The following is a 144,179-nucleotide window of genomic DNA, read 5'->3' as shown; positions in this document are numbered from 1 at the left end:
TGAGAAGGCCCTGGGGCAGGAAAGCAGAAAATCCTGGCATGCCCTTGTGGTGAAACACTATGAGCATGAATATATGTATATGCACATATATATTCATGCATGGAATGTATGGAATTTTATTTTTCATTTATTCATTCATTCCATGCATTGATGATGCTGGTTAGATTTTCTATAATCTTATTTTTTTTCCCATTTGACGTGTGCCCTGTGTTGGACCGAAAGGGACATCTGCTAACTTTAGTATTCCTCTTCTATATCCTTAAATTTCTGATTTATAAAGGTAGTTTCTGTGTTATTTGGGTCCTATACATTCATAACTGATGTATTATCACTGTGAATTGCAGCTCCTGGCATTATCCTGTATCTGAAAGAGGACTTCAACTACTTCTGTGTTGACCTCAAACTTTCTAATTAAGTTCTTCTTTCCAGCTCATGTCTTAAGTCAGGCAAAAGACCCTGGGGCAGACATCCCATGAAGGAAACAATACCCGCTCATACAACAAGGACTGCCCTGAGCCAGCAAGACCCCCCACGACTGACCCCAAGGCAGTGATCAACCTGAACTTTACTGCCAGCCTGCGTGTACGCACTAACCTCTGCCCCACATTTTCCTTATATAGACCTGGAAGTATTGGGGGCACCTTGCACACAGTGTTTGAGATGCCGCCGATCTGCTGTCTTCCCGGGGGTGGCCTCCCTGAAATAAATCCCTTTCGTGTTTCACCGTCACTGTTTCTCTGCCTTTGGATTTTGTCAGCGGCAAGTGGCCAAATCTGGTGTATTTGATCCCTGTCACCCGATCCACGTGCTCTTGCACCCCTGTGCCCCAGCCACATACTCTATGATCTCATTTAATGTTTTTTTGTCCAAATGTGACATTTTCTGATATCCTGATCATAACATCTGCTTTCTCATTGTCCTATTTGCCTACCAAACCTTTACATGCCTCTCTAGCACTCGCCGTTCAGAATCACTTCGACTTCGGTGTACTTCCTAAACACAACACAGAGTGGGGTTTTGCTTTGTGAATCTGAAAGTCTTTTTCTTTTAATAAGTGAGTTTCCACTAACACATATCGAAAGGAGGGACAGGTAGGGTTTTAAATCTATGTTAATAGGGATCCCTGGGTGGCGCAGCGGTTTGGCGCCTGCCTCTGGCCCAGGGCGCGATCCTGGAGACCCGGGATCGAATCCCACATCAGGCTCCCGGTGCATGGAGTGCATGGAGCCTGCTTCTCCCTCTGCCTGTGTCTCTGCCTCTCTCTCTCTCTCTGTGACTATCATAAATAAATAAATAAATAATTAATTAAATCTATGTTAATATTGTATTGATTTTGTGTTTCGCTTTATTTAATATATTCCTTTCTCTGTGTGGTCTGTTCTCTCAGCTCCTTTAGATCTTTGATGTTCAGAAAATTTTGAACTTCCTTCCCAAACCTCCATATGTCACTCACCTTGGGTGCATCCTCATTTCCCACTGGTATAAGGACACCAGTTATACTGGATGGAGGCAGCCTACTCCTGCTGAGTTCATCTTAACTAAGCTGTATCTGCAACCATCCTATTTCCCAAATAAGGTCGCATTCTGAGATACTAAGTCTTCAGCATATGCATTTTTTTTTTTAAAGATTTTGTTTATTTAGTCATGAGAGAGACACACACACACACAGAAAGAGGCAGAAACACAGGCAGAGGGAGAAGCAGGCTCCATGCAGGGAGCCTGACGTGGATCCCGGGTCTTTAGGATCACGTCCTGGGCTGAAGGCAGTGCTAAACCCCTGAGCCACCCAGGCTGCCCAGCATATGCATTTTCAAGAGACACAACTCAACACATAATAACTCCCATCTGTGTATCTACTGTGGTTGTCTCAAACTCTGCTGCTGCTCCAACCCAGGAAGATTGTGGGTTTCCATCTCTGGATCACCCCTAGGGAGGAGGATTGTGGGCTGCCCTCTCTGGATCACCCCTAGGGAGGAGGATTGTGGGCTGCCCTCAGGCTAAAAGCCATCAAAATGGGGAACTTACCCAGTACTGTGCTTTTCCAAGTGTCCTCCAATTTCTGCTGGTTTTTGGTTGTTCTCCACTGCCTTCAAGTGGTTGTTTTTATATATGACAGGAATTTATGATTGTTATTTGCTGATCAAAGACGCTCTTCCACCATTACTGCGATACTCTTATATTGTCCTGTTTTTGCTTGCTGGGGGGCGGGGTGGTGGTGGTGGTGATGGTGGGGTCTACTCCTGTTCTGATTTTTGGAATAGGTATTTTTCATATCTGCAAATGTTTAAGAACGTTTAATTCAGATTGGTTATTGTGTGTCTGTATCATCCTGCTTCGTTTTGGGAGGGAATGTTTTATCAGAAATGTTTTGATTTTTATTTATGCTCCTTTCATATATCGGCTTTGTTTAGATGTGATCTGCCATCCATTTTCCATTCACTGAAAATGTCCTGTTTTTCTCTCGGACCAGCAGAAACAGGCGAAGATAAGGATTTTTAATGCAGCTTATTGCATTTTACAGTTCAAGCGCACCCTCTTCTGTTGATTTACAAAATTGCAGTTTCTTTAATAACACTTTTTTGAGGTAGGTTGTAGATCTGCTTTTGTTTTACTAGTTATTATTTTTAATTAAAAAAATATATGCCGGGGGAATCCCTGAGTGGCTCAGTGGTTTAGTGCTTCCTTCAGCCCAGGGTGTGATCCTGGAAACCCGGGATCGAGTCCCGTGTCGGGCTCCCTGCATGGAGCCTGCTTCTCCCTCTGCCTGTGTCTGTGCCTCTCTCTCTTTCTCATATTAACAAATAAATAAAATCTTTAAAAATATATATATATATATATATGCCTAACTTCCTGGGGGTGCCAATGTTTTATTTCTTGATGTGTGTGATGGCTGCAAGGGGTTGTTCACTTACAGGAAATTTAGTGAGTTGTACATGAATGACTAACGTCAAGAATAAAATGGTATTATGTTTGAGAAAATTATTTTCTGCCTTCTACTGTTATGACTGACCTACCATTTTTCCCCATTCATTACTCTAATAATTATACATTGTACACCTGCCTAAAAATATTTTATAAATAAACTTAATAGTATCTTACAGTAACTTTTTAAAAAAATCATTTGATAAAAAAAAAAAAAAAAAAAAAAAATCATTTGATGCTTACTACCAGTGTTTTCAAACTAGGTCTCTATCATTCATGAATTCTTTATTTTGATTTATCCTGCAGGTGGCTGAAATACAACATCAAGTCATTTTTAGTGGAAGATAGCCACAATCAAAGAGCACTTCTTCATACCCCCACTGTTAAGGCTGGCACAACATTGCATATCTAAGAGCATCACTTCAAAGAAGAAAATTTGCCAGATCACAAACATATGCCCTCAAACCTTGTTAGACAATATTGCCTTATTTTCTGACATCACATTCTGTGGTGGAATATGAAGCCAGCCTGGTTTCCAAAAATTCTATCATCGAATTCTTTTGTTGCTCGTGTATAAAAATACAGTTGCCTTTTACTATTGATCTTGTACCCAATAACCTTGCTAAATGCGTTTATTAATTATAATAGCCTATCTGTTGATTCTTTTGAATTTTCTACATATGTAACTGTGTCATCCCTGAATTATGAAAATTCGTTAAATTCTATCTGCTTTGTATATGCCAGGACTCTCTTCCCCTGCTTTACTAAAGCTCCCAAGGGAAAAATAGGAGTGAGGTCCACTTCCCTGTTTTTTCCCCATCTCACATATCATGGCCCCTCAAATACTGCCTGAATTGATATATTCTCTGCATATTTTAAGCAGGTTGTTAGTCATACCACTTTTACCATTGTTTTCATTAGGAGAATTCATCTGATATTAGCTATTCCACCCTGGCTAAGCCCTTGTTTGTGAACTTTATTTTCCATTTACATGGTCATAGGATTCATTCTTTTAAATCTTTGTTTTTAAAGAAAGATTTTGCTTATTTGAGAGAGAGAGAGAGAGAGTATGCAAGAGAGAGCATGGGAGGGGGGATGGGTAGGAGCAGAGGCAGAAGGAGAGGGAGAAGCCAACTGTGCTGAGCAGAGAGCCCAATGCTCCATCCCAGGACGCTGGGATCATGACCTGAGCCCAGGCAGATGCTTAGCTGACTGAGCCACCCAGGCGCCCCTCTTTACCCTTAAATCTTAACATTAACAAGGGAATATGTTGGGGTTGATTGCTTTCTGTTTGTTGATTGGTTTTTCATGGGAATCTTTTTGCTAATGCAGTTTTGGATCTTTACAGGGTTTCATTAACTGTTATTCCATTTCCTTCTTTCCTAAGTCAATGAAAATAGACAAGGAGCAGCCCCCTCATAGCTGCATCATTAAAACCAACCCCTACCTGCCTTTGCCATCCACGGCAGGAGGAACTCTCTTCTAATGAAAGAACCACTCCTCCCCTGTGCCCTGGGTCAGACCCCCCCTCCCTCCAGGAGAATTAACCTCTTCTCCTCCATCATTAGTTTCTTCCTCAGCTGATCAGCCTCAGCAAACAAACATGTTCTACTGCTCTCCCATCTTGCAGGTAACAAGATCTGCCTTTATCACGTCTCCTCCAAACTCCATGCCATTTTTTGTTCCTCTTCTGAATGAAACTTATCATGACAATTCCCTTTAATCTCTTCCTTCATTTTCTCCCATCCCTCCCTCAACTCCTCAGTGTGACTTTTTCTCCCCAGAACTGAGACCTTCCCTGGTCAGAGCATTTGTCAAATACTATCATGGCTTCACATCTCACTCAATCTCTGTGATTCAATAAATGGTGTTCAGAAACATTTTTATCTTTGGCTTCTATGACCACATACTAGCCCAGTTATTCTCCTACCTTCATATCTACATACACATATACATACATACACACACATATATATTCTTTTATATATTTTATATATATTCATATATATATAGTTTAAGTGATAGAGTCATAAATAAATCCTTCAGTTTATTTATGATTTATATGCCATGATTCCCAAATATACACACATCAAGTTCCAGACATTCCCCTGAGAGATGGCGATGTCTGTCCCATGGTTTATTTAACATGTGCCATAGATATCTAAAGCTAATAAGGAAAGAAATTAGTTTCATCTCCTTCCTTCAAGCCTGTTCATCCTCCATTTGACCCCATTTCAGTAAATGGCTTCATCGTATATTCAGTTGCTCAAACGTGTAAGAATCATCTGCAATCCCTCTCTTCCCATCAACCCCCATTTTCCAGCCTTTCACATGTCCTGTCAGATGCACCTGCAAAACACATTCCCCCAAATCCCACTTTTGTTTGTTTTGCGTGCTCCCACTGATATTCGACTCACCACCATTTCTCACCATTACTAGCTCTCTAAATGGGCACTGTGATTCCGAGCTTGCCCTCAACAATACCTCTCGTCAATAATTATCCCTTAAAAATGCAATCCATATCATCCTCCTAAACTCACCAAGGACTGCCTCAAAGTCAGCTCCAAGTTCTGTACCACAGTCTATGATTCGTACATGCTCTGGCCCCTGCCCAACCACAAAGACCCAGAAAGAATAATCCTATTACATCCCCACAAAGTGAGAAGCTCTAATAGCTACCACGCTCCTTATCATACTATTTTGTTTACACACAGTTTTTGTAGTTATGAAATATAGCACAAAGAATGAAAATTACTATGGCGGAAGTGATGTCAGCACATAGTGGCATGTAAAGTATTCTTTCTTTTTACCCCCTCCCCCTTTTTTAAACAAGAAAAAGACATCCATCCATAAACAAAAGCACCTTTGTGGGAGTTGTTGGATTTTTTACTATACAAACACCAAGGGACCCAGAAGAAGTCTCACCTACCTGTGCATCCAGTAAGAGACAGACAGACCTCGGTATGGGCTGTGGAGCCAGGAGAGCCAGTTAACCTGCCCAGATTCTTCTGGCCATGGGGAAAGGAAGTGAGAGGGGTGGGGGAGCACTGAAGAGAGCTGCCCGGGGCAGATACCCAGGCACAGGGGAGAATTTCTGAAAGTCCAGCCTTCCTGAGAGGAAATTCCAGCACGCCATTCTAGAAAAAAAAAAAAAAAATTTTTTTTTTTGGTCGTAGCAAAGAGGGGGCCAGCTCCTCTCTGCCCCCTGCCCCCAAAGAAACACTGCCGGGCAGATCTTTCCAAGGGTGGTGACCTCTCTCATGGGGGAGAAGGATAGCAGTGAATGAATGCCTGGCTACCTCAGGTGTACAGAATGTGGCTGGAGAAACCCATTTATTTCCAACAGCACCCAGAGTACTGATGCAGGACCTCCATGACTAGTGGGGGAGGGGGAGATAGGAAAAGACGCAGATATGGGACATCTTTCCTGCTGATTGCACTCGGCAGGAGTACAATTCCATGAGCCTCTGGGAATACCAGATTGTCAGGCACCCCCAATGCCTCAAGTGCTAAACCCACATCTCCTCTCACTCTGCAACAATTCCTTGTGCATGTTTCCAAGTGTGGCTGCAAGAGCAAGCTCCTGGAAACAAAGAAAGGGCTCAGAAAACAGGCCGCAGTATGTGGGCAAGGGAGAAACCACAAACTTGAGCTACAGTGCCACCTTCTGGAAAAGAAAAGAGAGGTTTCCAGAGCCTTTTCCTGCCACTTAAGGGAAGAGTGGAGCAGATAAACCAATACAAATACAGATAAAACTCCAGATAATAACACCACTATCAAATAGAATGCCCCGTCTGAAAACAACTAAGCAAAGATTTCGGAAGTGCCTGCTACTTCACATGCAAAAGCAACAATGCAAAACTACAAAGGACATGAAAAATCAAAGAAACTTGCCATCACAAAAAGAAAGCAATAATTCTCCAAAAACTGAGCTTAGGGATCCCTGGGTGACTCAGCAGTCCTGGGGACTCAGGATCAAGTCCCACATCAGGCTCCCTGAGTGGAGCCTGCTTCTCCCTCTGCCTGTGTCTGTGTCTCTGCCTCTGCGCCTCTCTCTCTCTCTCTCTCTCATCAATAAATAAATAAAATCTGTAAAAAACAAAAACAAAACCAAAAACTGAGCTTAAAGGTATGGAATTTTGTGATCTAGTTGATGGAGAATTCAAAATAGCCATTTTGAAGAAATTTAGGAAACTACAAGCAAACTCAGAAAGATAAGTCAATGAAGTTTTGAAAAAAAAATTGATTAAAATGAATTTTTTTCAGAGTGGAAATTATGAAGAACCAGAGATTTCAGAGCTCAAGAACTCAATAAATGGAAAAAAAAAAAAGAGAGAAATAACTCAATAAATGAAGTTAAAAAAATGCAATAGAGAGAATCTGCAGTAGAGTCAAACAAGTTAAAAATAGGGTAATTTTGGGATGCCTGGGTGGCCAGCAGTTGAGTACCTGCCTTTGACCCAGCATGTGATCCTGGAGACGTGGGACTGAGTGCCACACAGGGCTCCCTGCTTGGAGCCGGCTTCTCCCTCTGCCTATGTCTCTGCCTCTCTCTCTCTCTGTCTCTCATGAATAAATAAATAAAATCTTAAAAAAAAATAGGATAAGTTAGAGGATACAAATTTTGAAATAATCCAGTTAGAGGCAAACAAAGGAAACAATGAAAAACAAAGATAGCCTATGTAATCTACCGGATTCTATCAAAAGGCTAAATATTAGAATAATTGGGATTCCAAAAGAAGAGAGGGAGAAGAGAACAGAAAATTTACTTAAAGAAATAATAGCTGGAAAAAAAAATAGCTGAGAATTTCCCAAACCTGGGGAGAAAATTGGACATCCAAATAAGTAAAGCTAATAGATCAGCACATTTTAAAAAAATTTTTTAAATTTCTTTTTTTTAAAGTAATATCAGCGCCCAGCGTGGGCCTTGAACTCACAACCTCAAGATCCAGAGTTGCACATTCTCTGACTGAGCCAGCCATATACCCCTAAGATCAGCCTATTATCCCCTTACAAAAAGGCCTTCTTCAGGACACATTATAATGAAATTGTCAAAACTCAAGGATAAAGAACAAATTTTAAAAGGGAGAAAAAATTATAACCTACACAGGTATCAGTGGATTTCTCAGTAGAAACCCTATTTGTCTGGACGCCTGGGTGGTTCAGTGGTTGAGCATCTGCCTTTGGCTCAGGCTGTGATCCCGGGGTCCTGGGATTGAGTCAGGCTCCCGACGGGGAGCCTGCTTCTCCCTCTGCCTATGTTTTTGCCTCTCTCTCTGTCTCTCATGATTAAATAAAGAAAATCTTTTAAAAATAAAATAAAATTTAAAAATGAAGGAAAAACAAAGACTTTCCCAGACAAACAAAGGAGAGAGAGTTCACACCACTAGATCTGCTTTGAAAGAAATGTTGAAAAAATTCTTCAGGCTGAAATTAAAAGAAGCTAATTAGTGACATGAAAACATAAAATGGCATACTGATAAAGGTACATGTACAGTCAGACCTAGAAAGTTCTAAATATGCAATAAAATGCTGTAGCCACTTAAATATAGTATAAAGGTCAAAGGAAAAGAATATTAAAAATAATTATAGTATTATATTGTGTTAACAAATGCACAATATAAAAAGAAGTCAACTGTGATGTCAAAAATATAAAAAGAAGGGAGTAAAAGAGTAAAGCTTTTGTGGATGATTGAAGTTAAGTTGCTATCAGTTTAAATGGGGCTGTTTTATCTATGAGATGATGTATCAGATACATCATCAATAAGGAAATGATAGACCTGAATGATACAATTAGATCTAATGGACCTAAAGACATTTACCAAATATTCCATTGGTTAGATGCAAAATACATATTCTTTTCAAGTGCACATAAAGCATTTTCCAGGACAGACCATATGATAGGACAGAAAACAAGTCTCACTAAATTTAAGAAGATTGAAATAGTCATAATGCATTTCTTTTTTTAAGATTTTATTTATTTATTTGAGAGACAGCACAAGTTGGGGGAGGGACAGAGGGACAGAGGGAGAGGGAAAAGAGAGCTCTCTGCTGAGCATGAAGCTTGACTTTGGGTCAGTCCCAGGACCCTGAGATTATAAACTGAGACAAAATCAGACACTTAAGCAACTGAGACACCCAGGTGCCCTGCCAAGTTTCATAATGGCATGAAATTAGAAATCACATGAGGAAAGCAGGAAAAATCTACAAATTAGGTAAAAATTAACACACACCTGAACAACCAGTGAGTCAAAGAAATAAAAAACACAATCAGAAGATATTTCAAAAACAAATGAAAATGGAAACACAACATACCAAAACCTATGAAATACTGCAAAAGCAATTTTGAGAGGGAAGTTTACAGTAATAAATGTATATGTTAAGAAAATAGATCTCAAAGAAATTATTTTTTAAAAGATTTTATTTATTTTTTCATTTTTCATGATAGACACACACACACACACACAGAGGCAGAGACACAGGCAGAGGGAGAAGCAGGCTCCACACCAGGAGCCCAATGTGGGACTCAATCCTGGGACTCAATCCTGGGACTCCAGGATCGCGCCCCAGGCCAAAGGCAGGTGCCAAACCGCTGAGCCACCCAGGGATCCCCGATCTCAAAGAAATTAAACCCTAACTTTGCATCCCAAGGAACTAGAAAAGGAAGAAAAAACTAAGCCTATAGTTAGCAGAAGAAAGGAAATGATAAAGATCAGAATGGAAATAAATGAAATACAGACCAAAAAGCAACAGAAAAAAATTGACAAAACTAAGGGCTGTTTTTTGGGGTTTTTTTTGTTTTTTGTTTTTTTTAAAGATCAACAAAATTGACAAAACTTCAGCAAGACTAAGAAAAAAAAAGACTCAAATCAGAAATGGAAGAGATGTTATGACTGACACTACAGAAGTTCATAGGATCCTAGGAGACAACTATAAACAACTATATGCCAACAAACTGGGCAACTTATAAGAAATAGATGAATTCCTAGAAACATACAACTTACCAAGAATGAATCAGGAAGAAACAGAAAATCAGGCCAGCAACAAGTTAGGAGATTGAGTCAGTAATCAAAAACCTCCCAACACAGAAAAGCCCAGGATAAGATGGCTTCACTGGTGAATTCTACCAAATATTCAAGAATACTAATCCTTCTCAAACTCTTCAGAAAAATCAAAGAGGAGGGAACACTTCCAAACACTTCCAAACTTCCAACACTTCCAGCATTACCAAAGCCAGATACCAAAGCCAGATAAAAACCCTACAAGAAAAAAAGAGAGAGAGAAAAAAAAAAAAAACCCTACAAGAAAAGCAAGCTATAGAACAATATCCCTGAGGAATGTAGACATGAAAATTCTCAAAAAAAAAAAAAAAAAAAAGAGCAAAGTGAATTCAACAACCCATTACACAGATTACACATGACTAAGAGGGATTTATCCCTGGAATGCAAGGATAGTTCAAAATACACAAATATAATACACTATATTAATAGAATTAAAGCTAAAATTCAGGGCATCTAGGTGGCTTAGGCAGTTAAGAGTCTGCCTTTGGCTCAGATCATGATCCCAGGGTCCTAGAATCGAGCCCCACCTCAGTCTCCCCAGTGGGGAGTCTGCTTCTACCTCTACCCCTCCCCTTGCTCATGCTCTCTCTCAAATAAATAAATCACATCTTTTAAAAAAAAAAGATAAAAGTCATATAATCTCAATAGATGCAGAATAAGCATTTGACAAAATACAACATCCTTTCATGATTAAAATCCTCAACAAATTGGGGATAGAGGGAACATTACATACTAAAGGTAATATATGACAAACACATTGCTAACAGTATACTCAACTGAAAGCTTTTTTTCTAAGATCGGGAGTGAGAAAGGTGCTTATTGTCACCACTCTAGAAATCATGGCTAGAGCATTTAGGCAAGACAAAGAAATAAAAGGCACTCAAATCATAAGAAAGAAGTAAAGAAAGAAGTAAAATTGTGGTTATTTGCAGATGATATGATCTTATATATAGAAAATCCTACTTAACAAGAACAAAATTACTGTTGGAACTAATCAATGAATTCAGTAAAGTTGTAGGATATAAAATCAATAAACAGAAGCCAGTTCTGTTTCCATACACTAACAACAAAACATCTGAAAAAGAAGTAAAGAAAACTATCCCACTCACATCAAAAAATAATAAAATACTTAGGAATAAAGTTAATCAGGGAAGCAAAATATCTGTGCAATAAAAGATACAAGACCTTGATGACAGAAATTAAAGAAGCCACAAACAAATGGAAAGATAACTAACATTTATGGATTGGAAGAATTAATATATTCAAGATGCCTATACTACCCAAAGCCATCTCTAGATTCAATACAATTCCTATCAAATTCTAATGACTTTGTTTAATTTATAGAAATAGAAAAAAACTCCAAAAATTTGTATGGAACACAAAAGACCCTGAATAGCTAAAGCAATCAGGAGAAGGAGAACACAGCCAGAGGCATTATACTTCCTGATTTCAAACTACTATAAAGCTAGAGTATATAGAACAGTATGGTATTGGCATAAAAATAGACATACAGACCAATGGAACAGAGAGCCCAGAAATAGACCTCCATACATGTGCCAAGGGAGCCAAGAACACTTAGTGGAGAAAGGATATTCTCTCTTCAACAAATGATGTTGGGAAAACTGGATAACCACATGCAGAAAAAAATGAAATTGGATCCAAACCTAATACCACTCACAAAAATTAACTTGAAATGGATTAAACATAAGACTTGATACCATAATATTCTTACAAGAGAACATAGGGAAGAAACTCAACATTGCACTGTGCAATGGTGTTTTGGATATGACACCAAAACAATAAAAGTAAAAACCAAGAAATGGGCTACATTAAACTAAAAGCTTCTGCACGGCAAAAGAAACCATCAACAAGGGGCATCTGGCTGTCTCTGTTAGAAGAGCATGTGACTCTTGATTCTGAGATTGTGAGTTTGAACCCCATGTCGGGTATAGAGATTACTTAAGTAAATAAACTTTTAAAAAATTAAAGAAAAGAAACAACAAGATGAAAAGGCAACCTACAAAATAGGATAAAATATTTGCAAACATCATATATAAGGGATTAATATCCAAAATATGTAAATAACTCATATAACTCAAAAACAACAAACAATCCTATTTTTAAAAACATGCAGAGGAACTAAATAGACATTTTCCAAAGAAGACATTCAAATAGCCAACAGGTACATGAAAAGATGCTCGACATCACTAATTATCAGGGAAATGTGGATCAAACCCACAATGAGATATTAGTTCACATCTGCTAGAATGGCTGCCATCCAAAAGATAAGACATAACAAATGTTGGCAAGGATGTAGAGACAAGGGAACCTTGTTTACCTGTTGGTGGGAATGCAACTGGTTCAGCCACTGTGAAAAACAGTGCCAGAGGTTCCTTTAAAAATTAAATATAGGGCACCTGGGTGGCTCAGTGGTTGAATGTCTGCCATTGGCTCAGGTCATGATCCTGGGATCGGGTCATCGGGCTCCCCGCAGGTAGCCTGCTTCTTCCTCTGCCTGTGTCTCTGCCTCTCTCTCTCTGTAACTCTCATGAATAAATAAAATCTTCAATAAAATTTAAAATAGACCTACTGTATGATCCAGCAGTTCCACTAGGTGGAATTCTGAGTGTATATCCAAAAGAAATGAAAACAGAAGTTTGAAGAGACCAAAAAAAAAAAAAAAAAAAAGTTTGAAGAGACATATGCACTCTCATGTTCATTACAGCCATTATTTCCAAAGCCAAAACATGGAAACAAGCTAAGTGTTGATCAACAGATGAATGGATAAAAAAAAGTTGTGGTATGTATGTATGTACACATGTATACATATATATATGAATATATGAATATTATTCAACCATGAGAAAGAAGAAAATCCTGCCAACATGCAACAACATGGATGGATCTTGAGGCAGGGGGAAGATCTTATAGTAAGTAGAATAAGTCAGAGAAAGACCAATAGTGTATGACATCAATTAAATATGGAATCTGAAAAAGCCAAACTCATGAAAAACAGAGAGTAGAATGGTGGCTACCAGAGGCTGGGGGTGGATAAATTGGGAAATATGTTGTTTAAAGGTACAAACTGGAAAGTAGTAGATAAGGAAGTCCTGGAGAGCTATACTGTATTATAGACTTTGAAGAGTTCCTAAAAGATTAGATCTGAATTGTTCCCGCCTCTCTCTCTCTCTCTCTCTCTCTCTCTCTCTCACAGATTGTGAAACATGATAAAGATGTTAACTAACTCTATGGTGCCAGCATGTAGCTATTATTTAAATGTGCTCATTTTAATGTTTAGGTACATTTGTGCTGTCCCTAGCTGTAGGATTTTATAAATTATATATATATATATTTTTTAAGATTTTATTTATTTATTCATGAGAGACACAGAGAGAGGCAGAGATCTAGGCAGAGGGAGAAGCACGCTCCCTTCAGGGAGCCCAATGTGGGACTTGATCCCAGGACCCCAGGATCATGCCCTGAGCCAGAGGCAGACCCTCAACCGCTGAGCCACCCAGAAGTCCCTATAAATATTATTTCTATGAATATTCTAGTACATGTCTTTGGGGAGTGGAATTGCTGAATTAGAGAATATGTGCATGGTTATCTTTACTGGATAATGTCAAACTCTTCTCAAAAGTGGTTGTAAATTGTACCCCCACCAGTGTGAGTCACAGCCAATTTCTATCTTGGCTTTACCAATGTTTGGTACTTTTTCCTTTTGGCCAATCTGGCAGAGATGTGATGGACTCATTTTGGTTTTGTTTTGATAACTAATTAGGTTGACCATCTTTACATGTTTATTTGTTTAGTTAGGGCGATTGGATTATACTTGTTGTCCCAGCATAGTTATTAAAAGGGACTGCTTTTATTTTCTAACATGTCAGGACAATAAATTACCCAGTACCCTATTCCCTGGGGAGTTCCTTCCCTAAAAAGGAAATTTCTTTCTTGCTCTTTAGAATTAAGGATAATACTCGTGTGCCCAAGCGGCTCTATAGGGAAGAAGAAAAAACTGGGGTAGATACAGAGGATGGAGGGAAAAATAAATGAAAAGGAAACCAAGCTTATTAACTATGATTACTCAGTCTGACTCAGGGGGACCATTTCCAAAACAATTTGAGAAGCAGCCTTCTCGGGGGCACAGGCAGATGGACTTGATCATAATCAAGCAGTCAAAGTGGAAGAATTTGCTCATTTATTTCTCAGAAATGACTCAAGCACATTGTTTCAAAGCTGGTCACAGTGCCTACTGCAACCACTCATTTCCCTCTCAATCTGTAATCTCTTAAAAACTGGCAGGTAAAGCCAATCAGTACTTTTCTGACCTTTACATCATGTTAAGTCCCCCTACTCTTCTCTTCAAAGATATATTTATTTGAGAGAGAGAGAGAATGGAGGGCAGGGGCAGAGGTAGAGGGGGTCCTAAGCAGACTGCACTGAGCGCAGAACCGGACATGGGGCTCGATCCCACAACCCCAAGACCACCATCTGAGCCAAAATCAAGAGATGGACACTTAACCCACTGGACCATCCAGGTGCCCCTCTCCTATTCTTGTATAGACTCAGCTGTCCTGATGCTGTTGAACCACTTCCATGTTATACTTAAATAATGCTCCATTTCCTCCCATCCCCAAAGGGGGAAACCAGTGACATATTCATTATAATTTGGGAGATACTTCACAGTGTTAAAATGGTTTATAATGCTTCTAATTGTTCTAGTCTTTCCTCAAAAAAAAAAAAAAAATCCTTGAGAAAGCATTTTCCCCCTAGCTATATAGATAAAACATAGGAAGCCCATGGAGGCTAACTGAGTGGCTCCTAGTCATTAAGGAGAGGAAACAGAGTGGTTGCTTCAGAACTGATCTTTGGTTTAGTCCAGCACATTTCCCAGCAAAGCACATTTTCTTCCTAATGTGAGCTACTGGGGTTGCAGTTCACACTTGTGCTGAGGACCAAATGTTAAACTATTTTCTCACTTTATAGTTTTCCACTGTTATTTCTAATAGGAGATATTTCTATCTTCCGTATGTCCCAAACTATATATTGGGCGACTCATCAATTGGTGTGTTATGGAGATCACATGTCTATATTGTCCAATACACTAGCCACTAGTAACATGTAACTATTCCATTTTAGTTACATAAAATTTAAAATTCAGGAGCTCAGTGGCCACATGTGGCTAGGGGCTGCCGTATTGGATAGTGTAGATGGGACATATGTGCTTTGCTGCAGAGAGTCCTTTTTTTTAAAATTTTTTTAAATTTATTTATGATAGTCACAGAGAGAGAGAGAGAGAGAGAGAGAGGCAGAGACACAGGCAGAGGGAGAAGCAGGCTCCATGCAGGGAGCCCAACGTGGGATTCGATCCCGGGTCTCCAGGATCGCGCCCTGGGCCAAAGGCAGGCGCCAAAATGCTGCGCCACCCAGGGATCCCCGCTGCAGAGAGTCCTATTGCATAGTGCTGCTTCTCAGTGTGGTGGTGAGCAAGATTCCCTAAAAAGCTCTGGTGTCTACTTTGTGGACTGCCTCATAACTCATTTCAAAGACCAGTGCCTTGCTGGCTGTACCCCATGCATATCACTCTTCATCAGACCAGGGTGCCTGTTGGTTGTCTACACACTCTCCTACCTCCACAGGAAGCCTCCAATGTAGAAATTCACAGGTATGTTAGGGAAGAAAGCCTTTGGGACTTCTAGAGCAAGGTGACAAGAAAGCTAAGCTCATGAGTGTAATCTATATAGTTCTGCTGACTTTATTTAACTCTTGATGTCAGATCCTCCAGATATCAGCTGGTCTCACCTATAAATGTTCCTGGCTACAGGTGAGCAAGGGGCCATCCTTCCAGTCTCCACCCACCCAAGCTCACTTCCCAACACACCCTGCCCTGCAGGTGCTCCACACTGCTTAAGTCTCCAGGCTTGCCTGACTCTCACATCTTTGTTTCTTGTCTTGGCTAAATCCACTACATCTTTAGCTGACTTCTTTCTGGATTAGCAGCTAAGTTTATGTACATACCAGAACAGAAAGAAAACCTACCATTTCTGAAGAAGTGAGGCAGTAAATGTACAAGGCAGGACAAGATTAGGCAGGATCAAAAGGCAAGAGTGGGATGCTCATAACAAAGCAGTTTTTAAATTATAACCGTAATTGTTCATTCTGTTGGAATTTACTGGCTGTCAGCACACCGTGGGTGTAAATTGTAAGGCATCTGGATGAGTGATCCCTCTTCTCATTCTTCCTGGCTGATAACATCCCTTACAAAGCTCAATGTCATCATTAAAACATAAAGAACAAACAGCACACTAATGAATTAATTTGCTTGAGTGCAAGTATTTGACCAGCTCGACTCACAAATTTGGAAATAAGGAAATATATATTTTACATAAAGCAAGTATAAGAGTATGAAATTAATTAAGTACATGGAATATCCTTTTTAGTTATTAGTTAATAGCCCACTTATTAGGGTTCTTCTGAGAATCAGAGCCAATATTATGTGTGGGGTGGGCAGAGTGGGAAGAGAGATTTATTATAATGAATTGGTTGCAAGTCCGTTATCCACAGGGTGGGCAGGCTGGGAGTTCTTGGCAAGAGTGGATGTTATAGTCCTGAGTCTGAAGGCAGTCTGGAGTCAGAATTCCTTTCTCGTCAGAGGACCTCTTTTTATTTAGGACCTACAACTGATAGGATGAAGCCCACCTACTTGGTGGAGGGTAATCTGTTTTACTTAAAGTCTACTGATTTAAATGTTAGTCATATCTGAAAATACCTTCCCGAACACATCAAGACTGATGTTTGAACAAGAAGGTACCACAGTTTAGCCAAGTTGCCACATAAAATTAACCATCATGGCCACCAAACATCTAATGAACATAAAGAGTGGGTGTTTGCTAGTGCAACAAAGGACTACAGACTGGTTGGCTTAAACAACAGAAATGTATTTTCTCACAATACTGGAGGGCTAGCAGTCCAAGATCAAAGTGCTCACAGAGTTGGTTTCTTCTGAGGCCTTTCTCCTTGGCCTGTAGGTGGTGATTTTCCTCTTTGTGTCTTTTCTCTCAGCTTCTCTGTGTCCTTATGTCTTCTTCTTATCAGGACATCAGTCAAGTTGGCTTAGGGCCACTCCTTACCTCATTTTAAGTTAATTGCCTCTTTAAAGATTATCTAAAATAGTCACATTCTGGAGTATAGGGATTTAGGACTTCAACTTAGGGTGTTTTGTGTGTGTGTGTGTGTGTGTGTGTGTGTGTGTGTGTGTGTGATGGGGAACATCATTTAGCGCATAATAGTGGGAAACTATGAAATAATTTAGGAATGGTGGTGGCTGTAAATTGTGCTGAGAAGTGCTGAGTTCATTTTAATCATTTGCAAGTGATCCATTTGGGGGGATCTGGAAGCAGGTCATTGGTCTGTTTTGACAGATGGACAACTTTCCCTGTGCTAAGCTTTACAATGGTCTTCACATTTAAAGAATGAATGTTCACAGCTAACATAGTACTCGGTGAAAAACAGAGTTTTTCCCTTAAGGTCAGGAACAAGACAAGGATGTCTACTCTCAACAATTTTTTTCAACATAGTACTAGAAGCCTAGCCCCAGCAATCAGACAAGAGACTGCAAGGCATGTTACAAAACAGTAGTAATCAAAACAGTATGATACTGGCACAAAAATAGACACATAGGTCATGGAACAGGACAGAAAGCCCAGAAACAAACCCATAATTTTACGGTCATTTAATCTTTGACAAAGCAAGACAGAATATGCAATTGGAACAAGACAATCTCTCCAAAAAGTTTTGTTGGGAAAATCGGGCAGCTACATGTAAAAGAATGAAGTGAGATCACTTTCTTATACCATACACAAAAATAAACTCAAGATGGATTAAGGACCTAAATGTGAGACGTAAAAGCATAAAAATCCTAGAAGAGAACACAGCACAGGAAAGGAAACAACCAACAAAACTAAAAGCAACTTAAAGAACAAGAGAAGATAGTGGGGGGGGCGGGGATTAAAAAAAAAAAAAGAACAAGAGAAGATATTTGCAAATGATATCTCCCACAAAGGGTTAGTATACAAAATATATAAAGAACAGATACATTCAACACCTCAAAAACAAATAATTCAATTAAAAAGGGGCAGAAGACATGAACTGACATTCCTCTAAAGACATACAGATGGCCAACAGACTCATGAAAAGATGCTCGACATCACTCATCATCAGAGAAATGAAAATCAAAACCAGAATGAGAGGGCAGCCCGGGTGGCTCAGCAGTTTAGCGCAGCCTTCAGCCTAGGGTGTGATCCTGGAGACCCGGATCAAGTCCCACATCGGGCTCCCTGCGGGGAGCCTGCTTCTCCCTCTTCTATGTTTCTGCCTCTCTCTGTATCTCTCATAAATAAATAAAATCTTTAAAAAAATAAACAAAAACAAAACAAAAAAACCCAAAACCAAAACCAGAGTGAGGAAAAACAAAAACAAAAAACAGAATGAGGGACATATGGGTGGCTCAGTGGTTGAGCGTCTGCCTTTGGCTCAGGGCATGATCCCAAGATCCTGGAATCGAGTCCCACATCAGTCTCCCTGCAGGGAGCCTGCTTCTCCCCCTGCCTATGCTCTGCCTCTCTCTGTGTGTCTCTTATGAATAAATAAAATCTTAACACACACACACACAACAAGGTACCACCTTGCACTTGTCAGAATAGCTAAAATCAAAACCTCAAGAAACAGCAAGTATTGGTGAGGATGTGGAGAAAAAGGAACCCTCTTGCACTGATGGTGGGAATGCAAACTGTGGAAAATAGTATGGAGGTTCCTCAAAAAGTTAAAAATAGAACTACTGTATAATCTAGTAATCATGCTACTGAGAATTTACCCCCAAAATGCAAAAATATTAATTCAAAAGGATATATGCACCCCTATGTTTATTGCAGCATTATTTACAATAGCCAAATTATGGAAGAAGCCCAAGTATCCATAGATTGATGAATGGATAATGTATATATACACATACACACATACACACACAATGGAATATTATTCAGCCAGAGGAAGAATGAAGTCTTGCTACTTGCAACAACATGGATGGAGCTAGAGTACAATGCTAAGCAAAATAAGTCAGAGAGAGACAAATACCATATAATTTCAATCATATGTGGAATTTAAGAAACAACTGATCAAGGGCGGGGGGAAGAGACAAACCAAGAAACATACTTTTTTAAAAAAAGATTTTATTTGAGAGAGATGGAGAGTGGGGGGAGAGGCAGAGGGACAGGGAGAGAGAGAATCTCAAGCAGACTCCATAGAGTGTGGAGCCTGATGTGGGGCTTGATCTCATGGTCCTGAGCCAAAACCAAGAGCCCAGCACTTAACCAACTGAACCAGCCAGGCAGCCCCAGACTCTTACTATAGAGAACAAACAGATGATAGTTAGAGGGGAGGTGTGTGTGTGTGTGGGGGGGGTGCGGGACATGGATGAAACAGGTGAAAGGCATGAAGACCATGCTTATCTTGATGAGCACTGAGTAATGTATGGAACGATTGAATCACTATATTGTACACCTGAAAGTAATAAAACTTTGTTAACTAAGAAAAAATTAAGAGTGTTTGTATGCCCTATTATTGGGTTAAAGAAACTGAGATATAGGATAGGGAATTAATTTGTTACTCCAAAATATAGGAGTGGAATTTCTGGGTCATACGGTCATTCTGTGTTTAGTTTTTTGAGGAACTGCCAAGCCATTTTCCAACATGGCTACACCATTTTACATTCCTAAGAGCAATGTACCAGAGTTCCAATTTCTCCACACCCCCAGCAATACTTTTTAAAGATTTTATTTATTTGAAAGAGAGGGTGAGACAGAGAGATAGAGATATGGGGGGAGCAGGGAGGGGAAGAGAGACAGAAGGGGAGAGGGAAGGAGGGAGGGAGGGAGAGAGGGAGGGAGACAGAGAGAGAGAGGGAGAGGGAGAGGGAGAGAGCGCTATTACGAGCAGGGGAAGAATAGAGGGAGAAGCAGACAGCTGAGCAGAGAATCTGATGGGGGACTTGATCCCAGGGCCCTGGGATCACGACCTGAGCCAAAGGCAGACACTTAACCGACTGAACCACCCAGGCGCCCCTCACCAACACTTATCTATCTTTTCATTCTGACCATCCTAGTGGATATGAACCACATTTTATTTATCCATTCCCCAGTTGCTGGGTGTTTAGGTTGTTTCCATCTTTTTACTATTATGAGTGAGTAATGCTACTACAAAACATTTGTGTACAAGTTTTTGAATGTATGTTCTCAATTCCCTTGGGTATAAACCTAGGTGTGAAATTGCCAGGTTATATGTAATTCTATGTGTACATATTTGAAGAACTGTCGAGTTTTTTGTTTTGTTTTGTTTTTTTACAGTGGCCACACCATCTTATGTTCAGTCAGCAATGGATAATACTGCGTGCTCTCATCGATACTTTTTTTTTCGTCAACATCATTTAAATGACAATTTAATAATTCTTAGTAGTATATAAAATAGTGCACATCAGTTATGTCTCAGCCAATGAAATACTATATGCAAATTTTCTTTTATTTTTTTGCCTTTTTCATTTTGAAATTTTCAAATAGAGATATGCACAGAGAATAAACATTTTTATACTTAACACCTATTATTGAGAAAGTAGCATTTTTTTCACTTCAGGTATTTTAAAATAAAATATAACAGACAAAAATTCAAGCCTCCTCTTCCCCTTCACCATAACTGTTATATGTTCCCTTTTCCAGAGATGATTGTTATCAGAAATTTGGCATTTACTCTTCTAGACTATAGTTTATTACTATTAATAAATATTATAAATGTAGTTAAAAAAATAAATGTAGTTGTCCTTCATCCTGAAATTCAGTCATTTTTGTATGAAATTTTTTATATATCTATTGATTTTTTTTCATTTAACTCTGGTATTTATTTATCTATCTGGAGTTGATTGTAGTGAATACAGCAGGATATTCTAGAACTTCAAAGTCCAGACCCAAAATTAGATAACATGGCTGCTCCTCTCTGAATCTGAGAGAAATGTTTAACTTTGAAATTTAAAAACCAAAGCTAAGATGTGTGCAGTGTTGTACTGGTTACTAGTGCATTTGGCTTCCAGCAACAAAGAACCACATTAACCATGGCTTAGGTATTTATTTCAAGTGATAGGAAGTCCAGGGCTGGTAAAGGAGGCAATGGTGCCATCCTGGACCTAAGTTCCTACCATATTTCTCTGGCATCCTTTGCTTGTAGGACAATTTTCACATGCTTATTACCTCATGGTTACAAGATGACTGCTGCAGTGCCAGCATCAAGGCAGGAAATAGAAACAGTACTTGGATCAGGTGCTTGTCACAAAAGCTGGGCAAGTATTTTTAGTGGAAATATTTTCTCTTATCCTCTAAACAGAATTGGCATTCTGTTTGGCTGGAATAGGAGAAGAAGGGAGACGCCTACCACAAGGGTTATTTGAAATGTAGATTTTATGTACATTAATTCATAGCAGCATCAGAATGAATGAATGCCGGGAACTTATTCAGAATTTTTTTAAAGATTTATTTCTGAGTGACAGCACATGCAAGTGGGGGAGGGGGAGGAAGAGAGAGAGAATCAAGCAAGCTTCACGCCCAGTGTGGAGCCTGATGAAGGGCTCAACCTCACAACCTTGAGATCATGACCTGAGCCAGAACCAAGAATCAGACGCATAACCGACTGAGCCACCCAGGCACCCCAAACTTATTCAGAAACTTTGACTACCTAAAACAGCACAGAGCACACTTTGCCTCGTTGGTCACTATTTTGTTCATTCCACACTACCCATGAAGTATCTAGGTCTCACTTCTCATTCCCCTTTTTACTAATTCGAGAAGAATGTAAAATGTGAGAACTGACAAATATTTAATGAGGCACATGCTATCTTATGAGGAATTTCTCAGGCATGTCTCATGCCAGAAAGTGCAGAAAACTTTAGAAGCATAGGCTGTGCGAGGCAAGCACATGAACTTAAAATCTAACTGGTTATTTATTGTTTTGTGTTTGTAAGACAAGTCTCCTTTAGTGTCTCATATTATTAACATAACTCATAAGTGGTTCTTTCTAAAGGTGAAAACACTCCGCACAAAAAAAAAAAAAAAAAAAAAAAAAAAAACAACCCCAAAACACTCAGCAATATGATATGTGCAGGCGGGACCAGAGAGGGTGTGGTGCCTTTATAGACCATAACTGAGAGGTGAGTCACAGGGATGCTGTAAATTCAACAGGAAGGAGGATATCTGGACACGAAAGTAGAGCATACGTTAGATTCCACAGTGATTAGACTTTTCCATAAAAGTAGCATCTGGTTTTGGAACTTGCAAGAAGAATAAAAAAGATTTAAAGGAGCTCTGAAGGAAAGCACTAGGACTCATTAAGTCAGTAATTAACGAGTGAGTGCTGAGGCGAAAGGCTGGGCTGCCAAGTGTCGTCACCGACCTGCCCCCCAGGAACGCCCTGCAACTGGGCCTGCACCTGCACTGAATCACCGTTAGCAGCAAAGAGCGTAGCTGTGCATGTGTGCCTTTGCGTCACTCTTAATCTTCACTTATTGCAGTTACACTTGTATCCATTCCCCATTCTTCAATTTTCTCTCTTCTGGTAGAGAGCACAGAAACAGTTCTCCATCTACAAGTGTTTCTTTTAATATTTCGTATTCCCAGTGGAAGGATTTCATTCGAGTTTGCTGGATTCTAGACTTTCTGATAGAAGAAAAAAAACTTGGGTGATGTGCTCTCTGGTCTCAGACAACACAACGTGAAGCTTAGCGCCCTGTGCCTCTGCAGGAGTGCATGTGTAGAGTAACGTGAGGCACACAGATTACTACCAAGGATGGTTTCCTTCACCACGGCTGTGCGTTAGATCCCTGTTCGCGCACACGTTCTTGTGTAAGGGAGCCAGAGAGCGACAGCGTCAAGCTGCTGTGAGGACGGGACACGGCAATTTCTATTGCGTACCGGTCGCACAGGGGATGCTTAGTAGATGCCAGTTCCTTGCCCTCTGTCTTTCAAGGGCCATCTGCATGCTAAGTTTGACTGTATTACATAGGTTTAGCCCTTGCTTTGGCAGGGCCCTTAGAAGGAACAGAGAGAGGATTCTGGGAGCAGGAGCTCTTCCTCCAGAGCCCGTGAGGTCAGCCTCCTTCCTGGTCTTGGAGCAGCTCTCAGACATGTAGGCTAACGAAGCTGAGAGACACAGGACTCATTTCACAGATTAGCAGATATCAAAAACCCACACGGGGAAAGGCCTTACCTCCAAATAAAGAGACCCTTAATGGGAGATGTTCAGAGTGAGACCTGTGGCTGTGGATCTGGGTCTAGTCCAGGGCTCCCCTGGAGATAGAGTGGTGCCTATTGCAGCATAGAGCTGGGGATCCTAGAGTCTTTTCTGTAGCTTACCTGAACATTGGCCTGAAGCTTATTTGAGTGGGAGAAGGAGGGGAATTTCTTTTTCCTAAAGATTCTTTTTTTAGAGAAGTTTTAGGTTTACAGCAAAATTGAGAGGAAGGTTCAGAGATCTCCCATGACTCCCTGCTCTCACTCACATATAGTCTCTATTATCAGCATCTCTCACCGGAATGGTGTATTTATTACAACTGATGAACCACATTGACACGTCATTATCACACATAGTTTATGTTGGGGTTAACTCTTATTGTACATTCTATAATGACATGTGCCCACCATTATGGTATCACTACCCTAAAAATTTTCTGTGCTCTGCTTATTCATCCTTCTCTCCCCCCTAATTCTGGAAACCACTGATCTTTTTACTATCATCCTAGTTTTGCCTTTTCCAGAATGTCTTATAGTTGGGATCATACAGGATATAGCCTTCTCAGATTGGCTTCTTTCACTTATTAATCTGCATTCAAATTTCCTCCATGTATTTCCATGGTTCCATCAGCTCATTTTTTCAGTGCTGATTCAGACATTCCATTGTCTGGATGGATTCACCTGCTGAAGGGCATCTTGGTTGCCTCCAAATTTTGGCGATTGTGAATAAAGCTGCTATAAACAGCTATGTGCAGTTTTTTTGTGCAGACATAAGTTTTCAACTCCTTTGCTAGAACTGCTAGATGTATGGTAATAGGTTTAATTTTGCAAGAAACCACCAAACTGTCTTCCAAAGTGGCTGTATATTGCATTGCATTCCCACCTGCAATGAAAGAAAATTCCTATTGCTCCATATCCTTGCCAGCATTTGGTGTTGTCAGGGATCTGGATTTAGGTCATTGTAAAAGGTGTGTAGTGGTGTCTCACTACTGTTTTAAAGGAGAAGTCCTCAGGTAAAGATTCCCTTTATTTTCCTCCTGCGTAGAGGATTTGCTTGAGGTCCAAACTTATCATTTCTTGGGCTCTGACCATGGTGCTGAATCCTCTGTCTCAACAATGTTAACGCCCACCCTGGCAACTGATTCAAAGTCTCACAGTTGTGGGATATAGGGTGAGGGTATACACCCCTTCTTTCTCCTCTAATTCCACTAACCACATATTAGTTCTACTCTCTTTGACCTTTTTTGAGGAATAGGACTGGGGGAGAATTTTTGCCTAGAATTTACAGACTCTGATGCTCCTTGTTCCTGAACTACATCTGAATAGGAGTAGAAGATTTTTTGAATAGTCAGTAAACTGAATTCACAAGAATATTCCCCCCTTCATCTCTAGGGAATAGCAGCAGCTATGCTATAGTTCCTAAAACCATGACTGCAAAGCGGCTTCTGCTTCTCAGTGTGGAGGCCCCTGACTTCAGTGTAGTCGATTTCACTACTGACATCCAGTAAGTTTGTGTTTACATAAGGCTTTATTACAGGTTAATCTTCTGAAGGTTTTTGGGAACAGAATAACACTTTTCATGCCAATTCATCACAGAAGGCCTACACTGTGCTAGGCACATGGACCCTGACATCAAGAAGCTCACAGCTTATTAGGTAAGAAAAACATTAATAAGAGGGACTCCAATGGAAGGCAGAATGTCCTATGGGCTTTAGCAGAGATACCACGTATTAGAAAAATTGTGACAGTACAATGATACATTCTGATCTGGAATCTAACCAGAGAGTTCCCCACGGTCCAGAACTCTGGTCTTAACGTCCACTCATGTTCCATTTCAGGAGACGGGCAAACATATCTGAGTTGATGAAGTCTGGTCAGCCATAAACCTCTCTTTAGAGATAAATTCCACTTTGCTAGGAGATCCTGCTTGTGACTTTCAGGACTCTTGCTTGCTGGGAGCTGGGGTAGACTGCATTTGTTCCTTTGAGTACTGTCAACCAGCGAGGGGACAGTCACAGATGGGTTGGGTTACTCTGTCCCATGGACATAAATGCAGCTCCATCTCCACCAGCTCTCTGCCAACAAGCAAGGCAGGACGATTAGTGTTTTGTGTAAACAAAAGGACACACAGGTCTTTGTATAGGAAGGACAAACCATATGATCAGCCTTTCCTCAGCTGACTTGGGAGGATATTGGTCAGCAACAGGATCAGAGTATCTTTCATCTAATTAAACATCAGGTTTTCCTCCTTCTATTCATAGGATTGCCTCCTCAGAATTTTTTAAAAGATTTTATTTATTTATTCAGGAGAGAGACAGAGAGGCAGGCAGAGACACAGGCAGAGACAGAAGCAGGCTCCATGCAGGGAGCCTGATGTAGGACTCGATCCCGGGACTCCAGGATCACACCCTGAGCCGAAGGCAGGCGCTAAACTGCTGAGCCACCCAGTGTCCCAACAGCATGGATTTTTAAGTAATTGCATGAAAAGATAGCATTTGTGATCAGTTTACCAATATCTTGATGTGGAAAGGACCTGAGCAGCACAGTTCTGGTTAAGTTACAGGGAGACCTCTATAGGCAGTGCCTTGAACATTGTAGATGTTCAACAAATCTTTATTCAACCAAATTATTGGTGAGCTACTAAAGGGATGGGAGATGGGGGATGGGGGATGGCTGCTTCCCAAGGCCCATGTTGCACTCTCCAGAAGGCAAAGAACTGTTCACATGTTCCGGTCCTTGGAGACACTCGCACACTCAGCACATGGTAATTCTCGCATTCTGTAGCATGGAGGAACTCCTGCTGCTGAGATGAGAGGTGTGGGCTCCGGAGGAGCTCACGCAGGGGCCCAGAATCTTAGCCATCTCTGCCGGCCACATCATCCTCAGTTGAAAAAGGTTAGTATACATGTCTACTACCCATCTGTTTCTCTTTAGGGACGTTGCTACTTTGACCTTTAAGACATGTCAATGAGGTATTGCTATTGGCCTTATCTTTTAGTAGGAAAATGAGGCTACTGGTTTCTTTCATGCACATCAGTGTGGAAACATGACCTTTTCAAGGACATTTCAAAGTCATTCACAGGTAGGACATTCTTAGGGAGATCCTATCTGTTCGCTGTTTTGTCAGAGCTCTGTTCCCTTACATGTGTCCCAGCCTTTCCCCCCACCCAACTGTTTTTTTGTTTTGTTTTGTTTTTTTGTTTGTTCTCCATATGCAGGAAGTCAGTGAGCTAGGATTAGAACATGGCCCCATGTACAGTCCACACCTCCTTCCTTTGTCCTTGTTCTACTGCCTGCCCTTGACCTTCCCTCTGGCCTGTTCAGTCACAGGAAGGAAGCCCAAAGGGAGAGGCAGCTGTTTTCAGAGACTAAAAATGCCTCCCACAAAAGTATACCCAAAGGCTGTGCTTTTTTCCAAGACCAGTTCTGACAACTAAGGCGGCTGGCACCCAACTGGCACCGTCCAATACCTTTGTCCTGTCACCTCCTGCCACATCAAGCCTTTGGCACAGTATTGGCTACTTAGCATCTGCCAGGCTGCACCAACTCTGCCCAACCCAGAGCGGGTGGTGTCCAATGTTTGAGGTTGATGCATATTGGTATGGGGCCATTATTTTCCTGACTTCCCCCGCCACCGCCATGGAGGCAGGATTTGTACCACCATCCTTCCTCCTGCCTCCTCTGACTTTCTCCTCTGACTTCTGATGAACAAGCTCTTTGTCCACTTAGAGACCCCGCTTACATCCCAGGAGGAAGAATTATGTGCTCACTGCCCCTCATCTCCTCTCTGCTTTTAGAAAGTGCTAATCTTGAAACAGCAAGTCTGTACAGTTTGGCCTGAAGCTTCCCGGCCGCACCCACATACCAGGGCAGCGCCAGCTCAGGCACTTATCTGTGGTTTCCACACAGTGGGCAGGGCTGGCCATCGGGCACTAAAGGCCACCTGGGTGGAATGAGCCTTTTCAAGGCAGGGTAGCTCCAAAGCAGTTGGCTAGAGTTTCTTCCTTGGCCCTCAGGAGAGAAAGAACATAAACGAGGGGTGTGGGGCCCAGAACATTCTCTAGAAGCAAATCATGGGAATTAAAAAAAAAAAAAAAATGAAGACACTAGAGCCTCTTCCCACCCCTCATTGACCCACTATGTGGGTGTTAAGACAACAGTTCTCCCTTCTGATACCCCTATTTAACCAGCTGTAGAATGGGGTAAATACTGTTAAAAAAAAGATTTGGAAATAGGTTTTAGGGATTATTTCACTGGTAGAGCTGCTGCTTTCATTACATGCTGTAGGAAATGAGCAACATAACTTCTACTCAGCCGACTTGACTCCCTAAGGAAAATTATAGCATGCAAAAAAAAAAAAATTACTAAGGCACAGGCAGGTGGCACAAAGGTCCAGGTGTGTAGCATCCATCCAGTCAGTAATAATCCCACTGGGGCCGTACACCTGGGGTTCCAAGTTGCCTCCACCAAATGATGACAATTAGTGTCACAGGGCTGACCTCAGCTCACTTCAGGTCCAGAGAGAAGGAACTGTAACCGCAACGTTGCTCCAATTTCTGGGTAGTCTGTTAGTAAGGACCCTTGACAATTCCCCATGACCTCCACTAAAATGTGCATTGTCCTGCTCCTCCTCCTGCCCCTCATCTTTCTCGGCAATAGAGAAAACAGCTCCGTTTGTCAGCCACTTAACCCACAGCCTGAAACAAGCCCATCTTCTCCTTAGCCTGACAGGGCAAGGCACACACAGAGTCCTGGGAGGGGGCTGCCCCTCAGGTCCCAAGGAGCTAGAAATAAAGACCCAAAATAACGTAGTGTCGTTGGGTACATGGTGATGTTATTAGCTAGTCTGTAGTTCAGTTTAGGCTGTTTTCCTGACGTTGTGATTCAAGATTGTGTGTCATGAGAGACTAATGGTCAGGGAGGCCACTGCTAATGTCGCCGGTACCGTATCAGATGCCTGCCGGCCACGCCACCGTTGAGCTTTCTCGCCATGAATCCATGCCACTTGTCATGGTGAGCAGATGACAGAGGCTTTTTTCCATCTCTGGTCAGTCCTTCCACTGGTGTGCCAGTTAGCCATCATCCACAGCCACTTAAATCTCAAAGCCCCTTTATACTCTCTGAACTGAATTCAAGACCAGCTCTTGGACTCCAGCTTTTTTGGTTTCCTGACAGTACACTGAAATTACCTCATCAACTTTAAAAAAAGGCCAGCTTCAAATGTCATCTTTGAAATCTATTGTATTATATTTAAGCCAACAGCTTTGGGAATCAATGTTAGGTCTTAAAGTGACCTCAGAGATGATCTCAGCCAGGGGTTCTGAACGTGGGGATGAATGCCCATGGAGGGTTTACGGAAGGCCTTTGAGGGCCTTCTAGAACACACTCAATTTTGTATGCACGTGCATTATTTTTCTTAAGCGGAGAGGGACCACAGCTTTCATTAGCATCTTTAAAAAGAATCCCAATGGCGCCAACTCGCTTCAGAGGGGAGAAAACTGGTCTGACAAGTAAAGTGGCAAGGCGGCTGGCACCCGGACGTGGGTCGCCTGACTTTGAGCTCTTCACACTATACAATATTCATCTTAAAAAATCGCACAGACGTTCACTTAAACCCGGTCACACGTGGGCTTGTCGATGCCCTTCGGACACCCCACTAATCAGACGATGAAGAAGCAACTTAAGCACGAGCCAGCAGGACGAGACCAAGAGTCACAGCAGCAGGTGCGAGCGGCCCGAGGGCGAGGGGCCAGGACCCCGGGCGGCCCAGGGACACCCGCTCTGCTCCCCGTCCTCGGCGCCGCGCCCTCTGGGGAGCCGGAATTGGAGAAACTGGGCTTAGGGGTACGAGGCACCCCCAGAGACGGGCCCCGGGCCGCTCCTCCCTCGGCTCAGCTTCCGGGCGGCCGGGGTCGGTCGCCGCGCCGCCATCAGCCCCCTTGCCCTGCCCGGCTCCCAAGTTAGCCAGGGAGGGGACGGCGCCTGAGGTCCGGGAGGCAGACGGGACAGGAACCGTCGCCCGGTGTTGGATGAGGCAGGCGCTGGCTGCGGGGCCCCTGGATTCCTCCCCGAGACCGCCAGCCTTTGTCGCCCTGGAGCTCATGTCCCCGGTGACAGCTTCCAACACACTCCCTCCCCCGCGGCCCCTGCGCCCTGGAAGCCATCTTCATCCTTGGAAACTTCGGAGAGATTCTGTTCGAGCCTGATACAACCCCCAGCAAGAGACAAAAGGTCTGGCTCTGCGGAAACTAGGCCAGACCCAGGGAGGCAAGGCCCCCAAACCTCTAGTGATGCTGGGGCTCCCCGACGTCTCCGCCCCGCCACTGTATCAGCTTCCCGCTGCTGCTGCGACGAAGCACTCACTTAACCCAAGTCTTCCTGTCTTACCACTCGGAAGGCCAGAGGTCGGCTACTCGGCTACTCGGCTCACTGGGGTAAAATCCCTTTCCGGGGATCCCTGGGTGCGCAGCGGTTTGGCGCCTGCCTTTGGCCCAGGGCACGATCCTGGAGACCCGGGATCGAATCCCACGTCGGGCTCCCAGTGCATGGAGCCTGCTTCTCCCTCTGCCTGTGTCTCTGCCTCTCTCTCTCTCTCTCTGTGTGACTATCATAAATAAATTTAAAAAATAATTAAAAAAAAATAAAATCCCTTTCAGCAGGGCTGTGTTCCCTTCTGGAAGCTCTCAGGGTGATGGTCTCTGCTTTTTCCAGCTTCTAGAGGCCAACCGTATGCCTTGGCCAGCACATTGCATTTCCCTGACCGCCGCTGGGGAAGGTCCTCTGCCTCTACGGACTCACGGGATTGGGTTGATCCCACCTGGGTAACGCACGCGGCTCTCCCGGTCTCAGGGCCCCTAACCCGAATCACCTGTGCAGAACCCCTTTTGCTATCTAAAGCACGTTTTCACACATTCTGGGGATTGAGATGTGGGCATCTCTGGGAGGTGTTCATTCTGCCTACCACAGATCCTAAACCGAGGCCCAGGAGTTGATAAGTACAAAGTAGAGAGCGCTTTCACCAGTTTTAAGGCCCCATCCTTAAGTGTGAATGGATAGCCAAGAATCTACAGCCATTTGAGCAAACTTCTAATATGAAAGATGAAACTGAAACCAGGACACAAAGAACCTAGAAGAAACAAAGACACTGTCATGACCAGAAATCTTCAAAAAGGAAAAAATAAACAAACCCCAAAACGAATTAACATCCTTAGGAATGTTTGTGAATCTTCCAAACAAAATTCTAAGACAAACCTGTCAGATATTAAAAATACATTAGCAGAAATCAGAATTCAGTGTTAAGTTCTGGAAATAGGTGAATTTTCCCAGAAAGTAGGACAAGATCAAAAACAATGAAAAACTTAGAAAGGAAACAAATGTGAAAAATCACAGCGTTACTCCAGGAGGGCCAATGTATGAAACCGGAGTTCTAGAACGAGAATAGTGAGTATGGGGAAAGGGAATTATCTAAGAAATAATAGAGGGGAGAGACATTTTCTAGAGTTACGAGATGTAAGCCTCCAGAAGGAAAGGGACACTTAACTCTTGGCCAAATCAATGAAGCCACCCTCTATCCTGCCATATAATTGTGAAATTTAAACAACTCAGGGGATAAACAAATTCTCCTAAAATTTCTGGAGAAAAAGGGTCAGCAATCAGCATTGTCTCAGATTGTTCAACAGCTCCGGGAGCCAGATGGACATTATGGTTCTATAGAAAAGACCTGGCAATGAGTAAGCACGTGGACAATTAACAATATTTTAAAAAAGGAAATTAATTTCAGAACTTAGTTTTTTAAGATTTTACTTATTTATTCATGAGACACACAGAGAGAGGCAGACACAGGCAGGGGAGAAGCAGGCCCCCTCTGCAGGGAGCCCGATGCAGGACTCGATCCCAGGACCATGCCCTGAGCAGATGCTCAAGCAGATGCTCAACCACTGAGCCACCCAGATGTCCCCAACTTAAAAAGTTTTAAGAGGAAATCTCAAAATGCATAGCCATGGGGTCAACGGTATTGATAGAATGATCAACTCTCACTCAATTAGTATTCTTGATTTAACCCCAAAGCATGTAGTAACTAAGTTGTGAAGGTGGAGAGAGTAGTATACATAGGAGTGGTGGTGGTAGGAGCGAAATCTTCGTTTCCATGGTAGAAACATAAAGTCAAAACCAAGAAACAGCAATATGAGCATTTTATATGGAGGGAAAGAAAAGAAACCGATAAATGGGCTGAGTGAGAGTGGCTGCTTTGAGGGAGGGTAGAGGACAGCCCTTCATTATTGTAGGAATTGGAGCCGCTGACCTGTTGGGTCTATGGACACATATGACATTGACAAAAATAAAAACATGAATGTAAAGAACCACCCAAATGCCCATCCAACAGATGGGTGGATAAACAAATTGTGGTCCACCCACACAATGGGATAGAATTCAGCCATAAAAGGGAATGAAGTGCAGACACATGCTGCAACACGGATGAACCTTGACAAGTCACGCCAAGTGAGACGCCAGTCCCCAAAGGCCACATATTGTGATTCCATTTATATGAAAGTCTAGAATAGGCAAATCCACAGAAAGCAGATTAGTGGTTGTGAAGAATGAAGAGGACGGGGGAATGAGGGGTGCTTACTTAATAGCCATGGGGCTTCTTCTGGGTGTGATGGAAATGTTCTGGAATTAGTTGTGATGGCGGCACAATGTCATGAATGTACTAAAAGCCACTGAACTGTACACTTTAGAGTGGTTAAAATGGCAAATTATGTTATGTGAATCCTACCTCAATAATAAAAAAAATATAAGGAACACAATATAATGGATTCTATCTAGTATACAAATTCTATTTTATTTTTGCCTAAATGAGAATTGTTTACAAAGTCTCTACAACATGTTTATACATTCTTTGGTTTTAGTAAACAGAGGACAATGCATTAAATTGAAGCCTTGATGATTTATGGTTTCCATAGTATCTGCGGACCATTCATCATTTTGAATAAGCCAAGATTATATTTCAGGCACAATAGGCAGAAATGAATTATGTACTAACTTCAAATGTGGTATTAGAAATATACATGCGGGGTAGCCCTGGTGGCTCAGCAGTTTAGTGCCTGCCTTCGGCCTGGGGTGTGATCCTGGAGTCCTGGGATCAAGTCCCACGTCGGGCTCCCTGCATGGAGCCTGCTTCTCCCTCTGCCTGTGTCTCTGCCTCTCTCTCTCTCTCTGTCTCTCTCATAAATAAAAGTAAAATCTTAAAAAAAAAAAAGAAATATATATGCGTGCAGTTCTTCAGTAAACCCAATAGCTTGCTTTTTTGTAATCTGACACTTTTGTTTCAAAGTTGAGAAGTGCAGAAAAAAAAATGAATTCAGAGTTCTGGGAAGTAGTAGGTTATAAATGAGGTTACACTGTGTTTTGCTCCGTTTTTCCCAATTATATTTTCTCTCTCCTTTGGCACCCCCTCTGTAAACTTTTCTATTCTGTTTTTCTCAGTAGTCAGCTATTGAAAATCAAGGAGTCCTGGCGATGAAGAAGAGCTGGACAGTGAAACCAAGAAGCAAACCTCGGCCACTAAGAGTTGGGGCCTCTCGTGTGTATTAATTTCCAGAGTTCAAATCTGTTTCTGTTATTTTTTTAATTACTTATTTTGGTTCTTTGGTAGGTCACCAAGATTTTTAAAGTCCTGTTTTGCTTAATGGCTTTTTAGGATCTATACAAAGCTTACCTAAAGTCACCTGATTTTCTCATTATTCACCTTGTTAAAAAAAATTCAACCAGGAGAGTGTGTGTGGAATTAGGATGTCCTTTCTTTCAAGCAACATCACTCAATCTTTCCCAAAAGCTTTACTTTCATATGGATTGTTCTTTAAGGATCACCTGGAAATGCTGCAAAATAATGCAGCTCAGTGTTTAAGCAATTAGGGAATAGAAATTTTTATTACCCTTTTACAGATTTACAAAATGTTTACACCGATTAAGCATTTGTAAATTCATTGTAAAATTCTGGTAATACAAATTGATACTAAAGGAAAACCCAAGAAGACTAAGTGACTTGGCTAGGATCACACTGCATTGGAATCAAGAATAAAGGAAATCAGGTCACTTAGATAAATGGTTTCCATTTAAATACTTATAAGAAAACTAAGACTCCACATATTAAATAAAAATTAATTTGTACCAACATGATAATGCAAAATAGCTATTGGCAAATCTGATAATCTTTGATAATCCTATTAAATGAAAATCAAAGTTTTAGTTTGTTAAGGAAAAACACTACTTTTTATAAGGTAGACTTGACATTTAGAATTTCTGACTTGTTGGGGCCTTAATCATTTTTTTTTTTTTTTTTTATGATAGTCACAGAGAGAGAGAGAGAGGCAGAGACACAGGCAGAGGGAGAAGCAGGCTCCATGCACCGGGAGCCCGATGTGGGATTCGATCCCGGGTCTCCAGGATCGCGCCCTGGGCCAAAGGCAGGCGCTAAACCGCTGCGCCACCCAGGGATCCCTCATTTTTTATTTGTAGCCATTCCCACCTACCCCTCAGTAATTTCACATAATAGACATTTGAAAATAGATTTTATTTATTTTATTTAGAGACTGTGGATGTCTGAGCAGGGGGAGGGGCAGAGGGAGGAGGGAGAGAATCTCAAGCAGAATCTCCACTGAGCGCGGAGCCCAACATGGTGCTCTGACAACCCTGAGACCATGACCTGAGCCGAAACCAAGAATCAAAGCCTTAACCGTCTGTGCCACCCACGTGCTCCTACACATTTTTCATTAATGGTTATTTTTCTTAATAATTATAAGCAAGACTCCTAATTAAAGACCTTGCTAATATTCCTTTATTATCTGTGAGTAGTCTCCCAGATTTTAGCAAACATGTGTATTTCTTCTCTCTTGACACACACACACACACACACACACACACAAGCACAGTTATGAGGCATGATTATCTCCTAGGCCATTAAAATACGATAGCAATCCTAGCACAGAAAAAGGACATCAGGGCAGCCCTGGTGGCGCAGTGGTTTAGCGCCACCTGCAGCCCAGGGCGTGATCCTGGAAAAAATAAGACTACATAATAAAGCTTTGTAAAAAAAAAAAAAAAAAAAAAAAGAAAAAGGACATCAGTGGAAAAACTAGTGAGATGTGAATAAAGTCTGAATTTTAGTCACCAGTAAAGTGCTAATGTGGGTGTAGTATTGACAAATGTACTATGGTTATAGGAAATACTAACAACAGGAAACCTGATGAGTGGCAGAAAAACTACTCTATTATCTCTTCAACTTTTCTGTAAACCTAAAGTGATTCTTCAACAAAATGTTTATTGGAAGACAAACTAGGTACCATAAGCAGGTATCTGAGTCTAGATATGAGTACTACAAGCTGTAATAGTCCTCTTTTGCTGCATAACAAATAGCCCCCCAAAATGCAGTGGCCTAAAATAATAAACACTTGTTATGCAACAATTTCTGTGGATTCTGTAGTTCAAGGTGTCTCTGGGCTGCAGTAAGGTATTGGCTGGAGCTGTAGTCATCTCCACGCTTGTTGAGAGGATTCGTTTCCAAGCTCATGTGGCTCTAGGCAGGTTATCATGAGCTGTTGCCTGAAGACATTGGTTTCTTTCTACCTGGGCCTTTCCACTGAGTAGCTCCTGAGAAGGCAGGTCACTTTCCTTAGAGAGAGAGAAAGAGTGCGTGAGCAAACATGAAAGCATGATCATGGTTACAAAGGATCAGCCCCTTTGTAACCTAATCTTGGAAGTGACACCTCACCTTAGCCGTATTCTATCTAAGAGAAGCAAGTCACTTGGTCCAGCCCACACTCCAGGGGAAGGGACTGCACAGGGTGTGAACCCCAGCAGGTGGGGATCAACGGGGACCATCTCAGAGGCTGCCTACCCAGATGAGTGTGCCCACAATTACTACCATCAACCACTTTGAAAAGAATAGTACTAATTATAAGCATAGGCAAAGGAGTCAGAGAGATCTGAGTTTGTTTGTATACCTGCCTGAAAACTTGACAGTTACATGATCGGGGACAAGGACAAATTACTTTGTTCTTTGTTCATCTGCAAAATGGGAATGATGAGAATTATAGTAACTACTTCCCAGAACTATTTTGAAAGTTAGAGTAAATTAGGTAATTCACGTTAAATGCTCAGCAAATGACCAGCACAAAATAAGAGCTCAGTGTTGGCTGCTATCATCATCGTAATTGTTTACTGTCCAATTTGGAATGCAAATCTACTGTCGACAAGCTGTGAAAGCCCAGGCAAGTTACTTTTCTGTGCTTCTACTTCCTTGTCTATGACTTGGGGGAAATACTACCCACTTGGCAGGGCTGTTGGGCACAATGGGCAGTGATCGTGCAGTTGGCACACAGTGGCTGTAAATTATTATATTTAATGGGCACAGCCTGCTCAGCAAACTCTAACCCTGTTAGAGTTAGGACACATCTGTTTTTGTGTCTTTGCTGTTCTCTAAAACAGGACAACAATCCTTCTAATAATTATTCTCCCCAAGGCTAACTCATTAAACACATCAATTCTTAGTACTTATGTGCGCTGAAGAAAAAAATGTGTATAATCCATCATGAAATATACATCAAAATTATATTTAAAGGTTTTAGAAAAGGATACGCACCCTTTGAAGCAGATTTACTGTCTTTTATTTAATTTGGGTCATTCCCATGAATCTGGAAAATGAAAATGGGAGAGAAACCCTGAACTGGCTGAAAAGCAGAAGCACAGCCCAGAAGGATCCTGCACACATATATGAATATGAATTGAATGTACATAGTGTGTACATTCCTACCACTCCTCTCAAATCCAACGATCTTACAAGCCAGCAGAGAAGACTGGTAACTACGTAAGTCATCACAGGACAACATGGAGGGTGACGTGAGGTTCTAAGGGAGGACAGGGAGAAAAGCCACTGCCAGTGCTCTAAGCCTCAAAGTTGAAGGCAAAGCGAAGGCTGCACTGACATGCATGCACACACGAGCCAGGGTTTTTAAAGAATTAGCTAGAGCTCTCAGGCTGAGGATGATGGAGTGGGGAGGGCCGGGCAGAGGCCCAGGCTCGGAAATGTGAAGGTATCTGGAGCAAGGGGCTGAGTGAGCTCAGGAAACAGGCTGGGAGAGCAGGAGTGGAAATCATGAAGGATGGAGAAAGGACGAGGTCCCATGTGCATTCAGAAAGAGAAATGGTGGCAACACAAAGGGTGACATTGAAGGTGGGAGGTGGGGCAAGAAAGCTACCTAGGAGGCTCAAGGCTGGATTTTAAAGAGTTGAGGGAGGGGCATCTGAGTGGCTCAATGGTTGAGCATCTGCCTTTGGCTCAGGGCAGTGATACCAGGGTCCTGGGATCCAGTCCCCTGCATCGGGCTCCCTGTGGGGATCCTGCTTCTCCCTGTGCTTGTGTCTGCTTCTTTTTCTGTCTCTCATGAATAAATAAGTAAAAAATCTAAAAACACCCCACAACAATAAAGAGTTGAGGGAGAAAAGCCACAGGACTTGGTGGGGTGAATGTGTTGGGGTGGTGTGGGTAAGGGCAAGAACCATCCTGCAAGTCTAAGGTGTCCAGCCTTAGAGCAGGGGGAGCTAAGTTTGGGGTGTGGCTTTGGTTTATCAAATTGAGGCAGGTTTAGAATAGCAGGTGGAACTATCTAGATGCCACTGAAAATATGGAAATGAAGAGTTCTGAAAAACGATCTGTAGCTAGAGCTCTAGTTCAGGGGGCAATCCATACATGCTGGGGGTCCAGAATCAGGGGAGGGAGTGAGATTAGTCAGGGAAAACAGAGCAGGTAGGAAAGCAACAGAGAGGGTCCTGGGGAAACAGTAATGACAGGACAGCAAAAGAAGTGACATGACTTCACTTGATGTGGTCGTAGACAAGGTTTTGGCTGCAAATTCCAAGTGTTTTCCCAGACAAATAAGAAGGAGGTTGAAAGGAGAATGTGGGTGTGGGAGGGGCAGGGCAGGTAGAGAGGCACGAGCTCCTTTAAGCAGGGTGGAGGTCACTTGTCAGGCCATGTATCCTTTCCAGGAAAGAGAGAGACTGGAAGTACAAGGCCCGGAATTCCATCAGGTGTCCTCCCCCCTCGACCTTTGGCTAGATCAGTACCTGTGGTCAGCAGCAGCACTGATGATCCCGGGAGCTCATTCTTAAGCCTTTTCTCCCCACCTTGCTTGGTTCTAGAAAACCAGTGCTGTTTTTAACCTCACCACTTCCCTTTCCATAGTAAGAAGGTGTAATTTAGGATTGTTCAAATATAACCTCTGGCTTTCTTTACCTTGTTTACTAACTGAACGGAACCATATTAACTTAGTTCTGTCTTAGACACAGAAACTTGGTTATCCACACCATCTTTCTTCATGCACCTTGTTAGACTGAACTTCTAGCCAGCCTGAGGCTGGGTACTGCCTTTTAGGAAAGTGACCTGGTCAACCATGGAATGAGCCCTGTCACCAGGCAGGAGGTCACAGATGAGGTCATGCATGCACATGTCTGTGAACAGAATTTACTCCCTCGATGCTCCTTTCAAATGACCTCCAGTAGTCTGATTTTATCCATTTTTTTTCCTACATATCTAGCATCAAAACAAAAATCCTCAGAAATTCTGTGGAAAATTTCTCAACTAGAACTCTTGGCAATATGCTAACAGCTAACCGTGTACCAGTGTTATAACACACACTATACATGGCAATGAAATTCAACTTAAAAATTGAAAAGAGCTACTTCGGTATTTCTGCTCTGTGACTTCTGTTTTCTCCAGTTCTTCTCCGTGGCCCCAAAGGTCACCAATATATTTTCTCTCCTTTCATCAGCTTCAGGGTGCTCTTCCCCAATCATTATAACCGATTTCAGATGGTGCTAGAAAATTATATTGACTCTGAACACCAAAAGAAATCAGTCATCCTCTAAGGGGTCACAGGAGGACGTGAGAGGCGGGAGGGACCAAGGAGCAATAAATCCGCCATGTATGTGGCCCTTTAACCCTCACATGATGGAGTCTGTCCTATCGAGGAGTTCTTGCACAGAACGAGTACACAGTTTTAATAAGAAGACATCCATAGAGTTAGCTTGTTAAACATGACACAACTGTTGGCAGGGTAAAAGGAACGCATCAGCTACATCATGCAGATGCTCAAAGCCATATGGTCTTTGCTCTGAAATACTTCGGGGTCGTCCCATTCATTCCTTTTGTCACTGGTAGTGCAGCTGGCCTCCCCCAAGAACACTGATTTCAAATGGTGCTAGACAATCACTATTTAAATCTAAACCACCATATGAAACCAGCTTCCTGAAGAAGCTTTATGATCTATTTTTTCTTCAGAACGCTCTCTTACCATAGGCTCAATACAACCTAGAAAGGAAAAAGTTGAAACCTGGCTGCGGCTATTTGACTCTGTGGTCTGAACAGAGCTTTCGTGAATCATGTATGCATGTACCATTATCACCAAATCTGTGGCTGGAAGGGGTGAGGGGAACACACCTGTGCTCTTTATTCTTGATCTGCCCAAAGGTTTAGTTTTGTCATTCAGAGACAACAGCGCAAGTCAACAACCATTTTACTCTCTATGGGAAGTCAAGGGAGAGAGTCTTTACTTGGGTAAAACAGCAGAACTCTTCCTGGAGTCAAAGTACCCAGGTGCCAGACATCTAGGACCACAAACACGTAAAGAGTACAAAATAAGCAGGTGCTCTGGTAGACGCTGAAAGAAAACTCTTTTTCCTAAACCTTACTTTCTCTTCGAGATAATTTCTTTTCGTTCAAGGGATTACTATGATTTTAGGGTCCAAGGAAGACAGCAGAACAGCTCAGAGGCAAAGTCATAGGCTGACACTAATGAGATTCTAATGGTTCTTTTTCCAGGACGAATTCCTTCAATTGCGTCAATGACTGAAAGATTTTTGTTAGCTTTGGGCAGCCCCGGTGGCGCAATGGTTTAGCGCCGCCTTCAGCCCAGGGCGTGATCCTGGAGCCCTGGGATTGAGTCCCACATCGGGCTCCCTGCATGGAGCCTGCTTCTCCTCTGTGTCTCTGCCTCTCTGTGTCTCTCATGAATAAATAAATAAAAATCTTTAAAAAAAAAAGATTTTTGTTAGCTTTACTTAAGGTTCTCCTCCCCTACAACTCAAGAGTCAGGCTTTGACCTCTCAGTTTTCCTTGGCAGGTTATTTTTTGCTGTTTTTCTCCTTCCCATTATGGTTCCTGATATCATTTTATTAGGAAGACTGATGTCATCCCCTTCATGTTCTTTCTAGGAATCTGAGAAAATACTCACGCATCCAGGCCACAGGCCACTAACACGATAGGCATTCATTTTTAAAAAACTGTTATGAAAAATTCAGAAATATGTTAAATTAGAATGACGATAAAATGACTTCCTGGGTGCCTGGGTAGTTTAGCAGTTAGGCAGCTGCCTCGGGTTCAGGTCATGATCTTAGTGTCCTGGGATCGAGCCCTGTGTTGGGCTCCCTGTTCAGCGGGGAGTCTGTTTTTCCCTCCCCCTCTTCCCTTCCTGCTCATGTGTTCTTTCACTCTCAAGTGAATGAATAAAGTTTTTTTAAAATAAACTTTTTTAAAAACAAAAGATTTTCTAAATTCATACCACCAAAATTCAACCATTGTTCATTTTTGCTTTAGCTACGCTGTATATAAGGAACATGCATATTTCTGTGGATTGTTTGAAAGTAAGTTGACAACCATCCTGACACTCTGCTCCTAACTTGTTGAGCAGGTCTTAAAACATGAGGTCATTCTTCTACATAATTATAATACCTTCATCCTACCTAAGAAAATGAGCAATTCTTAGTATCCTCTAATACTGAGGCCATATTCCAATTTTTCCCATCAGCCCAGATTGCATCAGGGTTCACTCACTCAGACTCTTTTTAACACAAAAATGCTCCTCACCTTTTCTCAGTTTTATTATAACAGCATCACCTTGAGAAGATGGGTTCTAATCCTGGTGGCATCATTCACTGGGTCTGTCTGTCCTCTTGGCTTAAATAAATTCACTGATCTTCAGCTTCTCCTTTTGATTGTCCTTATACGTCATCCTCATTTATCATCTGTGATGAGTATGGGAAGAACATCTAATTATGATGTGCCTGTGGCTGGTGATTTCAAGTGGGTTCAGCAGGTGCCAAGTCAGGAGGGGTGGGGGCAGTGGGGGGGGATTTGGCTTAGGTCTGATGAATGTTCTTACGCTTTAGAGGAGTGCCTCCTCTTCCTAAGGAGATCCCAACACAAACTCCTCTTTCTTCCGGGAAAGGCATCTACTGAACATGTTTCCTGCTCCTGAGCTGGTTTTCTCATCTTCTGTAAGTAAGAGAATGAAGCCCATGGGCTTATAAGAATATACAGTCTTTACTGCAGCAAAGATGCAATAAAAGCTCCCGGACTGTGGATGAAAGCATATGCTCTGTGAAGCGACAGGCAGTTAGTTACCGGTTTCAACTGATAGTCAATTCAAGCATTTACACCCAAAAGTAGAGACAGAAGAATCCCCATAACTCTTCAATAACTGTTCCATGAATTTTGTAACTACTTTAGGGGTCCATTGCATCTGTGTATGCTAATATAATTCATAATACCAGTATGGAAACGCACAGAGGCAGCCAGATGATTCTCATCAGTTAAAAAAATCCAAAATCATGGGATCCCTGGGTGGCGCAGCGGTTTGGCGCCTGCCTTTGGCCCAGGGCGCGATCCTGGATACCCGGGATCGAATCCCACATCGGGTTCCCAGTGCCTGGAGCCTGCTTCTCCCTCTGCCTATGTCTCTGCCTCTCTCTCTCTGACTATCATAAATAAATAAAAATTAAAAAAAAAATCCAAAATCTGAACAGAAAGGTCTGCTTATTCTTTCTTTTTTACAAATGACGAATTGCAGCTTTTGCTTCCTACCAGTTAGAAGTGTTTTTCAAATGACTGATGCTTCAGTTATGGGGGAAAAATCTTCTTAAAAAATTAATTTCTTCCTCTTATGTTTGGTCACATCATACATATCTCCTACCTCAAATGGACATCAGACCCATATATACACATACATGAATGTGCACACACACATGCTACATACACGACCATCGGTTTGGCTCCCTTAGCAGAAACAGATAGATATGGTAGGTTTTCTGCATTATATCTTAAGCCTGCTTTTCAAAAAACTTAGCAGAAGAGCAAAGGTGGATATGCTCTTTTGCATCCACCTGTCTCTTCCTGTGAGCCCAGTCTGACAAGGTATTTCCAGCAGGAAGAACTTCTTAAGTACAGCAATTTAGCATACTTCTCTGCAGTTTTTAAGCCTTGGGGAGAAACTGAGGTACCGGGCCTCCGTTTTCACATCATCTTCTTTTTTAAAAGATTTTTAATTTATTCATTTGAGAGAGAGAGAACATGAGTAGGGGGAAGGGTCAGAGGCAGAGGGAGGAGCAGACTTCCCCACTGAGCAGGGAACCCCCATGCAGGGCTCGATCCCAGGACCCTGAGAGTATGACCTGAGCTAAAGGCAAATGCTTAACCTACTGAGCCACCCACGTGCTCCTTCATACATTATCTTCTAAAGCATGAAGCCAATTTCTTGAAAACAAGTCGACGTGAGGAGACTGGAGACCGAATAACACGGGGAAAAGTTGCACTGTTTGCTAGTAGGGACATAAAAAAAGAGTAAGTTGATGAATTAATAGGGCTTCATTCATTCCCTTTCCAGGACTTGCACAAAGAAACAGAGTGACAGCGACTGACTCCTTAACTTAGGTGAAGAAGTATCTGCTTACTTGGTTGAATCTTTCAGTGACATTCAACGACAAGGAAAGCCAGTACTCCGGGAACACGGGCAGGCTTCCATTTCTCCATGGCCTCCAATCTCCAACAATCAATCTGATTGTTCTGTATTTTTAGGCCAGGATATGGGGAGGGCTGAATTTCTGAAACTCAGGGTGTTTCTATTTTAACCATCAACAATTTTAAAGTACTGCACCATTTGAAAGGAGTGTTATTTATTTATTTGACCAATTCTTTCTCAGGCATAGAACACACACCTAAAATTGTTCAACTCTCTGACTCCATTATTAACATAATCACCTTTCAGGAACAAAAATCCTTCCTTGGCATCTCTTGGCCCACAGGCCATAAGAATGGGTTTCCATTTCAAAATCCAGTCTGTACCAGCATCTTCATGCTGTTTTTGAGCAAGCTGTCCTGTCCCTCTGTATTTTTTTCTTCCAAATCTGATAGGAAAGCTGGAGCCTGAAATGTGAATCAATAACCCATACCAGGAACTCCTGTGTGGCAAAAGCGGAACAGTGCAAGTACATCATTGTTTTCACTGAACTGAAATGCCAGTCCGTTCTTGCATGAACAAGCTGGATTAAGGTAACTGCCCCAGGGGCTTGAGGATTTCACAAGAAGACTGCATCTGCCTAGGACACTTCTTTAAGAACGCAGCTTCAAAATGCGGCAGACACCAGGACACGACTGTCCTAACTTGAGTACTTAGGCCACACTAAAGATGCGTGCTCGATCATTCAGTTCTAGGTCATTCTCCTGTTGACTTACATGCCTTTAAAGAATGCTTCCTTGCAAGAAGCAGACGAACCAGCGGCACAGGATCTGGGGCTGTGGTTCTGAGTTAAAGTTTTGCCTGTGCTGTTTACTAATGACGGGATCTCGGGCAATCATTTAATTTTTCCTAGTTTCAGTATCCTGAGCCAGAGAATGGAGCTACACATTCATATACTGGAGTGGTTGTCTGGGTCACATGGAATTCAGGATATGAAAAGAGTCGGTCTATTATTTTTAAAGCACTACAGACACATCTGTCATTTTATTAGATGGCTCAGGGCTGTGAAGTGCCTTTTTCAGGGTAAAGGCTGAAATAAACTCAGAAGTAGTTGGGAAGGCAGGGCACCTGGGTGGTTCCATGGCTGAGGGTCTGCCTTCGACTCAGGACGTGATCCCAGGGTTCTGGGATTGAGTCCTATATTGGGCTCCCCAAAGGGAGCCTGCATCTCCCTCTGCCTGTGTCTCTGCCTCTCTCTGTGGGTCTCTTATGAATGAATAAAATCTTAAAAAAAAAAAAGAAGTAGATGGGAGGGCATTTTGAAAAATAATGATAACTCTCATTTATAGAATGCTTCCTCTGGCCAGCACCATGCTACATGCTTTGTGTGCATTTTCTCAACATTCACTACCACCGAACAAGGCTGGTGGTATCTCCATTTTCCATGTGAAGGAACAGAAGTTTAGAGAAGGAACATGACTTGCCCTTCGTCACAAAGCTTATGAATGGCAAATCCAAACCCCGATGTGCCTGATTCCAAGCCACCATTCTTTCCTGCTCAGTGCTTTGTGATGCTGTACACGAAGCTAATCTTCAGTGGCCACCTGGACCTCTGAGCATACACTGGCTCCAAGTTTCAGGGTTTTATCAATGAGCCCATGAGTAAATCAGTAAAATCAGCTTTGGTTCTGATTAGCAGAAGCAGCACCAAATAACCCACCAAGAGGAAGGAGAAGACTTAGGAACAAGTAGGATTTGGCTAGCACTGAAGGAGCAGGGGCTGGACTCTCAGCCGCAATTCTGATTTGCAGTGTGACCTGGAGCAAGTCACATTCTCGGAAGCTTTGTCTTTTCATTTATCTTAAGGAAGCTCAAGTCAAAAGATGATGGTAGGAAAAAAAAAAAAAAAAAAAGATGATGGTAGGCTAGCCCACCAGATCATGCATGCAATTGTGACAGAGCTAAAATACCGTCTCCAAAATACAGCCCAGCCATTTCTCCTTCTGTGTTTCCCATTTCTGCAGGGGCAGTGGGGCCAGAGGGGCCCTGCAGGCTTCTGGATCCAGAGTGTCAAGCTCTGCAACCAGCTCCCTGCACCGCCTTGAGTGAGTTACTTTGACCCTGGGCGTCAGTCTCCTCACCTGTCAAACGAGGGTCAACAGCAGTACCTGCTGCATAAGGTTGTGACAATTAAGATACACAAGGAAAAGCAATTTGACTTAGAAAGAGCTCAAGATAAACACTCAGTAAATGATGGCTATGATGCTAGAAATAAGAAATCACTCTTCCTTCAGCACATTATAAGCAGAGATGTGTCTAAGAAATCTGTCACAGTTTGAAAAATGCCAGGCTCACAGATTCTGCTTGCATACATTTTGCTGTACAGGGATGCATTCCAGAGTAGCTAGCTATAGAGGTGTTTGGAGAATACTCGCATCTGAAAAGATGCCCTGGGATGCCCAGATGGCATCTCCAACTGAATTAAGTGAAATGGGTATCTTTAATATTTTCTAACTTCTCCTCTTCCCATTCTAAGACCCAAATATGGGATCCATACCCTTGCTTTTAAGCAAGAGTTCATATTATAGGCTTTTTTCAATAATAAATTGGGGGCTGAGTGTTTAAGGGGAAAGGTATAGAGATCAAACACTGATGATCATTCACAACAATTTTACTGTGGAATCACCAGCAACAAAATAAGACAAGACTCCCATAAGGTTGATTTACCAACACAAGCCTCTACTTACACAGGGATGTAAACGCAATCTGTTGACAGATATTTTCCAGGCACAGAAATCCTCAGAGGCATTCATTCCCGAGATCAGCACCTGGAATTTAAATGTGTGTGTGAACCCTCAGGAAATATCCCAGAGCAACAGATGAAGTAAAAGTCAGCTCCACCAACATCCTAAAGAGATGAATTTTAAAAAAGAGAAATAAACACCACCTTCTCTTTCCTGCTTAAGACCCAGAGTTTGGGGAAATACCTGCACTATGAGGGACCTCATGCTGGTGCTCTCGGTCCGGGGCTGGCCACCACCACGGAAATCATCTGCTGACATGAACGGCGCATTTCGCAGATTGTCAGCAAGATGTTTTACGAAATGATACATGGTATAAACCTAGAATTCCAATCACAGAAGAAGGCATAAAGGCAGCCTTCCCCAAAGATGCGAGGAGGTTTCTATTTTAAAAGTTTGACTTTGCAACCTCATGCTGCAGCAGCAGGGACTCCAGAAGGCCAACAGAGGGCAGCACGAGCCCGGAGGTACCACCTCACCCGCCTGGGAGTGGGGCGGGCTGGCAGAGGGCAATTGAGAACTGAAACTGCAAAACTTTCCCCGCTCCGTGGTCGAACTCTAAAGCTGGAATGCACCTTTCACCACATCACAGGAGAGGAAGCCCATCAGAGGTCTCCTGTGCCTGAAAGCCAATCGCTCAAGGGCACTTTAGTCTTTGACATGCGCCCTGCCACAGCAAAGGGGTCGGGGGAGTGCCCGGGGAACAGCTCCATGGAGGGTTCCTCCCGAGGGGCTCCCATCCCCCAGCTCACATTGCAGCCGGCGGGCGCCCGGGCCCCAGTGACTCAGCGGTGTGATGGAGGCAAGTCTGTCCTGTCAAGTTACCACTGATCGCCAATTCTCAGTTAATGATTACAGCTCCACAGATGAACTTAAACACAGCTGAGGCCACAGCGCCGGCCCTGTGCTTATCGGTGCCCGTGCCGGTGGCCGGGTGGTACCGTCTAGGTCCAGGCATCAAAGCCGGCTGGGGAAGGAAACTGGACTGCTTTCTAAGCCCCCCACCGACTGCCCATGCGCTTCAAGATGCTATCACAACAGGGACCATTATGCTGGGAACGTTCTCAAGAGCTGGGACTGAAATTTGAGACGATCTTGACAAGAGAAATGTTCAAGAGAAGCCACAGTTGTATTCAATAGGGTCTCACAGCAGAAAAACCAGTCTAAGACATTCAATCTGAGAAGTACAAATGAGAAGACCTGCCAGGTTAAACACAAAATTCAAACCAATGTGGACTGTTAGATTACACACGATTCTGAAATATTTAAATACTGTTGTAGAATAATAGCATGTTTCCACACTTGTCTGATCTCAAAAATGGGGGCACGACCCAAAGTCAGAAGGAGCTCTTTCCCCTTTCAACAGTAACTAAGGTATGAATCAGACTGTGAGGAATGCCAGGCTGATTGTTTTCTGGAGCTTTTCAGTATTTGGAAAAGCCTCTGGAATAGTTCGTTCAAGATGCTGAGAAGTCCCGCTTTAATTAACTTTGTCCTATAAATGCTCATGAGAAAGCCTGATTCTGAACATGCTTTTCCCAGCCTTGCCATGGTTCCTCTGTGAACACTGCACCTGCAGCCTCCTCAGGTTCATGAGTCTGTGCATTATTTACAGACTGGAAGACCACAACACAAAAAGGTCTGGTTAAGAATACTGTATCAGTTAGTGGTAAGGCTTCTCCAGCTCTGAGGATAGGAGTTTGACAAATACATGTTCAGCTTCCCACTAGCACCCCTGCCTCCCCTTAGGAGCACTGAATCTGTGCTTTCCACAGTGGCTCATGGGTTTTTTTTTTTTCTTAAAGATTTTTATTTACTTATTTTGAGAGAAGGAGAGAGAGGGAGAGGGGAGAGAGAGAGAGAGAGAGCACACGGAGCACACATAAGCAGGGGGGGAGGGGCAGAGGAAGAGGGAGAAGCAGACTCCCTGCTGAGCAGAGAGCCTGACGCAGGCTTGATCTCAGGACCCTGGGGTCATGACCTGAGCCGAAGACCAGCGCTTAGCCAACTAAGCCACATAGGAGCCTTTGGTGGTTCTAATCTAAGTGCAAGGCTAAGGCCTGTACCAAACCTCTCCCCACAGGGGAGTGTGACAGCCAACGAGTGTGCTTCACCACTGGGATTTCAGCAGCTTTCTGGAAAGGGAGTCAAGGGTCAACCTGCCTTCTCAACAGGACAGCCTTGGTCACAGAGGACTCCCATAGGGGTCATCCCCCTGGACATTTTAGGTCTTAGAAGCAGACCTCTATCAATCCCTGCCTAGAATCAAAACTACCAATAAATATCATTTCCCTACCTTTGTCTTTCCTCACTAGTCCCTGCTTGTCTGAGTTAATGAGCTTACACGTTGCCTTTTTTTTTTTTTTTTTAATTTTTATTTATTTATGATAGTCACACACAGATAGAGAGAGAGGCAGAGACACAGGCAGAGGGAGAAGCAGGCTCCATGCACCGGGAGCCCGACGTGGGACTCGATCCCGGGTCTCCAGGATCGCGCCCTGGGCCAAAGGCAGGCGCCAAACCGCTGCGCCACCCAGGGATCCCCTACGTTGCCTTTTTAATGTCAAGTGCAATGAAGTGACTGCACATTTAAACTGGAAACAGAAGTGAGCAGTGTAAGGTTGGGGACCAGAAAGACCTGAATTCAAATTTTGCCTCAGTCAACCTGTTACACAGTTTGAGCAAACAATTTATCCCTTTCTGAGCTTCATTATTTGTGAAAATATAACTTAAATAAAACACAAGGTATGTAGATCTTCAATACATGTGAACCCCACTCCCACCCCCAAGCCCCACATTCTCCTGCTATCCCCATAGCACATCTAACACTTTGGATCAAACTTCCAAAGGTGGAAGACTAACCCTAACACTGGACATTAGTACATAGAGGCTGTGGGGCTAGGGGCTTCTCTCAGGAGAAAGGACAGCATGTAAGCCAAGGATGTCACAACAGGGATTCAGGAGTCTGGAAAAAGACATACAACCTGAAACTGGGATGAGGATCCTGCAACCTGTCCATCTGCCTATTCCTGCATCACTGACACATGGAGGAGCTGTATGAGGCTCAGAGGGTATGTGTGCAAACAAGGCAGATGAGTCTGGTGTAAGTAAACCTATCAACAGATGATGACAGCTCCGTATGGGAGTGGGGTGTCACGCTGGGACAGTTACGTCCTTCACAGAAGGCCCAGCCACAGCAATGCTGCAGAGCCCCAAATCCCTGCTGAACATTACTGATAAAGACAGATCCATTAAAATCAATTAATTGGCATTCACTGATGGCCCCCAAGAGCCCAAGAGCTGAGCTAGACACCGCTAGGAAAATACGTAGTTAGATGATGTGACTACACTTGTCTGTGACCTTTAACTGTGGAAGGAAGTCTAAGCCTAGGGACAAACGCAGTCTGAAGTATGTCTTATCGACAGAGATGACAAGGGTCATTTAGGATTACAGGAGTGACTGGTCCATGGGCCTCAGCGGAGCTCTGCAGGGTGGCCTGAGCAGGTGAACAGGGAGGCTTTCAGGGAGGGGACAGTACATCGTGTTAAACACAGCACGGAGGTGATGATCAGTGAGGATGGGGAAGCCACTGCCATTTGGCAGGGGGACTTTGGGGAGTGAGACTACAAGGGACTTGAGAGAATGCTGGCCTGCAGAAGGACAGAGAGATGGTGCACTCACGGATATAGCCTCCCACCCACCCTGGCCCCGGCCCCCTGGCACTCACACGGGGTGAGAGTTTTGGGATCAGGGATGGAACAAGATGAGAAAAAACATGAAATGTATGACGAGCAGGGGAACGGATGTCTGTTAAGACCAAGCATGTGGGGAGCACGACACCGGAGACGTAAAGGGAGGACTGGGCACTAATCCTCGGGTAGCTGGCAGGTTGGCAGGGGTGTAGACAAGTAAACAGGTGGTATCAAGACAACGGAATAGGTACCAGGAGAGAGAAACTCCAGGAGAGAGGAACTGTGGGCCCTGGGGACCTCCCATTCTCCATCTCCACAGAGGAACGGGCAAGAAGAGATGGGGTGGTCACTGCCTGTGGGTTTCCTTGAGAGGCTGGGGGCCTCCTTCCAGGATGCCTTAGCAAAAGGGGTATCCAAGCACCCATTTGTCTGGAATGCAGTTTCACCTGGGGACGGAACAGACTGAATGCCCTGTAAAATGCCCTTCAGGAGGACAGGAGTCCCGGTCCCTCACTCCAAGCCTCTAGAAGGCCAGAGGAAGATAACTGTGTCCTGAGATGCTGAACCACACAGATGCTGAGGTGAAGTAAAGGCGTGACTTTCACATGCACAGCTGAGATAGTTCCATACGTCCATCAGGACCAGCGGCCACCAGGACCAGTGCTCAACCAGGGCTGACATTCACCATGACCAGTGGCCACCAGGACCAGCGGCCACCAGGACCAACACCCACCAGCACCAGCGCCCACCAGGACCAGCACCCACCAGGACCAGTGCTCACCAGGACCAGTGCTCACCAGGACCAGTGCCCACCAGGGCTGATGTTCACCATGACCAGTGGCCACCAGGACCAGCACCCACCAGGACCAGTGGCCACCAGGACCAGCGCCCACCAGCACCAGCACCCACCAGGACAAGCGCCCACCAGGACCAGTGCTCACCAGGGCTGACATTCATCAGGACCAGTGCCCACCAGGGCTGATGTTCACCATGACCAGCGCCCACCAGGACTAGTGCCCACCAGGGCTGATGTTCACCAGGACATCACCAGACTGGCGGAGAACACCAGTGGGGAGGAGGGGCTCTCATACACTGTCCCCAGTCCCCACCGCCTTGCCTCATGGAAGAAGGCTCTGAATACAGCACCACCCCAAGTTAAGAACCAGCAAGGGTAGGTAAAGGGCATGCTAAGTCAAAGCGAACATCAAAGTCTTAAGAAAACAACACAAGTTGCTTTCTATCCCATTTTTCCAGCTTCCTGGGTAATTCTCTGTTAGGAAAATTTTACCCACAGCTTAAATTTCAAACACTTGCTACATGATAATTTTTTAAAGTACACATAAATATAACAAGAAAAAAAATCCAAGGTAGATTTCAGTTAAAGCACTACCCGCATGCCTCTCCGCGTCACTCAGGCAGGTGCCAAGGTGTGCTAATGTCCTCTCATGTGACGCAGTCCCCAGGGAAGGCCACATGGACACAGGGCATTCTGTACAGCCAAACACTTCTGCCTAGCTCCGTACAAAATGAACAGTCTACCTTAACAATGAAGACAGTACAGTGATGAGAGGACAAAGTATGGTTATTTATCTGCTAGAAGCTAAACAAGGGATGATTTTTCTTCCACGTTGTCTTCAAGGGCCAGGAGGACAGAAGGAGTGGCCCCTGCTGTTACTAGGACTTCCTTCTATGCAAAGATCTTGTTGAGAGATGCTTCCCCTATGACATCTTTTAGTTTACGCTTTTAGGGCAAATTGCGTTTTGTAATCATCATGCCACTAACGTAACGAAGCAATATGTGACAGCTGCTTGACACCCTCCTGAAAGGTACGTTTCAGGATCTGCTCCCCAGAGGGCTTGTGGCCAGGAATCTGGTGCAGGTCTCTGCTCTCTGACTGGTTTTTCCTCCTTAAGATAAATTATCTCATCTCTTGGTTCAGGCTGTTGCCCTTCTAACAAATAAGGGCAACATCCTCTTCCTAGGCACCTAGGTGGGCTCGGGTGACCTGCCTGCCCTATGCTTTTCTGGCTCCCATGGCGACGGCAGGTGGCACGGGGTCCATAGTACTGGTCCTGTGTCGGGAGGCCCCAGCAGGGTCACCGGGTCACACCCTGGCTTCTGGGGAAACGAATCTTCCCTGTGGGCTTCCGGACATCCTCCAGTCCTCCTCCAGGCAGGAGGAGGCTGTGCCAGCTGCTCTTCCAAAGCCTTCCTCCTCCAGTCTGTCCTGTGTCTCTGCCCTGTTCTTCCCCCACTGCACCCCCTTCACTCTATTACCAAGAGGCACTTTCAAGCTCCTAGAGCATCCTCTAAGTATTACATTTACTTAGTGCCCAAAAGAGTACAACATGTTCTTAGAACATTGCTCAATTCTTTCTCCTGTGGGAAGGATTCAAAGTTTGTTTTATTAAGATCTAGTGTGGCATAAGTTAATTCTCATCCAAAAAAAGAAAAAGAGAGAGAAAGAGAGAGAGACGTGTATCAGGTCTCCTACTTTGGCAAGGAGATAGAAATGTTATTCTTATTTCTGCCCAGGAGCTAATAAATTCACAACACTGACAAAGGAGATTTTGAAAAAGCTGCTAATGACAAATAAATGACTGATTTGTTTCCTTTTTTAAAAAATGAAGTTCTCTGTTCTGACCTAAGTAGTTTTCTAAACATTCCTCAAAGGGCAAGTGGCCTCTCCTGGCTGGTAGGCCCTAGGCATGCGGGAGCCTCCTCCCAAGGCTTGGACGAGGGCTGGCGTGGCCAGAGGAAGGAGGCCGGACATGGACTGGCCTTTCCTTCGTCTCTGTGGCCTCCAGCAGACCAAAGTCCCTGCATCGGTTCTTCTCTCTGAAACAGAAAAGCTGTATTTGATCATTTGCCCTTTGCTCTAAAATAAGAGGATTCTAAAATACGACATTAAGTGTAAGGCTGGTTTCTGCTCTGGATCTCACCTAAAGGAGTTTCAGTCATTAGCCCGTGTATGTGGAGAGAGAGAAACATTCTGAATCATTCAAAGCCATTAAGAATGTTGGCTGGGACTTCTAAAGGGCAGGATAAACAAATCCGTGCCCAGGCGGGAACTCACTTACTGGATGTCTCTGCCCTTTTAACTCGTCATCGCCCAAGTGCTGCCCGTTACCTTCTAATGGCTTTGATGCTTCCTGCTATCACACTAGTCCTACTGACACAACCTTCTGAAAGGGTGGGCATATGTATCTCGGTACCGAATGCTCATTTACTTCTCTGCATGTTCACCTGATTGGCTTTTTGCAACCTTTATCCAAAAGCAGGGGAGTCTTCCCACCCCGTGTGGGTCAGAGAATAAAAACCTCTCTCCTTAAAAAAACCTCTTTCCCCAAACTGCACTCCAAACCCAGTGAGACTAGACTAATTCTCTTGACTGAAATGGATTCTAGTACAACCAATGGACCCTCTAACCTTCAAATGCTTTTGGGTTCAGCCTTTATCGATCTGAAATCACAAAGGTTGTAGGGATCAGCATAGAGTTCTGGTTTCTAGTAGAACCCACATCAATTCTTCTGCCCTACAAGAAAACTAGGGAAGCTTTTACTATTCCATATATTTCCATGGCTATTTTTTTTATACATTCAGGATTCATGGGAAGTAAACAAGAATAAAGGAGGAAACCGTGAGCTCTATCTGTGTGGGCCCCAGGGAGGTCACAGGGCATGTGCATACCACCCAGAAACTCAGGACAATCTGCTCAGGAAAAGACAAGGTTAGGTTTTTGTCATTAGAGACACTTAGCTACAGAGAATTAACCAGTCAATGAGGAGTAAAGTAAAAAAAAAAAAAAAAAAAAAAAAAAAAAAAAATCCCATACCCCAAAAGTGATCAATATGATGCCACTTTCTGTAAGCTTGAAAGCTCACAGTGGTGACAAGCAGTTAAGCACGTACATTTGCAATCAGGCAACTGACTAATTGTCACTGGACTTTTTTAATGGCCCTTATAGGAACTGAGTAAGCGGGTAGTATTTCCTAAGAATCATTGCTCAGTTGTGAAAATGTAGAGAGCTTTTTACTTTTGTTTTTTTGGAAAATCCTGATTAGCTGAAATGATGACTAGGTAGGCAGACCTGTACTTCTTTTGCCACTCGATAAGCGCTTATTCTGCTGGCAAGGAGAGATGTTAGAGTTAACTTTTTTTTTTTTTTTTTTGACTGAGGTCATCTCTATTCATTGGTGTAGTAAACAAGCCAGACCTTTTCTTTTTTTTTTTAAATAAATAAAACCTCCTTTCAAGAACAACAGTACGTTTTTATCTCCCTGGGAATGAAATAAATTTAGAAAACAACATCCAACAGAGAATCTATGAATAATAAAAATGTAAAAAAACAAACCCTACATCTCATTTGATCATTTCCTAGAATACTAACAGCTTACATAGCTCTCCATTTTAGTTTTTAAGCTCTCTTAATTCATAAGCTCAAGCAGAATTTTAAAATATCACTTTAAAATCCTCTCCATTCCATTTTTTAAAGGTATCTGTAAATGGATAATTTTGGTGTGTTTAAATAAAACCACCACAGGCTGTTAACTGTAAATGTGAGAAAAATCCTGTGTTTTGCCCAAGACACCAGCTAGGGACTACCATCAGGTAAGTTCCTTTTTGGTTCTCCAATGGGTCTTATTTCACTTTTTTATGGGCTCAGTGATACACTAGATGCATCAAGGAGCCCATTTTTCTTTTGCTCTCGCTGTCTCACTGAGAGCCCTTCCAGAGCCAGGCAAGGTGGAGCGTTGCCGGTTTGCCCAAGCTGGCCTCCATAGGGCACCGTTCCCAGGGTGGTGACTCAGCTCTGGAGGCCACCTGCTGCGTGGGTGCCATCTTCCGGGTCATTACCAGTCACGAGGGTAGAGGAGCAGGGTAGAGCTGAATGGACCCAAAGGATCAACAGCTCAGAGCCAGGTCAAGGGCAGCGCCAGAAGGAGAACCTTTTTACGAAAGATCTGCCCCCCTCACAGTTGAGCATTAAATAAATAGTAAAGGGCTTCATGCCTGGATCCTAACTTCTCGGTCTCCACATGGCCATCAACGCCATGATATAAAGTGAAGGCAGGGCCATGGGGCAGTTCCCACTTTCAACACCATTTTAAGTCCATGGATTTCAAATGCAATAAATGGCTCCCATTGCCTGCAAGATATCCGAGTGCTGTGAGGCCTTTCTACCACCTTTAGCACTTTCTCTACTTCCTTGGGGTAAACCCTCTGCCGCAACCAAAAGGCCTTAAGAAGCCTTCCTGGACCGCCCTGTCAGGGCCCCCTCTTCTGCACTCAACATTCTTGCTCTTACTGAGTCTTGTAACATGTTAAGCTACTCCATATCAAACATTTAAGGGATACATACGCCATGTCAGATGCTGTGTCAGCGCTTGCAGCACCAAGGAAAAAGACACATGCTTGTGGCAGGAGGAGCCTTCCATCCCTCAGAGGATGAGAGAAATGGGCAAGTGCCCTTGGGCACATGTGGGGAGCCATGGGAGACAAGGGAGCAAGGAGGCTCGGCAGGTCTGCCTGCTGTGCCTGAGGATGCTCTACTGAAGAACTCTAGGTTTACTCTTAAAGGAGGGATAGAGTTTTTTGTTTTTGTTTTTAAAGATTTTTTATGTATTCATTTGTATTCATTTGAGAAACAGCACAAGCAGCAGTAGAAGCAGAGGGAGAAGCAAGCTCCCTGCTGAGCAGGGAGCCTGATGGGGGGCTCTATTGCAGGACCCAGGAATCATGACCTGAGCTGCAGGCAGATGCTGAACCATCTGACCCACCTAGGTGCCCCAGGAAGAATAGAGTTTTAAAGGAAGAAGGGGTCCGACAAGGAAGGGAGATGAGGAGGAAAGAACCACACATGGTGCCTTTTCCTCAGCATCACTGCAGCATGGGGTTCAAGGTTGGGGGGGCCCATGAGCCTGGGGGGGGTGGACCAGGTCTCTCCCACGCAAGAACTCCGCACGGCTGAGTGGCTAGACGAGTGAAGTATGACAGCTGAGTTACCTCCGAGTGAGAGAGGGGCAGACAGCAGCACTGCTTGGAACTGGGGATTTTACAGCAAAGAGGCACCTTCACATTCACTACCTTGTTTCATCACCACCGCATTCTTGCGCCACTCATTTGGCAATTAATCACACAGCACCCTGTGACATGTTCATTTCTGCTATCTTGTTCCTTAATGTCTCCTGCCTCTTTTTTGTCTTCTCTTTTCTCCTGGACTATCAGGTTTTCACAGGCACACAACCATATCTTCTTTTTTGATGGTTCAAAAAAGAACCATCAAAGTGACTAGCACAGCACAGCTGCTTAGACCCACAGACCTGCAATTACATATGTCTTAACTGAAATTTTAGGATGTGCTTTTGCCATATTGCCTGTCATATAAGTCATCAAATCTATCAGCAAATAATTCCTGAGTCCTAGAATTCAGATGGTCCTTAGAGCACATGTAAGAAGTGGCGTGAAATATAGGTGAGGTGGGGTCATGCCAGGAGGTCCTGGACTGCCACGCTGAGGAATCTGGAACTCTCGTATAGAAGAGTTTTGAGTAGGGAATTGATGGGATTGAAGCATACTCAGAAGAGATTACTCTGGAAGGAGGATGGGCTAATGGAGACAGAGAACAGTACAAGCAGAGGTTATTAAGAGGTTTTGCTTACTGAGGTGAGAGTTTCTCAACCATCTGCACGGATACAAGGGCCTTTGCTCTGGGGACCCTTGGGCTTAACTTCATTGTTCCGAGCTCCATCACACCTAAGGGGAACACTTGAGGATTTGGGGTCCTCGCCTGCTTTTCTTCCCCTTCCCTTTATTTCTAACAGCCATGGAGTAACAGTTCTATGCCAAAAACTGTGGTACGGAGATGAAAGTCCAGTATCTACTATAGGGCAGAGGGTTTCCCAAAGGAGGTGAAAGAGTAGATGGATCTTCAGAATGAGCAGGTGTTAACAGTTAAACAAAAGAGGAAGAGAGAAGAGCACATGCAAAGATGCAGCCCCGGGGCAAAGGAACTGGGCTCGAGGGTCTTCTGGGAGATGTGCTGGAAACCTAGAAAAGGAGGAACCATTAAAAGGCTTTACCAAAACCATCAGATTTCCATTACAGCAGTATCATCGGTCTGGAGTCTGAAGGTAGTGACCCCACTGGAGTCAAAGACAGGACAACATATAGATATGACAGAAGCAGAATGGTTAAGCCTTAGAGATGAAACACAGGTAGGGAAAAGGTGACTGAGAAGTCTTTGCGAAGGACCTTTACAATTGATGCATTTCACACGGGGGTCCGGCAACAGGTAACACACGCAACTGCCTGGTGCTGGCCACAAGGTGGCAGCCACACACAGCCATTCACCCCCCCAACCTCCCCACCCCGTGGGTTTGCCAAAAACACGGGGAACAGACAGAAGTGGCTGGCCCTTTTTTAAGGCTTTCTGGAGTAACAATTCCAAGTAATAAAGAATATTTATCATTACTGTGAAGTAAATTTAAGACATCAGCTATTGAGGGTGGTTTCTCTTTGCCCCCATGAGACCTGACAAAATATCAGGTTTGTGGCTTGCAGACAATCAGCACTTTACTGCCCTCATCTTGTCTTTCTATCCCCAGACTGCTCACCTGGTTAGCACTCCCTCAGATTTGTAATGCTGCTTTGCCAGTCCCCATGCCTCCAACAGGGCAGCAGAAAGACCTTCTCTTGCCTGGGCAGCAGCCTTTAAAGACATCATTCTTAGAGGTGCCTGGGTGGCTCAGATGGTTGAAGCGTCTGCTTTTGGCTCAGGTCATGATCCTTACATCCTGGGATGGGGCCCCTTGCTGGGTACCCGGCTCAGAGGGGAGTCGCTTCTCCCTCTCCCTCTGCTCACACTCTTTCTCTCTCTGTACCTGTTTCAAATGAATAAATAAATTTTTTTTAAAAAGTGTCTTTTTTAGTGGAAGATTTATATGGAGCCACCCAAACTGAAAAGAGAACAGGGCTCTCTGCCACGCAGGGCAGAACCGCTAAGTACATTCTGGAAGGGAGCCACAAGACAAGCTTTGTAAGCTTGCCCCCTAGACACACTTTCCTCCTTCTGAAAACCTTTCATGGCAGAAGCCATGACGTATCAACTGATTTGGGGGGAACAGCATGAAAACCTCTTCTTGCCTCTCAGTGGGCTATTGTAAGGATGGCCAGCTGAGTCCTCAGAGAAGTGTGCTGAGCAACTAAACAGTGTAGGATGAGAAGTTTCAATGAAAGGGTTTTCATCCAGGAGAACCAGCCAGTGAAGAGCTTGGCCACCGTGACTAAGTCCGACAAAACCTGAGACGGCAGGAAAACTGGCGAATGCTGCCTGGGGACCTCAGCAAGCGTGGAGGGCCTACGTCTTCATGTCAGCACCTCTGCCTACCTGAGGCCCCTGGTCCCCACCGCATGGAGATTACCTGAGGGCAGTGTCAGGGCATGTGTTCCATGTGAGGCCGAGGGCAGCCACTTGTTCTGCTGAAGTGAGGACTGCTGTCTCAGCATCAGGCGGACGGAGGCAGGCGCATGACGAGGTGCCAGCCTGAGCACTGCTCCACAGCCAAAGGGCACTGGGGACCGCCTGCCCCTTCAGCTTCCCTGGTCCATCCTTCGCTCTGACTGGCTCTCCTGTGAACGTGTCGGCCACTTAGTACCTGCCGCTCAGGAGCAGAACAGCCTGAAGCACCGGGAGACAGAGCCGTAGATTCCGTAACCTGGAGCACGGTGTCACTCTGCAGTGCCTTCCGGGCATTTCACTTACTACCCGTTCGACCCTCGCAGTGGCCCCGTGAGATGGGTACTATGACCATTCTCAATTCGTGGGTGAGGAAACCGAGGCACGGAGACATTCAGTAACTGCAGGCGCCCAGAGGCACGCAGCTAGTAAGTGGCAGAGCCGGGATTCAGACCCAGCAGCCTGCCGCCTCACCTTGTCAGTGGGCAGAGTGAGGCCAGGTAACCCGCACAACCACAAGGGGCACTGGGGGTGGGATGGATGTGAGGTGTGGGAGGACGAGGCCACACTCTGGCCTCCTGGTCCCAACCCCAGTGCTTCCTTCACGTGCTGTTTCTTCTATGCTCGATAGCCAGGACAGACAGACAGATAGAGCCTCAATCAAAACATGCGTCAGCCAAGTAGAAGCTCCCTAAGAGAAGCCTTCCCTTGTACGGAAATCGACTCACACTTAAGGCCCTGTGGTCTTCAAAGGGATTCTGGAGAGGGTCCCTCCACCCCAGACAGGATTCCTTCCATCAACTCCCCTTAAGCTGTACAATTTATAACCTCACTGAGGTTTTTTTTTTTTTTTTAAAGACTATTTATTTATTCATGAGAGACACAGAGAGAGAGAGGCAGAGACATAGGCAGAGGAAGAAGCAGGCTCCACGCAGGGAGCCCGATGTGGGACTCCAGGATCACGCCCTGGGCCAAAGGCAGGCACCAAACCGCTGAGCCACCCAGGCGCCCCTCACTGAGGTTTTTAGTTGACTTAACATTGCCAGTGGTTTAAATCAGCACACCATAAGCGAGAAGAACCCAATCGCAGAGGTCACGCTGTTCTCAATATCAGAACTGTAACACCTGTTTGAATCGCCTCACAGGAAAAGAGCAACAGAGCAAACCGGGTCCTCAGGCGCCAACTTCCAGGGAAAACTCCTCTTCTGAGGCAGGGGGGTGGTCTCCAGGTCACAGCAGGACACGGGGAGCCCCCCTGGAGGCCGTCTGCAGTAACATCACACATTTGGGCTGCATGGAGGGACCCTAAAAACCAAGCCCATAGTGTGGGTGTCAAAGCTACTCCTTTGTCAAGTCAGCAACCCACAGCCCTCATGAATATTCTGAAGTAGAATATGGAAGTGAAATGCGTTATATTCTAAATTAGAGCAGATGCACTTACCGCTGAACACCCTGCTGGAATTACTTGGGGGCTGGGCGGGGGGGGAGAACAGTGGGAACCAGTGTTTCCAAGCAGCCCTGATGCACTAAAAATATCTCTTACTTCTCCTTTCATCTGTCTGGTCACTGTCCCAGACGCAAGCTCAGCATTGCCTGGTCCACAGAACCTGCTAAACCGCCGTCTACCTCCACTTCTGGACACAGAGTGAATATTCTCAGATGTAAGCACGAGGTTATAGACTATGACATAGCAATGTCCTACTCAAAAAACAGCTGTTGGAAAGAACTGCTTCAGATTGGCATCTCCAGAACACTTGGAAAATAGAGTCCTTTTTTTTTTTTCCTTAAAAAAAAAGGATTGATTGCTTTCACTCTGGACCGGTGAGAACAACTCACTCCAGAGATCCAACTAAATTGCTGGCACCGAAGTTCCTAAGGATACTCAAGCAAATTAAATCTTATAAAGGAAAACTTGTGCATAATATGCCTGTGGACATGGTGCTCTGACCTCCTCCTGCAGCTTCAAAGATATCCTGCTCTATTGCATAACCCATAGCCTTGAAAAAAAAAAATCAGCTTTTCCTGCCAGCAGCTTTGCTGCATCCACCTGTCCCTACAGGTAGTAAAAGATTAGAAAGATCAGAACCACAGTGTTTACACAACACGTTCCAGTACTCTCTTCCTTCTAGCCCCCACCCTAAAAAGTTCAAAGTTCATTTCTCTAAACCAAGGGCAGAGGTGGTTCACAGAGCACACGGGGCCAGAGGGAAGGAGCCTTGCTTGCTTGTCCTCCGCACCCCCATCCATGTCACAGGTGGGCATCACAGGCAAACGGAGGCCCTGGGGGGAGGCAGCTTTGCAGCAGGAGAGGGGTGAGGGGCTCATGAGAGGCAGGCAGGGCCTGAGGCCACCCGGATGCTCCCTTGGGATCCCCAAACTTGCAGAAGTTTAAAATTAGAAAGAGGGCCCCGTGACCGTCCCAGAGGAAGCAGGTTCATTGAATGCAGGGGACGACCTTCCCCAGAATTGTGGGGGGCCAGCTCTGCAGGTTTCACTTTCAGAAGAGCCAACATTGTGTTCTTTACTCCTACTGCCCTGCCGTGCTCACCACCCAGGTCTTTAACCCACAAGACCTGCATGTGGGAGCCACGGCAGAGCTCACCCCATCCATTTAAAGTCATTTTATGGTCCCGTGGGCCTATTTTTCATGCTTTTTAGCACCTGAAATGACTCCTGGTTTCAAGTTCACTAAAATCTGCTTTCACTATTACGTTTTTGTTTATTCTCCTTAACAAGTGACATTAACAGGAAGAGGAGAGCAGCAAGCAGTCTCTTGGGGTGAGGGCTTTCCCCTTTTTTTGGTGGGGGCGCTTTCCTAAGAGCCTGAGGGATGCCCTGGGCTGGGGACACTCACAGGGTTATGAAGAGACCCCAGGAGACTTCTGAGATTGACGCCTTCCAGAGCAGCAGCCGAACAAACCCAAGGCCTCCGAGGGGCCATACCTGCTGGCCTTGCCCACCCTCATCCTGGGCCACACCTGTCTTCATCCTCAAAGGCCAAACATGTCCCCACTCCAGAGCCTCTTACACATGCTGTCCTCCACGCTTGGAACCTTCACCCCCAACTCCTCCACCCACGCACTCCTTTCTCAACCTTTGGCTCCCACTCACCTTAGAAATTATCTCCTCAGAGAACTGCTCAAAACGAAGCCCCCTTTCATCTTGGAGCACCTTTTCCCTCACAGCATGTAGCCTGAGTTTGTTTGTTTGTTTACTTATTTATTTATTTATGAGAGGCAGAGACACAGGAGGAGGGAGAAGCAGGCTCCATGCTGGGAGCCCGACGTGGGACTCGATCCTGGGGGATCCAGGATCGCGCCCTGGGCCAAAGGCAGACGCTAAACCGCTGAGCCACCCAGGGATCCCCGCCTGAGTTTTGTTTTAAAGATTTTATTTATTCATGAGAGACACACACACAGAGGCAGAGACACAGGCAGAGGGAGAAGCAGGCTCTATGCAGGGAGCCCACCGCAGGACTCAATCCCGGGTCTCCAGGATCACACCCTGGGCTGAAGGCGGTGCTAAACTGCTGAGCCACCCAGGCTGCCCGGGTTTTTTTGTGTTTTTTTTTTTTACTGGACTGCTCTTCTGGGCACTTCCTTAGCTTCCATGATGACAGAGATCACGCTTGTTTTTTTTTTTTTTTTTTTTTTTTTTCACGCTTGTTTTTTTAATCACTACCACCACCACCATCATCATATGGGTGCCAATCGGTGACTGGCACACCGTAGATACTCTCGAAAGCTTTGATGAGTGAATGAACAATGACACCAGCCTCTTCTGACCTCCCTGAGCTGCTCTGATCTCTGAATGACCTATAGGAGGTGCCTCTAACCACATCTCCATCTGTCTCTGACCTTCCCCTCTCCCTCGCCCAATAAAACCATAATGAATGCTAGTATATCTGACTGCAAATAACCAGGTCTAAAAGGAGAAGTTCACAACTGACACTCCCAAACAATTGCTGAAAGGATTTATGAACTTGGCCTAATGTTCAACTGTGGTGGCAAAATTAACTTCTCTATGAAATTAAAAATTCCTCCCTGGGGGCACCTGGGTGGCTCGGTGGTTGAGCATCTGCCTTCAGCCCAGGGCGTGATCCTGGAGACCTCGGATCGAGTTCCACGTGGGGCTCCCTGCATGGAGCCTGCTTCTCCCTCTGCCTGTGTCTCTGCCTCTCTCTGTCTCATATGAACAAATAAATAAAATCTTTAAAAAATAGAAAATTCCTCCCTTGGTAACAGCACCGGGAATACCTAGAACAGAGCAGGGTTGAAGAAGAAATCCCGAATTTTATAGCTTAGGAAATGCTGCCCACAATCTCTCTCTCCCCCTCCTCTGAGCACACACTATTGCTGGGGCTCCCTGCCTGTGGTGATGACACAGGCCCTGCATCCCAGGTAAGTCATTCACATCTAGCTCTGTGTGTCCACAGATGCTGCCAGCTTCCCTGCTTCCACTCTGCTCCCCTGCAGGCCTGTGGAAAGCACCCCAGTCTATTATTAGGATCTGTTCAATGATACCGCCCCTCCAGCCAGCAACATCTTCCTTGCCAATCCCACCAGCCCCCCACTCACATCCTCTGGGGCTCACTTTCTCGCTTCCCCGGGGAACACACACATCTCACCCTTATTTCTCACTCCCCAACACACCACAAGCTTACATATTCAACATGCTCGCTGGCTCGCTCAGGGACTTCACTTGAACTCCCCCAGCTCTCTCCACTTTTCCACAAAGCTCCAACCCCAAGGGGAAGAAGGGCTGCAGCCAGCCTGGTCTGAATACAAACACAAGATTCACTGTCAGCACCTTGACACTTGGAAAGAATCCATCACATGTCAGTGTGAGGCTCTCATTGGGAAGGTAGAAGGATGTCACAGGGTGGAAGGAGAGAAGTGAAAGTCTGTTGATTCTCCCTCTGGATCTTGCTGGTTAGGACAAGAAAGACACTGTTTTTGTTAAAGACTCTAACACCTGTGTTACTGGCTGGCCTCGAGATATTCACACGGTACATTAGAGTGTAAGATCTGGGGTCAGTAGACCAAGGCTGAAATCCGGTAGTCCTCACCCTTCTCCATGGTTTCACTTTCCAGCTACCCATGGTCTCAGTGACCCGTGGTCACCCTCAGTCTGGAAGCTGATGATCTTCCTTCTGACTTATCATCACAAGGTCAATGACAGCCGAAGGCTATGTCACCAGCGCCTTATGTCATTCACCCCACAGCATCTCACCACAAATCCATTTTATCGTCTCACATCATTGCAAGAAGGGTGAGTGCAGTAAAGATATTTTTTTAAAGATCTTATTTATTGGGGGGGGGGGAGGGAGAGAGCAAGAGGAGCCGAGGGGGAGGCAGACTCCCCACCGAGCAGGGAGCCTGACAACGAGGGGCTGGATCCCAGGACCCAGAGATCATGATCTGAGATGCTTAACTGACTGAGCTACCCAGGGGCCCACAATAAGGTATTTTGAGATAAAAGCAGCATTTAACTAACTTTTATTATAGTATATTATTATAATTATTCTAACTTATTGTTAGTTGCTGTTGTTAATCTCTTACTGAGTCTAATTTATAAAGTTTATCATAGCTTTGTATGTACAGGAAAAAAACACAGTAGTTAGGGATTTGGTACTATCCACGGTTTCAGGCATCCTCTTGGGGTCCTAGAACACATTCCCCCAGCAGGTAAGTGGGGATTACTATACTAACCATGTACAGGCACCGGGGCAAGCAGATGTTTCCAGGTTAGTACAATAGGGAATCAAGAAACTGACTTCCGAGAGTTGCTGTTAGGATTCATTAACGTCATGTATATGAAAGTACCTTATAATCTGCAAATATGAGATCCTGCATGAATTATTTTCCATTGTCATCAAGTATGTCATTTCTACCTCTCTCTCATTCCAACACTTGTTCAATGTCTGCCACTGTCAGGCACTGTCTTGTGTGTCAGGGTGTTTATCCAAAAGTAAATAGTACTAATCCTGGCTCTCACAGTGTCAGTGCAAACCAGGGAAGACAGACAAGAGACAGAAGTTGGAGCCTAGTATGATACATGCACAAAGAGTAAGCACAGCATGCTGGGGAAGCATGCAGGTCCTGAGCAGTCAGGGGAGGCTACCTGGAGGACCTGGAGGAGGATTCACCTGAAAGGAAGAGTAGTGATTGGCTAAGAACAGAGCGAAAGAAAGCTTCTATGTAAAGGGCAAGCATGACCAGCTTCATTTGGCTGGTCCAGAGACCACAGGATAGGGGTAAAGTTGGGGGGAATACCAAGAGATGAGAGCAGAGCACACAGGGCCTCCGTGCCTCACTGTGGAAAAGTAGCTTTCCCTGATGAGGCACTGTGCAGCCAACTTAGCAATAATATCTGGGACAACAGATTTTGGGGTCCTGACAGCAGACCTGAGTTTACTGGAAGGTACATTAACAAGCTCCCATTCATTTCCAAAAATAAAACAAAGGGGCTTCCATCAAGGGCCATGCCAAGTTGGTTTTTTCAAAAGATGGGATATCTGCTTTGTTAGTTACCTTTTTTGGACCTACTCTCTCATCACCTCCAGCACATTTGCTGGAGTCATGGGGGTGGGCTGTGCTAATATGCACCATTAAAAACAAGCTGTAACCAGGTGATTTAGAATAAGGTATGGCACTGGAAAGCCCAACTGTGGGGGATGCACCACAACAGACAATTGACTACATGAAGTTGATTGGCCCCAAAAGATAGAAATGGCTCTAAAATAGGAATCATTTATGGAAACTGAAAATGACACAAACTAAGTGCTTGGGGCTTAGGAGCCGGGCTACTGTGATCTGCATCTTGGGTCCCCCACTTACCAGCTACATGATCTTGGGAGAAATGACTTAACTTCTCCAAGCCTTAGTTTTCCATCAGAAAAGTGGGTATGATGATAGCACCTGCCTCATAGGAATGTTTACTAAAGCAGATGACCAAGTGGAGGACTTGGCACAGCCTGAGCACAGATGATGCTCAGGCAACAGTGCTAGCTACTGCTGTTACTACTGGCATCATGAGTCTCCTGCATCTGTGCTGGAGCAGATGTACACTCGCCTCCAGTTGACATGAGTGAAAGAGTGGAGACCTGAATACAGAAATGAATGATCCCTGACCCCAGAACATGGATGCCACAGGAAATGCAACTACAGTGACCTGGCGTTCTAGGTTGGTCATGGCCAACCTGTATTGCCTGTATTACATCATGGCCTGTATTACATCACAGGTCACTGACACTTTCTCAACGATAGTAGGGGTACCTCAGTTTCATAGGAGAGGGCTCACAGTTAAATCAGCCCATTAAAGAATGCTATGCTGGAAAATATTCCTCCTCTATCGAAAACACTATTTCTGGGCCCCATGTCGACTTTTTAAAAAAATTCTTCGGAGTAAGGAATATTTCATGAGCGCCTTCTCTTCATGGTAGCTATGTTAAAAGTTAAAGGAACTACCACAAATATCTCATATCTTCCTTCCTAACCTATTCAACAATCCCATTGCCTGTGACTATGTCTAAACTTTATGTTTTAATTTAAACTCATCTTAAAGTTATTTATATCTTTGGCATGTTAACACCTTTGCAGACACTAGGTTCCAACACAGGTGTGACTCACTTGTAAAGTGGCCTCCTTGGGACTCCCAAGGCTAACATTCTGGGATCTGGTAAATGAACTTCATACTCACTCGGTAGCATTTATGATCTCACAGTCTTACTTCCTGCACATCTAGCCTGGAAGCGAAACCTTAAAACAAGCTGTGGACCGAGGAGATGATTCAGAAACTTGATGCCCAGCACGGTAGTGAATGGTGGGAAGAGTCAGTCTTCTTCACGCTTTTCACTGTAAGGAAAATGGCAGGTTACAGTAGCGCTTTCTAACTGCTCTCCCTTGCTCCTGGCAAATTCATGAACACCAAGTAACCTCAAGCTGCTAGTATTGGCCTATCTACAGCATGAAAGGCAGCCCTGGGCTGAGAGTGGGTAGCATGGTAGGGCTCCTCTGGGCGAGAGACGAGGGCACGGGTAAGGACACAGAGCTGCTTCTCAAAGACAGGGTAACAGGAAACAGCTTGGCAGGTTTGGGAAGCAGCAAGCTGACTCTTAAACGCAGCTTATTTCACTGTTTTTCTGAAAATCATTCACTCAAACAGGATGCCTCTTTTGAATGCGGATGTTACAAGAATACCAATTTAGATTATGTTAAATTTTTTCAGTAAAGCTGGTCCTTCAATGCTAAGCATTCAAGTTGGCCAGAATTCTAAAATACTACAGCACTGCTCACCGAGAACATGAAATTTAGAACAGGGGTGACACTGGACCACCACAGAGTGAGTCTCCTGGAGGTCAAGGGGGAATGTGCTCAGTAAGCAGCCAGTCAGCTAATCGGCTTCCTGTGAGTAAGGCTTCCTCTGAATGATCTCAGGAAGGCCCCCTCATCCCTTGCACAGGAGCTAACGGCTTTAACATTCTAGCCCTAGATCTCAGAGTCTGGTGAACTTCATCAGTGGTCATACCTTGGAAAGCATTATTCAGAGAAACTGAAAAAAACAAAACAAAACAAAAAAACAAAAAACGACCTTCCCAGATTTTTGAAAAAGGGGTGGAAACTGACCTATATTCACTGTTGTAGATTAAAATTTATCACAGATTTTAAGTGAAGAAAAAAATTTTTCCACATAAATAAAATCAACTCATTTTATAAACAGTAAAATTGAAGCTCAGATGGGGGTAAAAACAGTACAAAAATTAAAACACCATTAATGTTTGGTGGTGACCAACCATAAGGTGAGTCTAATTTTAATCAGGCTGTGCATCTTCCATTTAACCAGTTGTTATGCCGTGCTGAGAGGCAGATGTGGTAGGTCAGTTTACTGTAAGATACAGCTGCGAGCCCATCTCTAAGCCAGGGTGCTATCAGGCCTCAAATACTCATGGGAATTTAGGGAGCTCATCAATTAGGCTGGAGGAGGTGACCCTGAGCTAAGGTTTGACCTGATCACTCACTATGAACCAGGGACACACAATGCCAAACAAACATTCGTAGGCAAGGTTTGGGGTGATAAGCTGCCCTGGGCAAAGCGGCCTTTATGCTAAGGGCTCCCACAGCAGAGCCTGATGATGGCACTTGGAAAGTGACCTGACTCTGGCAAAAGTTTTCTTATAAAGGGGATCCCTGGGTGGCTCAGCGGTTTAGCGCCTGACTTTGGCCCGGGGCGTGGTCCTGGAGTCCCGGGATCGAGTCCCACATCAGGCTCCCGGCGTGGAGCCTGCTTCTCCCTCCTCCTGTGTGTGTCTCTGCCTCTCTCTCTCTCTCTCTGTGTCTATCATAAATTAAAAAAAAAAAAAAAAAAAAGTTTTCTTATAAAGCCTGCTGTGCCCAGGCAGCCCCTTTGCTAGCTTGGACACGGCCCACTCACCAGACTTCTACAAGCAACCCAGTGCCTACCGTGTGCCCTTCTCGTCCTCTCTTATGTATACTCTTCAGCTCCAACCAAAAGAACAAAAAGCAAGTGTATTGCATATGGGAGGATGGAGCCCATAAGAGGGAGTTGTATTTGAAAAATAAATTCATCGTATGTGAATAATAGTCTTAAGCCTTACAAATCAAGACATATTCATAAAATTAGATTACCAAAACATATCTTGGAAAGCAGCTTCTCTTCGTATTTGTTATATTAGTACAGTAAAATAGTGACCATCATAAGTAGCTGAAAGTTTCTTGGCAATCAAACCTACCAATTAGAGAAAAAAACAGAATGGAAGAAAATGTCTGATACTCCACTTGAATTCAAATCATGATTCAGGAGTTTTAAAAATTGTCACACGAACAGACCAATGATAAAGGGAAAAAATGGTAAAATATTAATTGTAGAGTCCAGTTGGTGTGTGTGTGGGGGTCACTGTAAAATTATTTTAACCTCACTGTAGACTTGAGACTTTTAGTAATAAAATGTTGGAAAAAAGTATTATCACACCCTCCACTCAGGTACCAATATCCCTCAAAATTCGTGTACTCTTACAGCTAAATATAACACTAAAAGGTCTTGAAGTATAAAATAAAGGAAGCATAAAAAATTAACTAGAGAAAGAATAGTGACTCCATATAAGATGCTGGGGGATGGACTACATGAAAAAAAATCCTTTACACTTTACTTCTAACTTGGTGAGTTTAATATAAAAAAGGGATTTTTTTTTTTTTTTAATCAGAAGAGTATCTTTTAATTTCTGGGTGGGAATTCCTAAACCCATGTTAACAGGACAGAATCACACAGAAAAAAAAACTGATAAAAACCACTTATTTAGATTTAGGGGCAGCCCGGGTGGCTCAGCGGTTTAGCGTCGCCTTCAGCCCAGGGCCTGATCCTACAGACCCAGGATCGAGTCCCAGTCGGGCTCCCTGCATGGAGCCTGCTTCTCCCTCTGCCTGTGTCTCTGCCTCTCTCTCTCTCTCTCATAAATAAATAAATAAATAAATAAATAAATAAATAAATAAATAAATAAATAAACAAACAAACAAACGTTATAAAAAATCACTTATTTAACTAAATAGAATGTAAACATTCTCTGTCTTGAAAGAATCATAAGCAAAATTGAAAATCAAAGAAGCTAAGAAAAATATTTGCCCTAATATCACTAACACACACACACACACACACACGTCCCTCAAAGTGTAAGAAAATTGTAAGAACAGTCACACTTTGATAGAGGAGATGATAAAGGACATGAACAGAAATTTACAAGAAGACACAATGGATTAATAAACACAGGAAAAAGTTAACTTTTCCTGGAAGCCAACTACAGAATGCCATGTACCTAGCACAGAGTAAGCAGCCAACAAACAGCTGCCTAGGGGCCCTAGGGTGGCTCAGGCCTCTTGACCTCGGCTCAGAGCTCACATCTCCGGGTTGTGAGTTCGAGCCCCACACTGGGCTCCATGCGCTGGATGTAGCACTACTTTAAAAAGAAAAAAAAAAAAAAAAGCTGTCAAATAAATGAGCCAAAAATAGTGTAACATTTTTCTCTCAAAGATAATACTCAGGATGGATGAAGGGCATTTCATTCATTGCTAGAATGTGGGTAACTCGCTACAAAGCCTTCTAGGAAACAATTTGGCAAGGGTTCTCAAGAACCTTTAAAAAGTTTAATTCTGGGGTGGTTGCCTGGCTCAGTCAGTAGCGCATGTATGTGACTCTCAGTCTCAGGATTGTGAGTTCAAGTCCCATGTTGGACATGAAAGCCTACTTAAAATGAGATAAATAAATAAATAAGTTTTAATTCCCTCAACTTAATAAACTCACTGCAAGAAATCTCTAAGGAAATATTTTAATATATTATTTAATATTAATACATTCTTATTTTGTAGTAATATATTATCAATGTTTTAATATTAATATCATTAATTATTTAAATATATTTTAATGAAAAATGGCCAAGACTCATGTATTTAAAAAGATAATCATTATAACGTAAAATTGGCTTTTATAAAAAATGGAAGCCCAAGGCCCCTGAGTGGCTTAGTTGGTTAGGCATCTGACTCGACTTCAGCTCAAGTCATGATCTCAGGGTCTTAAGATGGAGCCCCACATCGGGCTCCCTGCTCAGCAGGGAATTGGGCTTGTCTCTTTCCTTCTGCTCCTCCCCCTGCTTGCTCACTGTCTCTCTAAAGGAAAAAAAAAAGGAAGCTAACTAAACACTCTCAAATTTTGCACTGTTAAAATGTTCTTAAAGCATTTTTAAACACTTGGAGAAAATTTACGAAATGGGATATAAAAGTTCCTATACAGAATGATGCCAATTCTGTAAGCTGTGTGTGTGCAGGAAAGTCTTGAAGGGAAATACACACGTTAACAGAGCTTTGGGTGAGGAAACCAGAGATAATTTATATTTCTTCTTTATTCTATTTTGTATTTTAAAGAAGTTTTACTACACGAGTTAGAAAAAAAAAACCCAAATACCATATAAACTTTGGATGAGTGATCCGCTGCTTTCAAAACCGGTCTCATCCGAATCAAGACCACCAGTAAGAGAATGGCTTTAGGCTGGACGTCTGGGTCCAAATCCATACAAGCCAGCTTGCCACTTTCCCAGGGTCCCAGGGTCCTACACACCGCGTGTCTGAGGGCAGTCTGCCACGTGCGAACACTGCCTTCTCTTCCCTCAGACCTGCGGCTCCTCTCGTATCTCACCTTATGGTGAATGATGCCACTTCCTCGCCTCACCTCATCACCTCTCTCCCCTTTCCCACCTCGCTAACCCCCACCCCGAATCTGCTGTCCTGGGCATCCTCATGGTCTCCCTGCTGAGGGCTCCGGCCGGAGCAGCTCTCTTGCAGTCAGGCCTCCCTGCCTTGCCTGCCGGGCCCTGCCTCCCTCCCCTCCACTCATTCTCTTCCAGGCAGCCTGGGCCACCTTTCCACTTTTCCCCCTTCACCCTCCTGGACAGAGACCTTCAGGCAGATGTGGTGTGGCTCCGGCTTCACCTCCTCTCACTGCTCCTCTCTCACACCCTCCACCGGACCTCACAGCCTCTGGCCCAGTGCCTCGCCACTACGCTTGCCTCCCTTCTCTGGCTAACTCTCGGCTAACTCCTTGAAGGTTTATCCTGCAAGAGTCCAATCAGACATCACCTTCGTCACGAAGTGTCACCAGGTCCCATAGTGTGCTGATTTTATGCAACCACAGCACTAACTGTATACGGTGATCCCCGGTTTTGTACCTTTGCCTCCTCTCCCAGAAGGTGAGCACCTAGCAAAGGAGGCCCTCAGTGTTTGTGGAATGAGTGAAGAAATGCTTTCCCCCCATCTCAGACATAGTTACCTATTCTCATCTTGGGAAAGATCCCAAGATTTCACCACTTCCCTCCACTTGCCTCTCCTCTACTTGATCATCGTGGCAATTGAGGAGGTCTCTCTTATCTATTCATCAGCCAACACGTTTATTTATTATAGGCCTTATGTTCTTACAATATCGCTTTGGTTTTATTGGAGTCCATTTGCTCCTACCCCAGCCTATCAAAGAAGTGTCACCAACGTCCCCACACGGGACAGTCATTTAAGGAACTGCAATTTTGTGAAAGCAAGGCAGTGTGTGAGCTACCAGGGATAGAAAGATAAATCAGGCTCTTATTACTCACACAGACCATTAGCAAGGAACCCCTTAGCTTTTTTCGGACTGAAACTCCCAGTCACTTCATCCTTTGCTAGAAGGATGTGTAACTTCTGTTGCTTGTGTGTCTGCTCTTCACAGTTACCCAAAATCTCTTTTCAAACGTGACTGAAATTGGACACAATAACGAGTGTGACTAATGCAAGTCTTGTTTTCTTACCCTTTTATGTCATACTTCTGTTAATACACCCAAGATTCATGTCTATTTTTTTCCACAACAGCCTTACAGTACGAGCTTGAATTTACTTGATGGGCAGTAAGGCTACAGTTCTTCTAAATGTTTTTTTTCTGTACTCAACTAAACCACCTTCCATCTATCTCCACCAGATTTCTTGTGCTCAAGGAGAATAATTTTCCAGTTTGTTACAATAGTTTTTAATTATATTTCTGGAGTTCAGATGATTTGTAGTCTCGTCTAATTTGGTAACATACACAATGGAAAAGGCAAAAGAAAGAAAAGAGATTTCATTTTGTATGAGAAAAACTCACCCCGACTGTTAACTGTGAGTCTTAAAGTCTATACCAGAATTCACAACACACACTACAAATTTCATGGATAATATCCATTTGGAAGTTTTGAGAATATTATGCATTCTTTTTATTTAACATTAGTTACGTACTTTCTTCATCTTTCCTTTTTTTCAATCTTTGCCCCCTCCTACCCCCGACCTAGCAAACAGAGAATAACTTCTTTCTGACTTGGATGGCTCCTCTTTTAAGTCAGAGTATCTACTGGGAAGCTCAAGAAATCACGGCAGAAACATAAGGTCTGACTCTGGGCTGGTGTCCTTAACCTGGGGGCCACAGATGAGCCTCACTGAGCTCAAATACCTCGAAAACACAGGCAAATGCTTGTGTATGAATGTAGCAAAAGATTCGTGGCTTCCATCATAATTTCAAAGGGGTCCAACACCTCCAAAAGGCTAAGAACCCCAGCTCTAAGGCACTCAGACATAATAAAGCAGTAAACTGAAGAAGCAGCACCAGAATGATTCAACTTTCTACTCTGCCATTGAGAAAGAGAAATTCTACAGTAATTATACATTAAGCATCTTTTGCATCAACGAAGAACAGGACTTAAGGTTGTGATTTAGGAAATCCAGCATATACAAAATAATACAGAAGCAATAATCGAACACTTCAAGTATCAGTCACTCCAAATATCTGAGTTTCCACTTTTCACAAAGTTTGATATACTTTCTTTGTCCTCTTTTGATACCTCTAACTTATTTGATAACATTGGTTTAAAACCAAACCACCAGGAATCAGAAGTTTCTCTGCACACGTTACTAACCAAAAACATGTATTTTTTCACCAGCTCTTACTAACTGTATTATTTTTGCTAGAAGATCCTGTTCTCTTCCATACTTCATCACCAAAAAAAAAAAAACACTTAACACAAATATCTCAAAATCAAAACCGCCTTCATGACAACATGCTGCAAAAATCAATTTATCTTAAGTCACAACTTCTACTGTCATCTACAGATTATGCCATCTTTTATAATCATCACCACATCCCGAGCATTTCCTACAGGTAAATGTGAAACGTAGCATAAATGGGTCAGGAAAAGATGCTGCCAAAAGCTTTATCCTTTGATGAAATGCCACTCAGAAATTTAGAAGAACCCGTGAAAACCAGAAACTGCTGTCATCCATACTCACCACTGAGCAGGACACAAAGGACCCCGAAGCGCAGGCTGGACTTGTCATGGGATTGAATTCCATTAGGAGAACAGGCAAGCAGAGACAGCAAGTGGCAACACTACCTTGCTCCAGCTCATCTTATTTGCAGACACACAGATTTTGGAATCTTCCAGGACTAACAATGAAAACCACACTAGGGTTGTTTTCCCAATTCCTATGAAATGAGTCAGTAGGTCAAACAACTTATCCACTTGGGAGAGAGAACAATTTCCTTCAACGGCACTCACTGTTTCCAGTGACTGTAATTCCCTCCCTATGCCCCCTGGATAAGCTACTGGCGAGCCAGCCGCGGGAGACACATCACAGGTACCGCCAAGAGGGGTGGCCTTCTTCATGGGATACTTTCTCCTTGTGAATATTTATAAGGAAAAAAAAATCCAGTTAAGAGGAAGATGTGGAGGAAGTCTCTTCATTTTAAAAAAGTCGGCAGAACTTTTCTCTGCTGAGACCGTGTAGTCAGTCACTTCTATCTCCTAAGACGGCAGAGTGATAACTTTAAATATAGAAAAGCAGTAACTGTACCTTGAAAAGCCCCCCACAAACTGCTTCCTTCTGTAAAACTTCCTTTCCTCCTCAAAAGGACTGGTATACTCAAAAAAAAAAAAAAAAAAATCCCAATGATTATTCAATCAATCCACATTCTGAAAAACCCTTCACAGGCTTCTGTGAGTCCTGCAATTCTGTCCATTAAACCATATAAAGCAGAAGTATTTACGATCTTGCCAGCAGTCTTTTGAATCCACAATCCAAGACCTTGAACCCTGGCTTAGCAATAATCACTGGAATCCATCACCTACTCACCGGATAGAACATTTCTTGTAGTTAGTGACCTTCTGCACTGGAAATCACCAGCTACCAGCAATGAAGCCATGGTTCTGAGAACTCACACATTCAGCCAGATACATGGACGTGTATCTGTAAATACAGGTACAGAGATCTGTGACAGTTCTTCATTTAGGAGACTGGAAGTACTTTTGCTTTCTGTATCGAGAGTACTTTCTTTCTTTTTAAAGAGGAGGTTTCGTTTTGATCTTGAGAAATTCTGATAAAACCACCAACTGAACCTGCCATTAGAAGCGAGGGATTTCACAACGTTCATTCCAAAAAAACTGTGGCTATTCATTTCTGGAAGTGATTCACTGCGAAAGAATCATTGTTGGCGGTGGAGGGAGCGTTCATTTTTAGAAGGCAGCCTGCCCTCCAAGCAGCCAGCAGAGCCCTCAGACACAGCAGCCACGTGCCTTGCTGACCCCATCCCCGCTCCCTGAATCACTGTCCCTCAAGATGACGAGCAATGACCAATTTCCTCTAACTCCCTCACTATACAAAACCCCCTTTGGTCTATGTGCCCTGGATTAATCCTCTGCTCTGGTGGAAATGTGCAAATAAATCTGGGAGGGCTGCAGCCGTATTCTCCACCTGTCAACGTTCGGTCGCTGGCGGGTAACCAGCATATGGATACTCACTTCCTGTGAGTCTTTCTTAAAAGAGCTTATGATATTTCCTTTGGAAGGAAAAAAAAAAGTGGGGAGGCAAGCAACGCAGGGATGAGAAGTAACTCCAACAAGCAAAACTAAAAGCATACAACGCGATCACTGTTTACCAGCCACGCCTAATTTTAATTTGGTTTCTCAACCCCTGTGTAATTAAGACAGCCAAGAGAACAGCATCGGGAGAAAGACGAGGGGAAAAAAAAGACATTTCACAAATGCTTAGACCTTCAGTGCGCGTGACCAGAAAAGTAATTTTAAGATTCAAGTGAACCAATCCGAAGCGGGTTAGAGTGTTAACCCTTTAAGAGTTCTTTTCACTTGTCCCCAAATTTCAAATATGGAAATCATCTCTCCACTGGGGCGCTGAGACACTACACACACAGTCTCTGAGTGCCATCCCCAGGGTTTGTAAGAAAGGTTTTTTCAGATTTGTTTGGGATGAGGAAGAAACATAGTTATTTATAGGACTCTCCGTCACATTAACAGGTTGGCCCTGTGGCTTTCACACCAGAGCACCCTTTGAAAGCTGGCCACAAAGGGCTAAAATATATGACTTCTTCTATTTCTCTTGGTGCTCGCCAAACCTGATCATTTATGCCAGAGTGGAGTAGAATTTCTTAACAACTGGGCAAATTTAGAAAGATTGCTTTTATCCCACCTTTGGGAATATCAGTGGTGACAGAGCTCATTTTCTGAGGAGACTAGTAGACATTTTGAAGGAGGAGCTTTAAAAAATCCTGTCCTTTATTTTTAGGCTGTTCATGTGCTCCTGTCTTGGGTGTAAATGGCAGGAGGGAGAGCTCCTCAAGGTAGGAGGAGAAAAATATAAGCTTCCACTCAGTGTGAACAGGACTAAAGACCAATGAATCAAATGCAGGCACTCCCCTGTGACACAGCGCTTTGGCCCTTAATTTCTAACACTGTAGCACTGTGCCATTTTTACTGCGACTCCTTTATTTCTCTTCAAATACTCAAAATAAGCTAAGGAATATATGTGAAAATTTTTAATAAAGCCATCTGTATTTTATACTATGGAAGGAAGATTTCACCAAGGTGATAGGTTTTTATAATCTTTGCCAAATGGGTATTTTGAAAACAACAGTAGGGGAACCACTTGCATGATATGAAAACAGCACTGATAATTGGTGCTAAGAATTTTAATTCACACCAGAGGCGCCTGGATGGCGCAGTTGGCTAAGTGTCTGCCTTTGACTCAGGTCATGATCCCTGGGTCCTGGGATCGAGTCTCACATCGGGCTCCCTGCTCAGTGGGGAGTCTGCTTCTCCCTCTCCCTCTGCCCCTCCCTGCTGCTCCCCGTTTGTGCACTCACTCTGTCAAATAAATAAATAAATAAATAAAATAAAAAAGAATTTAATTCACATCAGCAATACTACCCAACAGTCACCCTTCTGTCCTCACTCTCAAGACCCTATGAACTTCCTCCTCCATGGCAAGAACAACATTCTGTAAAATGTCAAAAGAACAGGAAACTATTACAGGTAAGAGCAATTTGAAATACCTACAATTTCAAAAAAATCCTATTGCTACTGAGCTTGGTGAAAGGAAAAGCAATGACAACTCCTCAAATATCAGAATAGACTATCCAATTTCCTCACTTACTAAAAAGTCAGCCTCCCCCTCCTACTGGGTCATGTTCACACACATGTCTGCGGGTCTCAAAGCTTCTCTGCACTATGTTCCCATTTCAGACCTTGCTTTACAAGAAAGTTCCTCTTAAGGCCTGGGTGGCCAATGCAGCAGTTTTAAGAAGAGAAAGGAAAAGTAGAGCAATGCAGAATAAAGATCATGCTTGGGGTGGGGTGGGCGGAGGACAACACATAGAACAGGAACCCAACAGGTGCGGCCACTGCCAAGAAGCTGCTGCCCAGTAGGACTCCTCTGCCCTGTGGGGGCTGATGAGGGTTACTTCTCGGGTTGTCCATTTGAGCGTGACTGAACTACAGAGACTGTCCAGGTCTTGTTGCACTCAGCTATGCTGTGGACATCACTCAGGGGTAAGTTCACCGATTCCATGTTCACTCTCTACACCTCTGGGCCTGCTGTCCCCCAACCTTGTCCCATTCTCCCCAAACAAAATAAAATCCTGCAACAAATGTTCTTTACGTCCAACCTGACTCAAAGTTTTCTTTTACGGTATGAAAAGGAGTGCCCTCTTAGAGGCACTTTTCTAGAAAGGGGGGGCACGTGGCCTCACAAGAGGAAGGGCACCAGACTGTGGGAAGTCGGAGGGGCCTGCAGAGTTTTGGCTGTTCCTTTGGCTATGCTTTGCTCTGGTTCAGAGGCCCCAACCCCTTTAAGCCAGTTTAATCATCAGTGGTAAGAGCAAAATGACACACAGGGCTGGCTCAGACACCTCCAGGAGCTGTGCACATACCGACTCACTGAATTCTTACCTCGCTCCCAAATTCCATTATTATCCCCAGCCTATAGACAAGGAAACTGAATCCCAGGGAGTTTAAGGACTTGACCAGGGTCACACAATCAGTAGATGGTGAGGCGAAGATTCAAAACCAGGGAGCCTGGGCTTGGCCACTCTGCTCTGGAGCCTTCCATCGGCATGTCTGCCCAGTCACACCAGGCTGGGGCGCATGTGACATAAAACAGGAAACTACCTTTGAACTATACTTCAAGGCAGATTTTTTACTCATGCCACATGCAAATATTTTCTCTGCAGAATTTAAAGGAAACTAATGACAACTAAGTGCTGGTAACTCTAACACCTTCCTTTGTTCTTTGAGAATAGCTTCATTTAATTTGCAAACTACTGGGATCCCTGGGTGGCGCAGCGGTTTGGCGCCTGCCTTTGGCCCAGGGACCAGGATCCTGGAGACCAGGGATCGAGTCCCATGTCTGGCTCCCATGTCTGGCTCCCATGTCTGGCTCCCGGTGCATGGAGCCTGCTTCTCCCTCTGCCTGTGTCTCTGCCTCTCTCTCTTTATCTCTCTCTGTGACTATCATAAATTTTAAAAAAAATTGCAAACTACTCTTCTTTGCAAAATCTGTGAGACTGAGTTTTAGAGATAGAAAGTATTTAGAAACTATGTTTTCAATCAGTGTGGTTAAGGGAGGCTCATGGTTACAGGGTTACAGTTTGAATCTCCATCTAGTAACTCCTGGAGTGGTTGCTGCGTCACAGTCCATGGGGGTTGGGGGTGCACGTGGAATTCTGAGACACTTCTCTGGTATTTTTATCTGACTGACTGGAATCCATTCATTCATGTGACACATGTGTGTGTAATACTGGTTCTTAGAACAAGCATCAGTTACAAACTTTCTTCAGAAAAAAGATAAGATGAGAAAAAATATCTTTTCTTTCCATTATTATTATTTAAAGATTTTATTAATTTATTTGAGAGAGAGAAAGCACATAAGCAGGGGAGAGAGTAGTTTCCTTGTTAAGCAGAAAGCCCGATGTGGGGCTCAAATCCCAGAATCATGACCTGAGCCAAAGGTAGACACTTAACCGACTGAGCCACCCAGGTGACCCTATTATTTAAGTCAGAGAAAAACAAAGCCTCTATTAAAGGTCTGCCTATGAGGAACACAACTGAAGTTCTACCTATTTTTTTTCCCTTTAAACTTGCTCATATGCAGACTCTTTGATGTCAAAGAAATTGTATTTCCCACAATGTCATTAAATGTGGCCACAAGAGTAAGAAAATTTGGGGGACCCCTCTGCTTAATGGTGAATGATGATTTAAGTCATTTACTCTTCAAGGAAACAGAAATTTCCTACTCAGGGTCTTCAAAGCTTTTCATGCTCTGTATTCTATAGTCTAGCCCTATTATATTCACTTAGAACCTTCTGAATGGTTCCATATTATGTTGGGTCACACCAAAGATATATGAAAACGCCCAGTCCTAAAACAAAGACATTGGATGACAAGAAAAGTTAAGAAGAGAAAGAAGTAAGACCACATTCTTGTATTACTTCCACTTAAGAGAGCAAAGATTCTGGGAAACCTATGTACGTTAAATTTATAAGCCGGCACTTTTTTTCCCCCAAAGATTTACTTGGCATAAAAAGTTACTTCCTGTACTATAATCATAAAGTCAAATGTTATTTGCTCCTATCATAACCATTCACATACTTCCTGTCATAAAAACTTGAACTTTGCTGGAATATTAAGTGAAACATGCCCCAAAACTACAGCTAGGAAGTGACCACATGGATACATATTGTAAATTCATATTCCAATCTAAGCAAGAGACGAGTCATCCTTTCTTGGAAAACCAATATTTTATCGTTTTGGGTGACTAATGCATCATTTACGGCCCACAGAATCTTTAAGTGTAAAAAGGGCTTTCCTTATTTACTGAATTTAATTAATAGTTTTGTGGCAGCTTTAAGATGTCTTTTGGAAGTACTGTGTGTGTACTGGGCTTCAAGGAACTTGCAGAGTTCATGGCCTGGAGCTAAAATCATGAAGATTCAAAACCTTATATAGGGTTAGATGTACACATTTTAAAAGCATGTGCCCATTTTTCTTTGATGCCTTCATACTTCTAAAAGAAAACAAGCTTTTAAATTACTAGGCTTCTGCGTGTCTGGAGGGAAAAGTGGAGCTAGTTGTACACACACGAAAAAAGTGTGTGGAAAGTATGCACGAACAGATTTGTTTACAAAACAGGGCCCAGCAAAGTCTGTCTCTCAGGGCCACAGCAGGATCCATCCAACGAAACAAACACATAAATGCAGAAGAATCTATGCAGGCAGCTCTTATTTCTGAGGAAGGTACAAGGGTTAGTGATTTACCATGTAACAACGTGGTCCAGTCTTGAACTGGGAATACAAAGTCACAAAGTCCAGTTGCATATACTTACATGTAGTACATTGTTTCAGTGCTCCTTCTTTGGGGTTTCAGTCTCACATTTGTTTTTTTCAGCCTTGTCACGTTCTCCTACTTTGAATCCCTACATATATCCATCTGGAGAGGGTGGTCCCTCCTTTAGACACAGTCAGGAAACAACAAAACAAACTCTTATTTTAATTCATTGTATAGCCATCCAGGGAGATTTGCAAGTTCAGCCTTTGACTCCCTTCTACGTGAAGCCAAGTATGAGCAGCATTCATTTTCAGCGACCACTGGCTTTGTCTTCCCATCCCTTTTCCACTGCCAATAAACATGGAAGACCTCTGTCACTTTGTTCCTGGACACGCATGATGGCCTTTTAATTGGTTCCCTTGCCAGTGAGCAACTACCTATGTGATGGGAAAACACAGTAAAGGGTGAGAAGATGGGGTTCTAGGTTCAAGTCTGCCAGATACAAACCAGGGATCACCTGGTTGATGATCTCGAGATCATCGAGAAAACTTCAATTTTAGGACACCTGGGGGGCTCAGCGGTTGAATGTCTACTTTTGGCTCAGGACATGATCCAGGGGTCCGGGATATGGGATTGAGTTCCACATCGGGCTCCTTGCAGGTAACCTGCTTCTCCCTCAGCCTATGTCTCTGCCTCTCTCTGTATCTCTCATGAACAAATAAAATCTTAAAAAACAAACAAACTGCGATTTCTTTAGACCTTACTCAGTGTACCCAACTACAGCATGAAGAAAATGACCATCAAATCATAGGGTTTAATCCATCAGGCACACAGTCACCAAATATAATCTGAAATTTAGTTTCACCGCATACCTTAAGAATCTTTAGTGACTGCTAAAATTTAAGTTCTTCTGCCTTAATTATATGTGCAAGTCTTCTGTAAACTGGAAGGCACTACACAAATGCAATAGGAACTCTAACAGGGATCATTTCTTGAGTTAGCACGCACTAAGTATTATCCAGGACTTTTATATACTTTTATACACTTGGGCTCTAAGTCCCCTGGACATTCTGAAAGGTTAGTTTTATTACTCTACATTATATATCAAGAACCTGAGGTTGTATGAATAACTTACCCAAGGTTGCATAACCTCGTTACGTGCCAGGAAAGTGCACACAAACCTCCATGTGGTTGATTATCAAGCCTACTAAGCCATACTGACTGCTTTATTATTATTATTATTTAACATTTATTTGAGAGAGAGAGCATGCACACGCAAGTGTGGGGTAGAGAGGGGGTAGGGAGAAAGAGGCTCTCAAGCAGACTCCCCAACAGCTGAGCAAGGAGGCTGACTTGGGTCTGCATCCCATGATGCTGAGATCATGACCTGAGCCCAAACCAAGAGTCAGATGCTTAAGCAACTGCGCCACCCAGGCGCCCCGAGTGCTTTAACTGTAACATAATATGGGGGGGGGTTTCCCTAATTACTTGAGTCATCATTCTCTGAGCCCTGTAGTGACCAGCCTGCATCAGGAAGCACAGGTCATCATAATATAAAAACACTGACAAAGTGATCACTTAATGCTCTGTCCTCAACACCAGCATCTATTCCTGCTCACTTTTTAGGTTGCTAAGTATCACAGAATACAAAGACAAATGCAATGTAGTTCACCTGTGACAGTTAACTTGAACAGTTAATATCGGAGAAAGTCAAAGGCAACGGAGATGATTTCATGAGAGGCAGACTCCTCAAGAGAATGGTTTGTATATCCAAAGATTACAAAACGCCCTTGAGAAAAAGTGAATGCTCACACCAAAATCGTTCTCTTCATGATTCTCCCGCAGAACTTACCATTCAATCTCTGTTCTAAGAAATAACATACTGTTGCATCATATCCCAAATTTCTATTCTATAATGTAAACCAAACTTAGATTTGACTTTTTAAACTTTTCAAGACTTAGTCCTAATAAAGTCTCTTAAAAATGTTTTACTGTTTGTCTTAAATGTTTGATTCAATTTCAAGTGGATTCTCTTAGTTTTCTGGTGCCAGTTATTCTCAGATAATAAGGACATTCTGAAATGGTAGTAATAGAAAAAGAAAGGATGAAAGGATTATTGATAGGTAAATGGTGGTCAACAAAAAAGGGGAATAGTTCTCTGGTCCATAAATGAAAAGTAATGTCTTAGTTATCCTCCCACTTGGAGATTCTCAGGCTCACCTAGTCCAAAGTACTCATGATGAAGCCAAGCTTATCAGTACCACCACTGTATCTACTGGGGCACAAATATGGCATCATATGACACCCTATGGAGAAAGTCTGACCATCTAGCAAAACCAGAGTGCAGTCCAGTAAATAGTGTAATAAAGCCCAACTTTACAAGATTCACTCCATCTACTCCAACTCTATCCAGTTTCATGATGATCTTTACTTTTTTTCCCCAGAAGACAAGAGTTTATAATCTGGAAGAATTTGGTCTTATAAAAATTCATTTTTAAAAGGCCTCACAAAAAATAAAATAAAATAAAATAAAATAAAATAAAATAAAATAAAATAAAATAAAATAAAATAAAATTCCTCACATATCAAGATCCTTCCCAACATAAACTGTGTTTATATCCTCGTATATTAAACTTAATGGTTTTGCACAATAAACAAGTGTTGTTGAGGGTGTACAAAAAAAGTAACCCACGTGCACTGTTGGTTTCCATGGTGCAGCCACCATGGAAAATATGGAGGTTCTTCAAAAAATTAAAAATAGAACCATCCTACATCCCAGTAATTGCACTACTGGGTATTTAGCCAAAAAATACAGAAACACTAATTCAAAGGGATACATGCACCTCTGTTTATTGCAGTATTATTTACAAGAGCCAAATTATGGAAGCAAAGTGTCCATCCATAGATGAATGGATAAAGAAGATGTGGCATATATACACATACACACATACACACACACGTACATATATATACATATATACACACACACACATACACACAATGGAATATTATTCAGTCATAAGAATGAAATCTTGCCATTTGCAACAACATGGATGGAGCTCGAGAGTACTATGCTAAGTGAAATAAGTCAGCCAGAGAAAGAAAGGAGGAGAAAAAATACAACTAAATGGTTTTGGCTCCTGCAAATAACCTTCAATCAAAAGTTCAGGAAAGGGCTATTTTGAGAATGATTTAATGGAATTTATATTATAAAACCTCAAATGCATATTGACTTAACCAAGAGGACTCTGGAAACAAAGTGTGATTATTGTGCTTTTTCTAGTGACTATAATGTCCACTTCCAAGAATCTAATAAAATAATGTCTCTCATGCCAAAAAGAAACCCAAGAAGGCATGCCCTCAGAAGACTGAGTCTTAGGTTGGTAAAGTCTGACTGTAAGGAATCAGAACAGTGTTAGTGACATTTTCACCTTGCAAAGTTGTTGTCTACTGTAGGGATCTCAGTTTGCTCATAAAGAAACAGCAGTTCTCTTTATAGCTCCTTCTGAAGGAGCTCCTTCCATCTGAAAAGCAAAGGGTGTTACTCTTCATTAAGAAAAATGAGTCTGTGATCTACACATCATAGTAGACATTCTCTTTCCTATTTGCAAAGGATATAGAAGCTCAATAATACACAGTGCAAAATCAGCATGTAAGCATGCAGAAGAGCCTTTTTAGATTTCAGCAATCTGAAACTGGGGAAGGGGGTGAGCAGAAGTGGGATGGGAAGGAAGAGGTGGCAATTCAATAGTCTTGAACTTCTGACTATGATTCCAAAAGACACTTAACATAGGACTGGTTTCCCAAAAAGGGTTTTCTAGCACTGACCCCAAAGGCAGCATAATGACGTTGTTGTAGTGTATATTAACGAAGGCCACTGATAATGATATTCTTTCTCTTAAGACAAACCAGAAGCTGACAATGCAAGCAGACAATGTAGAGCAATGTTGTGGTTCCATTTACAGTCCTCAGAAGCAGTGAAGCCTGTGCTTCAGCAGCTCAGGGTGGAATGCTTGTTTTGGAGAGCATCCAGCAGAGAGCATTTGGTTTCCTCCATTTAACCAGGTCACCCAGGCATGGAATGCACAGCTCTGCCAGACAGAGAGCATTTTGGATGCCTGAGAAACAACAGCTTGTCCAGGCTACTGATGCGAAGAGAGGCCACGGTTTCCTTTTTCTCTGCTTTGAATGGCGGCCTTGACGTCACAACAAACTAGGAACCACTGGAGAGACAGATAACACCGCACAAGCCAAGAGCGCCCTGCTCTGTTGCTCGGCTGCTCTAATCTCATTCTTATATCTTCTCTGGCCACAGAGAGTCAGCCTGAGCAGAGGTAAAGGATGGAACTTAAAAATAAGGGCGGTCTCTGGGCTGATGAAACAGATCTTGGCTACGCTAATCACCACCTTCAAGAAAATTCAACGTGTTTTCAACAGGGTAGACTTCCTGGCGAATGTCTGCAGTGATTCTGCTGATGGTTTAGACATCTGCGCTTTTCCCTGAAGAGCTAAACTTCCTGGGTATCAAAACAGAGCTCTTCTAAGAGGTGCGTGAAGTCCTGGGAAATGCAAGGAGCTTATGAGAGCAGGCCAACAGTCTTTGGACGAGACTTGTCTTGTTTTCCCGGATAAAAGCACCCTTTTTAAGGGATTTTATAATTTACGTTCGAGCAATTAAACATGCACAGAAGTACCCAACTGCAGGTGTCTGGACAAATGGTGAACACTGTTCAGATGCTGGCAGGTTCAACTCACTGTTATTTAAAATGAGTTGTCTGTGTTAGTCTTCAGAGCAGTCTGAAAAGCATGATCTTTCATGTTTCAACCTTACCTCAAAATTATAAATTATATTTAGCTATGTGAGTGTCAGATCATTATTTCCATTATAAAAGCAATGCTAACTACAGCCATACGAGGCAATGTGCAGACAGGATCTGAAAGCATCACCCCACCACTTTCATGAACAGAGAACAGTTCTCTGCTGCTGCAGGTATGCCCTAGGTTTGGTCCTCCCCGTTGGGAGCCAAACCTAAGCCCTAGCCCAAATCCACAGTGCTCAGGGTCCTTCGGGACAGGTGAAGCTGGAAGTCCAAGGACTAGGGGTTGGTTCTGAGGGTCTGTGTGTGTGTGCGATGCTCTCATAACTTCTATGCTTTCTGGAAAAGAAGTTCAGTGGGAGGAACAACATGTCCGTTTCTTTTCTTAATTAAATGAGCACTCCTAGTGTGGTCACTGGGTCTATCTTGTTTCAAGAGAATCATCTGCTGTGAAGACTGACTGACTTACCTTTGAAGACAAAAGAAGGTAAAATTCTGATCTAAAGCTCTCATTTGAGACCCCTGCAACAATACCGCCCTTCTGCCTCCGGCTGTCCCAAACAACCCTCACCCTCTATAGGTGTCTCAGGCCTGTTCCGGAAGCTGGTCTTTGGACTCAAGTGATCTTACCTGGGTAGATAACAAACTCTGTGTCTCTTTCCCACTGTTAAAAAAAAAAACCTCCCAGTACGTTCAGTGATTAGATAATGGAGAAGATGCAGCAAATACTACTTTTCACCTACATTTTTTTTTCAAATGCTGGTTATACTCAAGAGGTGAAAACTTATTCTAGCCCTACCTGTGTTTTTACGTTATAGGAGCTCTTAATGGTTTAGGAACTATGATTAAATCTCCTCTGAACTGATTTATTAAATTTAAGTTTTCAAGAAGACAATGAAAGGATTTCTCAAACTTAAGGAAGACAATTTATTTTTGTCTAACATAAACGACGAGAAAACGAGAGGGGAAAAATAATTTTTTTGCCATCCGTATCTTGATTAGAATTTTCTGATGTTCAAATTCCTGGTTATAAACCACAGTAAACAATCAGTCATTCATTAAGGAGCAACTATTGAAAAGGCGATATTTAAAAGAGGAAAAAATAAAACATGATGTGATTAAAACCCTACGCACGTCTTCACTTCAAGGCAAACGCTGTGCCCATCTGGGTATTTAGGGGGTGCCAAATATCATTGGGATCTAGATTTAATTCATGTCATAAAGAAAGCACCGTATTTAATTTGCTCATAAAAAACCTAGAACCTCATGGAAATGATGACGGTGATAAGGACAGTGAAGTGAACTTATTACTAAAATGAGGTATTCATTTTTAAATTATTTAAATGCAGTATCAGTCACAAACGTGAATAAACTTTCAACAATCTAGTGTTCCACTCCTAATGAGAAAGAGTAATTTTGAAGACAATTTTCAGCTTAAATAAGTTTCTGCTCTAATTTGCTCCTCTGTTAGGAAATCTTTAAAAATTAGTGGGTTTAAAAACCCTGGCTGTGTTTAGTCGGGAGGCCAAAGAACAAGAGACAACATTTGTTCCCAGGGAACTCAAAGACAGATCCTGAGAATTTATAGACACTAGACACATTACCAGAGCTGAAGGCACTGACTTTGTTTGCGTTAGCGGATGCTGAGGTCTGAGGATAACCTGAGTCCATAGTCGTCTTTTTGAGTGACAGGAAGCTAGACACGCGTCGGGCCAAGCAGCCCCCACCATAGGTGCAGAGGTACCAGCATTTAGATGTGAAGCCTGCATCTGCCTACCTCTGCCTCCCAGGATGGTCACCCTCTCGTCTGGCGGCTTCCTTAGGTCCCCCCTCTCTTGCTCACTGAGTCTCACATGAATTGCTGACCTGATCCCTACTTTCAGTCCAAGGGTACTGACGGGATTTTTCTACGCATTTTCCTTAGGGACAACAGCGAGAAATGACCTCTCCCTTTTCCAATTCCCTTTTCAAAATGGTAGAGAGTATGTCTATCTTAGCTCTAACTATATTTGTAAAAAATAAAATTTAAAAAGATTTTTCTCCTCCAGTCTATCACAACTCAACCAACGGTCATCATCCGATCCCGTAATGCACATGAGAAATTAGTTTTCACAGACTGTCACTTGTGCTAGTTAGAAAAAAACTTTGTAGGGTACGTATCTATGTACCTACGTCCTATATGTACCTATGTATCAATGTATCTACCTAGCGGTCTGTACTTTACCTATAGGAAAACAAATTCATGATACTAATCTCCAAAAGTGATTCTGTACTAGATACTTTATAAAACCAAGATCTTAATGCTTATAGATCTACCCTCTAAAAGGCAACAACAGAACAGCTCTTGTCATTATCCTTAGTTTCTGAACATGTACATGGAGAGTTACATGCCCTGGTGTTAACCCAGCTTCTTCCCTATACGTGTTCTTTTCCTTCACATCACGTCATAACCTACAGTTGCCTTTGTGTGCTTGCATGCTACCTGTTTCTTCCACTAGCCTGTATATTCCATGAAGACAGGATTAATGTCTGTGTTATCCTTGTGTCAACACTGTGGATGAATGGAGGGAGGGAAGGGAAAAGAGAGGGGGGAGGGAAGAAGACAGAAGTGGCAGGTAAAGCAAGGGAAGGGAAGACACGTTGCATCAGCAGCTATGCTGGTTGCAGTAAACAGAAGGACTTCCACGGTTTCATTAGATTTTCACTCAGAGAATTTTAAATTCTCTGTAACTAAAACTTCATCATGTCTCATAACTTCAAGTCATCCTTTAAACATTAAATTAAAATTATTACTTAGGACACAAGGCACGGGAAGGGAGGAGTAATCCGCTCCTAGGTCTTTTATGTTGTGTCTATACAACAGCCATTGAAGCAAGTAGTTCTGCTTCCTGGCCTCTTAAGTTACCTGTTTATAAATACAAAGCTGTTTTAGTGGGTAGTTTAAGAATTGGGATAAAGTTCCAGTATTTCTTTCCTTTTGATTCATTCAACATATCCTGGAAACACAAAGCCTCACTTTTAACTTTGGTTCTATTTATGTACAGGAAGAACTCATTCTTAAGAAGTCCTTCTCATTTTTACTGCTCACGTAACAATGGAGTTTCTGAAAGAGGACACCAGTCATTGAAGAAACCCTTTGCCAATAATAAGCAGGGTCACTGGGCTCAGGGCAACCTCAGGGTTGACGGCTACGAAGGCAGATGTGTCACTAACAAGAATTCTCGGGAGCCCTGATTGCCTGGCTGGAGGTGGGAGCCCCTGACATGTTCTTCCTCATACAACATATCCCACGACGAGCCCAGTTGTCAACACATAGGACAGATAAGGACCTGCCCGAGCTCACAGAGCCCCATGCCTCCCCATGGGCCTCACTGCTCAGTCTCTGCAGGTGACGCAGGCTGCAGGAAGTGGCAACAAAATCATGTGTGCTGCAGACAAGGCGTGAACGCTGACTTTTTCTACGGGAAAGAAAAGAAATAGACCACTATGGGTTGGAAGCATCTTGTCCAGGAACCATTACTGGCGGGAAATTCAACCTGCGGAGCTGAGAGCAGTGCCCAACCTGTCTGTTTTGCCACAACTGCCTAAGGCTCTCCTACTGAGGCAGAGACCAACGTCTAAACTTCCATCCTTGGTGGATGCCCTGGGGATTGTGAGAATTAACAGAAATAATGTGTGTCTTTTGCACCTCAATACTGTGGGGCTCCTGTGAGAATCTTCCTCTATGAAAAATACATCCAAACCCAGCTCTGACCCAAATGCAGTCAGACCACCCTTGGAAATTCAGCTTTTATCTTGCTGAAAACTTTCCTTCAGTGGCTTCTCAGTTTATCGAAACAGACTGATTATTTGCAGAGGGTCCAGAGTACATGTAAGCATTCTTCTGGTGACAAAAGTAATAAATTGCTCCCTGCACTTTCTCACTCAAGTAGTTCATAATTCAGATGCTCTTCCCTCCCTGTTCCTGGATGCCTTCACCTTTTCCTTGACTGATGTGGCTTTGGAAAATAAGGTGCATTCACAAACCCAGGAAGCTACCCTGCATGGCACCCTGTCACAGCAAGAAAGGCATAGAGGTCTCCCTCTTGACGGGTGGGCTAATTCACTTGGGTCCTGACCTGTATCAGCAGTGTCCTAGGAATGTAGCCTTCACCATCACACCCTCCTGATGGCAACCAGCTGTGGCTTGCTGACTCTGTGGGTAGACCATCGAGCATTCCAGCTTCATGTGCGAGAGTATTTCCTGGTCCAGCTGCAGCCTGTGGCAACAGCAGAGGTCTGAACTCCTTCAGCAAGCCTTAGTGGGAGATGGACTTGAAGCCAACAATCCAGAATCCATCCTGGTGCCAGCGTGGCTTTGTCAACAGCCCTCAAGAGCAAATCGTGTTTTCCCTGGCTAGGGCTTGGCTTCCTTGCTTTAAAAAGGATTCTTAGTATTTATTGCAGTAAAATCGAGCACTTTCAAATTTCTGCCAGATTCCCCTGGAGAAATTTGGTTTATTAATACCAAACAAATGTGATGCCTGCAAGGCAAGGGACGCAGATTCTAGTCCCTGGCCCACTACTGACTCGCTGGGTGGCTTCAGGCAAATCACTTAAATCAAGGAAGCATCCTATTCAGCAGGCAGAGAATGGGTCCCTGGTAGGTGGGCAGTGCTCTGTGAGGTCTGGGGGCCAGGTTCAATGGTGAAACTAAGTCAGTACAGACAAAACCCTTTTGCTAGGAGCCACTGCCTGGAGCACCATCTTGTAGCTGGGATCAAAGTGGCCACTCTGAAAGATGACCCTACCATTTTTTAAGTCTTGAAGCTGAAGAAACTGGGTCAAACTTTGAGGGGCAGTCTCACATAGTAGCCAAGAGCATGACTCTTAGGAGCCAACTCTGTGGATTTGAATCCTAGGTCTACTGTTTATGAGCTTTAGTTTTCTCATCTGTAAAAGTGGTATCTACCGGTCACAGGTGGTTGTGAAGATTATTAGAGTTAATACTTGTACTGGGGAGGTGAGCATGACCTCTTGGCACCAAGTTAACAAGGGAGTAAAATCAAGTATCACTAAGCATGTATTCTTCTGGATTACAAAGCAGATCCATACATGTGGTTTCATTTGCGACTCACTTGCACTTACAAATAATCTTTATATGGCCCTTCAAGGTATGCAAAGACACTTTCCCCCCTATTTTCTTTGAAGCTCATATTCTCATTTGTTCTTTTACAAATCACACTTCAGCAAAGCTACCAGGCAGGTTGGAAAAACAAAAACAAAAACAAAAACAAAAACAAAAACAAAAAGAAGCTTTAAGGAAAAAAAATTCTGAAGTAAAAATCTCAATGAATAGATTAAGTAGCATTCTAGAATAGCCAGAGAAATAATGATTTAGATGCCATCCACATGCTATCTCTACCTCAGACCTCTCTCCTGAATTACAGACTTTAAAATCCACCCGTCTACCCAACAACTCTATGAGAATTCTAATGGCCATCTCAAAGTCAACATGTCTAAAACAGAACTCCTTGTTTTGCTCCATCCCCCCCCCCAAACTAGGTAAGAGGTAGAATAGGATAAACTCACACACACTGAAATACTGTAGCAGCATATAAGAAGAATAGCTATATCCCAACAAGATGAATGAATTTTATAAACATAATATGGAGAGAAAACAGAAGCTGCAAAAAACTACACACATAATTACATATCTCAAAATACCTTTAGCAATGCACATTTATGTGCTAAGATATATAATATATATATACTTCTTTAAAGAAAGGTAGAAATGAAGTACAGAAAGATCCATAAGTATTTGAGATGTTTTAATTCTTAAATACGTGGCGGCGGTTCACCAGAGCACATTTTTTTAAATTTTGCTTCAGTATTTTACACATAATGTTTCGTATATATAAAATAATCAAATTAAAAAGAAATACAACTAATAAAAATGAATTGTGTTGAAAGTTATGCTTCAAAACAATAAACGAAGAAGCACTGCAGGAAAGTAAATCTTACTAAAAATAGGACTAAATTCATGTATGTTAATAACATTAGTTATGAAATATAATTACTTTATCAAGGATGACTAAAACACACAAGTGGTAGATGGATCCAATGCCAAGGGAAAAAAAAATATCCCGACCAGGTTTACAGGTCAGAACAAATTTATTTATCAGAAATATCTTTCCTATTTTGCTAGGTTCTCTTTGTTAAAAACAAAATGGATTCGCGTTCCTTGCTTAGCGTTTTTTTGTTTTGTGAGCAGACAATCTACGGCCACTAAGGACGAGGATGTCTCCCTCTCCCTGGCCTGCCCCCCTTGAGGCTGAGGTTTGTGTAGGAGAAGCGCAGAGCCACACCTGCATGGTTTTACATTTATTCTTCTTTCCTGCATCAGCACTGACAGCAATTTGTTGTAGCTAGACTTAAAACACGCTTTCTTCTGTCTAAAACATCTAAGTTGTAAGTCCTTTTTTTTTTTTTTAAGATTTTATTTATTTAATCATGACAGACACAGAAGAGAGAAGCAGAGACACAGGCAGAGGGAGAAGCAGGCTCCATGTGGGGAGCCCGATGTGGGACTCAATCCCAACACCCGAGGATCACGACCTGAGACAAAGGCAGATGCTCAACCACTGAGCCACCCAGGTATCCCTAAGTTGCAAGTCTTAAATGAGCCACAGTATAAATGTCTATTTTAGAAGGAAGTGGCCAAACTCAAAGCAACGCTAGGCATGATATGCCTTGTTTATCTATCTGTTTGAACAGGCAGGTATAAAACAAAAAGAGGCCTGTGGATTTCTTGTCCTTTTCAAATAAGAACTGGATCTATTTGAATGGCCAGGGAGGAGAATATAGTTTGATTTAGATTTGGCATGGATTTAAGGGAAGAAATGTCTTTGTAGCTGGTCCTAAATATTATGGTAACTTGGACTGAGTTAGTCTCCAAGGGAGAAGTCGCCACATGTTATAACAGAAGCCACTGGGCTTGGCAAGGAAGGGAATGAAAGAATGGCAATTAAAGCAGTACCATTTCACCATTATGGTGAAGACACGCCGGCCAGGACGATTCCCTGTCCTCTTTTTCCAAGGCTGATCCAATTAAACCATTTGCCCTTTCAAGTCAGCCTTCACCATATTCTAAAGGGTACTGAGGGCTGAGATGAATCTTAATCTCTAATGAATTCTTGAGAACTTTTTCTTCCTTCCTACTAAGAAAAGAACAAATCAACAGATTCAAAAAGAGGAGTGCCAGAAAAAAAGTCTGAGTTTGAGAACATTGCGAAGGTACATTTTTCAAACTTACTTGTTACTTTTGTGGCTCTAATAAGACTGTGTTCCGTTTTGATGCATGCTCTACCACTCCAAATTTAAATTTCAAAAAATTACATTCTTGCTTATATCTGCCTTATTTTGACTGGTCATTCCCAAACATAAACTGATCTACTCTGAGGCTTTCCAAAGCTGTAAGGCAGTGCATTCTGGTACAAAGTAGGCTGTTAATGAATTTTTACTGAGTGAATCTGCATTCTTTCCTGACCTTGATTTGGATATAAATTATAAGACTTTTTATACCAACAACAATGGAGTTTCTAGCCAGCCAGGTTTTTTTTAAGGTGAAGAAAAATTATAAAAGGCATAAATCTTGGCTCATAGATTAAGGATGTACACCGACCCATGTATTTTATGAAACATACAAGCCCAGAGGTGACTCTTCTAGACCATATCATTTGTTTTACAAAGAGAAAAAAAGAAAATTCACACTATTTACTACAGGTCTGCAGAAATCATCACCTACTTGCATGATTAAAGGCAAGAATATAAGGCTAAGTACTGAATGCTGCTTATTCTTATATTGTTTTGTCAAACTCATCATAATTTACTATTTCCAGGAGGAAAGATAAGCTTATATGATGGTGCTGATTACAATATCTAGTTTCCAGCTAGGAGAAGCAAAGGAAATGAACTCTGAGGAAAAAAATGGGACAAAATATAAATGTAAATAACACAGTTTTGGTTTAACAAAGTGGTTTTCCATGTTCTTCATTTGAAAAGAAAGGAGATATGTTAATTAGATAGGTGATAAACTAAGGCGTGTGACTACGTGAGTGTGAGTGTGAATACAAGTGCATCTGTGAGTACAAGTGTGTAAGTGCTCACGTGAGTGTGATATGGGTACGTGTGTGAGTGTGCACGTGTGTGTGTGAATGAGTGCACATGTTAGTGTGAGAATACATGTCAAAGAGAAACAGCAGAGAATGAGAGGGAGATCTGGAGTAATGGAAGAAACAGAGACCTTTAGGGATGTCTTACAAACATATAATTCGACATCTCCTTAAAAAGCATCAATATTATTTAGATATTGTCCTATATCAGTATACAGCACAAACTATAAATTATCAGTCCTGAGTGCTAATGACAGAGATATACATAACATCATTTAGAGGTCTTTGGAAAGGACATTTACTGATAGAGCCATGCAGTACCTAGCTGAAGGCCAAGCTGATAGGCTCATTCTGAAACCCAGAGAAAATATCCTCCAACAGGTGCCTGAGAGCTAACTCCACAAGAGTCCAGAGTACCCCCAACAGATTGCTCTCTCTGGCCCACAGCTGGTTGGTGGTGATCACAGAGAACAGTGAGTTCCATCACTCAACATCCATGCATTAAATACCTACTATGTGTCGGGCAGTTCCCTTGGTAGAACTATGAACTATGAACTATGGTAGTGAACCCAGTGAAGAAAAGTTCCTGCCCTCATGGAGCTTACAGTCTAACAGGGAAGGGTGGAGAGTCTCAGGAAGGTACAGCAGAGAGACTGAGAGCACTGGCTGGTGTCATTAAGATAAAGTTTAAATCCTGCTCTGCTACTCACCTTGAAAACATTCTTGAACTTCCTAATCACTGCTTTCTTTAAATGTGAAAGGCGATGCTAATGTTGAGAAGACTCCATGAGATATGTTTGTAAAGCACCTGTTAAGAGTTCTGGCACACAGAAGGCCCAGTAAATGGCAGTTACGATGGTTATTCCTGTAGAGAACCAAGGGACATACACATAGAAGCTTGCTATCCCCTTCCTCAAAACACATCCCAAATTGCTGAACAAGGAACCAAACCACATCACTACTTTATCACTTTTCTATATGATTTTGGCAAATCAGATGGCCATCAGTGTTTTAAAGCTAGACAGGGGGATCCCTGGGTGGCGCAGCGGTTTGGCACCTGCCTTTGGCCCAGGGCGTGATCCTGGAGACCCGGGATCAAATCCCACGTCGGGCTCCCGGTGCATGGAGCCTGCTTCTCCCTCTGCCTGTGTCTCTGCCTCTCTCTCTCTCTCTGTGTGTGTGTGTGCAACTGTCATAAATAAAAAATAATAATAATTTAAAAAATAAAATAAAATAAAATAAAGCTAGACAGGAAAGTCTAGTTGCTAAAAATATACCCCAATAAGAGGCCCAAATTGCTGCTGTAATGGGTATGTCTTCTGTTCTCAAGGAATTAGCAAGCAGTTATCATCAAATGGCCTCTTAGAACTTACATAACTTATACGCATTTTCTCTTTTGAAATAAACCATATTAGGGATGCCTGATGGCTGGGTCCTGAGATTGAGCCCCGCATCAGGCTCCCTGTTCTTCCACTACCCCTACTTGTGTGTGTGCACTCTCTCTCTCTCTCTCTCTCTCCCCCTCTCTCCAATAAACAAACAAATACATAAATAAATCACTACAATCTTTAAAAAGATAATAAAACCCTATAAAAAGTACCACTACCACAATCAATGTTCTGGATAATGACTCCACAAGGAGAGATGAAGAGCTATGCTCAGGGCATCTATGCTGAGAAGTAGTAGAGTGGAATGGTTAGGAGCACAACGTCTGGAGCCAGGCTGCTTGGGCCCTGAGCACCCTCTATCTCACCACTGTACACCAATGTCCATGCCGTTCACTGGGACTCGTGTTTAAAATCTGTAATATGGGGATAATATCAGATCCTATATTACTGAGTAGTCATATGGATTAAAATCATGAACATCTATAAAGCAATTAGATTAATACCCAATATACAGAAAACATTCCGTAAACGTTAGCAACCATGTTATGTTAGCATAACCTTTAGCAACATAAAGTTACTGCCAAACCCAGTAACTTTATTATCTTGCTACTAAAAACATGAGAGCCAAGTACTGAGACAAGAATTGGACCACACCAGAGGAAACTGAGGTTTTTTTGGCTCTCCCATCAATTTTATGCATCACGGGGAGTACATTTTACATCCCTTCCACTGTTCACTTTCCTCATCTATACAAGCTATATACAAATAGAAGTATAAATATATATGTGTGTGTGAATGTATGTATATACACATGCACATACATATACACTAAGACTGCCTAGAGAGACCTGGTACAGTTTTTCGTTAATATCAACAGCAGACGAGCAATTTAAATGTCTGTATTTTCCTATCTATGATAGTTATGATTCTCAACAACTAAGATGTACGCGTGCTTGCGTGCATGTGTGTGTGTATGAGTCTGTCACCGTATGAAAGTATGGCAGAGAGAAAGATGGAGAATGATGGAGATTTATTTTAAGGAACTGGCTCAGGTGATTATGGGGGTTGGCAAATCTGAAATCTGCAATCAGGCTGGTGATCCAGGGAAGAGCTGTGTGGCAGTCGAGCTGGAAGGCCAACCAGGGACAGAATTCCTTCTTTCTTGGTGGGAGGGGGAAAGGAGGAAGGGCAATCTTTCTATTTTAAGGCCATCAACTGGATGAGGGTAATTATGGAAGATAATTTGCTTTACTAAGAGTCTACTGACTTAAATGTTTAACCTCATCTAGAAATACCTTCACTGTGACATCTACACTGGTGTTTCACCAAATACTTGGTACCCTGACCTAGGCTAAGCTGACACATAAAATTAACCATCACACTATCCTTTGCAAGAGAGATGATGTTCAGGTGGTACTTTGATGTAGGAAAAGCCCCTAGAATGCACAGCAATTTCACTCTCTGAGATCAGATTAAAGGCAAGATATTCAGATGAGGCTCCTATTTTTCTAGAGGTGAATTCTAAACAAAACATATCAAATAGGGGATCCCTGGGTGGCTCAGTGGTTTAGCGCCTGCCTTTGGCCCGGGGCGCGATCCTGGAGTCCTGGGATCAAGTCCCGCGTGGGGCTCCCAGCATGGAGCCTCCTTCTCCCTCTCCCTGTGACTCTGCCTCTCTCTCTCTATGTTTATCATAAATAAATAAATACATCTTAAAAAAACATATCAAATAGATATAGAAGATGATGGCATCGGGACAGCAGGATGAGTGAGGAGAATGAATGCACTCAAGGCCACAGAAGGGACAAGCCTTTAGAACGAGGGTTACAAACAGCACCGTGAGAGCCAGGCACATAACACAGATGAGTGACTCAAACAGGGTGTGGGGTGCGTGGAATGCACAGTGCACATCGCATCCTGAAGAGCTGCCCTACTCTGCTGCTTGCTGCCAAAGCCTCCATTCTTTCAAATCCAGCATTCTTTCTGCAACGGCCCAAGGATGCAGCCTGGCTGGTGGGAGGCTGTCAACTTCCAGTGAGGCGAGGGGGCCCGGTCTCCTAGCTTGACCACTTGTCAGCACGATCTGGAGTAAGTTACCTACAATGCCCTGGGCCTCTGTTTCACTTACATTACAGAATTATTATTATCAACACTCAGGGAATGGTGCCTAAATTGTGATGGCATGTGTGCATATACATTAACGTACAATATATATTATTAGTTATTATAACATGTGTGTTTCCTTCTTTGCTTTTATTAACCATCATTTGTTATCATTTACTGTGCCCAAGGTGCTGCTTTACGACTCGTGTGGTCCTAACAACAACCCAATGAGGTGGGTACTCATTTTACAAAGGAAGCACAGAAAGGGTTAGTTTGAAAAGCAATAGGACACATTCTAGCAAATTCTAGGAGACTGTCAAACAAATACAAAATAGCACAATTCATCATTAGATGCCATAACAGACTCACTTCTCAAGCTACCATAGCCTCTCCTTCTTTTCTTTCAACCAAAATGTGTTGCAAGTGGGGGTGATACTTGCTGCAGTACTTGGTGATTCCCATACACTCCCTAATTTCTGGCCTGGCCATCACCTCCAACACTCCAAGGAGCTGCTCTCTTTCCCAGCATGGTCGACTTTGGGCTCATCCAGGGAAGGTCCCTCACCAGTCCGTTCCTCCTGAGCCTTGCACTAGCGGGGCGCTGCTCAACACCTCCTTCTTTGGCATAGACCTTCTTTGGTCTTCCAAGACTCTGAACTTCCATGTTTTTCCTTTTTGAAAATGTCTCCTCAATCTCCTGCCACCTCTAAACTCCTCTCAGAGGTCTGGCCCCGGGTCCTACTCATTTTGTTCTCATGCTTTTGCTTTTCTTTGCTTGCTAACGCTGTCATGCAGTCCATGGAAATCACATTTCCAGCGCACATCTCATTGCCCAGCTGCTTGCCTCCTCAACCGGTGGTGACTGACCTATGCACTGACCCTCTCTGCTCCAAGTCCAGCCAACAACCTTTGTGACCCCCTCACCTCCAGGTGAAAACCCCCTCATCTCCCACAGCCCGCCTCCGCCCTCCACTTCACCCACCTGCTCTTGTGACCTTGTTCTCTTACCATCCCTTGAACTGCTTCACTTGCGAAATAAAAAATCTGGACATCCCGTTCTCTGGCCGCAACCTCCTACCCTTCATCTCTCATTTCCTGTATTCTCCAATTGCCAGTTACTCAGAATAACCAAACCCAAGCAATTCTCAACTCCAAATCTGACCCTTCCACTATGCCCTCTGGCTAAATTTCAGCAACTACTCAGCTGTCCATCAGAAACTTGCATGTTGGGAGCCTGGGTAGCTCAGTGGGTTATGCACCCAACTCTTGATTTCGGCTCAGGTCATGATCTCATTGGTATATGAGATCGAGGACCACGTTGGGCTCCTCAGGGAGAGTCTGCTTGAGATTCTCCTCCTCTACCCCTCCCCCTACTTGAATGCATGCGTGCTCTCTCTAGTAAGTAAATAAACTTTAGAAAAAAGAAACCTATATGTTGACTTTTATTCCTCTCTCTCATCTTCCATACCCAGCACATCCCCAAATTCCATCACATCTACCACTCTTAAATATCACCCAACCTCTTTCTCCATGCAGGTCACCATCATCTCTCACCCAGATTCCTGTCTCCAACAGTCCCTTATGTGTTTTCCTGCTCCCACACTTGCTTCCCTACAATCTATTCTCCAGCAGACAAAATGGACATTTATTCATTTATTTACAATTTATTTTTAAGTAATCTCTGCCTTCAAAGCAGGGCTTGAACTCACTATATAGAAATCAAGAGTCTCAGGCTCTTCTAACTGAGCCAGCCAGGCACCTCAAAATGGGCTTTCTAAATATGAATCTAATCATGTTACCTCAGTGCTTAAAATTAACCAACACTTCCCTGCATTCTTAAGATAGTTATAATGGGGGGGTGTTGGCAGCACCCAGGTGGCTCAATCAGTTGAGTGTCTTGATTTCTGCTCAGGTCATGATCTCAGGGTCATGGGATCAAGCCCCATGTCAGGTTTGGTGCTCAGCACAGAGTCTGCTTGAGATTCTTTCCCTCTTCCTCTGCCCCCCGCCCCAACTCTAAAATAAATAAAATCTTAAAAAAAAAAAGAAAGTAATTGGATTATTTTGCACAGTTTCTGAGGCATTTCCTGATCTAGCTGCTGCCCATCTCTCTAGCCTTAACTGATATACTCTTACCTCATTCCAGTCATATTATGTCCAGTTCTTCAGATATACTATATTTCTCTCTTGCCTCTGGGTCTAGTACAATCTATTTCCCTTGCCTAAAATATGCCTTTTTTCACTTTATCATGGTACTCATCTTTGGGTGTCCTATCAAGTACTACAACCTCTTCAGAGACCTTCTGCGTCCCCAGATTTGGTTATGTCCCCTGGGTGGCTTTTCTTATTGCAAACCTGCACTTCCCCCTACATTATACTCAACCCATAGGGTGGTGTCTCCCTCCTTAGCCTGCAGTTCTGTGAATCAAGACTGTGGCTTGCTTGTCTCTCACTGTATTCCTCTGCCATGTAGGACTGGTCCAAAGGACACTCAACAAGTATTTACTGAATAAACAAACATGCAGTTGATTCTTAAATTCCGATCCTCCTGACTTTGTCCTGGAGATCAGTTTCCCATCTCTGGTCACCTGATGGACATCTTACCAGCACCTAAACTGTGTGTATACAAAGTAACAGAGATCACCTTCTCTCACATCTGCTCCCTCCCAAACCTAGCAGAATAGAGAGAATACAGGTGTGGAAATCAGGGACCTCTGTAGGGCCCTGTTCTATATCCTATTAGCTGTACAACTTGAGACCAATCTTCCACCACGCCTTAGATTTCTCATTTCTGAAATAAAGACAAAAATACCAACTTTATACAACTAGGATACAATCAAATGAGATGACGTATGTGAAATACCTGACAGATGCAGAGAATTAATAAATAGCACTTGGGTTCTAAAATTTAAAATTAGTTCTCCTTCCATCCTTCCTCCCCATCGGCCAACCTCTGTTACCCCAGCAGTTCTTAAACCTAGTTTTCTCTATTCCAATTGCCTCTCATCTGAGCCCTCTTCCTCTCCTCCCTGGATGGTTTCCCCAGCTCACATGGCTTCCCGCTCTGATTCTCTCACTGGCCCAATGCCCCAACACTGACACTAGATGAAGCTTCTTCTAGGACAGCTTCCACTGTCACTCTCATGACCAGAACTCTTCCACTGCTCCTCAATGGCTTCAGATTAAGTTTAAATCATTTCATCATCTGACATTCATGGCCTTCCCGGATCTGGCCTCAACAGACCTTGGCTGCCTTATCTCCTCATTAGTCACTTTTACACACATGGTTGCCCGGCAACAACAAATCAGGGGCTGCCCACTCCATCCACTGGAATTTCCCATCCCTCTCTATGCCATTGCTCAGCTCTCCTTGGACTTGGATGCTCTCCCTCCAAGGCTTCAAGTCCAACACTACCCTTCTGTCAATGCCCAGCTCAAATGTTCCTTAATCCATAAAGCATTTCTTGATCACCTTGGCCACAGCAGAGCTTTCTTTTCTACAAATGTGTGGTGTATTTAGCTACCTATATGAACACATCTCTCTCTCCCTCTCTCTCTACATTCATTCTGTCATCTGTCCACAGAATCGTATTGCAAGCTCTGAGGGCAGCATCCAGGCCAAGCCCACATGGCCAGGATCAGAAAAGCACCTAGGAAATGGTGGCTGAATGTACAGCCCCACAGAGTCCTACTGAGTAGCACCAGCATCTGGCGTCTATAACCAATCAACTCACCTTCTGAGCAGCTCCTTGAACTGTGCCTGCCACAGAGTGACACTCCACAGGTTAACTGTTAAATGAACTTACCCACAGAGAGATCAACTATTGGCTAGAAGACAGAAATTTTGTCCCCATGCATAAAATCTGAAAGAGGATGTGAAGAAGCCTTTTCTCTCCCATAATACTTAGAAATGACAAGTTTCAGGTCTCCCACAAGCTATTCATCTATTCTCAGCAATAACTATGGCATGTCATGCTTTGGTATATTGAGTATTTCAGAAGTACCTAATTTTAATATGTAACTAAGAATCATTCTTCAAAAAGGTCTCCTTTGGAGAGTAATACAGTTATCCTAAAAATGTCAAAAAATTTTTTAAATTTATTCATAACTTTTTTTTATTTTGTTGGGGAGGAACAGAGATAAAGAATCTTAAGCAGGCTCCATGTCCAGCTAGGAGCTCCACAAAGGGCTCAATTTCACAACCCTGAGGCCATGATCTGAGCTGAAATCAAGAGTTGGATGCCTAACAGACTGAGCCACTCAGGAATCCCAGATATCTTCTTTTTCTTTTAATCCAAAGAAGTTGTGATTATAAGGGCACCTGTGTGGCTTAGTCAAAGTTTTAGAGTACTTGTCAGGATGTAGTGTTAGCTCTGTATACGTCCTTTATCCCACTCAACTGTGTCTTCCAGGTCCATGGTGTGTTCACTTTGGAATCTGCAGTCCTTACTATTGGAACACAGTAGGTGCCTCAGTAAATGTTTACATGAATCAATGACTCAGATCAGTTATTTGATCCTAAGAAGTCTGTTCATCAGACCTAATTACTGGATCCTTGCTAGCCTCAAAGGACAGAGAATTTCACCACAGGGGGTGATAAAAAAAAAGGATGGAAGGCTCTTAAAGCAGTAACAAACAAAAACTTCTAAGTGTGTCTTTGGCAAAGGTGGCATTGCTTATAGTAGTAGCAATTCTTCCCAGGTGACAGGGTACTTTAAAAGGAGGCAAAATTCATTGGCATGTCTGTATGTCCTTTGCTATGTGTGTTAAAATATTCATCGCATTACTTCAAAGTCACACTTTATAGACGTGTTTCATTCAATTCATTTATTTGGTTCCCCTGAAATGAATATAAGACAGATAACCAAATTAGTGTTAAATCACACCTTGGAAACTATAGTTAGCGAAGCACCTTGTCGAATCTCTAAAATTATTACATAAAAACGACGAAGAGACTTCCCCAGCACTGTGTACCCTTCAGTGATTGGGAAATAATCTACTTTTCATTATCATTCAATCATGCAGACTAACGTCAGTCTCCAGAACCTACACACTGCTCTTCCCAAATTCAACAACATAAGCACATCTACAAAGAAAGCTCATTATAAGTTGATGACAAATTGGAAAAAAAAAAAAAAAAAACCTTTAAATAAAATTACACACGACTCACAGTTGGGCTTTCCAAACACTGATGGCTTAAGGGACACCAGATTTCCTTGTCACAGGAGGTACTAAAGGCCAGCATACTCTGGAAAGTCCAAATCTACTGCCTGGGCAAGCTAAACAGTGTGTCAGGACTGAATCTTTTTAAATGACTGTTCACACTTTGCTTAGGTACATAAAGATTGAAAACAGAAACAACCAAAGACATTAGAATTTTTCAGTTGTATGAAATTTTTATCAAAGACAAAATATTACTTCATATTCTCTTAAATATTTCTGAAAACAGCACATATTCCTTCCCTTTCAAGAGGTGGAAACTGAGGCAAGAAAGTTTGATCATTTGGTTAGGGCACTCTACATTTCAAAATAATTAAAAGCCAGGACCCCAAATTAAATTCTCCGATAACCTATTCCTATTAAAAAGGGGCTAAAAGGATTATTGCCCAACTAAAGGATAAACAATGCGAACTATTTCAATGACTGGTCCAGTAAACCTTAGTAGACAACTGAGTAATATGGGCGTCGGTTAACACCCTTGTTCATGGTTTCCCTTATGATGACATGTGTAGATATCATAGTTAACAGGCTGCCTTGATTTTAATAAGAATAGTATTTCTGGGGATACCTGGGTGGCTCAGTCAGTTAAGCATCTGCCTTCAGCTCAGGTCATGATCCCAGAGTTTCAAGGATTGAGCCCGGCATTAGCTCCCTGCTAATCCCTGCCTCTCCCTCTGCCTCTGTCCCTCACCCCCTCATGCTCTTTCTTGCTCTCCCTCTCTCATAAAAAAAAAAAAAAAAAAAAAAAAAAAAAGTATTTCTATACATCCCCAGTGGACAGTTACATGCTGCCATCTTCTGATTGTGCCCAGTGGAGTGTAAAAACTTTTTCATGAAAAAGCAAAATCGATAAAACTAAAATCCCCACTTCATCTGCCAGCAGTGCCCTCAGAAACAAGAGGAGCAAAAACACCAACACAGAGATTACAACACTCTCAAACATAATTCAAGCAGAATTCTAAATGGATAAGCACGTTATAAACTTTTTTTTTTTTTCTTTTGCAAGTGCCTTGCATGCTTATGTTACTATTCATTCTGAGATAGATCATCAATGACCTTCTGGGTCACTGACTAGGGAGAAAGCGGACTATAAAAAAGAGTGGGAGAAAAAATAAAGGAGGGGGTGCTTCCTTCCACTCCAGGCCCCCTACTGCCTTGAATGAAAGAAGACAGATGGTAGCCACCTTCCCCTTTAATTAGGAGGGGCAGCTCAGAAGGGGACAGCCCTGTTCACTTGGCACCATCTTTTAACAAACTGTTTCGATGGTAATGCTCTGCTCATTCCCACCCTTGTTTCAAACTGTTCTCAATCTTTAATTTACAAACCAAATCTCAGTAAATTTTAAATCTTAGCTCTGAGTACATAAAGAAGGTATTTAAAGAAGTTTGCTGAGTCAGTAATTCACAGACATTCACCTAAAGAGCCCAAGTCCTACCACCACCACCTTGAGATAAAATGTGAATTCCCATGAAACAGAAGCCCTAACTTAAATTCACAGTATTCCATGCTAGATTTAGAAATAAGGTCTTTGATCTCTGCTTCCAGTGGCGGACCACAGTTACACCTTACACCGCCTCCTTCTACCTTCTAAGTGTTTCAAGTTGAGCAAAGTCCACTTTATGAGGAAGGAGAATCTAGTTGCAAATCACAAACTACACTGCATTTCCATTTGCATTGCATTTTCAAAGCCATAGAACTTTATATTAAAAATATACTGAACCATGCAAGTGCTCTGGAGCTAGGATCTGATAAAACACAAACAAACAAATAGAAGACAGGGGTCAAGTGTCAGAATTAGGCTGGTGTCCTAAAGTCACCTACACAGGTGATGATGCCTCTTAATTATTTTCTGAAAGCCACACATTTTCTATAAATCTATAAGACATGAACCTTTTTAACGTGAAGGTAATAAACTTCAGTTTCTACTGCCAAGTTTACATCGTTATACGTTTTAGCCCATTCTTATATGAAGTCTTTTTTTTTTTCCCCCACCAACATTAAATAATTTGTATTCCTCAGCTCTTTCCATTTCCTGATAGGCTTTTAAATTACAGCCTCTTGTCCAGGCACCATTCCTGCCCTGTGTCTGCAGTTCCCACAGGAGGACTCCCCGTTTTCACATGTGTCTCATACACACACCCCTTTTGCTTCCTGAAGTGAACTGGGGCTGTTTTCCTAGATGTGCTCCTGGCCACACCACATAAGAAGCTTTGCCCGTGTCATTGTCATTTAATTAATGGCAAAGTTCTTGGACCGTTTAAAAAAAAAAAAAGAACTTTTTGTTTTCTAATTGATAATAAATTCCAATCTCCTGCTATCTCCAACAAGCCAGCCAGCCTAGCGCTAGATAGAGGAAGAGAGACAGAAAAGATAAAAGAAACAATTAGCTTTTTAACAAACTTCATATCCTACTTCCTCAGTGAAGGGGAAAAAAACTTGGCATTTGCCAGATATTGAGCATCTAATATAATGTTAGCAAGAGAAAACATGTAGGAGCGATTGGCTAACAAAGAAACAGACAAAACTTACTTTGTTTTCCAGCAGAGTGAGCAGGTCGGGAATGAGATGAGGGTAATTCCTTCCTCGAGGCCCCTGCTTTCACTTTGAGCGCCGTGTTTACACTTACATCCAGATTTGCTGGGGCACTCCAAAATGCCTGCACTGCTCAGGACGCCCCTTTACAGTTCATCTCAGAAGCCCCATGGACCAGGCGGCGACCTCTGGGCACCACGTGGCGTCACTGCTGTTGCCAGCACACACACATCGGGGACACCCACTTATTACCTCAGGAACCAGGCCACCAGCAGATAACTGCTCAGATAAGTGTCCAGAGTCTCCAGCCTCTAGCATTCTCAGGTTCGACGTTGGAAGATGCATTGAGATGAGCACCACGCAGTCAGCAGTATGGTGTGCCATTAACTTTCTGCTACTTCAATGCCTGCCTAAAGAAGAGCAAAAGGTACAGAGTGACAAGAAATATTTTACTAGTGATTGTGATTGACAGTTACTGTGTACGAGGTCTTATCTTGCTTTCTAAAACTGCATCTAAGAACCCCTACGTCAGGGGCATCTGGGTGGCTCAGTGGTTGAGCATTTGCCTTTGGCAAATCAGGTCGTGATCCCGGGGTCCTGGGATCGAGTCCCAAATCGGGGTCCCTAAAGGGAGCCTGCTTCTCCCTCTGCCGTGTCTCTGCCTCTCTCTGTCCCTCTAATGAATAAATAAATAAAAGCATAAAAAAAAAAATTCCCTGAATCAGAATTATTTTCACTTCCTGTGAAAACTAAAAACAAAGAAAAATTATAATTCTGCTTAAAAATGTTAACCTTACTAAATCTCATCTGCTTAATTTCTTAAAACCCAAAAATGTAAAACAAACAAACAGAAAGCATATAAATTCAGTTTGTTTTGAAAAATTACTTCATCCACATACTGTCCAACTCATAAAAACAAACCTTCCAGCAAAACGGGGCACTTTGACCTTGTTTACTGCAGGGTTTTGAAACCACCAATTCGTAACTCCTGACGTCACTGGACACGCATTAGCACCTTTACTGCTGTTGGCTGCACGTGGAGCTACCTGGATGGTCTTCAATCGTCCCCAGTTGAACAAATCCTCTCCCAGAACAGTAAGGGTACTGGCGTTAGCATTAAAGCCCCGAAACTCAGATGATATCTTTTCTATGTGTCACCTCTCTGATCACTTTTATAAGAAAGCAAAAGCCTTGAACATCTGATACTTTTTAAAGTCCCAGAATCCAGACCTAGTACGGATCATTCTTTCTTCTGACCCCTTTGCCTGCCCAAGAGAGGAGCTTCCTCTGTCACCAATCACCGTATTGGCAAGAATTTCTGCCACAGAGCTTTATGAACAGAAGATCCCGACCTACTTTCTCCCAAAGAAGATTCTCACAAACTTTCCTAGAGGATAGTTTATTTTACTAAATTTTAAGAGTTTCAAAGACTACTGCATTTGAAATTTTGACAAAGTCCTATTATTCCATTTTTTAAAATTTGTGGAATATGCTTTTGGTATTGTATTTGAATGTTGTATTTTTAAAGAAATCATTTCCTCCTGTGAGTCTGACACATTCCCCTTCAAGTTCCCCAACTCTTATTCTGGATATATCCAAATCAAATCAAAGAATAGTAGTAATCCCTGGAGCAATTAAATTTTGAGGAACCATTAAATTTTGAGGAACATCTCCCATAATCCACCTCTTTAAATAAAACTCAATTCTGGTGCTATAACGGCAGTGCAATTTTACAGACTAACTAAAAACCCAAGTTAACCTATCTGAAACCAATTGATAATATTCTTCTTTTCCTGAAACAACTTAACAAAACACCAAGTCCTCAAACTGTAGTCACCAAGAAATAAGGAACATGAAAAATAGATATTTGAGCAATTATGGCCCTTGTTTGTCAGACAGACATAGGAGAGAAAAACATCCAGAGTTAATAAAATTAATTAACTCTTGCTAAAGACTTAAAAGCCCCTCCAAATGTCATGCTGTTACTATGACAACTTCAAAACTGCTTTGAGAAAATGTGAAGGATTTTAAGATCCATGATAAAACAAGTGTCATCCAGCCTGCGAGAAATTACTTTCACTTATAGCAGGCAGCAGAAAGGCTAAATGGCCATTTACAATTCTGAAATATCAGATCGTCTGTTACCTTTTGAGAGATGCTGCACTCTTCATTCAGATCATGAAAACAGTAATAAGTAAACCAACAGCTCTCTCAGTAATCGGAACCATTTTGAATTCAGTCCTGGAACTCTACCACTCCCACAGTCTATCTAGTTGTTACATTATTTTTTATAATGAAAGCAAAGTCTGATTCAATCTGAAAGGGAGGGGACAAAAAAAAAATCCCTAACCATCTCGTTTCCAAGTACAAATGGGCAGGCACACACTCACTCTGATTTTTTAGGTATCAATAACGAAACAGAAAAAGAAAACAGTATTCCCGCCCCCCTTAAAATTCCTGCTTTTAGGTATTTTGGACCGATTTATATTTTACGTAATCTTGATGGCTCAATCAGGAAGTGAACATTTTAAGTGCGTGTGTTACAGACGGGAAGGATCATGTGACCCACAGCAAAGAAAATTATGTAGTAGACTAGCACACTAAGAAAAATAAGCTTAACAGAGTTTTTAAAAATACTGTCTTTAGGATTCACTGAGTCATGAATATAGTATTGGCTTTTGAGAAATAATAATTTGTTTGGAAGCCTTGGAAATAAGCCCTCAGGACATTTTAAAAAATATTATGAGATCAAAGCAATTCACAGGAAGAAGTGAAGGTTTAATTAATAAGGCGACAGTTTCTGTGAAGATTATATTCTAAAACTCAAGGTTTATTTGAAAGGATATTTTTCGAAGTTATTTGAAGATCAGGCAATAGTAATTGTAATCAAACAAAACATCAGTTGCAGCTACGTATACATACTTATGCTTTATTTAATATATAGAGCTGTGCATTCCTGAAGCACAAACGAGGAAACTGTTCAGATTTATCCAGCCTCCACCCAAGTTCTACAGATTTGAAGTGGCCACTATATTTTATCATAGCAAATACATTCTCAAGAGGCAAACGTCAATGCATTGAAATGTTCATCTGTGGATACAAACTAGTAAAAGATAATCATGAAAATAGTATCTGAATTATTCTTTTGTGTTAAATACATCACGCCACAGACATCAGACCATGTTCATTTGCTCTGGAAATCAAAAAGTGGAAGACGAATGTTAAAAAACATTCATGACAGTAATCAACTGAGAGATGACTTGTTACAAAAACTACTTAAGACATTTTCTCTGTGCTACCTCTCTAAAACGGAGTATGTTAATGTAAAGATACTTGAAATTGGAAAGGTTTGGCCTGTGGTTGTTTCTCAATGTATTTTGTTACTGATGTTAATAATTTATTAATACCTATAATAAACAATGAACATGGTTGAGAGTAGGTATTTGTATCTCATCGACGTTACTTTTATCACTTTAATGTTTTGCCATTTACAAAATGCTTTTTCACATTTTTATTTCAGTTTTTCAGAAAAATTTATACCACAGCTCTGGGCAAGTGGCAGGATAAGCTCTGGGTACTGCTTGATTACTCGCTCATCTTTAATTCTTTTTTTTTCTTTCTTTCTTTAATTCTTAAACATAAAAGACTGCTGGGCAAAAGAAGAAATTATTAGGAACAACAGAAGTCTTTCTGAAGGGAAGCTTGAGGCAGATTAAAAGGTAAGAAACATCAATTCTCCAAGGTACAGTATTAAATGACATTGTGATCGCCTTACTGAACTTGCTATCATCCTGAATTAAGGAAAGTTGATATAGTTACCAAGAAATATCCCCCAAAAGATTTACAGCACAAACTAGCCCTGCCACTTGCCTAGACCATAATTTATTGAGACTAAACCTCAGAGAATATACAACTCAAATCCGTAAGTCTATAAGTCAGGAAATTAGAGAAGTTAAGAGACTTAATGTTGCACACAGATGATTGACTGGCAGCTGAAACTGGACCCAAGATTTCTTTTTTTTTTTTTTTTTTATTCATGATAGTCACACAGAGAGAGACAGAGAGGCAGAGACACAGGCAGAGAGAGAAGCAGGCTCCATGCACCGGGAGCCCGACGTGGGACTCGATCCCGGGTCTCCAGGATCGCGCCCTGGGCCAAAGGCAGGCGCCAAACCGCTGCGCCACCCAGGGATCCCTGGACCCAAGATTTCTGACTTTCTCAGGCTAGGGCTCTTTTTCACTACACGCTGCCTCCCATCTGTAATCTAAAGGTTCAAGTAATCTCCAAAGATCAGAGCCCTGGTGGCTTATCTTCACTGTGAATAACTGAAGTAGGGTCAAGACTTAGAGGGGCTCACTCTGGACCACTTAGTCCCTAACGCACAGGCCTCCTGACCCTTGTTACTGCTGCTATTTGGGTCCTCCATTGGTCTGTGCTGAGCATCATACTTCCTGAGCTGGAAAGAGACAGGGCAGGTTCTGGGATGAGGGGTTAAGTTCTGAGAGATGGTGCTAGTCCCTCTTCCTGGCTCTGCACTTCCACCTATCAGAGCCTCCTCATTTTTCTCCAGTGGGAAAATCAAGACACTAAAATAAGAAAAAACATTTGTTTTGGTTCATATCTCAGCTTCCCTGGGATTTTGGACAAAGATGAATAAGAGAATATTCTAGAAAAACTAAAATTAGTTCCTGCTTTATAACCTTCACCAAAATTAATTCTGTGAAGATTAAAGAGTTAAATGTAAATGGAGGGAAAAAAGAATACAATTAGAAGGAAATATTTCTGAATCAAAGATAGGAAAGGGAGTAATGAAAAAGGTAACAAAAGGTTACATAATGGGAATCAATCTGACTCCGTTAAAATGTTTACACTTATGTAAACAGGTATGTTTTGTATATCCAAAAGCAGCTGAAGTGAAAGGTAAAGAAAAAAATAAAATACTTGCAACACGGTAATAAACTTTTTATTATTTATAAAGGTAAAAGGTAAAAGCCATTAACAGACCATTATGCACTCCAAAATACAAAAGGCCAATTAATGTGAAAAAGTGTTGAATTTCACTAGCAAACACCAAGACTTTTTTTTAGGCATCAAATTCACAAAGATGGAGAACAAAGTGAGTAAGCTAGTGGAGTGAGGTGAGGCCATCAGTTCAGGAAACCAGCAATATCTTTTTATAAGCCTTAAGACTGTTCTGACTCATAGCAGGTCTATAAATATCACCTCAAGAAACAATCACAGATACACAGAAAGATAACTGTACAAGGACACACTTACAATAACCTAAAATTGCTATTAAATATCCAGAAGTGGAAGGAAGCATAAGACTAAGTAAATAAGACTAAATTCATGTGTTTAATGGAGAATACTTAACACAAGATATGATGCTGGGTGAAAATGCTGGATATAAAGATGTGTATGAATATGGTATCAATGTTGGTATGTAAGAAAGGAAGGGGAGAAGGAGGGAGGCAGAGACAAATGAGGAGTACAAAAGCTGATCTCCAAAACATACTGGAAAAAATTTAAAAAGCTCAAGAAGGGGCAGAGAATTTAGATTTTTCATAACTTCTTCATAATATTGAGATATTGAGATATCACATTTTCTAAAGGAAACCTTGTTTTTAAAACTGGGAAAATGTTTCTTAAACTAATGAACGTCCTGTAAGTATTTTTCAGTCATATAGAATAATTAAAATATTTGCAAAGATCTTTTTAACAAGAGAATGCTTATACTTTATCTTTTAAGATTTAATTTATTTGAGAGAGAGCGCCAGCGTGTGTATGCATGAGCAGGGTGAGGGGTGGGGGGTAGGGGGAAGAGAGAGAGACAGAGAGAGACAGAGAGACAGAGAGAATTCTCAAGCCGACTCCACGCTGAGCACAGAGCCTGACACAGAGAGCTCAATCTTACGATCCCAAGATCATGACCTGAGCCGAATCCAAGAGTTGGACACTTCACCAACTGTGCCACCCAGGTGCCCTGAGAATGTTTATACTTTATTAGGTGCAAAAAAGAAATACAAAATAATATGATCTTAAATATGCAAAAACTCACATTAAAAAGACATGCACAATATGCAACAAGATTGTTAAAAATGATTACCTTTCAGTAGTGGTACTGTGTGTGATATTTTTCCATACCTTGCATGTTTTCTACCATTGTCCTTATCATTTTTATGACAATAAATAAACATCAATATCATAACTATAGGACTGATAGATCAAGGAGACACTACTATTAAACAGTTAAATTTCAAAATACAGAAGATCTATAGTCCCCCAAATCTGTCCTATGACTAAGGAAATTTTATCTTTTTCAATTCAAGAACCCAGTGGCCCATCCTTCAGAAAACAGGAACAAATCCTACTTCTTAGTTGTCAAACTGTTTTCTCCATTTAATAGGTCTGTGAGGGTCATACTGAAGTATGACGATCTCAACAGCAAGACATTATTTGGAAAATAGTGAAGAAGTTCAATGGGAGAGAGGTAATTAGTGGCAGGAAGTCCATGAAGGTAGGAGTCCAAGAAAACAACAGAAACGTAAAGACCGAAGGTTCAAGAAATCATTAGGTCCAAAATAATTCAAAGGGTCTCGAAGAGATACATGTATATCTACGTTCATACACCATCATTCATAATAGACAAAAAGTGGATGCAACCAAGTGCCTATCCACAAATGAATGGATAAACAACACGTGGTATATAAATATAATAAAATATTATTCAGCTCTAAAAAGTAAGGAAATTCTGACACATGCTACAATAAGCTTGAACCATGAGGATATTATGCGAAGAGAAATAAACCAGTCACAAAAGGACAAATATTGTCTGAATCTGCTTATAGGAGGTACATAGAGTAGGGAATCCATAGAGACAGGGGCTGGGGGAAGGGAAGCAAACAGCTGGTGTTTAATATGTGTGGCATTTCAGTCTTGCAAGATCAAAGGACCCCGGGTATGGACAGTGGTGACAACCATTCAATAATGTGAATGTACTCAATGCCACTCACTGGTACACTTCTAAATGGTGAAGACTGGTAAATCTTACACTGCATTTTACAATTAATAATTATCCATGCATATACATTTATACTTGAGAGAAAAAAATCATTAGAATTTTAAGTCCTGAAGAAGGCTTTTTATTTGGCATGAAAGAAAGGTTAAAGGATTCTGATTTGACATGTCAAGGGTGCAGGTATCAAAATAAAAGAGATCTTATTTCTGATATTAGATTCTTGAACTGTAATTACAGAAGTCAGTTCAGCAACACAGAAAATCAAAACTGAGAATTAGAAGGGACATCATGTGTAACTTGAAGAGAACATACCAGACCTCTCTGCGGTTTTTTGAGACCCTCTCATTATAGCCAGTTTGAAAAATTCCCTACAACAAGGAAAGAACCTGCAAGCCCAAGCAACATGGTGACGTCTCTCATCATTTAACAGGAAAGAACACAGCTATGAGGGAAACTCTGAGTAGCCTAGAAACATACTCTATTCTTTATTGCAAACTAATGTTTGAAGAACCGATCTGGGGGCCCCTCCTGGGTGGCTCAGTGGTTGACCATTTGCCTTTGGCTCAGGCCATGATCCTGGGGTCCCAGGATCGAGTCCCACATCAGGCTCCCCGGAGCCTTCTTCTCTCTTTGCATATGTGTCTGCCTCTGTGTGTCTCTCAAAAAAAATAATAAATTAAATCTTGAAAAAAAAAAAAAAAAAAAGAACCAAACTGAAGAATTCTGGAGTTGAACAAAGGCCTTTAGGTAAAGCTATTTCAGAGACACAGACATCCAGAGAGCTTGCCCGGGCTCACTCAGTAATGCTGGATTTAAAGACACAAACTCCTAGAGCATGGGTATGGTTTGTTTTTGTGTTATTTATTATTTTTTTAAAGATTTATTTATTTGAGAGAGAGAGAGAATGAGTGTGAAAGGCAGAAGGAGAGGGAGAGAATCACAAACAGACTCCATGCTGAGCGTGGAGCCCAATAGAGGGCTTGATCTCACAACCCTGTGATCATGACCTGAGCTGGAACCAAGTGTTGGAGGCTTAACCAACTGTACCACCCAGGCACCCCTGTTATGTCTTATTTTTTAACGAATGCCTTATTAAAGATAAGAATATTGGAATGCTCTTTCTATAAATCATTTTTTAAGTCTGTTAAAAAAACTGAGTACACAGTACATATTGCATATTATATATAAGGCTAGGTACGGTATACTGGGCTAATCTGGACAGTGAGCAGGAGGTCACCACCATTCCTTCATTGGATTAGCAATTATGATTTAAAGGAGGCACAGGATGCCACTGGTACTCACAGAGGGGGCTCCAATCTGGTCTACAGGAATGGAAATCTGTAAGAAGTGACACTTTTGATAACAGACACTATGATATCATTGTGGCAAGCTTGATTGATAACCACTATGGGTCAAACAGTTTTAGGCACTTTCTACGAACTAATTAACTTTCACTACAATCTTACAGAGTAGGATCTTAAAGATGAAAAACGGAGGCACAGAGCAGTCGCACAGCTCTCACACAGAGTCGCACAGCTCTCACACAGTTGGGTCGGACCTACCTGTGCCCTTATTCAGAATCTGCTTAAAAAAAAAAAAAAAAAAAAAAAATCTGCTTTGAGGAGAACCCAATCTGAGACAAGATGGGGATGCAACGTTGACCAGAACATTCAGCAAAGCGAGAGGCTGCTCTGAGTAAGATAAGTAGGACAAACAGAGCAAGAGATCTACAGGTGGAAGTGGCAGGGGCTGGGAAGCAGGGACAGGTGAGTGGGGGAAGGGTGGAGGGCAGGGAGCCCTCAGGAATCTCAGGGCGGGGGGTGGCAGGACTGAGTCCAGCGCAGGTCTTCATTAAGTTCTGCCATGTGGAGTAGGAAGTACTCTCTTCTCCATCTCTGCATCAGTCACAGAGATTTGATCACTTCTTTATGCATGGGGTGAAAACACAACCACGGAGGCACCAATTTGGGGACTAGAGATTACAGAAATGGGCAAGAGTTCAGGTAGAAAAGTGACACGACGTGGATGCTTTTTAGGAGCATCACTCTGGATGCTGTCAGGGAGGTGCACGCATGTAGAACAGACCCGGGGAGACTGGCCATTGTAGGGAGAGGGCGCTAAGGCAGCAGCTGTGGTTGAAGGTGATGAAATTAGCAGGGACACACTGGAGACAGAGCAGATGGATTTGAGATCTTGACCAGATTTGTTTTTTTTGTGGATTTTGAAGGGGAGGAGGAAAGAAGGATTTGTCAGGAGGTCACAGGTTTCAAGCCTGAGTAACTCGCATTGGTTTGGATATGAGGTACCAGTCAAGATATCAAAGTGGAAGTATCCAGTGGCATTCGAATACAAAGCATGGAACTTGGAGATAGAAAAAAAGAACCTGCAAAGGGCAACAAGCAGGATAAGCCAAAGGGGCAGCAAAGGTCCTGGAGGCCAGAGTGGGGGACACTGCTGTGAGGTCAGCTAAGAATCCAGACACAGCTGATCCACGTGGCAACAGCAGGATAGGAAGGGGACCACTGGCTTTGGCCAGAGCAGTACCAGTTTAGTAATGGGTACAAAAGCTAGCCTGGAGTACCCAAGGAGGGGGCAGGAATGAGGGAGGAGAGGCAACATATATGGCAATTTTTCCACAAAGTCTGGCCCTGGCAGGAGAAGTGAATGGAGAGGGGAATCAAGTGTGTGTGTGTTTTATTAGTAAGGCATACGTGTGTGTGTTTAATCAGTAAGACATGTAGAGGGTTAAATGCACACAGGGAGAAGTGAATGGCAGGTATCGAGAAAGATTGGCTCTGAGAAGGTGAGGGGGGCCCGGGGGCTGGTATCCGGAGCCGTGGGCATGAGGACTGACCCCTCTCCCATTGCAAGAGGAAGCAAGCTGTTCAAGGCTGGCACAGACGAAGTGTGTGGACAGGGCAGGAACCCAAGTGAGCTCACCTCTGGCTTCTTTATGCTTTGTGACGCGGGAGGGGTTGCAGCTACAGAGAAAAGGAAGTGGGGTGGGGGAGTAAACAAGCAGTGAGTGCAGGAGCTGCTGGGGGACGAGACAGGGCTAGGATGGCAGGGAGGACAAGTTACTTTCTGGAATGTGTTTCTCCCATATGTCAACTCAGGAGAGCCTCAGGCCAGAACTCTGCACCTGTGGCATTTACCCAACAATACGGAGAACATAAAAACTCAGTTACTTTGAGCAGACCTCGTGAGAAGTCTTGTCTTCAATACTGTAAGATCAGGTAAGTCAGCTTGTAATAATGTCAATGCTTCTCAGGCCTTAACCACGTATGTACAACAAAGACAAACACTTCACACAGCCTATGATGGCCATCCTGTGACGATGTGTAGGAAGTTCCTATTTCTTTCTATGGGCGAACTTGGTTTGTATGTGTAACCAAAACATCGTTATTTCACCTGGAATTACATCATCAACAGTGCATTAGCAACCTTCATGTTTGGCCTGAGCTGGGTTTTGCTTTTGGGTATCATCAACCCTTCTACATGTGCACACAGGGTTACAGTGACGGTCAGACACGTCCCTCCTTCCAAAGTCCTTCGGGGAAGACTAGTGGGCAGAAAGGCCTGTCGTGGCCACTTTTCCCATACTCGGCTCTAGTTCTTGCTCTGGCCAGGAAATCACTAGAGAAAGCAAAAACAGGGGCCAGGAGCTGAGCACAACCGTACAAGTCCAAACATAGGCTAGGGAAGGTGGTATGTTGAGTGAGTGAGTGGATGTGTTTTACTTGAGTTACCTGAGCAAAGCAAGAGGTGAAGACATGAACTTAAAAGAATATCTTTCCTTATAAAATCTTTTTACAGAGACAAAAGTAATTCTAGGAATTAGCATAAAGTGCCTCTTGTATTTTGGGGCATATATCTCCCAAGGAGCTCAAAAGAAAATCCGTTAGTTCTACACCCTTTTGGGGGAGAAAGGGAATTAACAGTAAAATCTAACCAAGCCAACCAACTGGGAAGTCTCTCTTATGAATAGGGAGGTACCTGAATCATCACAGGATAATGGAATCTACTTTTGCTTTCTGGCTTTTCTTTCTTAAAAAAAAAAAAAAAAAAAAATCCTATTCGTGCGTATTTTCATCATGAAAGTAATATAATGTTACTGCTGGCCAAAAGTTCCTTAGTGCTCACTATGACCTGGCACTGCTCTAAACCTATACTTCCTTCCGATACTCTTATTCTCTGGGTTTTCAGGGCAAAGCACAGAGGCGTCAAGTCCTTTGCCTGAAAGGACTAGGAGAGCTGGTATCCCAACCCAGACAGGCCAGCATCAAGGTCCTGAACTCAGCTACTGCAAAACTGTTTTTTTTGGGGGGGAGGGGTGGAATCCCTGGGTAGCTCGGCGGTTTGGCACCTGCCTTTGGCCCAGGACGTGATCCTGGAGACCTGGGATTGAGTCCCACATCAGGCTCCCTGCATGGAGCCTGCTTCTCCCTCTGCCTGTGTCTCTGCCTCTCTCTCTCTCTCTTTCTCTCTCTCTCTCTGTCTCTCATGAATAAATAAATAAAATCTTTAAAAAAAACCACTTTTTTTTAGCTTTAAAATTAATTTATTTGAGAGCAAGAGCACACAAGCAGGGGAAGAGGCAGAAGGAGAGGGAGAAGCAGGCACTCTGCTGCTGAGCAGGGAGCCCGACATGGGGCTCAATTCAGGAACCCTGAGATCATGGCCTGAGCCGAAGGCTGACTGAGGCACCCAGGTGCCCTTACTATGTAAAAATTGTTTACCAAAATCTTGCCAAGTAGAGATTCTACTCGTAGGCAAGATTTGTTTCAAGTCAGCAAACCTATTTTTGTGTACAGTGTGCACAAGTTATTAAAACAAACTTTTCTCCACAAGCTTCTCTACATTATGAAATAGTTCCTTTACGAATAGTACTTTTTAGAGGTGCCTGCGTGGCTCAGTTGGTTAAGCACATGCCTTCGGCTCAGGTCAGGATTCCAAGGTCCAGGGATGGAGTCCCATATCGGGTTCTCTGCTCAGTAGGGGGAGTCTGCTTCTCCTTCACCTTCCACCCCTCCTGCTGCTACTGCACACTCTCTCTCAAATAAAATAAAATCTTAAAAAAGAGTAATATTTTTTTTAGTCTGACCCACACTTAATTTATGAGTTCCAAATCAGTCATATTGAATCCATGCGTATCGTTTTCAAACCAGAAAAAATCACTGTTTAGTTCTCTGTGAAGTTGCCTGCAGGCTGAGGCTGGATCTCACAGATTTGATAGAATTATTTCTTTGTAGATAAGAGCATTATATTTAATGGGAATGCTGGGACTTCTGTAAGCCTCAGCTGGGTTAGCACGCAAAAAATGGCCCTCATACAGTGTCTGTCAGTGACTTTTGATGCAAATGTTCCATGATATAGAAGTCCAAGACTGCCAGCCGCTTGAGGTTTATTAAAGCTAACCAATATGAATTCATTTCCTAGACTTAAGTGCATGCCACATGTGGTCTACACAAACATTCTTCAGTTTCCTCTGAACCAGACCAACACATATATGGACGACTGATTTCAACAAAGGTGCTAAAACAATTCAACGAGGAAAGTCTTTTCAACAAATCATACCGGAACAACTGGGGAAACACGCAAAAAAATTACCCTTCACCTCTATCTTACCTGATACACAAAAAATTGATCTATGATGGCTCGTAGACCAAAGCACAAAAGTTTAAAACATAAGATCTCTAAAAGAAAACACAGAAGGATATCTTTACAATCTTGGGAAGGCAGAGTACTTAGAAGACAGTAAGTACAGATAATATAGAAGGAAATTTTGATTAATTAAGTGACTTCAGAATTAAAATCATCTGCTCAACAGGGGCATCTGGGTGGCTCAGTGGGTTAAGCATCCAACTCTGATTTCAGCTCAGGTCAGGATCTCAGGATCCTCAGATCCAGTCCTGCGTTGGGCTCCCAGCTCACCAGGGAGTCTGCTTCTCTCCCTCTGCCCCTTATCTCTTTTAAATAAATAGATTAAGTCTTTTTAAAAAAATCTTCTGCTCATCAAGACATTTTTAAGAATATAAAAGGTAAGCTACAGACTGGAGAATATAATTGCATCACAATTTTCTGAGATAAGGGGGATACAGATACAAATACAGGTCATCTTGCAGGCTAGCGGAGGAGTTAAAAAGAGACTCAGGTTTTCTTGAACAGCAGGTCTTGGTATCCCTGTCTTCTTACTGTGAACATGTTCTACATCTGCAATTTTAACTTCAGACTGTTGTAAATATAGATCTCCAGGTTTTTATATATATAAAATCTACAAATGAATAACAGTAAGAAAAACAATGCAAAATAAAAATGACCCCCACAAAAATTTAAAAATGGGTACAATATGAAATAGATACTCCAAAAAGGAGGATCTACAAATGTCCAGTAAGAACATGTTAGTCATCAAGGAAATACAAATTAAAAATCACAATGAGAAACCACTTCATATCCAGAATAAAGGCCAAAACCAGAAAAACCAGTAACATACAACTACTGAGAAGGAATTAGAGAACCTAGAACTCTCATCCACTGCTGGCTGGAGTGTCAAATGGCAATTACTTTGGAAAACTGCTTGGAAGTTTCTCATAAAGATAAGGATGCACATCTGGGATGGCCCAGCCAATCAAGCCTAAATCTAAAACAGGATGTGAGTGAGGGAGAACATGCTCCCAGCACCTTAATATTCACAACAGCCAAAAAGATGAAGGCAACCCAAATGTCTGTCAATGGGAAAATGGAGTGATAAATTGGGTCTATTCATATAACAGAATGCCACCCAGCAGTATAGAAAGAATGAACACCCAATACACAACACAGAACTGGGGTGAAAGGCCAAACTGAGAGAGTACATGCTCTATGATCCCATCTATATGAAGGTCAAGAACAGGAAAAAAAAATTCTATAGTGACAGAAATCAGAAAGCATTTGCCCTGGATGGGGGGCATGAGAGAACCCGGATGGCAGACATGTTCTATATGTTAACTGCAGTTTGGTTATGTGAGTATACCTGACATTGGTGTGTTCCACCACATGTAAATTTTACATCTATTAAAAAGGAGGTTTGGCGGTGCCTCCCTGATGCAGCTGGTTAAGCATCTAACTGTTGATGTCAGCTCGGGTCGTGATCTTGGGGTTCTGAAATTGAGCCCGCATCAGGCTCCACATGGAGCCTAAGATTCTCTCTTCCTCTCCCTCTGCCCCTACCACCCAACCCCTCTCTCGAATAAAAGTGGTAGAGAGGGTTGGTAGGGCTCCCTAAATGTCTTCTTATCCTCAAGTCCTCCTGAAGAATGTGATTTGATTTGCAACCCCTGGCCCCACCAAAAGGAGACTGTACCTGAACTACTATCAATAATAAACAACCAGTCTGACAGCTATCATGGTTGTCTCATTTCTTTTTTTATTTTATTTTATTTATTCACGAGAGGTATAGAGAGAGAAAAGAGAGAGAGAGAGAGAGAGACAGGCAGAGGGAGAAGCAAGCATGATGTGGGACTCGATCCCGGGACTCCAGGATCAAGCCCTGGGCCGAAGGCAGGCACTAAACTGAGCCACCCAGGGATCCCTGGCTCTCATTTCTTTGGGACACCTATACAAGGTATTATCTCCAAGGGAAAAGAAGGAACTCGCTAGGTTTCCTCTCATCCAATGGTAATAGCCAATTAACATTCCAGGTTCCAAAACCAGTGTAAGAGTGTTCTAAAAGCTCACAGAATGTCATTTTTAGGTTTATCATTTTTCAGTATACTACTGATAACCTGTATTCAACACATTCCTCACCTCCCGAAGGTTACAGAGGATAGATGGAAGAAAGTAAATACGGGAAGAAAGGTACCTAGAACAGGCTGATGATAATTGTTCTAGCCAATAGCAGAAATAAAATTAGAAGCATGTCCTGCTTGCCTGGGAGCTCAGGACAGTTCAGTATTTTCTGTATCTGCTTCCGGGGGGCATGGCCTCAGATGGCTTGCTCTTGTATCCAGAAGTCCAAAAGGCTCTCAGCTGGTAAACAACTTACAGGAAACAGAAGTCAGACACCAAAGGACCTTTAGGATCTTCAGGTACCTCTATGCCATTGCACAAAGAATAATTAATATCCAACTGTACTACTTTGCAAATTCTAGAGATAGATTTGGGGCTTCTGGCACCAAACCAGAGATCAGATAGGTCTGAGAAGATTCTGTTTCCAGTTCAGTCATGTCGAGGCACCTGTCCCTAACTATGGAGGACCTCTGGGAGAAGATCTCCAGGGATTTTTCACAAGAAAATGGCTATTTTTTTCCAAATAAAATGAGGGAATGATAAAGCAAGAAACATCAATTCAGAGTTTCTTCTAAGTCCAAACGGATACCACTTGCATCAGGGAAGTTAAAGGACACATTAGTTAACATCTAATATTTCCCCTCTTCATCGTATGTACTATGCATTTTCAGGAACTACACAACAAATACCAGAAAGGAATGATCAATACGATTTTGGAATTTTTTTCACAAAGAAAATGGGAGGGAAGAATAGGAGATGCTTCTTACAAGAAAAGGGAGAAGTGTAGAGGTCTATCCCCTAAGGAATGTAAGTTATAGAGATGAAGGAATAGGAGATTATCTCAGGAACTCCTATACCAAAGGGCAGAGAAGAAATTTAAAAGTAAGCCTATTCAGATTTACATTTGTATTAAGATCAGGAACAACTATCACTACTCATATATTTTTTAATACCTAAGTTGAATGTTTTACAAGATGCATCTTTTCTTCAAGCAACAAAGCTAGAAAAGCCTGAGAGGGCTTTGTGATTAATGGTTTGCCTCCATGGCGGGAAAGCATTATCTATGTAATAACATCAGCTCATTGTTCCTAGCCAGCCAAGTTATTTGAAGGATTAGCCTCCCCAAACCCTAATACCCATTGTAGTTCTTGTGCAACCCCATCATATCTTTTCCCGAGCTAATTTAATTCTCTAGACATACTTCTGACAAACCAACAAATGCAAGAACTTCCCATTCATTAGGAACTGAATGTTCATAGGCCCCAAGTATGTACTCTAATGGTATTAGGAGGTGGGGCCTCTGGGAGGTGTTTAGGTCATGAGGGTGGAGCCCTGAGGAATGAGGTTAGTGTGCTTATGAAAAAGACCCCAGAGCTCCCTCACCCCTTCCACCATGAGAGGACACAGCAAGAAGACAGCTCTCTATGAATCAGCCTCCAGAACTGTGAGGAATAAACTTCTGTTGTCTGTAAGCCATGCAGTCTATGGTACTTTATTACAGTAACCTACACTAAGACAGCATTTCAAAATGGTGGTGAGGGCACATGAAAGACCCCACTATATACAGACCCCATCTATATATAGATATAAAATAGGATATACACCCACAACAATAAAAACACTATCAGGAGCCTGAGAGATTTCAACAAATGTTTGAAAGTCAGAACTACTGACTTGTAAAAGCTGAGCACAGGCAGACAGATCCAAAAGTTCTCTGACAGGACTGCCACTGAGGAGGAGGAAAATTGACTTCCCCAGGGAAACCCCAAAGAGGCTCTAGACTCAGAAAAGGCAGGTATAGTGTGGGACAGAAATGGTCAGAACAGCAGAAAGGAGAAGATTAACTGGAAAGTCCAGTATCAACAATCATGCATTCCATGTCTAACTCCTGCCTTTATTAGAAACAAAACTGAGAGGCCCCCCAGGCAAAAACTAAAAATTAAAAATTCATTCTCTAAAGTAACTAAACAAAATGTCTGGTGAGGACTGATCAGTTAGTATGGTTCTGAGAACACCAAAGTCAAGCCCTCTGCACCCGGACACTCGGTGGCTCCCCAACATGAGGGCAGGATGCGCCACATGCATAGAGCCCCGTGAGCCTTCATGCCACCTTGTCTTTACACGAATGAAGAGTCAAGGATGGAAATACAACTCAAGAAAGCCTACAGCGTCAAAGTGGAAAACTAAGATAAACAACAAAAAGACCCTGGGAAAAACAGAAAATTCAAGGGAGAAAAGATATTTTAGAAAGAATTCAAAAAACAGCTCTAATTAGTGTCCCCAGAAATATTTAAGAAGCAATAATTACATCCATACAAGAAAAACAACACAACGAAATACCACAAGAAATAACAATCCAAGAAAAAGATTTACCAAATTAAAACTGTGGCCCTCCAAAGTCTGAGTGAACACCACATGCATGCGCCTGGGTACCATAACCTCACAGCTGTGATTCCAGTGATGTAATTCTACCACACTGACGATACCTAATCTAAGATGCGCTATATTTACAACAGTCTGAAGTTAAAATTGCAGATGTAGAACATGTTCACAGTAAGAAGACAGGGATACCAAGACCTGCTGTTCAAGAAAACCTGAGTCTCTTTTTAACTCCTCCGCTAGCCTGCAAGATGACCTGTAAGCTTCTCTCAATACCTGTCTGTCCTTTCCTGCAGAATGAGAGAAATCAAAGGTCATGTTTTTACAGTGACATAATGAAGACTCCTGGAACGCATTACTAAGGAAGAACTAAACATGAACACTTCAAGGTACTAAAACATATTAATGAGGTACATGTGCAATCTTCTCTGTGAACTTCACAGAGAACATAAACATCCCTCCCATCTGGGTGACTTGGATACTGTCCTTTCTGAAAAGTAGAGAGGGAATGGAGTATTGGTTCAAAACTGTACTAGTCCCAAAGCTCTGTTTTTAGAACCAAAAATTCTGTAATGCCCTATTTATTACTACTCTAAAATAAAATAAATCGTAACTAGTATACATATAATTTTTAAAAATAAATATAGTATTCTAAATGTAAGATAAAGGAGAAAGTAAAATAAAACCAATTTATAACAAAACACTGCATATTCAATACAAAAATAATTTTTAGGTCTAATTAACTATGTAATGAAATAGATGCTTGTAACTTACTTATAAGGAGTAAGCTTAGATTGCGAGAAGCCAAATAAGAAGCCTTCCATCTTGAAAGTGCTGGAAAACAAAATAGGGGCAATATGGGTGGACAACAGGAGGAGAATGAGTATATTTCGTGTATGAAAGAAGTATGTTAAAGTTAACTTGTGTTCTCACATAAAATGGAGTTGGGCCCTACAATCAGATGATTATAAACTGATTTTTATATCCAAAATGGCAGTTGAAAATCATGTGGGATACAGGACAATTCTAAAATCTCTGACTCTCAACCACTAAAAACAAAAACAAAAACAAAAACAAAACAAAACAAAACAAAAACACCACCCTTCACCATAGAACCAAACACTACCTCATTTCTATTATGTCCCCTAGGGGGCGGTACTGTTCCTGTGAGGACCCCTGGGGCTAGATGAGCGTGGGTAGTCAGGCGTCTGGCTTCTAGCTCTCCTGTTTTACCACAGAGGATCAACTCCTGAGGGACAAATCAGCAACATACTTAAGAAATATATTCATTTGATGTGGAAAATGACTATGAAGAAATTAATTTAGGCTAGGCGTATGCCATTAACTAGAGCCACAGTCGACATTATTTCCTCTTCTTGAATTCAAGATAATTGGTTACTCCATATAGAATATGGAGTGAAAAACTCTATCTTTATTTACGCAGCACAAAGTGATTTGGATTTCAGAATCTTTAACATTCAAATCTGGTCATTAATAATAAAAAGGGGGTTTTTCATAGAACTCTACAATTCTCATTTCCTCAAAACAAGAATTAATGCATTCTTTCACATGTGGTCATTACAGGAAGGGGGGGGAGCCATTTACTGTAAATGCTTTTCTGATGCAATTCCACCACCTCTTTCAAAGAGAGAATTCATCCAAGAAGCCTTAGTCACTTTTTCAAGAAAAATGCCACGGCACTGAATGTACACAGACTAAACCACACGCCTGAGCAAAGAAGCTGAGCAGATCCCACCACCAGAAAACAGGGAGAGAGGAGAGGCAGGGCAGCAGGGAGGGAGCAGGGACCTCCTGTCAGAACACATTAAGCAGTAGATCTCAGAATTTGGCCTTTAATAAAGGGAAAAATCTGACACACATTTAACATCATGGTTTCATAAATCAGATGCAAACATCGATTTCTCCCTGCCCAACTTTTAAAGCATACTTCCTAAAAATATAAGACTTCAGCTCTAAACCAGGAAGCTTTGTGTAATTAGTATCTTAGCAACTATAGTTATTTCGTTCAAAGAAATTTCATCCGCAGAAAGAAAAACGGAATTCTCACTTTAATATGTGAAAATGAAACTATGTTTTGAAGCGGGTGGATTTTCACATTAAAAGGATATACACCGAAGAACACTATAAAGAAATTCAGAGGGAAAAACTTAAGACACGTAGTTCTGAGCTCTTCTCAAAGAGAGGACTAATTCTTCTAAAACCTCAAATCCACCCAAAGGAAAAAAAGGAATGAGTTATCCAATTTATTCTTACCTGAATCACCATTAATTCTGCTAAAAGCCAGATGCACCTACTTGTTTCTTTGCAGAGTCAACGCAAAGCCCAAAGCCAAGCAATCACCCAAAACTCAAAGCAGTGTGCTGCTGGAGCCGAAAATCCCCTTGATGAATGAAACTGCACATCGTAATATCCACGTTCTGAGCCAGCTATTGGTTACCAGAAGGCAGAGCGTGTGGAAGTCTGATTTGCCCCCTCCAGGGCATGCCTCTTTTATATCCCATCTCAGAAAACACTACAGACATACAGCTCCAGAATCAGTCAAAACTAGATAGGGTTCGTTTTTCGGTAACATTTTCTTTTAACACTACGGAAACCACAGGGAGACCAAACCACAGTGAGATTCTTCTACTAGGCAATGCCAACGAAAGAAAGAATTATTATGTCAACATTGGTGATTTACAAATTAATCTCAAACCACTGCCGAAGTTTCTCATGTTCTGTGACTGCTTATGAGTTATATGTAGGTATAGGCATGGTACACATTATTTTTAAGTCAAGAATTCTGAGCCATGGTTTGGAGGCTCAAAATTACCAAGAAGTAGTGGGAATTCTCACAAATTTAATCTTTGTGCTACACTAATAAGGATCAACCAAGAAATTAAAACCAAGAATAATGAAGCAATGGTGTAAACCAATCTTTCTAGAATTAGGGTTTTCAGCATGTAGTCCTTGAGCCATGTGCATTAGAATGACCTGAGATTGGACTTCGAACTCCCTGGGGTAAGGGTGCTTGGATGTCTCGGTTGAGTATCTGACTCTTGATTTCAGCTCAGGTCATGATCTCAGGGTCCTGAGACTGAGCCCTGAGCTAGGTTTTTGCTTAGGATTCTCTCTCTCCCTCTGCCCCTGACCCTCCCCTAACCCTTTCTAAAAAATAAAGAAATCCTTAAAAAAAAAAAAAGGCCTTTCTGGGGTATAGCCCAGGAATCTGTATGTTAACTAGATTCTAGGTTAGTCTTACATACTTTTAAAGTTTGAGAACTACTCTTCCTGTCAATAGAACTGAATAGCTGATTATAGTGGTGGCCACTTTCTTTTCTTATTCAGTTATTTTGTCCCTCAGATTACCGTTGAAATCAGAAGCAATGAGAACATGAAAGCCTCCTTAGAATAATTAGTGGCTTTAATTCCAGGGGAAGGAGAGCCAGTCTGGGTTTAGCTGACCACGCCCCGCCCCACCACCCCCACCACCTATCACCTCATTAAAAGAGAAAAGCTCTAGCTGCATAACCTGAAAAATGCAGTACTCAAGGCTGAAATGAACATTAACGTTAAAAGATGCTGCTACTGGAAAACAACAAAAAATACACTGCTAATAACAAGAGAAGAAAATGAAGGAGAGAGGACACACATATGTTTATTGACTGCTTACCACGTCCCAGGCACCAGATCAAGAACTTTCCATCAGTTTGTTTGCCTCAGAAGTCTCACCAAAAAACGACTTCTTCAGAAGGGTACAAACAAAAACAAAAAATTAAAATTAAAAATAAAATAAAAATTTAAAAAATTAAAAAAAAAAAGTGTACAAAAAAAAAAAGGGTACAAACACACAAATTCGAGAGTCTACATCTAATAGCAAGGACATGCCAGCAATGCATTCTCTAAGCTGGACTTCGTATTGGTCTCCAGTGCCCACCTCCACCCCCATTATCTTCTCCACATAATAGATTTTTAAAAAGATTATTTATTTATTTGCACACGAGTGGGAATGGCAGAGGGAGAGAAACTCAGGTGGACTCCCTGCTGAGCACTGGGAAGCCCTGATGCTGGGGCTCAATGCCACAACCCTGAGATCACGACCTGAGCCGAAATCAAGAGTCAACTGACCAAGCCCCGTCACCAGGCACCCCTGCATAATAGATTTTTTTAAAAAGGAAACTGAGAAATGTATTTGAAATGATGCCATTTTTCCATAGTTCTTGCTTTTGGTACCTTCTTTGTCCAACCTAACATTGTGGGAGCTTCCAGAATATTTACAATAGTTTTCAACCACCTGTATCTCTACTTTGGTCAGCTTGCTTCAGTCCAAAGTGCTGGGGGCAGGGCGGGGGGGTCCAATCATTGTAACATGAACAGTAAAATAAATGTTTTTTGAACAACGCCAGCAAGTGTGAAAATTGTTTTACTTTAATAAAAAGAATTTTACCTTTTCCTCCAATACACATGAAGTTTCTAAGGAAATTTCCTGGATAGGGGGACCCCTGTCAGAAAACAGCACACTTAGAAATAAGCTCTCCAGCGTGACCCTCTGTGTTTCAGGTTGACCAGGCACTCTGACTTCTGACAGTAAGAAAGCTGACCTTATACCTTCAACTTTTTACTCTAAGCTGATCTAGCTATTTGACATTCCAGGTATTTTGTCTAACAGGAAAATTAGGATCTGTCAGGACGGCAGTTCTCAAACTGTACATTAAGCACTGGAACCACTTTTATTCCCCCAAATGAAATCTTAGGATAAAGTCCAGCATGTACCTGAGATTAAAGTGCAGCATCCTTAGTTGATGTGGTGGACTAAAGGGTAGAAAGTCCCTCCTTGGGGGCTTATTTGGGCTCACTTTTTCATCATCCCCCAAGGTGGCTAATAAGACGACACTGCCAAGCCACAGGAGCTCTATTTTTTAAAAAGATTATATATGTATTTATGTATGTATTTATTTATTTATTTATGAGAGACAGAGAGAAAGTGGAGGGAGAAGCAGATGGAGAGAGACAAGCAGACTCTGTGCTAAGTGCAGAGCTTGATGCAGAGCCGATCCTAAGACCCTGGGATCATGACCTGAGCTGAAACCAAGAGTCAGATGCTCACCCAACTGAGCTACCCAGGTATCCCCCAAGGCTCTATTTTATCCCTTCTCATACCTTGGTGACTTTTTAAAACTCCTACGTTATTTAATTCTATGTATGCCTTTGTGTCTTAGAGTTGGGCACACATAAAAATCTTTTTTTAAGTGTCAAGTCTTATTTCAAACGCTCCTTAAACTACATTCAACTTGGGAATTCTATTTCATATTTGGCTTATGTGGACCCTAACATAAAAATCATGGTCTCTATTTGTATCTCTTTGGCAACAATATCCTTAGCATGTTTGCAAGTTCAAGGTCATTCTTTTTAAAGAGAAGGAGAATTTCAAGCAGGCTACATGCTCAGTACAATGCCTGACGCAGGGCTTGATCCCCACAACCCTAAAATCACAACTTAAGCCAAAATTGCCTAACAGAGTGAGCCAACCAGGCACGCCCAAGGTCATTTTATAAACACAAAATTTTGTCAAGAGAATGTATTTTATTTTATTTTATTTTATTTATTTTTAAGAGAATGCATTTTAAATGAATAAGAACATCATCAGGACATATAAGATCCCTTGCTGTGATTCCACCTTCATCAGTGGGTATCAGCTTGCTACAGATGGTACAAGTTTCAGACTCTACACTAAAATGCAAGCCAAAAAAAAAAAATGTTACCTTGAGATTTAACATGAGCAAAGAATTTAAAGTGTTGCTAGGTAATCATTATTTTAAAAAGTGTAATACCAGATCAACACACAGAACAAAGACTGAAATGCCTTCATGAAAACCCAAAGCCTCATATATTCTGGTAACAGTCTTATTTAAAAAGGTTAATGAACCTCCTCAGGCAAAGACATCACCATTTCCAGTGTTTATGCAAGACAATGGCCAGAGTGAAGGAGCTGTCCGGAGTTGCCTAGGACCACCAACTTGAATCAGGGAAAGGCCCCAATGTTTTGTCCCTCAGAACACACAGTGTTTAAAAGTAGCAAACTCTATGTCCAAGACAGTCTCATAAACATTCACATAGGAATAAAAGTGACTTGTCATTTCAAAATTCATGATTAAATTAACCGTGTTTCTCATTTCAAAATACTGTGGATTTTCATTTTAATTTACTATTAAAAACACTTACGGAAGTATTCTAGTAGTACATAAGATGATTTTAAAATAGTCAACTTCTTTTCAGGGACAAAAAGCATGGTTAAGAGAAATAAGGACTGTAAATAATCCTCAAACACCTGGTTAACTTTCCCCAAATATACCTATGTTGGTGTTTTAGAACTGGGGTATTTTTCTCTAAGGAATGATGCTGCTAGTGATAGTATCCAGGTCACGCCACAGAAACTTACTTTACTTATGATGTGTTTGTTATACTATATACCTGAAATGAAATATATGTTGTAACTGTTTCACAATACTAGTAATTATAGGGGCACCGGGCTGGCTCAGTGGATGAGCGTCTGCCTTCTGCTCAGGCTGTGATCCTGGGATCCTGTGATCAAGTCCCGCATCGGGCTCCCCACAGGGAGCCTGCTTCTCCCTCTGCATATGTCTCTGCCTCTCTCTCTGGATCTCTCACGAATAAATAAATAAAATCTTAAAAAAAAAATACCAGTAATTATATAAGGAATAAACTAATAGAACTAAGAATGATTTTTATTTTTCTGTATGCAAATGTATAAGAAAATTTAATCAAAAGAGAATCATCCACACTAAGACACTTAAGATTATCTGAAAGTTGATGACGTTGGTTATTATGCCTTATTTTATTCTTTCAAATATACTACATTCTTTTCCCTTGATAATAACTCTACCCTTGAGCTTATAGCTATGACTAGCATCACTGGGGTCTCTCCAAATGTGAACACAGGGAAGAGAGAAAAAAAACTTAGAAAAAGATTTACTTGAAATATATAAAAGTGTGGGAATATGTATGGGTGGAATTTATGAACACTAAAACCTATAAAACAGGGCAGGAAGAGAAGAGAATTTAATAGAGTTCCATCAAGTAAGACGGGAAAGTGTTGGATTAGATTTCTTAGCTGAGTCAGGACAGCCTGGTTGTTGTATGGAGTGAGGGGTATGGGAGGCTGACCATAGGCAATGTGCGAGTGGTCACGGGGGTGACTAGAATGTGTGCGAAGCAAGTGTTTATAATCTGGAAGGGCTTTGTGTGGTAAACCTGGTAAGAATTTGGTTGTCAATCTTTGAAAAGAAGCAATTTATTTGGCCTGGCTGGTGACTCAGTCAGTAAGAACAGAGTCAAGGCTCAGCATGGGGTAAGTGAGTGGTCTGTGCTTAGCTTCAGGGTCACAGGGCATGAACAGCTGTAGGCTCCCGAACAAACAGTGCTGGCCAAGAGGAATAAACCAAGCCTACAGATAGCACAGTATAACAACTCTCTAGTTCTAACAAGAACTCTCTAACAGTCAAATCATTTTTCTGTATGACCCTATTAATTCATTATTTAATTGGAAAGGGGTAGGATGGAATAGAAGTTAGGCATCACAATCTGAAAAATCAGTTACAATTATCATACCTAACCTTCAACTATGCCCTGAAAATGACCATTGGGCCCTGTCCTGTAGTGGTATGAGCGCCATTCAATTTTTCTTAAGTAAGCTCTACACCCAATGTGGGGCTCAAACGCATGACCCTGAAATCAAGGGTTGCACACTCCATGCACTGAACCAGCCAAGTGCCCTGAGCTACGTTCATTTTTAATGTCACAAATGGGCTAAAAGTAAACCTGAAATGCAGTAATATTTAAAGGCCTTTTAGATGACAACACAAACTTCGGTCTTACTAAATATAGATGGACTGCATTTTTGAATGTGAGTATGAGCATGAGTGTGACTGTGTGTGTCTAAAGCTGGTGAATTCCTGTTCTGTTACCATCTATGCCACAAACAGTTAGCCTCTTTTACACTCTGATACCCTGACGCATTCTGAACATGCTTCCCAGCAAATTAGTTCAAACTCCATCTCGTCTTTCCCTCTCTAGAAAATATGTAAAAATGCAACTGACTATGTCCTTAATTCATTACCAAAAAGTATTTATTTTAAAGTTAAAGAATTCATTCTCGGTGCTTAAACTTTCCTAGACAGACAGGAAAATAAGTAAAAATCAACACTATTTTTTGTAGCACGGTTACCTTTCCTTACCTTAGCTACCAGGTCCACATTAAGAAATCAACACAGCGCTGTTTAAGTACTGAGCAAACACAACGTGCTTCTCCACAGTGAAAGAAGAAGGAAGTACTATTTCTCTTCTTACACCATCTGAGTTAAGAAGGCCAGTTCAGAGGCGTCTGGGTGGCTCAGTCAGTTAAGTGTCTGCTTTGGGCTCAGGTCATGATCCCAGGGTCCTGGGATCCAGCCCTGCGTCGGGTTCTCTGCTCAGCTAAGAGTCTGCTACCCCCTCTCCTCCACCTCCTCCCCGGACTTGTGCTCTCTTTCTCTCTCTCTAATAAACAAATAAAAACTTTTAAGAAATAAAGCGGTCAGTTTTAATATATCCTGAAATGAAAGGGAAACCATGTTTAGATCTTGGCCTGACCTCTCCACCTTGGCCACATAATTTGAAACTTTCCTCATAAAAGTGCCTTTTGGCCAAACATAATTATCTTTCAAACCTAAATTATAAAAAATTAATGCATAACGATACACTGTATGTGGAGAGTTAAGTTATCAGAATAGCTCAGGATTCTTTCAAAATGCAATGTAATACTCCTAGAACTAAGTCAAAATCTGAAGCTTAGGTATATTGTGACAATGCTTTCCCACACTCTGCTTATATGTACATTCTCCAAGAAGCCCTATTAAAAGTAAGGCAATGGTAGGGGTGCTGGGCTGGCTCAGTCAGAAGAGCATGCGACTCCTGATCTCAGGATAAGTTTGAGCTCCACATTGGGTGTAGAGCTTACTTAAAAGTAAATAAGTAAACATTAAAAAAAAAAAAAAAGAAATATGGCAATGGCTTAATACTTTTTTAAAATACATATTATATAGAGTTCAGACAAAATAAAATTTCCGAGTAGTAACTGTGTAACTGCCAGTGTCAATGTCATAACTAAAGTCAGAAATATGATTTTACTATTTGTCATGGCAATACTTTTTAGGTTATTTTTAAGTATATTTAAAGTTACTTCTTTTCTAGGTCAGATTATACCGTTTATTTCTAACACACATCCATTGTGTCTAAAATCAATACTTTTCACAGGGGCTAGGGTACATTTTCTATAGTTTAAAAAAAAGGATGATTCAAGTATATACCAATTTAGTTGATCAGTTTCTAAGAAAGATAAAGACTATGGATAAAACATGACACTTTTTACTAGTGATATTACATATTGGGACTTTTTTGGGTGATGATGCTCATTTTGCTGTCCATTTACTGGTTTCACGACTTGGGACTGAGAGCCTTCATTTTCAAGACTGCCATCTAGATGAGGGTAGTACTTGGCTGTGGGAATTAGATTTTCTTATACTGGGGAGCTGAATGATTTCTGGGGCGTGGAGAGGGGAGTCAAATGTAAAACTGTAACCTCGGCAAGCTCAGTACCCTAATAAGTTCATGGCCAACACTAAAACTGCTTCTATACCAGTAAAAAATAATGCGGATAATAACCTTCTGAACAGGAACATTTTATTTATTGAGGGGAACTGCCAGATGCCTCCGTAGAACATACGATTTAGGGGTGCTATTCTTTAGGGGTGCACACAGCTGGAAACACATGGAACTTCCCAGGGAGCAACTACTGTTAGAAAAGAAAGTAAGTCCAGGTTTAAACATTATCCCACACAAACTTCATGTTCATGGAGGCAAGATCTGGGCTTCTCTCTTCCTTTCCTATCTGTGCAGAGGTCAGGCTGTCCCCAGTCTAGCAGAGTGGGAGAAAACAGAGCTCTGGGTATAAGAGTAGGCTCTCTGCTTTCCAGGACACTCGGCTAAGACATGTGCTTTCCAAGTAGTGTGTTAAAAACAAAAGACGAAGAAGAGTGAGGTTTAATATCCATTTTTGAAAATTATTCAAGTGAAAGGAACCCTTTGACCAGGTATACATATGTCAAAGGATGTTTTATTTCACCATGTTATTTGTTAATTATACCTCAATAAAGGCGAAAAAATTCCATTAAAACTTCTTGATGAGTGTAACTATCTACGTGCTAGGATCAGTTTTGCCTCTTACTAGCTCTGCGGTCTTGAGCAAGCCCCAGGAGCTCTGAGAAACTCACTTTCCCTATCTGTAAATTGGAAGGGTTAAGGTAAATGCCCTCGAACCTTTCTTTCAAATCCAAATTCACAAGCTTAAATTTATATCATTTTCTAACTTATTTTCAAGTATCTTTGATCTTAATCCTACACAATTTTGCCTTAAAAGAAAAAAAGGGGGGGGGGATAGTGGGGAAGGGCAGCCAAGAAAGCTTGTCAAGACAGATTCTCTCTGACTCCTAACTCTGGGAAACGAACTAGGGGTGGGGGAAGGGGAGGTGGGCGGGGGTGGGGGTGACTGGGTGACGGGCACTGAGGGGGGCACTTGATGGGATGAGCACTGGGTGTTATTCTATATGTTGGCAAATTGAACACCAATAAAAAAATAAATAAATAAAAGACAGATTCTCTCTTTAACTTCCTGCTTTGCCCTGGACATTCATAGTTTTAAGAACAGGCAAGTGAATATGAAATGTAATAAATTCCCTCTGTGTTAATTCTAAACACTTGGCAATATTTACAATGTATTTTTTTTTTAATTCATTTATGAGAGACACAGAGAGAGAGAGGCAGAGACACAGGCAGAGGAAGAAGCGGGCTCCTTACAGGAAGCCCAATGTGGGACTCGATCCTGGGACTCCGGGATCATGCCCTGAGCTAAAGGCAGACGCTCAACCACTGAGCCACCCAGGCGTCCCCAACGTATTTTAAATTATAGAGGTATTCCTGTCTTTCACAATTACATATTGAGCTACTTCTAAATTCACTGCCAGGCCCTCTGTGCTCCAAAAAAAAAAAAAAAAAAAAAAAAAAAAAAATACACAACAACAAAAAAAACAAAAACCCAAAGCAAAAGCTTGACAAGAAAATAAGTAACCGCAAAAAAGAAAACTTCTGATTAACCATGTTATTGTTTCTACCCATTAAGGTGGTCAGCTGAAAACTGGTTATAGATATATATTTGTTCCAATTATTGGTATAGATATACCCAAAATACTGAAATCCTTCAGAATCGGCCTACCTTAAAGAACCATTTCCTACCAAAATAGCAAGATACACTATATACTTCTGAAAATACCAGGATATTCAGGAAATAAATTCAGATATTCATAGTGATTACACAATTTTAAAAGAGAATGCTACCACTAATATTTTTAGAAATATTATACTATTCTATCTCTGAGGACTAAAGAGTAGACTATAAACTGCAAATATTTACTTAAACATCTAACATAAAGATTATTTTTTTAAAGATTTATTTATTCTTGAGAGACAGAGAGAGGGAGAGAGAGAGAGGGAGAGAGAGAGAGGCTGAGACACAGGCAGAGGGAGAAGCAGGCTCTATGCAGGGAGCTCGACACGGGACTTGATCCTGGGACTCCAGGATCACACCCTGGGCCGAAGGCAGGCGCTAAACCGCTGAGCCACCCAGGAGTCCCTAATATCAAGATTATTAAAGCGATGCTCCAAATTTGGAGAAATATAAGTTACTTTCTTTTAAGATTTATTTATTTATTGGAGGGGGGGTTCTGCCCAGGAAGGGCAGAGGGAGAGAGAATCTCAAGCAGACTCCCAGCTGAGCGTGGAGCCTGACTCGGGCTTGATCTCATGATCCTGAGACATGACCCAAGGTGAAATCAAGAGTCGGATGTTCAACTGACTAGCTACCCTGGTGCCTGAGTCACTTTTTAAGTCCATTAAAACCCCTTTTCTTTAAATGAGTGGTATCTTCCTTTCTGGCTATCACAGCTAATCAACAATATAAAACAAAAAGCTTTTTTCTAAAGCTTTAAATGACCAACATTATTCAGAGCCAACTAGCATTCAGAGACTGGCTATGGCTCATTCCCAACAGGGGTCAGGTAACTAACTGAGTTCTTTCACACACTAGCCTAACTGAGCTTTCTTGTAACATGCAATACTGGAATACATGCCATTCAATACTGGAATGACAGCAGTACCTATCCACCCTCATATTCTTCATCCAATGTTTAGCACGTATGAAATACTCACTAAATGCTAGTCACATCGTTTTCTTTGCCATACAAATTGTCACAAAAAATATAGAATAGATCAAAACAAATCCATCCCTAACTGTAAGAAGCACGACTATAAGAATTTACTGAGAGTGCCAGTGAGAAGATTTGTACATGGCAGTAACAGAGACTGCTACGTATCGAGCACTGACAATGGACCAAGCAGTTTACTTACCTTATTTCAGGACAACAACCATATAACCAGACTACAGCACTGAAGTCAAAACTCACATGCCATACCACACTTTCATATCTTATTTTTTGCGGTCTTCTGTTTCTTTTACTCATGATTTTAGAAGAAATGTTTGGCTACCGGATTCCCCACTTTTCATGATCTAGGTGCCTTGATAAAAGGAGTAACAGTTTGTATTTTCATTTCAGGTTCCCCTCTTAGCACGGGAATAAAGAAGATGGCTGGGATCCCTGGATGGTTCAGCGGTTTGGTGCCTGCCTTCGGCTCAGGGTATGATCCTGGAGTCCTGGGATTGAGTCCCATGTCAGGCTCCTGGCATGGAGCCTGCTTCTCCCTCTGCCTGTGTCTCTGCCTCTCTCTCTCTCTGTGTGTCTTTCGTGAATAAATAAATAAAATCTAAAAAAAAAAAAAAAAAGTCGGACATTAAAAAAAAAAAAGGAAGATGGCCAGAAAAACAGGGCGACTATGAAATACTTTTAAAAATACATGCTATTCTTCTGGTTTGGGTTTAAACCCAAACATAGCATTTCATGTTCTCAAATACTGTTTATATTTCTGCCATAATTTGTCCCTTTGAAGCATTAATAACATCTTTTTCTGCCATTCCCTGAAGTCGGTACAATCTTGTTCAAGGATGCTTAGTTTTATTCTTTCAAAATGGAGGGGAGAAGAGACAAGTGCTATGAGGGGAGCCATGGCAGGGGCAAGGATTTAGCTCCCTCTCCTGCACTCTCTCAAAGCTCTTGATTAAAGGGACTGACAAACACATTTTGGTGTTTTTTACTGGCTTCCAGGCATGAACTATGTACCAGGAGTAGACAAGGACAGAAAACTGAAGTATGCTGCCTCATTTATTGCCTACAAAACCTTAGGAATGGTTCTCAAAGACAGGTGGGTATTAGTTTTGTGTAAAAGAACCACTTTGTGGGGCACCTGGGTGCCTCAGTCAGTTAAGTGTTCATCTCTCAATTTTGGCTCTGGTCACAATCTCAAGGTCATGATCTCAGTGTCGTGAGGTCGAGTCCCATGTTGGGCTCCATGCTGGGTGTGGTGCCTGCTTAAGATTCTCTTTTTCTCTCCTCCCCTTCCCCAAGCTCATGTGCAAGCTTTCTCTAAGAAAAATAAGAATTCAAGAAATAAAAGAACCACTTTGCACATTATAATCTTTCAAATCTGTTGTATGCCCTGAATAATCTCAGGTGTATATAATTATAATTTCCTTGTAAGTTAACTTGCCTCTGAAATCAACAAAAATTTTGCCAAAATAAGCATTGCACAGAAGTCACTATGATATTCTAATTAGGACTTCAAAATAAAGAAGCAATAAATTTTTAGATTCCTGTTTTCCAGCACTGGACTTATAACTAGAACCAAATGTACCACCGTTAGAACAAACCAAGCTGCAAACCTAAACCATTTAAAACTTAACTTCATAACTATCTTGGAAGAGTGAATTATCATTTCCAAAACATTTAAATGGATCTCTGCTTACTGGGTGCTTTACTAAACTATCAATTTGTGGTCCCATTAAGAACACTGGAAGGGAAGAAATCTAGTTTTACCATGAAATCCTTTTCCCCATTAGGTATCAGCTTCTTGACTGGGTAACTACATATGAATATTTTTCAGTTCATTAGATGTGGAGCTGGAAATCCCAAAAATGCTTGAGGGGATTAGCAACTGACTTCAGTGCATTCCATATACAAGCTTACCTGTGCATTATGAAAGTTTAAGATCCTAAAAAAGAAAAAGAAAAAAAAAAAGATCCTAAAAAAAAGACAATCTGATACACTTTAGGATAGAAAAACAATGCAACTCTACATCTGAGCCAGCAGGTGTCTCTCTGCAGCTCACAACACCAACCAAAAAACAGAATACAGAAGACCTCAGCGTTGCTATAATTCTGTGATACCTGGGCCATGTAGGGGCATGAATTGTGAGGTCAGACCACCAAAAATCTTAGTTTCTGAGAAATTGAATATGGGGCCTAAGCATATATAGGAATTAATTAAAAATAAGTGTAACTTTTTGAAAATTTTATTTAACATGCAGTATCTAGTAGTGCAGAAGAATCTGTTTCACTCAAAATGGTAAAATGATTCTGGATGATTGGTGAGGAGAGAAAAGTCAAAGTTCAAGCAAAGAAAGCCAAGAAGTGAATGGTATGTGATAAACAGAAACACAAGCTTAGTTACAAAAAGGAGTAGAAGGGTGCTTGGGTGGCTCAGTTGGTTAAGCATCCAACTTTAGATTTTGACAGGTCATGATCTCAGGGTCCTCGGATAGGAGTGTCTGTGTTGGGTTCAGCACAGAGTCTGAGTTTCTCTCCCTCCTCCTCCGCCTCCCCCACCCCCACCAATCCCGCCCATGTGCACTCTCTCTCTAAAAGTAAATAAATGAGTCTTTAAAACCGCAAAAAAACAAAAGGAAAGAGGGAGTTTTGCACATAAAGATTTAAAATAAGGCCATGAAATGTAGGTTTTGCCTACAAAACCTTAGGAATGGTTCTCAAAGACAAAAAAGACTCTCAAAGACTTTGCTCTTCATAAGAGCAAAGTCTGAGGAACTTTAGGGGTGAGAGAGACTTATGCATGTTACTACAGAATACGGAAAGAAAGAAAGCATGTGCCCCTACCACTACGAGCTTGTCAAAGTACAACTGAAATACTACGAGCTTGTCAAAGTACAACTGACTGGCAGAATATGAAACCTATTTGTAGGTTATGAGGCACATTAGAGATAAAAGAAGCAAGAAAAAAGAATAAAAGGAAATTATATCACAACTCACAAACAGTAAAGGTATTATTTTGGGAAACCACACATCCACATGTGCAAATGTGTGTACCAGGTCCTCATGTAACACTCACTTCTTCCTGTGGGTTTCCAATACAAAGGTCTGAAAGTCAGTACATGTGGAGTGCAACACCAGCACCCACCTCTCTTAAGGTAACAATGTCATCTGTAACACTTCCAAATAAAAAAGTAACTTCCAGGGGCACCTGGGTGGCTGTCAGTTAAGCATCCAACTCTTGACTTCCACCTAGGTCATGATCTCAGGGTCTCACGTGAGATTGAGCCCTGCTTGTTGGTCTCGGAGCTCAGCTTGGAGTCTACTTAAGGTTTTCTCTCTCCCTCTGCCCTTCCCCTTCCTCTTAAACAAATAAATCTTCTTTTTTTTCTAAAGATTTTATTTATTTATTCATTAGAGACACAGAGAGAGGCAGACACACAGGCAGAGGGAGAAGCAGGCTCCATGCAGGGAGCCTGATGTGGAACTTGATTCCAGGACTCCAGGATCACGCCCTGAGCCAAAGGCAGATGCTCAACCGCTGAGCCACCCAGGTGTCCCAAATCTTTTTCTTTTTTTTTTTTTAATGGAACTTTCAAAGGCAATATCCCAAAATCCTCCAAGGGAAATGTGACAAAACATAAAATGACAGAGTATTGAAAGTAAACAGTGTAAATTGCATAACAGAAGTTGGGGGGAAGGAAGTGCAACGTGAATGCCACCTAGAGAAATGTCTAACTTTACCTAATCAGACTGTGGGCCCCCCTCCCAGCGTCTCCTCTGAGTGCCAAACTGAGCTGATGTGTTGAAGGAGAGGAGCCTGGGGAGATAGAAGAGCTGAAATGAGAGGGAAGGTGAGATCTAGAGCATTGTCCTCACCAGGAGACCCAAGCCTCCCATAGCAAGGCAAAAAGGCAGGAATTGTGCAGATTCCAGAGGTGGACACAGTGAGGAGAAAGAGGATAGTTCAACTTTGTAATCTCATTCCCCATATGATAAAAAACTGTCTCTTCATGAATTTTTTATTTAAAAGCTTGTTTTCAAAACTGAAACGGATCTGATACTTCAAAGGTCATCATGAACGAATGCTCAAAATAAAAAACGAACGGTTGTTCAAACACTTTGGGTGCGGTGCTCAAAGATTAAGACAGTAAGTTTCTCAGGCCAGCATATACGACCCACAGAGACCATGTCAGAATTTACCACTGATGTTCCCAATTGCTTTAGGAGCAAAGGGTTTGTTTTTGTTGGGTATTTCTTGGTTGTATGACTCGTTTGTTTTGGGCTCAGGCACATTTAAAAGAACTTCATAAGAGCAAACACTTACATATAGTATTTACTATGTGCCAGATATTCTTGTAAGGACCTCACAAATATGAATTGATTGTATTACTGTAATATACAACCCCTGCTGATTTCACTTACCTACCTGTTCCATAGCTCACTCTGTGCCGTCTCAAAGTACCTTGGTTTTTTCCATTTTTCTCCTAAAAAAGATGAAGAAAATACAGTGAGTAGTCATACACTCACACATGTTGTATATTATTGTTTGACATCTTCTGAACTCAGGAGCACTAAAAGGGCTTCATAAAATCTTAGTCAATTATTTCAGCTGCTTGACTTTGCTGAGTCCCTAGGCAGAACCCATTCAGACAGTATCCTCGTATATCTAGATAACAGATCTGGAAAACAAATACTTTATGGTATCAGAGGAAATCAACATGCCATTTAAAAAAGTTAGAAGCATAGGGAAACAATTTAGAACAAGGTTCTCCTTGACTCTAAGTCTTTCTACATTTATTATGCATTTTCAAACTACATTCCCTCTCAAATTCTTTTTTTTAGGTGGGCAGTACTTTTTTGCAACTGTAAAGCAGAAACAACAAAAATCTAAAGCTATCATATATTTACTTAAAATTTTTAAAAACTAACAATGGAAAAGCAATCATCAAAAAAGATGATTCCTCTGGGAATTAAGGAATGACATTTACCTCTGCGAATTTATGACTGCCTTTCAAATCTCTTGTGTCCAAAAGTCAACCTCACTACGGTTCCAGAAATGATTATGTTTATCAGCACTGATTGCTAACAAAGCTCGTAAGAGACTGATACATAAAGCTGTAATACCTTTATATTCATTTACAATGAAAAGTATAATTGCCAGGCAGTTTGCATACTTACTCCAACCAGCTTGACCAATATATTCACATTTCTTTGGTCAACAAGTATTTCCTGAAATCTCAGGTATAGGCACCTTATAGGTAGGTTAAAGGTCAAGCCAAATTAATTGAAGATTGTTCAGCAAACATATGGGAGCAATCACAATCTGGATGCCAAAGGTCTCCAACATTCTCCCTCCAGACAAGTGTCTACCTATCTCCTGTACCACCACCATCCTAATCCAGGCTTTATCATACTCCTCCTGGACAAACTTAAGACACTCCCATGTATTCCCAGCTTCCACTCTCTCCCATCCAGTCCATTATCCACAGTGTGTCCAGAGTATACATCCAAAGAAAGAAAATAGGTCATGGCTCAGCCTTACTTAAATTCCTTTAGTGCTGTACACTGGGCTCATGATAAAGACCTAAAAAGTTGACTCAATGATCTCACTCTGGCCCTGCTCGCCTGCCTGGCTTCCTCCAGCACCATCCACACTGTCATCTTCACCCACTTCAGCCACACTGGTCAACTTTCACTCTCTTGAATGTGCAAGATCCCTTATCACTTCAGGGATTTTGCACACCCCATTTCCTCTGCCTGGAAATCAATGCACAACATTATGTCCCTTCCCCCCACCCAAAATACACACATGCCTAGTAACTCTCAGATCTTACCTCGAATGTGACCTGCCCCCAAGACTGAGACAAATTCCCCTATTTGAAGCTCCCATAGCACCTTGATCTTCTTTGTAGCACTTAACACAGCTTATAATTACACATGTATGTGATTATTTATTTCTTCCATTAGAGTATAAAAAGCTCCATGCCCATGGACACTGGGCTCACTTTATCAGCACATTCCACAAAAGTGGACATTCAAGAGATACTTTATGAAAGAAGGATGGCTTGGGGCTGTAAGAACCTGTTGCATCCACGACCAAAACAGGAATAAATCTGCCAGATAAACCATATGGTTTCCCTGACTGGGCTCCATCCTCCCCAGTGCGTCCTCCTGCCCCAGCAACAGCAATGATTACATGAGCATTGTCTACATTCACGTCTGAAACGTTACGGTCACCTAAACTCCCATGGCCACAATAAATCTTAAGATACGAAAAGACAAATAGCACAAAGTTCAAGATACATTTGGGTAGCAACTCTGCACAGAGGACTTGTGGCAATGGGTTACTAAGAAACACTATAAACAAAAGGGAAAACATCAACTGTGGCCAAAGGAAAGCCTTGATGAGACAACACTGACAAAGAAACACACATGCACACATGCGTGCACAGAAGCACCCACAGCACCGTCCTTGGAGGAAGGGGCACGTAAGACTCTGAGTGTCCTGTGGGGTACTGCCACAAGTAAAGGGTGGACAGCAAGAAGGTGTGAGGTCTCCTGCAGGAGGCTCCTGATACTGCTCCTCCGCTTCCTCCCCGGGCCCTGGCACACGGGGGACCTGGTGTGTACTGTGTTAGTCTCCCATTTGCCTTACAAATCAACAATTAGTTGGCATTTCCTAACTCACTGCGTAGAATGCTTTCAATGGCTCACAGCTGTGGCTAATATTTTTAAGATGTTCTCCTAATGTTTCAGTCCTCTTATGTGACATGAATGAGAACAGTACTGGTAGGAAGATCCACAATGCCCTTGGATCCAAATTCATGTCTAGTCATGGAGCTGGAAAGAGCTGACTCCACTCATTCATTCCACAAACAGAATGCACCTTGAATAAGCCAGGCACTGTTCCAGGTGCTATGAATATAAGATGAACAAGACCAAATCCCTTCTTCTCAAGGAAGTAATATTCTAGAAAGAGCCAAACAATGAACACATTAAGTAAAACATAAAACATGTCCACTGTCTGGGGGAGTACAGGGAGGAGAGATTAAATTTTAAATAAGGTAGTCAAGGAAAGCCTGAATTGAGAAACTGATATAGGAACAAAGATACAAAGAAAGTTTGGGAAGGAGTTATGTAGAGAGATTGAAAAAGATAGTGCCAGACAGAAGAATCCACAAGTGGAAAGGCCCCGAGGTAGAAGTGCGCTGTGTCTGAATTGGGATATGCAATGGAGACGGTGATAGGATATGGGGTCAGGGAGTAATGGGCTTCTTAGGGACCTATAAGGCCTCTGGCTTTAATTCTGAGAGCCCTAGAATGCAACTGAGGTGTTTGGGGCAGAGGTGAATATGATTTGGTTGCTATACTGACAGACTGAAGAGAGAGCAAGAGGGAAGACCAGTTAGTGGGCTACTAAGATGATCCAGGCCAGAGAGTGCAGCCAGAACACTAAACTAGAATACTGCAGTGACAGGGTTTCTGAAAAGCTGATGGATTCTTCCTGGCACTTGAAGGAAATGCCCTGGGATTTAGAAGTCTAACTCCCTTAAGGACTGATTCCAGTGGCCTTAATCCTTTTATCACTAAGAGGGCTGGGGCGGGGGGTGTTAATTCTTACTTACATAAAAGAAAACTTAGTGGATTTTTTCTATATAGAAGTAACATACGATCATCACAGACAGTGGAAAAAATCAAATGCGAAAAAGTCTTTCCATCACTTTATGAAAGAATACCCAACAGACATACTTTTAAAACCAGGCTTGGATCAATATGATCTAGCCCTGACATTTGTCAGCTGTACAGGTTTGAGTTCAAACCAGAAAAAAATGCTTGGCACAACACCAAGGAAGCCACACTTCTTGCAGATTTTCTCCCGAGAAACTCATGATGACAACATGATGTAAAGCAAAAAATGGACGTGATGAATATTCTAAAAAAATTTTTTTTTTAATTTTAAGTACTCTTTTTATATTCTCTGCTCTTTGGTTAATATGGGGGAGGAGGGAAGAGAGGGAGCAGAGCAAGGCCCAGCTGTCGTCATGGAAACCATTCTGCCCTAGGGCAGAGAAGCAGCTCTACACTTGCTGTCATCAAGCCAGAGGGCAGTCATCTGTGCAGTAAACAAACCCCTGCTCTTCCCTAGACAGAGTGCTGTGGTTTAGTCAGACATGATCAGTAGGCCTGGTCTCTAGCTGCAAACAAAATTAAACTCTGCCAGCATCAAGTACCTATAGCTGATATAGCTCATCTGTTCAGCTTTTCTCAAAGTGTGCTAAGACGGGTAAATGGCTCACAGTCAATCAACCACTGTCATCGCCACCCTCTCCCTCCCCCCTAGCAGGATTTTCTTAAACTACACAGTATCCAGGAATTGCATAAGGATCTGTTCAAATGCAGAATCTGACCTGGTACCTCTGAGGTACCAGGCTCTTTGGTAATGCTCACACCGTTGGGTCTGTGGACCACAATTTGAGTACGCAGTGGTACAATATTTATTGTCTTGTCTTCCTCTCCCCTCATTTCCTTTTTAAAAAAATATTTTTAAAATTTATTTATTCATGAGAGACAACAGAGAGGAGAGGCAGAGACACAGGCAGAGGGATAAGCAGGCTTCCTGTGAGGAGTCGGACGTGGGACTCGATGCCAGGACTCCAGGATTACGCCCTGAGCCAAAGACAGACACTCAACCACCGAACCACCCTCCCCTCTCCCTTCCATTCCCTTTAGAAGTACCAGTGTTAGGAGACTGAGACATGGACAGTTAAGACTGTTTTACTTTTGTACTGAAAGTAAGAGTCTGCCCTCCATGATGCAGGATAATTAAATCCCAGCAATAAGCAGTCTTTTCTGAGGCAGCTTTAGCTAACTGATCTGAAACTCCCATTTGACCAAACACACAAGGTTCTCTTTCTCTCCCCTCTCCCTCACTCACCCCTTCCCCTGTGGAAGAAGGGTCCCCACAAAGAACCCTGCTATATAGGTAAGCTCCTAGCTGCAGCAGGAGTGAGGGTGTGGGAGAACCAAAATTACTCAGCATTTTCCATCTCATCCTTTTTTAGTAAAGAGGCTAATCCATAGACAATTTTGTGACAGGATTTTCATCACAGGGGAAAGCTGATGTCCAGTGACTGCGGCAGGCACCGGCATTACTGGCTTCTCTCAACAACTAGCCTTACAGAGCCCTCCGCTACGACCCAATCCATCCACTTTCAGGCTGAGGAGTCTCGTGATACACACCTGGCCAAGTCTCTCCTTCAGAAGATAACGGGTATTTTCTAATCACAGATAATTTGTGTGAAAACGTAACCTGAGCTATAGCACGCTTCCCTCAGCCCTGAGCTAATATTTTAGCGCATCTTCAACAATCTTTATTACCGTTTCACAGGTATGTATTTGTTAGTTTGCTTTTAAATTATAGTAAGTAGTGAGACTGTTAAATAGAAAGAAGAAAGAAAGAAAGAGAGAGAGAGAGAGAGAAAGAAAGAAAAAAAGAAAGAAAGAAAGAAAGAAAGAAAGAAAGAAAGAAAGAAAGAAAGAAAGAAAGAAAGAAAGAAAGACGACTTTTTTCTAGGACAAGGATCCCCAGCACATGTGTGAGAAAAGTCTACTTGTTTCTGTGAAGCTCTAAGATGACCAAAAAGAGATGAGGTGGTGGGAAAGAGGAGACCGCAGGGCCAGACTCACAGCCCGACTGCTCCCCCGCTCAGGGGGAGGAACCGGGCAGAAAGGAGCCAAGCACCACAGGAGGGCACAGCGGCAGTAACGGAGCTCTCTATCCAGATCAATCCAGGAGATTGCAATCACTGTTGACAGACTCTGGAAGAACTAGCTGGAATTATCATTGCTTATATTAAGGCAACAAACTATTAACCAAAATCTATTAGAAAGGATAAACAAAGGTATACACGGCTTGGGGCAAGATTTAAAGAAACAAAACATCACATCTACATACAAAAGCACGTGGCAAAGAGCAGACAGACTCATTCTGTGCTGCTCTGGTGGCTTGAACCCAAGATAAGATAGAAAAGGGGGATGGACTTGGTACAATGTCAGGTAAAACTTCCTAACACAGTATACCTCCCAGCCACAGAACATTCATTTTCATTCATTCATTCAGTCATTCATTTAGGCCAAGTAGTGAGCTCCCATCATCACAGAGATGGCTTCCACCTGCACCCTGCTGCTCCCCAGCATCACACCACAACTGCACCAGGCTGCACGCCCGTCCCCAAAAGCGGTTTCACGATTCTGTGCATCACAAGTGCTGTGCAGAGAATGGATCTCCATTTTGAGGCCACCTCCCAACTGGAAATCTCAGCTTGCATATAACCTCTGTGAATCCTGTGCCGTCTATTCTAAGAGCTGGTCGAGAGCCTGCCCCTGGTCTGAAGAACTGCATGCCACTCTTCCCCGCGCAAGCTCTCAGGCTGTGAGGCCTGGGAGGGTAGCATCCCAGGTACTCACCTGTGTACCTGCAGTGCTGACCCTGGTGCCCTGGACCCAGTGTGAAGATAAGAAGTGGAGGAAGGGACAGGACAGGAGGGAAGTGAAGAGAAGCTGCTGCCTAAATTATCTGTTATGTTTATCATAGAAAGACTTCTGATACTGAGAGGTGAGTAAGTCTGAATGAAGCTCTTCTACACAGAAGGCCATGAATTACTGTGACGTTCATAAGGTGTATGTATGTTTTAATCTAATTATTTTATGTATGTTTTAATCTAGTTATTATTTAATTTAATAACTGTCTAGAAACAGACCCCCAATTTTGCTTCTGCTTAGGTATATAAATGCGCTTATATACTTGTTATTAATACAAGTAATTTCCTTACAAGTTTGTATGTAAAAAAACAATCTTTCATAGTTACTGGGAAACCTGCAGAAAATGGTCCATGGTATTTCCCTAAAGTCTGGAATAAATGTTATCATTAAAGCAGGTATAGATACCACTACAGGCAAAATACCTCAGCAATACTTTGCATTTATAGGTCTTTATGTTAAAACTCTGCATACATACCAGAAAGCAAACTGGTGTCTTTAAACTTTTCCTAATTCGTGCAAGCCTTTACCCTAATTACAAATACAAATAAAAGAAATTTTTTTTTTAGATTTATTTATTTATTTGAGAGAGCGCGAGAGGGAGACAGAGCATGCACACATTGGGAAGGGAGAGAATCCCAAGCAGGCTCCACACCCAGCATGCAGCCCGACACGGGGCTCAATCCCATGACCCCGAGATCATGACCTGAGCTGAAACCAAGAGTCAGACACCCAATCACCTGAGTCACCCAGGTGCCCCACAAATAAAGGAAATTTTATTTCACCTCTTGTTCTCGTTTCCTTAAAAATCTTCACCCAAGTTCATCTGCTTCTTACCCTACCACTGGCAAGTCTGTGCTCTGTGGTCACTTCTATGAAGGGTCGTTCTGACTGGGACTTCTCAGGGGAGTGACAGACCAGTGAATAACTCTGTCAACTATGGAACCGCTGCTAATAACAATAATTACCATTTGGAAGGATTTCCATAAACCGCACCATACCTTTCTCAAAGAACATACGACGATGGGCAAAACCACACCAGACACCAGAATACTCTCCCACAGAGTCCGGGTCAGCATCAGCATTGGCACCCCAGATGCAGCATCCTTTCTCTTCCTCCTTGCCCCCCACATACAACTAGCAACACATCCCACCCTTACCTCCCCAGCACAGGATGCCTCCAGTCACTTTGTGTTTCCTGTGGTGCTGCCCAGGGTGGCGAAGGGATTGTTCTGGGCTCCACAGGTGACACCTCGGTCAACCCATGTGGCTCTGGGAAGGCCCATGTGGCTCTGGGAAGGCCAATGCGGCTCTGGGACCTCTGGGACTGCCCGAGGCCCACACAGGAGGCTGCAGCCTCCTCCACAGGTGGCGGGGCCATTTGCATATGAAGGGCCACCCCGCTTCCTTCTTACAGAGGGAAGCACAGTGGACCTTCTTCAGAAAGTGACTATTAGAAGTCAGGAAGGTCTTTAGTCCACCTCACGGGGCTTAAAAAATTGCTTTAAAATAGAGATTTCAGGGATCCCTGGGTGGCGCAGTGGTTTGGCGCCTGCCTTTGGCCCAGGGCGCGATCCTGGAGACCTGGGATCGAATCCCACGTCGGGCTCCCAGTGCATGGAGCCTGCTTCTCCCTCTGCCTGTGTCTCTGCCTCTCTCTCTCTCTCTGTGACTATCATAAATAAATAAAAATTAAAAAAAATAATAAAATAAATAAAATAAAA

At 42.4% G+C, this 144,179-nt stretch overlaps 1 long non-coding RNA gene and 2 other non-coding genes across 3 annotated transcripts; all 3 read right to left on the bottom strand.

The window, feature by feature from the left end:
- Positions 1 to 33,725: 33,725 nt before the first annotated feature.
- Positions 33,726 to 103,028, bottom strand: LOC102155521. Its single transcript, XR_005369296.1, has 8 exons — positions 102,424 to 103,028; positions 78,271 to 78,649; positions 71,890 to 72,846; positions 56,205 to 58,351; positions 44,841 to 44,921; positions 40,522 to 40,634; positions 40,227 to 40,384; positions 33,726 to 34,975 (listed from the first exon to the last, which is right to left on the bottom strand). It is a non-coding gene; the product is annotated as an uncharacterized LOC102155521 (long non-coding RNA).
- On the bottom strand, positions 38,161 to 38,220 carry MIR29A (microRNA mir-29a). The gene has a single exon (NR_049253.1). It is a non-coding gene; the product is annotated as a microRNA mir-29a (primary transcript).
- Positions 38,543 to 38,607, bottom strand: MIR29B-1 (microRNA mir-29b-1). The gene has a single exon (NR_049252.1). It is a non-coding gene; the product is annotated as a microRNA mir-29b-1 (primary transcript).
- Positions 103,029 to 144,179: the final 41,151 nt, after the last annotated feature.

Source organism: Canis lupus, chromosome 14 (genome assembly GCF_011100685.1).
Source record: "Canis lupus familiaris isolate Mischka breed German Shepherd chromosome 14, alternate assembly UU_Cfam_GSD_1.0, whole genome shotgun sequence".
NCBI classification, from domain to species: Eukaryota; Metazoa; Chordata; class Mammalia; order Carnivora; family Canidae; genus Canis; species Canis lupus.
The sequence above is the reverse complement of the archived record's forward strand: the minus strand, read 5'-3'. Positions and strand labels throughout refer to the sequence as shown.